The 121,896-nt window shown below is 45.1% G+C and overlaps 1 long non-coding RNA gene across 3 annotated transcripts, besides 8 other annotated features; it reads right to left on the bottom strand.

Moving 5' to 3' along the window:
* Positions 1–26,780: 26,780 nt before the first annotated feature.
* Positions 26,781–121,210, bottom strand: LOC105373262 (uncharacterized). 3 transcript variants are annotated; one of them, XR_007066983.1, is made up of 4 exons: positions 121,128–121,210; positions 49,684–49,746; positions 27,846–28,308; positions 26,781–27,008 (listed from the first exon to the last, which is right to left on the bottom strand). It is a non-coding gene; the product is annotated as an uncharacterized LOC105373262 (long non-coding RNA). The 3 variants fall into 3 exon arrangements; XR_949343.3 differs by having other exon boundaries at positions 26,781–28,308; XR_949344.3 differs by lacking the exon at positions 121,128–121,210 and adding an exon at positions 50,330–50,632 and having other exon boundaries at positions 26,781–28,308.
* Positions 35,100–36,299: an enhancer, noted in NCBI's record as "MED14-independent group 3 enhancer chr1:244402369-244403568 (GRCh37/hg19 assembly coordinates)". NCBI's record gives its function as "activates an origin of replication core promoter dependent on BRD2, BRD4, P300/CBP and CDK7 cofactors, and independent of MED14, by STARR-seq in HCT116 cells {active_cell/tissue: HCT116}" and the evidence as "EXISTENCE:reporter gene assay evidence [ECO:0000049][PMID:35650434]".
* Positions 35,468–35,787: an enhancer, noted in NCBI's record as "active region_2834". NCBI's record gives its function as "activates an Ori minimal core promoter by ATAC-STARR-seq in GM12878 lymphoblastoid cells {active_cell/tissue: GM12878}" and the evidence as "EXISTENCE:reporter gene assay evidence [ECO:0000049][PMID:35858748]".
* Positions 35,798–35,847: an enhancer, noted in NCBI's record as "active region_2835". NCBI's record gives its function as "activates an Ori minimal core promoter by ATAC-STARR-seq in GM12878 lymphoblastoid cells {active_cell/tissue: GM12878}" and the evidence as "EXISTENCE:reporter gene assay evidence [ECO:0000049][PMID:35858748]".
* Positions 69,095–69,321: a silencer, noted in NCBI's record as "fragment chr1:244436364-244436590 (GRCh37/hg19 assembly coordinates)". NCBI's record gives its function as "represses an EF-1alpha promoter that drives an FKBP-Casp9 reporter gene in an ReSE screen in K562 erythroleukemia cells {active_cell/tissue: K562}" and the evidence as "EXISTENCE:reporter gene assay evidence [ECO:0000049][PMID:32094911]".
* Positions 95,755–95,824: an enhancer, noted in NCBI's record as "active region_2836". NCBI's record gives its function as "activates an Ori minimal core promoter by ATAC-STARR-seq in GM12878 lymphoblastoid cells {active_cell/tissue: GM12878}" and the evidence as "EXISTENCE:reporter gene assay evidence [ECO:0000049][PMID:35858748]".
* Positions 115,565–115,974: an enhancer, noted in NCBI's record as "active region_2837". NCBI's record gives its function as "activates an Ori minimal core promoter by ATAC-STARR-seq in GM12878 lymphoblastoid cells {active_cell/tissue: GM12878}" and the evidence as "EXISTENCE:reporter gene assay evidence [ECO:0000049][PMID:35858748]".
* Positions 119,408–120,366: an enhancer, noted in NCBI's record as "H3K27ac hESC enhancer chr1:244486677-244487635 (GRCh37/hg19 assembly coordinates)". NCBI's record gives its function as "activates a minimal SCP1, AML or CMV promoter by ChIP-STARR-seq in naive H9 embryonic stem cells {active_cell/tissue: H9 hESC(naive)}" and the evidence as "EXISTENCE:reporter gene assay evidence [ECO:0000049][PMID:30033119]".
* Positions 121,561–121,640: an enhancer, noted in NCBI's record as "active region_2838". NCBI's record gives its function as "activates an Ori minimal core promoter by ATAC-STARR-seq in GM12878 lymphoblastoid cells {active_cell/tissue: GM12878}" and the evidence as "EXISTENCE:reporter gene assay evidence [ECO:0000049][PMID:35858748]".

The raw sequence follows: 121,896 nt of genomic DNA on the forward strand, positions 1-121,896 counted from the left end.
CAAAGGCAAAATATTTAGTCTCATTTCATCAGACTCTATTCTCTTTGGGCTTTGCTAGTTCACAATAGGTATTAATCACTTAATCATACGCGCTAATTTATACTCATCTGTTAATCAGTTAATGACTCTTCCCTGAGCATTTACATAATGTCCTTTGCCAGAAAAAAACGCACAGTCTCCCGGAGGCTCCTAGGAAGTGCCTCTTAGATGAGCCTGCTGTATCCGGTGACAGAGACCACCTTGCGGTGAATTTCAGCCCCTACAGCAGCCTGCCCTGCCTGTGCCTGGGAAAGGGTCGGCTTGGCTGGAGATCCCCGTTTGTTCACACATGCCTGCCTAGTTGCCTGCCCTTTCTTGTCTGGGCTTCTTCCCGTGCCCAGATGCACAGCACAATATACTCCCTTGCTACAGTTAATGCAAAGCTAGACTTGTGTGCTATTCACAGGCTGGGGTGGGATGAGGAGATAGCAAACAGGTGGAAGGCTTTATCCTCCAAACCTGGATACTCCTGCCTATGACAAAGGCAAGGCAGGACAGTGTGACATTGGGACAACTGGCATAAATCGGCATGGACAATTACTCCAGCAAGGAGGAGCATGTATAATGTAAAGTCTATATTCCTTGTAGAACGACTCTGAGAATCAAGTTTAATGACTGGTTGCTGTTGCACATTGTGACGAAGACATTCATGGAAATGCCTCCTTGGGACTCAGAGTGCCCATTGGCACACTGTTATTGATTGTACAGCCATGTCACTATCTGCACAGTGTTGCACTGTTTCAATGCTATGGACATGTCGCTATCTGTTGAATAGCAACACGGCTTTGGTCAGTCACTGGGGAAGGTGTAGAAACCCTTTCTATGATGGAGACTGGCTCAGTCCATTATCCCATAAGCTCAGTTTCTAGAAAACTGTTCTGGAAATAAGTCACATCATGTTTTGAAGGAGGAGAGGCAGATGGAATCTAAAAGAAGGCAGGTCAAAGACTGACAGAGGCCAGGGAATGATTGCCAAGAAATGTGCCTGAACCTCTCAGATGTTAAGTGATTCTGCTGATATTAAAACAGAAACTGCACATGAGTGCTGGGGCTTGGATATTTGGCTACAACAAACATTTGGGAAAAGCATCAGCCACAGCAGCCATGGAAGGAAAGTATTGCGTGTCTGTGCGGAATGATGGTGAGGTGAGGTAACTCAGCAAATGCTGTAAGATGGGTTTGGATTGGGAAGGCCAAAGACTTCTACAGCCAGGTCAGATCCTGAAGGGTTAATTCAGGGTTTCACATTGTCCTTAAATTTGGTGCTGCTGCTACTGCTGCTCTTTTGGAGGCCACAGAGAAGGTAGACAAGGGTCTGGTGTGGCCTCCAGTAGTCTCCAGCACACTGGCTTGGAATGCAGGCTTTGGGTTCCAAGTATGGACGTCTCCATAACTAACCATCTGGTCAGTGTTCATCACGCTAGTGTGGGATGCAGACAGAGAACATACTTAGAGGCAGAATCGATAATCTGGCAAAGAGAAAGAAGTTCACAGCTTTACAAATGAGCTCCTTAGCATTAATTAATTTATTCATTAATTCAACAATAATTTAGTAAGGGTGTATTATGTGACAAGCAATGAGAAAAGCTTGGTTGGAAGATGGAGGTTATAAAGATATATAAAGCTATACTCCTTCCCATCTGTTTATGAAATCTATACTGGGTAAGCCGTGCAGACATCTAATTAGAATACAACGTTAATAAATACTATTTTTGTAGGTGTGTACAGAGCATTACAGAACTGTCGAGGAATATGCAGTTGTCTGAGGAATTCCATTACGGCTTCACAGAGGAAACAGCATTAAGGCTAAGTCTTTTTTGTTTGCTTTTTGTTTTAATTTAGTGAGAGCAAGTTTATTAAGAAAGTACAAGAATAGAGAATGGCTACTCCATAGGCAGAGCAGCCAAGGCTAAGTCTTGAAGGGTGACGGGGAATTTTTAAAAGAATAGGAAAAGAAGAATGTGACAGTCTTTAGAATCAGACAGACCTACATCCTAGCGCTAGGTCTACCTAATTGTATAATCTTGTGTTCACTATTTAGCCTTGGCGGGGGGAGGGGCTCTGTTTCTCCATCTGGAAAATGGAAATAATAATGCCTACCTTGCAGAATTGTTACAAGAATTAGATATAACCTATATTCAATGTTTGGCAAAGGAAAGGGCACAAAATCAGTGATGATTTTATTAAATTTACCAGCTGGGGCTATGAGGAAGGGCATGCAAGATAGAAGACACACTGTGTGTAAAACAGAGACTTGTGGAAAGAAATGGTGCATGTAGGCAACAGAAAGTAGACTGTAGACATTGAGAGGAGTAAATAATAGGAGATGAGGCTGGACAGATGGACTGGGGTCAGTTACAATGAGTCAGCACCATCTTTGGTGAAGACAGGCCAGTATCTTTCAGCTTTACCCAAAATTGCCATGCCCAAGGGCCCTTTGCCAGTCTGCTTTCACAGGTGGTTTCAGCTCACTCTTCTTCCTTCTTCCTCCTCTCCACCCACTCCACCCCTCTCCATCCATCAAACTCCGAGAGTCACCACACCATCTTCAGGAAGCTCCTATCTTCAGCTCAGCCATATGACACCCCTCCTGATTGTTTAGCAGCCACGTCTATTTAGAGATCCATTGAAAGTCATTTCTATCATTTCTCCTGCAGGTGCATTTTGTGCTAAGAATACCCAACAACAAAAATCCAAGCACACAAAGAAACGTCAGAGAGATCTTGACACACCAAGGATCCTCTAGTCTTTAACTTCAGTCTCTTAGGAATTAATTGAAATGATGACAGCACCAACCTCACAGGATTAAATGAGATAGTTATGTGAAGCACAGAATAAGCATTCAAACATATTAGACGCTGTTTGTACCATTATGATAATTAGCTTCATAAAATAATTTTACTCAATACTTCTGAGTGCTTACTAGGTGCAAGGTATCAAAGAATTCCTTCATAGACACATAATTTACCTAGACTTTTCAGGCAGATAAACTCTGCATAGAAGAAAGCACAAACATATGGGAGCAATGCAATTTAATCAGCACCTAATTAGCCAAACTATTTAAAATAGACCTCACTATTTTGATGATGAAAACATTCTCACTTCTAAATGCCGGAAGCTGTGTCTTCCCGTAATTCTCTCCCTTGGAAAACTGTGAGCAGAGGGACTCTTGGCTCATTGCTGAAGCTTCCTCTCCATTACATTTAGACCTCATCGGTTCTAGTCATTTCCTTTCTTTGTCATTAGATGAGGCGAGGGCCACTTCTGCCATCTCTCCTCAATCCACCATGTTTCCCTGGTGGTGACTGCTCTGTGTGTGGATGGGTGTGCCTGAGGTCATAATTATAAAAGCTAATATTCATCATGAAGACTTACTCCATGGCAGAGACTGTTTAAGCATTTCATGTTCAATCTTCTTAACAACCCTATGAAATTCATACCACCAGTATCTCCATTTACTGGAAGAAACAAAAGTTCTCAGCGGTTAAGTAACCTGCCGAATGTTCCCAGCTGGTAGGGAATACAGCCAAGACCCACATGCAGGCAGTCTGCTTCTAGCTTCCCTAAGAGTTAGCAAATCCAAGAGTGGAAACCTTGGAGATATAATAGAGTCAGTTGCTGTGAATTAAGCCAATTCTTACATTTTGTCTCCCAGTTAACCCAAAGCTTCTCTTACAGAGTCTAAAACAACCCTACTTTCAGATAGCCCAACAGTAAAATTATGGACCCCTAAGCTAAATGTTCAGTAATAGATTTCTCTAGGCCAGGCATGGTGGCTCATGCCTTTAATCCCAGCACTTTGGGAGGCCAAGGCAGGAGAATCACTTAAGGTGAGGACTTCAGACCAGCCTTGGCAACATAGCAAGACCCTATCTCTAAAAAAAAAAAGAAAGAAAGAAAAGTTCTCTCTAAACAGATAACTGACAAAAATCTGTTATGACAAAAAGGCTAGAGAAACTTAAAACTGGAAGTAAAAGAGACTTTGAAGTCTTTGAAGGTGAATCAAAAAGGAAAAATGCTGTAAACACAGGGAGAGTTTGCCAACTGAGACCAAAGTGCAGGAAGGTCAGCTGGAAAGCTGTACAGAGGAGTCAGGCGTTCAACAAACAATTGGATTAGATGATTTCTAAGGACCTTCCTAAACCCTCAGAAGCCATTATTCAGGGGGTAATTCCATATATATTACTTTAAGTTCTAGGGTACATGTGCACAACGTGCAGGTTTGTTACATATGTATACGTGTGCCATGTTGGTGTGCTGCACCCATTAACTCGTCATAAAACACTTGGACACAGGAAGGGGAACATCACACACCGGGGCCTGTTGTGGGGTGAGGGGAGTGGGGAGGGATGGCATTAGGAGATATACCTAGCGTAATTCCATTTTTTAAACTCCCAGCCTCAATGCTTTCAGTTTCATGAACTAAGTCGCAGCAGGTCAACACAGTGTTGTGCTTCCACCTGCCTCCTGAGCATTTCCACATCCAAACTCCACTGTGCCTCAGTCTCTCTGCACCCAAATCCCAACACGCTGGCTCCACCGCCCCCTGTTTCCGTGTGCCTTCTCTCAGTTCATGGTCTCACCAGCCCCAGTCACCCGGACTTGATGCTCAGCATCCTCCTCCATTCCTCTCACCTCCTCAGACTTCACATCCAACTGGTCAACTAGTGCCTTCAATGAGTGTATCAACATCAAAGATGTCTTCCCTCTTTTCCTATCCCACTGCTGCCTGAATGGTGTAAGTAGCTCATACTACCATATTTACTGTGGACGAAAGAGACAAAGATGAGAGTCATAGTCTTTCCCCTCAAATAACTCACAGCCTGGTAAAGGAGGTGGGCACATAAACACATAACTCAAGATATTGTGGGAAGAGGCAGAATGGAAGTAAAGCAAATTTACAGTAGATCAAGATGTTCAAGGCACCTCATAACCCCTCACCTAGACCCAAAAGGCTCTTAGTCCACATGCCTTCCCTACTGTACCTCTGTCCAATCCATTCCTCACACGGCCAACATAATAATCTTCCTCTTTGTATGCCACTTAGTGCTCAGGAGCTTTAGGAAGCTTACACTTGTCGGTGGGGAGGTCAGCGCTAAGAGCAGATTTCTGAGTTATGGTATATATCACTTGTGGTTGAAATAATGGGAGCTTATGAGCTTGTTCAGAGAAAGCATCCGGAGTGAGAAGAGAAAACATGAGGATGAAACCCTGGGAAACAATGGCATTGTAAGACTGAGAGAAGAGTCAGTAAGAGCCTCTAAAAGAATATTCACAAGCTGGGATGGAAACCAGACAGGAGAAAGAATCCAGGGATCATAGTGTAACAAGAAGTCGAAAACAATCGGTAGCATCGAATGCTGCTAAGATTTAAGCAAGAGGAGAACTGAAGACAGGCTCCTGACTGCCTATTGATTAGTGAATGTTTAGCATTTCAGTTGATTGGAAGGATTAGAAATCAGGCTTCAAGCCAGGCATGGTGGCACATGCATGTTGTCCCAGCTACTTGGGAGGCTGAGGCGGGAGGATCGCTTGTGCCTAGGAGTTGGAGCCTAGCCAGGGCAACATAGTGAGAACTCCGTCTCCAAAAAATAATCTCTAAAAAGTAAAAACTAATTTTTGAAAATTAAAAAAAGGTTTTTAAAAGAAATCAGGCTTCGTCGGTTTGAGATTTGAGCGTGAGGTACAGGAAGGCAGCAAGAAACATAATTTCCTCTTTTAAGAAGGTTGGGAATGAAAGGGATATATTTAAAGCACTCTGTCTTGTATTAAATTTATTTGAGCCCTTAGTGATTTGAGCCCTTGGCGTTTGTTTTTGCTTTTTTTTAATTTTAACTTTTTTTTTTTTAGAGACAGGGTCTCACTCTGTCACCCAGACTAGGGTGCAGTGACACAATCATAGCTCACTGTAACACCCAACTCCTGGGCTCAAGAGATCCTCCAGCCTCAGCCTCCCAAGAAGCTAGGACTACAAGTACACACCACCATGCTAGACTAATTTTTTTATTTGGCTATGTTCCCCGGACTGGTCTCGAATTCCTGGCCTCAAGCAATGCTCCTGCCTTGGACTGCCAAAATGCTGGGATACAGGCAGGAGCCACCACACCTCACCTAGTGTTGGTTTTAAATGCTGAGGGCAGAGACTTCCTCTTTCTCTTTATATCCTTACCCCCACCCCCACCCCGTGGTGACCAGCAGTGTTCAATACATGTGTGTTTATTTACTTGTGGGTGCTTGGAAACAATTTCTTCCGTCAATGATTTTAAACATTGTTCATCGGGGCTTTTTTTTTTTTTTTTTTTGTCCTGTTAATCTGTATTCTCTAAGAAGAAACAGGTAACTAAATAGACAAAGATAAACGTTCATAGATTCACATCTGAGCTATCACAAATTCTGAACTTATAATAGCCCAAATTAAGATTTATTTTTGTAATTTTGACAGTCCACAAACCCATAACATAAATCAATAAGAGAACAGGATTTGCATCACAACTCACAGCATCATAAAACAGCTTATAAACAACTTTGATGGGAATCCCTATTACATAAAGAAATGTTCCCCCGGCCTGCCTTCTCGGGCCAGATATTGGAATGAACTTTATGTTTGATTGTACTTCCCAGAACCTGACATTCTCTTTAGGATCAGGGTTATGATTCTTTCCAACACTAGACCCCAAGCCGCCGCATTGGCTCTGAACACAAAACCATTTCCAACGTGTAACGCAAAGGAGATTTCGTGTGCACTGTTTGCACAGACGAAACGCTCATTTCCTATGAAAATATCACAGGTTCCCATCCTAGCCACTCTTCTCCAGCAGCCCTCCCTTAGGTGAGCCCCAGGATATTCTGGAAGTCTCTTTATTCGTAAGGCTGGCATCACCGCCTGTGTCTGCGAAGTGTTCACCAAATCCAAGCGGGTGGAGAAGCACCGATTCTCTGTAGCAGGCCTGAACCTTGCCAGATCCTTTCAACATCCCCTGAGCCTTTCCAAAATGGAGGGCTCGCCCGGCCTGCTCGGAGCCAGCGTCGGTCAAGCCCGGTCTGCTCTGCTGAGACTTGGCACACCACGCCTGGGGCGCTGCGGCTCCCGGCCCAGCCCACCGTGCCAGCCCCTCCGCAGCGGCCTCCAACACCCGGACTCTGCGCACACAGGCCCTGGGTACTGGCGGGCCTGGGTCTCCCTGGGGCCCTGGAGGCAGAAAGCAAGCACTCATTGAAACACAGGATCAGCTGCTCCCATTACTCAGGGACAGAGCGGAAGCTAAGGAACTTGACAGCGGATATGGGAGCCAAGTGGGAATTCCACCCATGGCGCCCTCTACCTTCTGCAGGCTTCAGTGCAGGTCAGGAAGCACCTCTGCGCATCCACAGGGTTCAGTGTTACCTAAACCCAGAGCGTCCCATTGGCGGGAAAGTCATCTTGCGTGTCTCTTTTATGTTCTAAATGCTGCCCTGTTGTTCTGAAACATGAGTTAACCACTCACCAGAAAAACACCTCAACACACACGCTTGCAAGCACTAAGGTTCCTAATCAAGCCAAATTCCTTCCTTAGCCAGTCTTGGGAAAAGAAGTGTTAAAGAGAGACACCATCCACACCTAGCCTCTCTAGGGGGTGCTGAAGTTTTTTACTGACATATAAAAAAGGTAATTACTTGAATTCATTGGAACTTAAAGTGGCTTGCTCCGGCTCCGTCTCCGCCAAAGAGGCACTTAGTCATTTCTTCTCTTGTCCATCATAACAGGCACTGCGTCCAAGATATTGCCCAACTCAAATCCTGTAATTCCCTCTAAGTCTATCATAACCTTCCAAAATAAGCTTGTTAGTTTAAAATAGCCTTGTAAATAGCACTCACCAACTCACACAAAGCAAATAATGATTTATACCTGAAAAAAAGGAAAACCGTCAGCATTTGGCTCATCCTACAGGAAAAAAAATGATGTATTTGTGGGCCACTGTTTTAGCAATATTTACTTGAAAACCTAACTTTTCATTTTTTTATTGCAAGAATGAAACATGACTATTAGGGAAATTTTAGAAAATACAGCTAAGAAATAAAATAAAATAAATAAACTATAATCCCATGCTGGAGATGCAGCTTATGCTAACATTTTGATTTGTACTCTTCCAGGTCATTCTTTCTCAAATTCATCCTCAAAATGGGATTGTAGTGCTCACCATCCTTTTTTGAGAGGCCGTTTTAGAGAGTGAAATCTGTGTCAAGAAATAACTGAGCACGCTGGGCAGTTTTAGCCACTGAAACCCAACCAGCCTCGTGGAGTGTCAGGTCATACTCATTGGGTTCAAATCATAATAGCTTCATTGGGTGTTCGGCCACATTTTAATTCCATGTCATGGTTCTGGGCAATGGGAGGGAGCAGGGGATGGGGGAGCCAAGAGGACTTACTGTAAGTCAACATGTTTGTTGATCCTGGAACAGTAGCTGAGCCAGAGGACAGGGACGCCTTGCAGGGCAGACAGACAAAGAGTGGGGAGATGGTGCCACCACACAGAAGGGTAGGCTCTATTCTCAGGCGGACAGACCCTGGGGAGTCTCTCCATCTGCGGAGAGGACAGTGGTCAATGCCTCATGCTCTGCAAGGCTTTGGGTCTGTCAGAAGAGGACCCTCCCCCAGCAGGAGACTTGTTTATTTGGCATTTAACCAAAAGCATTAGGGCTCCTTTCAGAAATATTTGGTCAGGGGCCAATTATTTTAGCATATACTGCAGAGAAAGGAGGTCAATTTAAAGAAAGTTTAGATAAAACAACAGCAGACACAACAAAGCAGCCCTTTAAGGGGCAAAGATGTGGGTGCAGTGTTTCTAGGGAAGGGACACTGACCCCATTCCCTTGAATATGGACAAAGAAGCTCATCAAAGAAGCTCACCAAACCCAGTCATTCATAAGCATGAAAGAGGCCCTCATGCTTCTGCACCCTGGCCAGGAACCAAAGACTCCATCAGCTTTGACACAATCAGTCCTATTAATATGGAGAGGCCTTAGGATTGGAACAAATTCTTCTGGGCAGTCAACTTGCCTTAAACGATCTGCCAAAGCCCATCCCAGTGTTGTTCGTACACAGCTGAAAAATATCAAGACTTTAAGAGGGGAAAAGGAGGAGGGAAATGGAGCCCACATTTCCTGAGCTCTTGCGAACTATGGAGCATTCCACATTACCTCGTGTTGCCTTCCCGGTAGTCTCAGTATTATTGTTCCCATTTCACAAATGAGAAAGCTGAGGTTCTGATGGTTTAAGGGACTTGCCCAAGGTCCCCCAACAATGTGTCAGAGTTAGCACTCAAAGCCCTGTGCGTGGGTTCTGCAAGTCATCTTTGGAACCTCTAAGCTATTCTGCTCCCAATCTCCTTTTTAGCGTTCTTTGTTTACCATTGATCCTTTCCCCCTTTTCATCAGAAGAATAATCCGTTTCTATGGGGCATTATAATGAATGGGGAATCTTGATTTTTCATAGACTTCCTTCAGGAAAGAACCAGAAGTTGAGATGAGGGTGACCCTCACATAGATGGAAACTTTTGTATTCCTCTGTTTTAGCTTAATTAACAAAGAAGCACATTGCACATTTAACATTTAATATTTATTAAATGTCATTATTATTTGTCATTTAATAGTTATCTAATACTTAGCCAGTCCTCCAGAGACACAAATGGAGTGTCAAGAACAAAAAAGCAGGAAAGAGAAAGTGAAGACAGTGGATAAGACATTCAAAGTTTGAGGGAGGGCCATGCTTGGTGGCTCACTCCTGTAATCCCAGCACTTTGGGAGGCCGAGGTGGGCAGGTCACTTGAGGCCAGGAGTTCAAGACCAGCCTGGCCAACGTGGTGAAACCCCGTCTCTACTAAAAATACAAAAATTAGCCGAGCATGGTGGTGGGCACCTGTAGTCCCAGCCACTCGAGAGGCTGAGGCAGGAAAATTGCTTGAACCTGGGAGGTGGAGGTTGCAGTGAGCTGAGATCGTGCCACTGCACTCCAGCCTGGGTGACAGAGTGAGACCCTGTCTCAAAAAAGAAAAAAAATATATAAAACCCAAAGAACAAGAAAAAAGTTTGAGGGAGAAGATAAAGTTTGTCATCCTGCGCATTCTTAAATACTGTTCTTCCTATGCCCGAAGCATTACCCAATAATGCAGTTCCCTTCGAGTGAAAAAGCAATGCTTCCCTGGGCAGGGGGTTGGCCACAGAGCACACTGCATGGGAGACCCCTGCCCACAGGACACAGATTCCAACTGTGGTTTTCCAGGGGTGGGACCGATGGCCCTGAGCCATCTGTGCTCTCCCGGCAGGACCCCACTAGGTTTCACCGTGACAGCTGAGCCGGGCTAAGATTGCAGCCTTCGGCACTCTGGAAAAAAACAGCTGCTGAGGTTCCTTTGCTTTGCTGGCCTGGTCTCCACTGGCCAATGGGACATTAAGGCCTTTGTTATTCACGCAGCAGTTGGAATCTCTGGCCATTTAAGGAAGGAAGCCGCAAGGTAATCCAGCCCTGGCTGTGCCATCAACGAGTGACTCACTCATTTCTGCCATGTGAACTGTAGATGACCCGGGTCCTTCCTCGGACGTGGTCTACAGCCTGCACTCAATTAAACTTAATGGATTCCTGAGGAATATGTGCGGTCTATATATTAAGTCAAATTAAGCCTCATGCACCATAAACCATGCTCTCTGTTTGTTTTGATAACATTAGTGAATAGGAAGGAAAAAAGTTCAGGTCTGGGAAAAGAGCAAGAATGTGGCCACACTGGTTTACCCCAAAGGGAATCCAAGCCAGTGCCTGCCTGGTACCCTTGGAGGGCTGAGGGTTTCATCCCAGGGGCACACTGGGCTGTGAAGGGCTAGGGGAATAGCATAGAGGAGAGCATGGTGCTTGGAGTGAGGAGGCACCGGATTCAATCCCTGCTATGCCACTTGCTAGCCATGTAACCCTGGGGAGCTGACTAACGTCTCCTGGCCTTAGTCCCTTCATCTGTGGAATGGTCCTTCCAAACTTCATAAAGTTGGTGTGAGCATAAAATAAGAAAAGTGTTATATTCGTTTATTTGCATTGCTATAAAGGAATACATAAGACTGGTAATTTATAAAGAAAAGAGGTGCCGGGCACAGTGGCTCACGCCTGTAATCCCAGCACTTTGTGAGGCTGAGACGGGTGAATCACGAGGTCAGGAGTTCAAGACCAGCCTGGCCAACATGGTGAAACCTCGTCTCTACTAAAAATACAAAAAATTAGTGGGCATCATGGCAGGCACCTGTAATCCCACCTACTGGGGAGGCTGAGGCAGGAGAATCACTTGAACCCGGGAGGCAGAGCTTGCAGTGAGCCGAGATCACACCACTGCACTCCAGCCTGGGTGACAGAGTGAGACTCCGTCTCAAAAGAAAACAAAGAAAAAAGAAAAAGAAAAGTTTATATGGCTCGGGTTCTGCAGGCTGTGCAAGCATGGCACCAGCATCTGCTTGGCCTCTGGTGAGGCCTCAGGGAGCTTCCAGTCATGGCAGAAGGAAAAATTGCCATGCGTGTCACATGGTAAGAAAGGGAGCAAGAGGCGGAGGAGGAGGAGCCGGGCTCCTTTAAACAGCCGGATCTCACGTGAACTGGGAAGAGTGGGAACTCACTCATCACCAAGAGGATGGCACCAAGCCATTCACGAGGGATCCATCTCCACGACCCAAACACCTCCCATCAGGCCCCACCTCCAACACTGAAAAATTACATTTTAACCTGAGATTCAGAGGTGACAGACATCCAAACTATATCAAGTGTTTAGCACAGTTTGTAGCAAGGGCGCATAGTAAGAACCAATAAAAGATGGGAATGTACATATGTTTTTATTCAGCTATATGTGCACACATATATGTGTACTAATGCATATGTATATCTATATATGTAAATGCATATATCCATACCTATACATATAGGTGTATGTATATGTACTGTATATAAGTGAATATGTGTATAAATATATGTATATATCGTATACATATATGCATGTAAGTATATATATTTGTGTGTGGCTATATATATACATAATTATGTATCAGCCTTTGTATATATATTGGACCACAAGTTGCAGAGAGCCTAGGCAAGGTTGGCAGAAGGGACACAGTCCTCGGAAAGCTGTGGGCAGAGGAAGGGGTGTGACCCCAGGTGCCCAAGCCTACCTGGGCAGTATAAAGAGCTTTCTCTTCGAGGCCTGCCGTGGTCTGAGGAAGGGAAGCCAGTGTTATCAGGTGGGTCCCTTATCAGAGAAGGGCTGTCCTTTCATGTTGTTTTTGCTGTTTCTAAAAACAGAAACCAGAGGCTATAACTGCTGCAAAGACTCTTAAGTTTCTTCATCTGTGGAATGGTCCATCTGTCCTTCATAAAGTTGGCATGAGAATAAGATAGGTAAAGTGTTGTATTCGTGCATTTGTGTTGCTATGAAGGAATATGTAGGACTTGTAATTTACAAAGAAAAGAGGTTTACATGGCTCATGGTTCTGCAGGCTGCGCAAGCATGGCACCAGCATCTGAATCCAAAGACTTTTTTTTTTTTTGAGATGGAGTCTCGCTCTGTCACCCAAGCTGGAGTGCAGTAGCACGATCTCGGCTCACTGCAACCTCCGCCTCCAGGGTTCACGCCATTCTCCTGCCTCAGCCTCCCGAGCAGCTGGCGCCCGCCACCACGCCTGGCTAATTTTTTTGTATTTTTAGTAGAGACAGGGTTTCACTGTGTTAGCCAGGATGGTCTCAATCTCCTACCTTTGTGATCCGCCCACCTCGGCCTCCCAGAGTGCTGGGATTACAGGTGTGAGCCACCACGCCCAGCCCTGAATCCAAAGACTTTTTAAAGGGAGAGCCAGTGGCTAAAGTGCCACAAGAAACAATGTCAGTAAGTCACACTTGTGTCCTCCAAGTCTCAGGGTAGAAGAAAGGATCAGGCAGCGGTGTGGTGCCTGAGAGAGGAGGTGTCTGCGTGCAGGCCCGGGACAGGTCGTGAGCTGAGGAATGCCACCATGGCAGATGCCTGCTTTTCTGGGCCTTCCTGTTGCTGACTGGGGCAGTTCTGTTCCCAGGCCCTCAGGAGGGAAGAAGCGTAAATCTAAGGAGCTGAAGGATGGAGGAGTGATGGAGGAGCACAGGACATGTTTTTCTGTACAGCAATCCTCAGGGGCTGCTTCTTCCTCCTTCTTGTCTTGGCCTGGAATCCAAGAGCAGGCTCTGGAAGCATGATGCCTGGTAAAAGGGGACGAGAATGAGTGAACAGGACATCATAGTTCAAACAGCCACTCTGCTCTAACTCGGGAAGGGACTTCACATCCCTGAGCTCCAGCAACCCTCGGTTTCCTCCTTTGACAATGAGGACAAGTGTATTGAACCTCCCAGGGCTTTTGTGAGGATCCAGTATGACTGCGTGTACACACATGGTGGGGCCTTAGAAGTCAATACAACGTTGCACACGTGCACCTCTTTCAGGGATTTACACACTCTAGGGACTCCTGCAAGTTGGCTCATATTTTTGCCCCCAACTCAGTGGTGACATTAAAAAGCATGAAAGGAGCACATCTCAGGCCTGTAATAAACAGGCTAAGAATGCTGGAGCCGCAGGCTAGGGTCTGTCAGTGCCCTGCTGGAGAGGGAGTCCCCGCCTTTGGGCCAGGACACCAGTGGGCAGGAGGTTCTAGTTGTTACGGGGTGAGTGAGTACAGAAACTCAAAAAGGTTTTCAAAATCAATTTTGTTTTACTTTGAGTTTGACATTGGAATGATTCCAAAAAGATCTGGAGCTTAGATGTGGGCTGGATGTTGGTAGCAAGAATGTCCAATAATACATGTTCTTACATAATGTAAAAGTCTATGCCATCCAGCACTTTCAGCAGCATGTGGGCAGGTGCAGGTGGGAGAGGAGTTTGGGAAGCAGCACAGAATATCTCAGCACCAGGAAGACTGAAAAGGAGGGCAGCAGGCATGCTGAGACACCAGCATCTTCACACCGGCCCTCCTTCACACCTGGTTACTAGACAGTTCCCAGTAAGGATGTTCATCTCCCTCCGGTCAATAGTTCTTCACCAAATAATCAAAATCAAATAAATCAAAGCCCTGTTGCACATCCATAATCTTTGTTTTCCTACTTTGCTTTCCAGTCACAGAGTTTGGGGAGTTGGCCCATCTCTTTCTAGCCCTTTTGTCAACAGGGTGGCTTTGGAATCCGTCCTCTCGGCTCTCCTCACCCAGGGGTGGTGCTGACCCTGCCCTGAAGGAGGAACCCTTGGCAGCACGGGGTGGAAAGACTCCAGTGTGGCTGGAATGAACCAAGGGACAGATCCCAGGAGACTGTGTGGCTATTGACTCTCCTGCCAATTGTCTGGAGGGAGAAGCACAAAGCGCCCACTGTGAGAGGTGCCTATCAGGCCACGCCAATCAGTGAGTGGACGACACTGTGTGCTTTTGTGATCTGGAAGCTGAATGTGGCAGGGGCGGGGAGGAGCTGGGAGACGAAATCTCGCCAGCCTCAGGGCCTGGGCGCTGGGGAATGTACGATGTAAATGCTGTCTCCCAGCCTCTGCCCCACATCAAGTAACTGGCTTCTTTGAGATTCTTTGTCAAATTAAGGAGAGAGGCCAGAGGGAGGATGTGAGAAACAGCATCTCTATAGAAAAAAATGAAATGCTATCTCACCTGCAGAATTGCACTCGTGGAGCAGACAGAAGATGCCGCCAAGAAGAAAAAGGGAAAAAGAGAGAAGCTCTTGTTTCCAAACTTGTTCATCTCTCGTTATCAAAAGAGTTTCTGTGTTTCCAGCGGCGTTTCCCAGGAAAATGGAAATTCAGAAAGAATTGTGTCAGTCTTGGTATAGAGTGAAATATTCCTGACAAATCCAGCTTGAAGGGAGAAGGCCCGAGGCTCCCTCCCAGATCCAGGACTTCCCTCCAGGGTCCCCAGACAGGTGTCCAACCCATTTTCTTGGATTGCAACAAGCAGGCACCAACTTGGGAGATGGAGATCACGAGTGAAAGAATACACTCAAATGTGCAGTTCCTGGGACCCACGAGTTGAGCTCTTCTAGGAGAGGGTTGCTGCGTTTCTCCCTGGACCCATGAGGTCCTTTCTGGGGCCACTTACGCTGGTCTGCCTTGCCTGGGGGTGATGTTTATTCCATTAGCCCCTCTAAATGTCAAATTTCTTGACAGCAGGGACTTAAGCATTTGGGGGTTCTCTGAAGTTCTAAGCTCAGAACCTTGTAAATGACTGACACTCAAAACATGTGTTAAATGAAAAAAAAAAGGACTGGAAATATATGACAGAAATAGCCTCCTTGCTGCTCTCCTGCCCATCTTGCATGTGACCATGGCATGACTGAGTGAGTGAAAAATCAATCAGAGCCTGAGACATAGTTAACAGAAAGGTTTTGCAGTCCTTCACCTGGTCCCCAGGGTTTGTAGGTGTTTCCTTAGGGTTAAAGTGCTGCAATGTGAAAAAGCCAAGTTAAAAGACAAGGGGCTCCAGTGCCAGGCCCAGTGCTGGGGAAATTGGGTTTGCCCTGAGGGTGAGGAAGGGAAGGAGGAGGAGACACATCTACTTCTGGGAATAGGGGCAGGAGTGGGCAGGGATGGGCTAGGGAAGCATCACCCCCAGGAGAAATGGTTCCTCTGGTGCCCAGCCCAGGAGGAAGAGCTCACCAAGCATCTAGAGTCCAAGGCTCCCTACACTGCAACCAAGGAAGGAAAGAAGGTGCTGGCTCCCGGCTCGTGGCAGCAATGGGTGGGGGAAGCATCACTCCTACTGGGGACCCTACCGACACAGAGAGGAGCCTGAATCACTGCACTCCTTAACCAGTGATCCACTGTCTGCAGGGACTGGTGGCAGGACCCAGGGGTTTGTGTAGAGAGTGGAGGAGGACACAGAACTGCTGTGATTTCCTGCGACCCTCTGCATCTTCCAGGATGGCAGCAGGAAAATAACTGTGCACTGTCACCTGCCTGTTCCCCTTCCCTTCCCCCTCCTCCTGGGCAGCCCAGCAGGGCACACAGAGGGCAGCACTGTCCATGCTCTGTCCGCAGGGAGAGGGACCGTGCTGGGGCAGGAAGGCTCTGTTTCCAACTAAAAGCAGAGATGCTGCCCAGGAAGCTCATCTGCAGGTTCAGGAAGGTGAGCCCTCCCGTTGGTCACCTCTTTATTTCTTCTAACCTCACCCGAGAGAAAGGGAAACCTTTAAATAGAACAGGGAAAAATATCAAGAAAATGCACATTAAAACCACAATGAGATACCACTGTACTCCTGCAAGAGTGGCCGTTCTTGAAAAGTGAAGAAACAATAGATGTTGGCGTGGAGGTGGTGAAAAAGGAATGCTCATCCGCAGCTGGTGGGAATGTAAGTGAGTAAGTCTCGATGGAAAACAGCATGGAGGCTTCTTAACAACTGAAAGCAGATCTACCGTTTGATCCAGCAGTCCCATTACTGGGTATTTACCCAAAGGAAATGCAGTCATTATATCAAAAAGACATCTGCATGCATATGTTCATTATGGCACAATTGCAAAGATAAGGAACCAACCTAAGTGCACATCCATCAATGAGTGGATACAGAAAACGTGGTATATATACGCCATGGCATACTACTCAGCCTCAAAAAAGAGTGAAACAATGTCTTTTGCAGCAACTTGGATGGAGCTGAAGGCCATTGCTCTAAATGAAGTAATTCAGGAATGGAAAACCAAATATGATACCTTCTCACCTATAAGTGGGAGCTAAGCTATGGGTACACAGAGGCAGACAGTGTGAAATAATGGACTTCAGAGACTCAGAAGGGGGAGGACGGGAAGGAGGTGAGAGATAAAAACCACATATTGGGAGCAATGTACACTGCTTGGGTGACCACTGTGCTAAAATGTCCGATTTCACCACTAGACAATTCACTCATGTAACTAAAAACCACTTATACCCCAAAAGCTATTGAAAAAAATTTTTTAATTTTAATAATAAAGTCAAAACTATATAATAAAGTAACCTCATAGAAATCTTGAAAAAATAAAGAGGACATGGAAAAATAGCAAAGACTCATTTCTGAGTATCAACATTGAAAATTAATCCCTGGGACTATAACAATTACTCTGGGTTAACCTTGTCTATCTATTCCCCAACACCAATATCACACACTCACACGCGAGGGCACACACACATACACACACAGAGTTAATTCACTGCAAAGTGAAGCATCTTCCCTCAGACACATCAAGATTGAGGTTGACATCATTCTCAGCAAACTATCACAAGGACAAAAAACCAAACACCGCATGTTCTCACTCATAGGTGGGAATTGAACGATGAGAACACTTGGACACAGGAAGGGGAACATCACACACCGGGGCCTGTTGTGGGGTGGGGGGAGCGGGGAGGGATAGCATTAGGAGATATACCTAATGTAAATGACCAGTTAATGGGTGCAGCACACCAACAAGGCACATGTATACATATGTAACAAACCTGCACGTTGTGCACATGTACCCTAGAACTTCAAGTATAATTTTAAAAAAATTTTATATATGTACATATAAAAGATTGAGGTTTAGACAAGAGCCTCCTAAACAGCCTGAAGAACTGAGGGCCTAAAGTCTCCTTAGAACTTTATGCTGCCAAGGGCTGGGCGCAGTGGCTCACGCCTGTAATCCCAGCACTTTGAGAGGTCGAGGCGGGCGGATCACTTGAGGTTGGGAGACCAGCCTGGCCAACACGGTGAAACTTGGTCTCTACTGAAAACACAAAAAGTAGCCAGGTGTGGTGGCACATGCCTGTAATCCCAGCTACTTGGGTGGCTGAGGCAGGAGAATTGCTTGAACTTGGGAGGCGGAGGTTGCAGTGAGCCAAGATGGGCTACTGTACTCCAGCCTGGGCAACAGAGCAAGACTCTGTCTCAAAAAAAAAAAAAAACCCAAAATGTTATGCTACACAGAATGCAATTCTTTTCATTGATTCTCTTAAAATCTGAAACCTGTAGCACAGCCCCTTTGTGGGATGTGTCATTCCAGCTGTTATGCACCAGCTTGTACACCCACCAATCAGATAATTTGCAAAAGCTCAGATAATGTGGAAATTATTGGAATACTGAAGCCTGCATGTTGATGTAAGTATAGGCAAAGGGAGATTAACATTCCTGAATCCTCAGTTCCCACGAAACATCACACTCTCTCCCAAGTAGCCTCTTGCTGAATCGGGAGGTGGTGGCCAGAGGTTCTTTCATCTGCTATCCAGTTAAACTGAAATTCAGACAAGAGAACAGAATGGTGTGGGGGAGTCGGCTGGCTGTGAAAGAGAGCTGTTGTTGCAGCTCCTGAACCCAGAGAGGAGGAAGGAGAGAGAGCTGGGGACCCCAGTCAAGGCTCGAGGGCCCCTCCTGCTGCACTGCGAGCCTTGCTGTCCCGGCTCCCCAGCCTCCACTCGTTGTGGTCCCTGCAGCACACAGTCTGCTGGCCAGTGGCTGGGGAGATCCAGGCACGGCTTCATCCTGGTCTCCAGAAAAATGAACTCCCTAAACAGAAATGGCATCTCTCTTTTCTATGCAGCAACTCACTGCTGGCTGCTTCTTCAAGCCCACTCCCAGCGCCTCTGGGGCATCTACCCTGTACCCATACTACCGTGACAGCTCAGGGCAAGGGGAAAAACGGCAAGCATCTGTGGACTCAAGGATCACAGAGCTTCTCACAGAAAGAAGGGATGGAACATTGCTCACGATTAAGTGGACTCCCAATGTAAGTGCAAATCAGAGTAAGGGCAAAATCAGTAACCTGGGTTGAAAGTGCAGAAGGTCCCTGGCCAAAGCTTCTGAGTCTCCCAGGACAGCCCTGATCTCAAATATTCTTTCCCCCAAAGCCGCTGAAAGGTTCCATTGTTTCTGACATTTAGGGACACCTAAACACCATCTCTCCGATTGCCTCTCACTCCTGGAAGCCGCAGGCTTTCATCTTTCAGACAGTGGCTACTTTAACTTGGAAACAGTGGTCCCTGCCACTGAGGCCAGTTAAGAGTGAACTTTTATCTGCAGTGGCCAGCGATGTCCCTAGAGGAGAAGAAAAAAGGGATGGACATTAGCTGAGAATTGCAAATGATGGCTCTCTCCACAAGGGGAATGATGGGAGCCAGAGGCCGAGGCCTGAAAGTCGAGGATGTGTTCCCCAGCTTCGTAGAGGCAGGGGTTTGTGGCACGGTAGCGTGGGGAGGTGACAAGAAAGGGAGCTTGGTGTAAGCTGATGATGTGGGGGCCTCAAACACCCAGCCTAGCAGGGCAGACTTGATGCTTTATGCTGGTGTCATTGGAAAAACCTAGTGTTTTCCCAGATGTTCACAGATGTTCCATGAGGGATGGGGGCTGGATCCCATTCTCCATCCTTCCTTGTCTCATTCTGTTCCCTGGAAGTCTGGCCTCTACCATGTGATCTGGACTCTCATGCCCTTTGGCTTTGGGTTGGGTTCAGTCGGTATGAGGGATTGAGAGAGGAAAAAGCCAGCGTATTTATTCCCCAGGCTCCTTGCCGCCGGGCTCTGCTCTCTTCCCTCCTGGTAGAGCCTCAGGTGGGAGCAGCTTCCCTCTGTTGCCAGTCCCCGGGTGCCTCATCATCCCCTTGCCGGTTTTCTTGCTCTATTCACACTTTTGTTTCCTGCCAGGATCCCAGTCAAGTAAATTTGGGGGACTCGCCTGACAATTTGCCAAGCTTATTAGCATCTCAAGGCTCCAAAAAGTCCTGCTGTAAAGAAACTCTTAAATTTTGTTTGGTCTACAAAATTGTTTATTTTTTTTTCATGGAAAATATTCCCTGAAATGGAATTAATTTTTACAGAGTGTAAGAAGTGCCGCTATAAATGAAGGGTGATTTGAGGAGGGGAGTGACAACCTCAAAGCAATGCTTTAGGAAAAGTAGTTTGACAACTGGGAAGGATGGATGAGGAAGAACAGAAACAGGGAGATCAGAAAGGGGCATGGGTAATAGTCTCAGCACGAAGGTGTGATTTGGGTCATGGTAGTGGGAAGGAAGGGACATGAACAGGCTCTACTGGGCCCCTTCACCAGTCCCCATAAGGCTAGACAGCTACTGCGGCCTCCAGCAAGAACAGAGCTTCTGCCAATGGCGAGTTCAATGATTCAGCACTCATATCCTCCTTGATTATTATTTTTATCATCAAATTTTATTTTATTAGAATTCTTATTAGGAACACTCAGAAAATACTACCTACTACGCAAAAAGTGGACAGGACCTAGAAGTAGAATGAAATCTGCTCATTAAATACAATCAACTCTTTCTCCCCAGTGGTGGCACAAGTCAAAAATAGAACCCATTTTGATGAGAAAACTGCAGATTTTAATAACTGTGATGACATGTTATTAAAGAGGAATTAGAATGCTGAGGAGTGTGTTTTGGAGGGCCATTAATAGACCAGCTACTGGTCTCATGTTAATGTGAAACTGCTTTTTTCTCAAGAACCTCCTTGGTCGAGGGTCTTAATTTATGAGGTTTTGTGTCAGTAGAACTTGCCATATCCTTCAATAAAACTAGTACTGCTCTATTCTCCTGACAAACTCCAAGGACCAAAGTCGTCCCAGCAGTTCCTCTTTGTCTTCTGTAGGTATTGCATCATGGCCCGGGAGACTACGCAACCACTTCTGGCTTCCTGTGTTCACATTTCTGCTTAATATTTTTACCCTAATTGAACTTTTTCACAGAAATCCAGAGATAGAGCTGAGAACCCCAGGCCTCCCAACAGACGTGTTGTTAAGGTGGTATATAATCAATTCTCAATTATTTTCAACAAGGAAAGGAAGCATTAGAGCTGGTACCAGAAGACTACAGGAAGCCTGCTCAGCAGGCTGGAGTCACGGAGGACTCAGGGGCCAGGCACACACGCTGCCGGCACTAGGAGTTCTTGATTGGGTAAAAGCCAAAAGGAGCCCACCCTTCCTTTCCTTTCCTTCCTTTCTTTCTTTATTTCTCTTTCTTTCCCTTTCTTACTTTATTTCTTTCTTTTTCTTTTTTCTTTCCTTCTTTCTTTCTTTCTCTTTCTCTCTCTCCCTTTCTCTCTCTCTTTCTTTCTTTCCTTCTTTCTTTCTTCTTTCTTTCTCTTTCTCTCTTTCTCTCTTTCTTTCTTTCTTCCTTTCTTTCTTTAAGTTTCACTCTTGTCTCCCCGGCTGGAGTGCAATGGCACGACCTCAGCTCATTGCAACCTCCATCTCCGAGGTTCAAGCTATTCTCCTGCCTCAGCCTCCTGAGTAGCTGGAATTACAGGTGCCTTCCACCATGCCCAGCTATTTTTTTTTTGTATTTTTAGTAGAGACAGGGGTTTCACCATGTTGGCCAGGCTGATCTTGAACTCCTGACCTCAGGTGATCCACCTGCTCGGCCTCCCAAAGTGCTGGGATTGCAGGTGTGAGCCACCATGCCCAGCCAAAAAGATCCCTCTCTAAGTGGTTTGGATCCAGGGGATACAGCCTTCCTGGAGAAGAGTGCATGGCTTTTGAAGACACAATGGTTATCTCCAATACCCAGGAATAGTCATGGGAAAAAGAGAGAGGGCTTCTTCCCTGCAGCTCTGAAGAGGGGCTTGACAAATGGTCAAAATGCTAGAGTACTATGAGGCCAGGTGTAGTGGCTCACACTTGTAATCCCAGCACTTTGGAAGGCCTAGGCAGGAGAAAAGCTTGAGCCCAGGAGTTGGAGACCAGCTGGGTAACATAGTGAGACTATGTCTCTACAAAAAAAATCTTAAATATTAGCCAGGTTTGATGGCACCCACCTGTAGTTCCAGCCACTGAGAAGACTGGCAGGAGGGTCCCTTGAGCCCAGGAGTTCCAAGTTACAATGAGTTATGATCTCACCAATGCACTCCAGCCTGGGTGACAGAGTGAGACCCTGCTTTAAAAGAAAATAATGCTATGGTACTATGGACTCTGGGTGATAATATGTCAATGTAGGTTCATCCACTGTAAAAAATGTACCACTCTGGTGGGAGATGTTGACAACACAGGAGGCTACTCTGTGGAAGGGGCGGGGAGGTGCATGGGCAAAGAGAATAGAGGAAATCTCTGTACCTTCTGAATTTTGCTGTGAACCTAAAACTGCCCCCTGCAAAATAAAGTCAATTTAAAAAATTATAAACTTGGCCTCAATTTTCACTGAACTAAAGAAACCTCCTGGTACCTGTGGCATCTCTCAGAGGGTTGATGAAAACAATAGCGCAGATCTGACTTATCACTGGGAGTGGATTATGAACTAGTTTCACCCACATTTCAATAGACAGCAGCTCTTCTTAACTCTCCCAGGAAAAAGAGGGTAGACCTCTCCAGTGATCTCAAATGCACAATATGGCAAATGTCAGTGTAAAAAACAAAATACACAAGTCTGTTTCCAGAGAGTCTTTTAGTACCTAAATGCATTTAACATCTTTCTTTGTCACGGAGCCTGTAGAGTGGTCTATTCCATTTTTCTCAGGAAAAGGGTGGATCAATTTCCAAATTCCAAATCTGCATATCGAAAGGGACTGGGTGAAACAAAAAATCTGATCTTCACAGAGCTCTTCTCAGTGGGAGCTAAAAAGTGTGTGGGGGCTGGAGGGCTTCATGAGTCAGTTCCAGGCTATTAGGTAATTTATTGTTTGAGATCATCAAATGCCACACTCATATATTAGTCAAAGAGATATAAACATACCTACACACACTTCCTTTTTAAAAGAAGGAAGGATCTGTAAACAGACCTCTAGAGCTCTTCCCGGCTCCTGCAGACCAGTCTGTACTGACCAGGTGTAGATGGCACAGGAAAATGGGAAAATTGGGTGCCCCCCAAAAAAGCAATTTTCCTCACAAACCTCCAGACCATGAGGGCTGAGATGACACACATTATATGGTTGCTTAAAATAGGATGAAGCCTGGCGTGGTGGCTCATACCTGTAATCCCAACACCTTGGGAGACCAAGGCAGGAGAACTGCTTGAGCCCAGAAATTCTAAACCAGCCTGGACAACACAGCAAGACCCCATCTTTACAAAAAATTTAAAAATTAGCTGGGGGTGGTGACGCACGTCTGTAGTCCCAGCTATCCGTGAGGCTGAGGTGGGAGAAGCTCTTGAGCCCAGGAGGTCAAGGCTGCAGTGAGCCGTGATGGCACCACTGCACTCTAGCCTGGGTGACACAGCAACACCCTGTCTCAAAAACAAAGAAATTACCCACAAAAAAAACCTTGGGGTAATTTGAGAGTATTCAGGGGACATAGGTTAAACGACCTCCCATCAACTCTTCCAAGCTTAAGATTTCATGACACCCCCTCGTGTTCCCACCACCTCACATCTGCAGAGTCACCAAGAAGAAAGAAAATCCCTTGAGTTGTGGAGAAATGGTCCCAAGGAAACTGGAGTCAGCAACAAGGTAACTGCTGGATGAAAAGTGAACGGACCGTGGGCACCAAAGAAACAAAAATAAAATAACAACTGCTGGATCATGCGGTCTTTATGCCTTTCCATTCGAAAGTCAACGCATCTGGTAACTCACTCTTCTTCAGAGAAAACCCCAATTTATAGATATGGATGTTGATGCTTCAAGGGTAGACAGATTGCTAAAGGTTGAAGAGTGGATAAGTATCCATGCCGAAAGAAAAGGAAAGTGCTCTGAGGCTGTGTTCAACAGCCAAAACAGCTACTCAAGTGAAGTCATTGGAAAACAAAACAATTCCACTGGTAGTTTTTCATCATGTGGACACAACAAGCCAGTGGATTACCCATTTGTTTTCCAACCAGGTAAAGCAGCATCGTGTGGGATATTTTAAGTCAGCTGAGCTCACTACATGGCCTTCTAGCCACTGAGAGCCGATCTCCCAGCCTGAGTCTCCCTATTCTTTTCCAGGGGCTGAATTGTGATTCACCTGGAGGGTTGGCTGCTTGGAAGTCAAGACTCTGTAAACCAGGGTCCCAGACGCTTTGTGGGAAGGAGTGGCGTTCCTTCTCCTGAGTCCTGGTGATCCTAGAGTGGTCTGGGGAGAGATGTATCGACCTATCTGTGCCAGGCTCAGCTGCGTGCCTGGCCGAGTAAGGACAAGATTGGAAGCCACTGCTCCTTTCTGGGATTTTGTGGAAAATATCTCACTGTTTCCCTTTATGCAGCCCAGAGTGCCCTAAACACCTTGATAGTGGAAAAGGTGGGCTAAGCATCTCGTATGTCCCTCTGGCTAGCTCATATCTTGGAAGGAACAAAAATCAATAGAGATCTGATGTCCAGCTTGCCCGGAACAACTCTGGAAGGAGTTTCCGAAGGCAACAGTAAAGGAAGCTTTGCAGGTTTGTTAGGATGATGAAGAAGAGGGACCCAAGGGGGGCCTCATTCTACCCCATCAGAAACCAAAGTCCTCAGGGAAGGAGGGAGAGCCCGGAGGTACCTGGGCTTATCCTCTGCTTCTGCCTTCTCTGTGGTCCCTCTCGTCACCGAGGGGGCTCTGCAGACTCTTCACTGAGGCCTGCCTGGGCTGCCATCTATGCCCACGGGGAGATTCTACCTGGATTAAGTAGAGAGCTTCTAAGAGCTGCTCTGTATGTTTTCAAGAGAAAAGCAAGCATGTGGTAGAAAACATGGAGAATATGTCTCATAAACAGGATCAGGGGAAGGGCAGGGGGAGAGAGAATGGTGATTAGCTGCCTGTGTCTTGCCAATTATTATATGCTCTGTTTATGTTTTCAGCAAGTGATTTTCCATTCCTGGTGAAGTGGCCGCAGTGAGGGTCACCGGGACTATCCCTCAGGCATCAGGAAAAATACAGACCCAAACAGAAGCAGTGTCTGCCCACGGGCCAGCAAGTGCCGAAATATCACGGGTCCTGTTCTGATGAGGGGATCTCCTCCCTTAGGTATTTTTAAACATGCTTGTAATCCTTTCAGAGCTGAACATGAGGACTTGGGTGATGCCTGATCAGCCAACGTCTGTCTGAAATGGGACCGTGTGGGCACTCCTCCCCTGTCTGCTGGGACACTGTCCTCACCTGGAGTTACTACCCTTTAAGATGCTAGCCTGGTTGACAGCAAAGGTGGAAATATTGTCCATTCCTCAGGGCAGCCTGACTTGATTTCCCCAGACAAGCTTCTCCCAACACAGCACACTTTTCCTTCATAGGACTTAGTACCATTATAACCAACCAATTAATTAAATTGGGTGCTTATCCATTTAACCTTTGCCTCTGTGCTGTGTTATAAACTTTTAGAAGGGAGACCTGTCCATCCAGTTTATCTCTGGCTACTAGAACAGAGCCTGGTGCCCAGTAGTTGTCCAGTGCCTACTTGCTGGATGAATGACTGAACAAATGAATGGCATTATGGCCCAAGAGGACACTGCTACCTGGAGAGAAAGGATGCAGGCCCTGAGCCCACGGCTGTTCACTTATCCCCATTCTGAATGGCACAGCAAGAGCAAAGGCTTAGGAATCCTACAGACTAGGATTCAAATCCCACTTCTGCCCTTTACCAGCTGTATGATGTTGGGAGAGTTTTCCTGTCTCCGTTCCTCAGTGTTCCTATCTGTGAAGTCAGGGAGAGTGACAGCGGCCACTTCAATGACTTGTTGGTATAAGGTGCTAAGCACAATATCTGGCACACAGCAGGCGCTCAATAAACATCAGTTTCCTTCGAAGGTCCAGAAGGGAAAATAAATTGCACACTGGCAATAACTGTAGAAGGGTAGTTGAGAGGGTTTTAGCTAGAGAGGCGGCCCTTCTGGGAGAGACATCCAGCTTAGCATGTAGAGGATATCTAGATTAGCAAGTACAGGACATCTAGCTTAGCATATATAGGTCACGCATGAGCCAGGCCTAGAACTGGGGAAGATTGTAGCAAGAGCATTCTCACCTGTCCAGCCCAGTTAGTGGGGAACAAACTCCTTGAAAGAGATGAGGCTGGGTGGAGTCTTTTAAAATATGCACAAGAAGGATACAGAGCAGACGATGCTCATTTCACAAAGTTTGCAAACCCAGAAAGACAACCGCTAGTCTCCATGTCCAAAGCACAGAGCTTGGCTGGGCCTTAGCCCTCTGGGATCCCCATGGTACTCTTCTTCCTACAAGCCTTGCTGTGACCTGGGTAGTTCCAACTCCCAGACTCAGGAGAGACAAGGAACAGGGGGATGGGGCAGGAGGGGGAGGTAGGAAGAGAAGGCGAGGCATGGGCACATTAGCAGGGAGCCAAGCAGGACAAGGGGTCAGAAGAAGGGTGGAGAGAGGATGCAAAGGATAGGTCTGAGGCTGGGGAGTGACATGTGACGTGGAGCTGGACGTGTCATGTGTGATCATGCATCCATCTTTTTTCTTTTAAGAGATGAGGTCTTGCTCTGTTGCCCAGGCTGGAGTGCAGTGCCATGATAACAGCTCACAACAGCTTTGAACTCCTGGGCTCAAGTCATCCTTCTGCCCCAGCCTCCCCACGAGCTGAGATTACAGGTGCACTCCACTATGCTGGACTAATTTTCTTTGTTTGCGGCAGAGATGGAGGTCTCACTATGTTTCCCAGGCTGCTCTCAAACTGCTGGCCTCAAACAATCCTCCTGCCTCAGCCTCCCAACATGCTGGGATTATTAGACACGCATCTGTCCTTTAAATATGCATATTCTCTGTCCTTAAAATAGGGCTGGGAGCAGCTGTGGCAGTGAGAATACCGTCCCACTCATCCACCCACTCACTCCTTCGCTCCCTTAGCAGGCAGTTATCAAATCTTCACTTCATGCAGACAACGTGTTGGGGACAGAATGATGGGCAAAGCAGACAGTCCATAGCCTCCAGAGAGTCCACGGCGGGAGAAAACCCTCCATATAACAGTCCTAGCTGCATAGACGCTCCATCCGGCAGGTGCTAAGAAGGGAAAGGAGAGGGGCTTCCAGCGGGCACGGGCTGGAGAGTCCACCCCCAGTCTCCCCTGCTGCCACCTTTCTTCGGTGACTTCACTGTCCTGAATGGCCAGGCCTCTTCCTCCCTGAGGAGGGAAAAAGAGCAGAAAACCAATGATCTGTGTGATATCTGGACACTGGTGATATCTGGGCCTCAGACCCAGAACAGCTGGGCCAGGCTTCAATGACAGGGGTCCAGGGATATGGCCCAGGAGCCCGGTGAGTTTCTGCCCCGTCCCACCTTCCCCAGGTGGGAATAACAAAAGTAACGCTGCTTCCCTGAGTGCTTCATGGAGTCCTCACAGACGAGGGCTGGTGGATCAGGAGTTACATACTCCATTTCATAGATTAGGAAACTAAGACCAGACAGGGCAAGAAACCTGGCCAAGGTTTCACAATTGCTCAGAGGTGAAGTTGGAAGCTGACTCAACAGCCCAGTGGCCTCCTATCCCCGGGTGCGCTGCCTCCGGACCTGGCTTCCTGGGGCCCTGGCCAGTTTGCTTGGAGGTTTCCCAGACGCCCTGTTCGCCCTCCCAGCCAGCCACAGCCGAGTCCTGGGTGAGCCCATGAGAAGAGGCCCCAGGACCCTCTAAAGCAGGCACTGGGGGAGACCCAAGCAGAGTCAAATGCTGAGCTCTTGGCCGGGGGGCAGGAATCTCCAGCTCCCTCCTCCCTTTTGGCAGCAACAAGTGTGAGGGTTCCCCTCCCCCCGACCCCTATCCATTGTAGCAGGGCGCTGCAGAGCAGCTGGCAAACACAGAACCAAACACCTGTGTGCCAGATATTACAGCTGCATGTGTGAAACGCGATCCGTCTGCAGCGCCTGTCACATGGCGGGTCCAGTTGTTGCACTCGGGGCGGGTTGGAAAAGGAACCATGGGAGAGAACTTTCAGTGGCAGAATTTCAAAGCTCAGGCACCCACCGTCCCCTTCCTCCCACCCCCAGCATTTTATTCGCTCCTCTTTTTTGGCACTCGGCATTTCCGGCTGAGTTTGCCTTTCACTAATTCCCCAGCGGTGACAGTGCTGGGAGTTGAATCCTCCGCAGGGTGACACACACTGCACGACAATAATACAGCTACTTAGCGTGCTCCGAGGGCTCTTCATCTTCAAAGCAGTTGTTTCACGACTTGCTCCAAGGGCTGCACATCTGGCGGAAACGTTTGTGGATCCCGGGTTGGTGGGGTGCCTTCAAAGCTGGGGTGCCTGGAGGACACCCAGAGACATCCTGCAGTTGGGCTTAGCACCTCCTCCCTGGTGAGGTCTCATCCCCGTCGCTGCCAGTGTGTCTATTCCAAAGTCTCGGGCTCTTCACCTGCTTCGCAGAGACATGTTCGTTTTCTGCCAGAATCACTTTCAGGGCTTTGGTTGATGTCACCAATTAGCCTGCATATGGAAAAGGGGGAAAAATAGGACATTTCACAGGTGCTAAAGAGGGTGGGAAGGGGAAGGAGACAAGAAGAAAGGAACCAGTTGTTTCCGGATATTAACTCACAGAAGGTCTTTCCCCAGAAGGTGGCTTTCCCCAGAAGTGGGATAAAAGATTTTCACCCACTACCAGCTAGGAGGCATTTACCATGGTGGAACAGAAAAGAGGAAATAAAATCCAAAATAGAAAAGCATACCTCAAATATATCCACCTGACCTGAATACCACAAACTCCGTGAGACCTCAAATTTCTTGGGGTTTTGGACTAGCCAGGAAATAGGAGATTGTTATTACATGTAAGAGACACCTGTCTATCAAAACCAAGTGCTTTACACAAGTTATCCTGTTTATTCATCAATCAATCAAGTAACATTTATTCAGTCAATCCTCACTACAACCTTTTGTGGTAGTTTCTATTATTACTCCCAATTTACAGGGAAAAAAGTCAAGGTTCAGGAAATTAAGTGAAATTTAGTGAATTTGTGAAAGGTCCTCTAGATAGTAAGTTGGCAGAGAAAGATCTGAGACCAGAACAGAGATCTGGACCCCAAAGTGAATGAATGCACCAGAACTCTGGTTGGTTCTCCCCACGGTCCTAAAACACTAGGCTTGGGTGACGTCAGCGGGGGAGAGGGCCAAACGCAGATTGACGCACCACCCGACATGCTCAAAGGAGAAACCTCAGATTCATATTTTCCAAAGTTCTCACCTGTCTCTCCTCAACTTTCCCTTCAACTAAACACAAAACACATCATGAAATCCCATCTCTACTAACAAAATACAAAAAATTAGCCGGGCATGGTAGCGCACGCCTGTAGTCCCAGCTACTCAGGAGGCTGAGCTGGGAGGATCACCTGAGCCCAGGAAGTAGAGGCTGTGGTGAGCTGAGATAGCACCACTGCACTCCAGCCTGGGTAACGAGAGTGAGACCCTGTCTCAAACAAACAAACAAACTAACTAAATAAATAAATAAAAACAAATAAACAGATAAATAAATAAAATTGTAATTCCAGAAGTCATTTTATACGAACCCAAATTAGTTTTTTTACCTTTTCACTTTGAAAAAAAATTACATGGAAACTATGTCTGTTTGCCCCATCGTCCCCCTTCCTGCACGTCATCACCACCGTCAGCCCTGTTGCCACAAAAGGTGGCACTTTCTTGGTCCTGTACAGAATGTAATTTTCACTTGCCCCTGGAAAATCAATATGGAAAGGCTCTAATTCCCCAGATCTCGATTTTTCAATAAAAAAGTGAAAATGAAACTCTGCGGGATTGCAGCCAAAATGGTGCCCTGAGCCAACCGCAGTCTGGAGGGAGACTCAGAGTTTCAGAGAAAACACCAACTTTTGACATTGTTCTGCTCAGATGACCCATCAGATGGGAGCAGAAGCCAGTGTCTAGGGGTCTATGACATAGACCGGGGTCTATGAGACTCGGCAGTGCTCCTTCCAGAAAGGCTTCTCACTCCAGAGGGATTCGGGGCAAAACTCTGCCTGTCCCGAGGTGCTACTGAGGGCCGGGATAGTAACAGGGAAAAGCTTAACTTTGGACCCAAAACATCCATGAGTTAAAATTCTGTCTCCATCATATTATAATGGCTACTTTCTGCTTAGCAGCTCTGATGATCTGATTTCGTCAACCCAAAGGAGGAGGAGGAAGAGGAGGAGAGAAGCTGAAGTTGTTGATTGAGCTCTCAGCGTTGACATGAGGAGTCCATGAAACAATCTACAGGAAGGCACCCCAAACGAAGCCTGGCTGGGAGTAGACATTCAATAGGGTGCATTTCCTTCCTGCCGCCACCCCCTCTGTCCCTAGAATTGAGGTTGAACAACTGATACCCTTCAGTACCTAGTGTTGTCAGTGGAGGGCCACAGTGAACTATTCAGTCCCCTACCCTAGGGCCTCCTAATCCCCCCACGATGGTGACAGACATAATGAAAGTGCCGTCGCCTATCTGCAGACTCTGTGACCAGACACCCTCCAAAGCAAAATCACCAAGGGCTCTTCTACAGCTCTTTCTGTGGCTGTTTTAACACTGACACCTGAGAAAGAAGAGCAGCCCCCAGCTTGAGACCTCATCCTGTAACAGGAGCTGGGCTTCCTGGCTGCTGCTGCTGCTGCTGCGTGCCCCAGGACAGCTCAGCCCGAGCCAAGCGCAGTGCCTGCCATTAGAGTGCGAGTCCCAGGACGCTTGGCTGCTGCCACCTGATCCTGGGTGGGTCACGTAGCTTCTGGGTGCTTCAGCGTCCTCAGCTGTCGAACAGGTTAATAATAGTGAGGCATGCTCTGACCCAGCGCAGTGGGGTTTAGCCAAGAGAAGCCTCCCTGACAAGTTCAATGATGGGAAAAAAAGAGACGACATTTTAAAGAACAAAACCACATAGCATTGAAGTTTGTTATTTCATGCTTATGTTCCTCTTGTGCCCCAAAGCAAAGGAAAGGGAATATTTAAGGTCCCCGAGATAACACACACCCACTTCTCCAGGTTTCCTGGTGTCTCTCTGTTGAATACGGCTCAGTCTTATGAGTTGCTTTCTTGCCAACCCCAGTAGCTTCCAAACCTGTGACCTGGAGGCTGTGCAGTGAGGGAGGAGGCAGGAGAGGGAAGGAATGGAGTGGAGGCTGGCTGTTGCAGGCAACCGCACAGGGTTTTAATGACTGCCCCGCCACCTCCACTTCCAGGTTCACCAAGACTCTATGCAATGGGAGAGGGGTAATTCCTCAGGAATTGTTATCATCAGAAAATGAAGGGATGGATTCTAGAGGGGTGCAAATAATTGATGCCAAGTACGATATAAAAGCATTGCTGAATTTTTTTAGGAAAACAAAAATAAGCAAACAAGTCTGCCTCCCCACACATGAATAGAACCAATTTGATTGACATGAAGAACTGGGGCCTTGAAGACAGTGTTTTCTGGCTAGGCATGGAGACAGGGACCATTGGCCACTAGTGCTTTGGGATTTCCTGAGTGGGAATGCCAGAGATTACTAAAGATTCAGCTGAGACAAGAGCCTCCTAAGCCACACCCATGGAGTTGCTCATCCAACCTTATCTAACAGCAAGAAGTTGGAAACAACCTAAATATCTATCAATAGAAAACTGACTAGGTCACACATACAATGCCATACTACTGTTCCATTAAAGGCTATTAAAAATGGGCTGGGCACGGTGACTCACGCCTGTAATCCCTGCACTTTGGGAGGCCAAGGCCAGTGGGTCACCTGAGGTCAGGAGTTCGAGACCAGCCTGGCCAACACGGCAAAACCTTCTCTCTATTTAAAAAAAAAAAAAAGCTACTAAAGAGAAAAAAAGAAAAAATAAAGATTCACACATAGAAAGATGCCCCCATAATATAGTATCAAGCAAAGAAATCAGTTTATATAAATTGTATGATATTATCCCATGTAGGTGAAAGGGAATCCACACATCTACGTTGCGTATATATTGAGAGGTATCCTGAAAGATGTTTGCAAAAATGTTACTGCAGCTTCTTCACGGGATAAGATCTTGACTGATCATTTTTCTTTCTTCCTTGTTCTCTTCTGCATTACTTGACTGTTCCTTTCCTTACAAAGAGCACTTACTTTTTTAAAAAAAGCACTATTAAAAATCCATCTCTGTAAGAAGTAACTTTCATCTTTTTATCTTGGTGGAAGTTTGTGATTGAATAGTGAGAAGGGCATTGAACATCTTCTTGATCTTCCAAGATATACTCTGATTAATAGAGAATAAAGCCCTCTCTGATTTCCTAATATCACATAAAATACCAAGGAGAAGGAAAGTAAGGTAGGAGGTCATCGAAAGTATTTCCTTTGACTCTGAGAAATCCTCTGTCCCAACTCTCTTGCAAAGAAAACTAAACTAGCACATACCGTATAAGGTCTGTTTTTCCATAGCCATGTCCTCCCCCTTTTCCTTTAGCACTTTTGTTCAAACATGTATTGAACCGGTGGGATATGCAAGACCTTCTCTTGGGAACTCATCAGCTCGTCTGGGACCTATGCTTTGTTTCAGGCTTAGTACTTAAAACAGTCACAGAGGCCAAGGTCATGGTGAAGGAAGCTGACTACCCAACTGGGGTCTTCTCGTCGGTGGAGTGAGTCAGCACTGATTACAGAGCATCTGAGGCCTCTCAGAGTGAAGTACATTTGCAAAGTAGTCCCTCCTCTGCACTCACATGCACAGTCTGGAGAGTCAGGTTGTCATCATTCACTCAACATCCATTCATTCAGTATTTACTGAGTGCCCACTGACCGTCAGGATGGTGCTGGGAGCTAGGTCCAAAGCGGCGAGCTAAGTACAATCTCTGTCCTCAAGGAGCTTACATCTTAGCGGGAGAAGTTGGACAATTAAACACATGCACACACACTTTAGGAGGTAATAAGTGCGATGCAGGAAGGCCAAATGGGGTAAGGAGACAGAGTGACAGGGTGGCTGGTGCTAGATAGGGTTGTCAGGAAGGTCCCATTGGATAAAATGACCTCTGAATGGAGACCTGAGAAACGTGAGGGACTGAGGATGAGGACACCGGAGGTAAGAACATTCCAGGCCGGGGAGCAGTATGTGCAAAGGCCCTGTGGGAATGTTTGCTCAACGCATTCCAGGAACTACAAGCAAGTCAGTGTGGCTGAAGGAGAGCAACCAAGCAGAGTGGGTAGGAAGCAGGCCACCCGAGCGTGGAGAGGCCTAGCCCTGCAGGGCTCCATGGGCTGTTGCAGGGACTTGGCATTACGTCCTGAGTGGGATGGAAAACACTAGAAGAGTTTTAAGTAGTTACATGATCTAACATAGTGGAGGCTGCATTTTTTTCCTTTTTTTTTTTCAAGACAGGGTCTCACTCTGTCACCCAGGCTGCCATGCAGTAGCATGACCACAGCTCGCTGCAGCCTCAACCTCCGATCTCAGGTGATCCTCCCACCTCAGCCTCCCTGGTAACCGGGACTACAAGTGTCCACCACTACGCCCAGCTAATTTGTTGTATTTTTTGTAGAGATGGGGTTTCACGATGTTGCTCAGGCTCTCAAATTCCTGGGCTCAATCCATCTGCCCTCCCTGGCTTCCCAGTGTGCTGGGGTTTCAGGTGTGAGCCACCGTGCACTGGCCATGCATTTTGTTTTTTCTAGAAACAGTGGAGAAAAGAAAAGATACCAAATAAATAAGAATTAAGAGACATAATTTTTTAAAAGAAAGAGACTGTCCAAAAGGACTCCAAACACTGCTGTGGGTTTCCTACTTTGCATAACAGTAATTCATTTACCTTGTATGAATGAATGCCTTTCCTCAAAAAGTATCATAAACAGTATTCAGGCAATGGTCTTGGAAAGCAGAACTTGCCTCAAGATGACAATAGGAGCCTTGAGCAAAGCAGTACGTCCCAATGAGTCACCAGGGACTTTTCCGTCCTTCTTTGCCAGAGTGAAGGCCATTTCCATCTCCTTTCTCCGAACCCACCTTAAAGATGAGAATGAGCCGGCCGGGCGCAGTGGCTCACGCCTGTAATCCCAGCACTCTGGGAGGCCGAGGCGGGCAGATCACAATGTCAAGAGATCAAGACCATCCTGGCCCACATGGTGAAACCCCATCTCTACTAAAAATACAAAAATTACCTGGGCTTAGCGGCAGGTGCCTGTAGTCCCAGCTACTGGGGAGACTGAGGCAGGAGAATCACTTGAATCTGGGAGGCGGAGGTTGCAGTGAGCCGAGATCGCACCACTGCTCTACAGCCTTGCAACAGAGCAAGACTCTGTCTCAAATAAATAAATAATAAAACATAAGAATGAGTCTGAGGTGTACCCTTGGTTTCTTCTTTCTGTAAGTCCAGAGTCATCCATCCTGTCACGTTTTATTTTTAGCACTAAATTAATTTTTTAAATCTATTAATGAAATTAACAATAGCTAATATTTATTTGGTATCTACCACATGCTTTATAAATATTACTAATTTAAATTGTTATAAGAACCCTTTTCGTCCAACAATCGGGGCATGGAAGATAAAAGAAAAAAAGAACCTTTCAATACCATTATTACCCCCATTTTAGTGTCCAGGACATTGAGATGCGCAAAGGCTGAAAATACTTGCACCCAGTTTTATCTGTGGGTCATAGCAGAGCTGGAATTTAAACCTACTGCTGTCTGAATATAAATCCTGTGTTCTTAGCCAGTAAGCTATACCGCCCCTAACCAACGTGCAGGGCCAGAGTCCAACAGGGATATATAAGCATAGATCCTAGTTGCTTGAATTCAGAGACTAGTTGGAGCCAAGACCAACATAGAGAACCGAAAAGGGAGAGGGTAGCCGTGTACCTGTGGGAGCGGTCAGACCCCAGAAGGAAGGCTTTGGGGAGCAAGTGCAGCAGGGGCCAAGGTGTCAAGGGTTATTCATTGTTAAGTATTCACTGTTGCCATGGGTAGTATGCACATCTGACAACCCTTCAAGCAGTGTGCATGCAGCTGTGTGAACATGTGTGTCTCCACTCAACTTGGGCCAACTAGGAGTAAGACCTTCTTCCATTAGTGAAGAAAGTATATTTAGCTGGGCATGGTGGCTCTCGCCTATAATCCCAGCACTTTGGGAGGCCGAAGTAGGCAGATCACTTGAGGTCAGGAGTTTGAGCCCAGCCTGGCTAACATGGTGAAACCCTGTCTCTACTAAAGATACAAAAATTAGATGAGCGTGGTGACAGGCTTCTGTAGTCTCAGCTACTCAGGAGGCTGAGGTGGGAGAATCACTTGAACCCGGGAAGCAGAGGTTGCAGTGACCTGAGATCACGCCACTGCACTCCAGCCTGGGCAACAGAGTGAGACTGTCTCAAAAAAAAAAAAGAAAGAAAGAAAAAGAAAGTATGTTTGGACACCTAACAGCAACTAAGTTCTCAGCTCAAGAAGTCTGGAGCTTGATGAGGTGAGCCCTTAAGTCGATTTTTCTAGTAGCTTCCGTCTATGGAGCACTCATTCTGATCCAGGCACTCCGCGATGCACTTGCCAAACATGAGTGTAATCTAATCCTCACTGCCTGAGGAGCTGGTTTCTCCATTTTGCAGATGAGCTGAGTAAGGTGACCAAGGTCTTACGGCTTAGAGATGTAAGAGCTGTGACCCTATCCCGGCTGATTCAAAGGCCAGTGTCTTAATCTGATGTGTGCTTCCTAATTTCTAGGCACTCAGACTATACTCAGGGTAGTATAAGCAGTGTATGTGTGCATGTGTGTGTGTGAGAGAGAGAGAAAGAAAGAGAGAGAGAGAGAGAGCTCTAACAGGCACTGGAAATCCAGGCAGAGGGCAGGCCCAGACTTGTCCCCTCTAGCAGTACACACAGAGGAGAGAGGTTTGGGGCTTTAATCCCCATCTGAAGTTCTGCCACTGTTTATAGAACTACCTTGCACAGTCACTCTCAGAACAAAGCTTTTGCTCAAAGAAGCCCACACCCTCAGGCTGGGCAGGTGTGTCTGAGGCTGGGTTTCCTGCCATAGACATCCTGGCCATTTCGGCAGCAGCTGTACCCCAGGACCTCCATGGATGCCTCTCCTGCCTCCCTGCCCTGCTCCACTCATCTGGGCTCACAGGATGGGTTCAGCTCTCTAGGTTCTTCATCCAAGGTCTCATCCCAGCCCTGAATGCTCATGGGAGACCGTCAGCAATGGTGAAACCACCAAGATGCTGAAAAGAGATGCCCTGGTGGGTCCAGGCCTCTCAACCAAAAAGACTCGAAAGCCCTTTCCTTTCGACAGGTTCCTTCTAACCTAGAGGATGATGGCCTCTTACCTTCCAGCCTTGGAATGCATCCAACCATCACTTACTGAGCATCCATAAGTCCTATTTCTTGTTGTTTTTAAAAATAAAAGAAAGAGGCTGGGTGCGGTGGCTCATGCCTGCAATCCCAGTACTTTGGGAGGCCAAAAAGGGAGGATCGGTAGAGGCCACAAGTTTTGAGACCAGCCTGGGCAACATAACAAGATCCTGTTTCTAAAAAATAAAAAGAAAAGAAAAAGCCAAGTGTGGTGATGCCACAGTAGCCAGGAGTAGGCCTGTAGTCCCAGCTACTCAGGAGGCTGAGGTGTGAGGGTCACTTGAATCCAGGACTTCGAGGGTACAGTGAGGTACGTGACTGTATGATCACACCACTGTGCTGTACTCCAGCCTGGGTGACAGAGCAAGACCCAAGACCCAATCTCAAAAAAAAGAGAGAGAGAGAAAGAGAGTATTTATTTCCTCTTAGATGTAAAAGGCTTTGTCTATTCACCTTGGTATGTGACCTTGTTTGCTATGAGTAGGTATCTGAAACTCTTAATTTATTTGAGTCAACTTAAATCAAGCTGATCTGCAAATTTTAGAAGTTTCCTGTGTGTTGTAAAGCACACAAGTATGATCCTCTTTATGTAGAAGGGAATCCACACTCCGGCATTGTATGTATGCATTGGGAGGTATCCTGAAAGATGTTCCCCAAGATGTCATGTGTGGTTTTCTTCAGAGGATGAGATCTTGAGTGGCTTTTTTCTTTTGTCCTTGTTCTCTCCTGCATTGTTCAGGAAAGTGCTAGGCAGAGAAAGATAAGCACCATCACCCCTTTACCCTTTCAAACCTTTCCCACTGGAGCACCTACTGGCACAGACCAGAGTCAATCTGAGTGCCTAACATAACCCAACAAAAAGGCAGGCTTCTTTGAAAGCTTGTGTTCATTCTTAAACGTCATGTAAATGTTGTATTATACTCCACAATATACTGTTTAAGCCTAAAAGTGTTCTTGGTTATTTACCATCAAGCAGAATTAATGCTCCAGGAAAATACTCCAGATTTATCCTGTGGCTCTCTCCATGTCTCCAGTGTAGATTGTCAGGACTTATAGGACTGGGGCCACTCTGAGCAGCAAGGAGGTGATAGTCTGTCCAAATCAGGGTTCCAAAACTTTCGGATTCTCTACTAGTCTCCTCCAGTTGTAGAAAGCTCCCTGGCAAGGGATGCAGAGCTCTTTAAATCTGGAAGTGCTAGTCAGGTAAGCTTGAAATGGGCTTTCTTCAAAAGAGGTATTAGAATTCTTTAACTAGGGGTGCTCAGGAAAACTTGCAAGCTCTAGAAAAATCTGCTGCATTAATAATTCCACTCCAATCCTTGATAAGGTCCTCTAGCTATCTCAAACATGCCTCTGGCCCCTTGGACTAGGGATTTATGCTTGTTGACTTTTTTTCTATTTTCTGGATTTTCAGGACCCAACAAAACTTGTTTGACCAGTCAGGTGAAACTAGTCTTTAAACCTTAATGACCCGGATTAGCCATCTTGAGACCAACAGCTGATATCACTGACAGTGGCCAAGACACAATGCAAGGTGGTGCATGACCTAAGCCCTCGTCAAGCTATGGTCAATGCATGGCCCAGACTTAATGGCCTGTGACTTCAGGAATAGTCGCATGCACTCTATTTTCAGGCGATATGTGTCCCACTTTGGGATTATCTCACAGTTAATACAGATGGAAAAGTCTATTGGGTGCCCATACAAATATTCTGGTCTAGTTTCTAGTTCTCACTTTATATCTGACCACATGATTTAATTACTGAGGTTGAAACAAAGACTGGCCCTAGCCCATTTATACTGGAGAATGACTCGGGCAGGTTCACTTGGACTTTGACACAAATCGCCATTCCATTGGAGTGTGGCTAAAAATGTTTCTGGGCGTCTCAGGACAAGCAAACTCCCTTTAAAGTTGGTTTTATTTCTGGGAAGACTACTAAAACACACATGGCCAATTTTTATTTTTTAATTAAATGAAGACATTTTAAAATTAATAAAATGTACACGAGGGCATCTGATGCTGTTCCTTATGCTTTCCCTCTCTATCTGGCATGTGGTCAAGGTCGTGCTATATAAACTAAAGTAATAGGACCTTTTGTGGGGTGCTGGGTTGTTCAGCCGTCAATGCCAAAGGGCTTTGGCAGCAAGAGAGAGCAGGGACACTAAGCAGAAATATCACAGTCAACTTGCTTTTTTCATTAAGATGGTGATAATAGAAGGATGGAAGTAATACATTGTCAAAAGCACAGAACTGTTGCTCCTCCTCACACACTGGAAATATTATTGATATCTGAAATCACCTGGTTTAAAAAAAAAAAAAAAGAAATGCAGAAAAAAAGTTTTCTTTAAACTGGATTTTTTTAAGGCTAAAAATGTGTTATTTTCTAGAAGTTAATAAATCACTATGTGACTTTGGTTCAGGTTTTCTGGAAGAATCTCTCTTTGGATTGGTATCAGTTAAGAATGCATTTGGCTACGCGTAACAGAAAACATTGCTATAGAAACGGAAAGAACCAGGGCTTGCTTTCTCACACAGGAAAGAAGTGTGGGGGTTGTAGTCAGGGCAGGTCTGGCTGCTCAGTGAGATGTTCTCGGGGACCCAGGTTCTTTTCATCTTTCTACTCCTCACTTATTCTTAACATCGTCAGGCTTTCCATCTCATTTACTGAATGTCATCTGTATATTTTGACATCTGCATTCTAGGAGGAAGAGCAAAGGGTGAAAAGAGAGCTTCCCCTTGGTAAAGCTTAGTCTTTTGACTTAAAAAGTACATGTTCTCCAAGGACCTCTTCCCATATCTCAAGACTGGAACTGTATTAAATGGATTCCATCAGCTGCACAAAGGCTGAGAAAAAGAGCCCTGTGAGCTATGTTGCTACCCCATATAAAATTGGGCTTTCTAAGTAAGGATGCCTGAGGGAGATGGAGATGTTGGGTGAACAATTAGCAGTATCCGTCACAGTGGCTGGGACCTGGTAAGGAATCTTGGTACCTGTATAAAAGTCAGGATCCGGCCGGGTGCGGTGGCTCATGCCTGCCTGTAATCCCAGTGCTTTAGGAGGCCGAGGCAGGCGGATCACCTGAGGTCGGGAGTTCGAGGTCAGCCTTACCAACATGGAGAAACCCCGTCTCTACTAAAAATACAAAATTAGCCGCGCGTGGTGGCACACGCCTGTAATCCCAGCTACTCGGGAGGCTGAGGCAGGAGAATCGCTTGAACCTGGGAAGCGGAGGTTGTGGGGTGAGCAGAGATTGAGCCATTGCACTCCAGCCTGGGCAACAGGAGTGAAACTCTGTCTCAAAAATAAATAAATAAATAAATAAATAGCTGGGCATGGTGGTATAATCCTCGCTACTCAGGAGGCTGAGATGGAAGGCTTGAATGAGTCCCCCCCCAAAAAAAAATGGAAAGAAAAGTCAGAATCCATCCTTCCAAACAATGCAAATGGTTTTCCACTGGGTTTGCAGCCAACCAGTGGCTACAGTAATGTGGCATCTGAACAAGGGCCACCAGGTCCCAAGGTCTGTGATGCCTATGGCCTTGAATGAGGAAAAGAGTAAGATTACAGCTGTATCCTCTTATTCCAACCTAATGGTACTTAATGAAATCATTAGCATGCATTACCAGTAAGGTGGCTCATCCATATGGCTCCTGATAAAATACATACCTTTCATTTATAGCTAAGTAAGGGAAGAGATTCCTTGACTCTGTCATTTACGCTTCTTTCTTCTCATGCTGAATGTTACACAAGGCTACTTAAATTCCCTGTTTCCAATGATTTAAACAATTGACTACACTTCTCAGCACTTCTTCCCGGCTCTCAATCTTGTAAAAAATTCTATTCTCCTGACCAGCTTAAAGACCTCCCTAGAATTATGCCCGGCATTGTTCGCCATGCTCCTATTTGGGAAGTTCTTTGTTCAGGACTCATGGGCTCAGGAGACTTTTGAACAATGTCAATGGGCTGCAGGTAAGGCTCAATATTCACATATTTCAAAGTCAGGACTGGCATCTACAAGCACTACTTTACAGATTATTCAAAGCTCATGATTTGCTTAAAGCTGGTGATTTGATTTTAAATTTATGGAAGATTGCACAGTATGACTTACAAATCTCACTACAGGGATTTATAAATGCTGGGCTACTTTTTTAAAATAATAGCTGTACATAATCAAATTGTATTTGGCCTATGCTTGGTTATGACCTTCGGATCTCATAAAAATGCTCCTCTACATAACCAGTCATTTTCTATCTTGAAACTGGGATATTGTGATTTTTTTATTCTAAGTACACAAAATCCACAGGCAAGAGAAAATACCTATTAAAAGAAGGGGAGATGAAAGTGAATTCCTTCTACCAAAACGAAGTAAACCAGGGAGTTAAGAACAGCTAGCAGGATACAAATGTTCATCTTGTATCCACATTCACCCCCAATTTCTAGTTGCTACTTTTCTTCATTACATAAGAAAGTGGGTCACTCATTCTTGGGGAAGGACAGTCTTTTCCAGAGCAAATGAGAATATTTTCTCAATGAGGTAAATATAAGAGAATGGCATATTTGAAGGGCTCCTCTTCCCTGCCCTTGGGAAAAGGGAACCAGGAATAGTGGCGAAGGCAGGTTTTGAGTCCAGGTAGTCTTGTTCCAGAACCCATGCCCTTGACCACTACCCTATACTGTGGGGTTCTCACCATCCAACATGGAGACCAAAGGGCACCCCTGGGTCTCCCATAGCGGGATGGGGAGGGGCTCTCACACCTGTTCTTGGGAGAAGAGGGAAGGGTTGTTTGAGCTGGGCATCCCGGAGCACCCATGCTGGGACCAAGGCGGGTGGATCCTCCTATCAACGTGTAGAGTCAAAGGGAGAAATAGAAAAACAACCAGAAGACAAAAGTTAAGTGCAAAAGGCCAATCAATGAAATCGCTTTCTCATGTGTGAGCAACAGAGCTATAAAAAGAACTTTAAGCAGCTTTTCAGTCAGATCTTTACAGTCTATCCACCCAAGAAACAGCCTCAAAATTCAACTCTCTACTTTTTATTTAGGGCCAATTTTCATTCAGATGTGTCCTTACTGCACCCCTCTCAGGTCAGAATAATCCCCACCCCGCTATCAGGCAAGTTAGGCTGGACAGCCCAACATATATTCAGAGCTCAAGAAATCTTACTGAAAAAGAAGCTCCATCACCATCCTGTATTTCAGAAGCAGCAATCACATAGCCAGCCAAAGTGAAATTAAGAAATTTGCATGTCATTTATTAATATCCTCCTTGTCTGTCAAGCAGCCTTCAAAAACATGTTTTCCTCCTTTCAAAAGAAGCAAATTGTAATGAGCTCGTTCACACTAAGGATCTCAGGCCAGGCTATGTTTCTCCGCGAGTATGCAGAGGGTAAACTTCCACAAGGGAACAGTGGCCAATTGATACATTGCTTTCTTTATCCTAGTACCCAGAGCATTCTTTCCCACATATGGTGACTTACATCTTGTCTACAAAATGGTCTCCATTCCAGCATAGTCTTTTTTGAAATCAAAAATATTTCAAGTTGCCAGCCTGGGCAACATGGTGAAACACTAACTCTACAAAAAAGATTTTTTAAAAAATTAGCCAGGTATTATGGCATGCTCCTGTGGTCCCAGCTACTCAGGAGGCTGAGGAAGGAGGATTGGTTGAGCCTAGGAAGTTGAGCCATGTCCATGCCACCATACTCCAGCCTGTGCAACACAGCAAGACACTACCTCAAAAACAAAACAAAACAAAGCAAAACAAAAAACTCCAATATACTGTGTGTTAGATTAGGGAATTATTGATTTGTTAGATAGGATGATGATGTTATGGTTCTGAAAGGAAATGTCCTTATGTTTTGGAGACACACAGTGAAGCATTTAGGGATGAAATGTAATGATATTTGTAATTTGCTTTAAAATATGTTAGTAAAATTTTTTAATAGATAAAGTAAATATGGTAAAATGTTAACAGTGGATATAGCCAAGAAATGGGTTAAGTGTCCATTAAACTGTTCTCTCTATAGTGCTGCGTGATGAAACATTTTCGTAACAAAAGATCAAAAACTGCAAGATGGAGCTTCCCTGAAAGCTGCCTGGTTTCCTCATCAGAGCACCTTCCCCCTCTTCTGGCACCCGCAGCCACCTGTAGCCAGGCCTCTCCATTTAAGTTCTGAAGCTTTGAGGGGCTTTCTCTATGTGCCAAGCACCATTCTAAGCACTTTTTATTAATTACATCATTTGCTCTTCACCAAAGCCCTATGCAATAGCTAATGTAGCAACTATTATCCCCATTTCGCTGAGGTGTAAACTGAGACCCAGAGGTGTGAATGTACCCAAGATCACTCAGCTAGTAAGTGTCACAACCAGAATTGCAACCAGGTCATTCGTTACTACGTTAAACCACCCCAGCCCATTCGTCATCTGAGGTCACAGTGCTTCTCTCATAAAGATGTTTGAAGGTGTTGGCCACACTTTACCACCCTACATGATATTGATTACATTCTAGCAGTGCTCTTTCTACATGAGATAAAGGTGGGTTCCTGTTTTTGCTTCCCCTTTTTTGTATTTCTCTCAGAAACAAAGTCAGTGTCTGCTTCTTCACAGATTATTGATTGCTTTGCTATCTAGTGAGATGGGTCAAGGTCTAGGCTGATAGCAATCCTCGAAGCCTTCACCTTTGGCTGAAGATTCCTCTGTCTCTGTTATTCAAGTATGAGTGGTATAGTCCTCACTCAGCAGGTGATAATCCTCCTCAGAGGTGTCCTGAACCCATATCTGATGCCCACCTTGGTTTGTTCCTGCCTGACTGAATCATTACTAGAAACAACAATGAATAATGTGGTGCATGTTTGTATGTGGACTCAAGGAACCTGGCTGAAACCAGCACATCTATCTATCTATCTATCTATCTATCTATCTATCTATCTATCTTCATCTATCTGTCCATCTGTCTGTCTGTCTGTCCATCTGTCTGTCCATCTGTCTATTTCTATATCTGTCAGTCATCTTATCTATCTCTATCTCTATCTCTCTATCTCTTTCTATTGCTCTATCAATCATCTATCTATTGCTATCTTTCTGTATCTATGTTTATCTATCTATCCATTTATCTATCTTTCAATATCTACCTACCCACCTACCTACCTACTGACATGTGTGTAATTTTGATGGTTAGAAGCCAAGAAAAAGCCAGCATCTTTTATTGTGAACGAGTTTATCTAGAGATATAGATTTTTGGAATTCATCTCTACTACCTTATATTAGAAATATACACTTCAGTGGGCCTTTTGGTTGAGCAAAGGTACAGCAAAGATCCAGTTCCAGAATGGGAAGCTTTGAGCTCACTTGATCAAATTGTGGTGCATAATCACATAAAAGGTTGTTCAGGATGGGCACACTCAGTTCTTACTTTTCTACAAATGGGTTTAGATTATACAGTCTCTGAAAATTATGTTCAGCTCTTGGTTGGTATATATTTTTTCCATTTATTTTTCAAGTGCTAGCTCACAGGAGAGGGAGAGCAGAGACTGGGGGGATGGAGGAAGCCCATCATCACTTTAGGCAGGCAAGACTCCCCAGAAAAGACCAGACAAGGGTTGCCAGAGCCCTTTCTGACCATTCTACAAAAGTCCCACAAGGAGCGTTCTCCAAGACTGAATAGCCCAGTTCATTGTGGCCTGAAGGCTGTTCCAAGGGAGGCCGAGGCTCAGGTTGGGCTCTGCAGGTAGCAGGCCAGCCCCCATGGGAGAGCATATTTGCTCTCACTGTACCCCACCTTGGGAAAAGTTCTGTCCTGAACTCAGATGTGGGCACCTAGGCCATGGGTCTTGCGTGGAAGGAGGTAGGCCACTCATTTCCCGGGTCTTGAGGAGTTCAGTTCTGACTCTGGCCAGGAGAGGCATGCTCAAGGATTCTACCAGAGAGGTGAGATGGCTCCGGGAACTCGGCCATAGGTAGGGGCTTAGGAAAGATTTCTAAGGAGGAAATGTCTGTGGAGCTTTATGGCTACTGAAAGAGGGTAAAGCATCATGTGGGCCGGTCTGAGGATCATGTAGGTAGGCACTTCCTGGGCTTCCCAGGGAGCTGCCCTGGCTGAAACACCATTCTTCTTTGGCCACACAACTCGTCTACAGCATTCTGTGTGACCTCACAACCTGAGCAGTCTTGGGAATTTGATGGCACGAGCATGCATATCTAGCCATTCTAAATTCAGTGCTCAGTAGGCCTGGGATGGGGCTTTTTAAACCGCGAGTAGCCTTCAAGTAGTTTAAAAAGCATATTTCTATTGTTTTTCCTTAAGTGCTTCAAATCACTGGTAATCAGAGAAATGCAAATTAAAACAACAACAGATAGGCTTTTTCTTCTATCAGGCTTGCAAAAGCTTCAAAGAATTATAGCTAGTGTTTACACAGGTTGAGTTACTCTTTTTTCCTACCTCAAGTCCTGAACAATACCAGGAAGGAGAAATAGTTCATAGTTACCATTGTCTTTTACATAATAATGTCATCAGCTTCAATGAAGAGAAACATTAACAGGGCTGTGAGCACTTTGGAATGGAAAATCATCCTATGTATATATTTATTAATTAATGCATTCATTCAGGAAATATTTACCGAACATCTAAGCAGCACAGAGAATGAAGAAGGAAAATAAAAGCGCGTCAAATGCTGAGTATGTGTGGGGCACTGAGCCAGACTGTTGGATGAATTATTCTGTGAGTTGGGTTATAAGATCCCCTTTTCACAGATAAAGGGAGGGTAAGTCATTTGCCAAAGGTCACCCAGCTAATGAAAAGTTTGCTGGAGGCTCGGTGAGATGGAACATCCAGGATGTTCCCAGTGCTTCTGGAACTTGCCAGCTGTAGAGGAGACTGAGCAAGCACAGGTAACCCTGACACAGACACTGGGAGCCCAGAACCCTGAGAGATTCAGGCAATGCACACTCCAAAGAGCTAAACAAGAGGGGATTATTCTGGTGCAAGCAGGGCTGTGCTAAAAAGACATCTCTCAGAGAAACATGTGAACAAAACCTTCTGGGATGGGCCACATTATTAAACAGAGGGCAGGGAAGCAAGAGGAGCAGAACGTTCTAGAGGAAGAGGCCTGCTTGGGCAAATCACTAAAGAAGTGTCCAAAGCACACTCAGGAAAAACTGCAGGTGAGGAAACCAATAAACAAACACACCCAACCTCGATCTTCACAGCCCTGCAAAAATTCTCGTGAAACCAAACTGGTTTGACGTTCACAAAGAAGATACACAAAAGACACCTGAGATGGAAGCGCAGCCAACATCCTGTGAATTTCTCCCCAAGACTTGAGCATTTGAGTCATTGGTTGGGAAAGGAGTTTAGGACTAAAGATACAGATTGTAGAATCATTGGCTTTCAGGCAGTTGGGGAAGTTTTGAAGAAGGGAGACTGTGCCGAGTCCAGGGAAGATGGGTAGGACCCTGAATGCTAGTTCCCAAGCATGGCCACGGAACTGGGTTAAGGTAGAGGCATGGAGGAGAAGCTCATTATGTAAAACTGGCTTTTTTTAAAATTATTATTATACTTTAAGTTTTAGGGTACATGTGCACAATATGCAGGTTTGTTACATATGTATACATGTGCCATGTTGGTGTGCTGCACCCATTAACTCATCATTTAACAGGTATATCACCTAATGCTATCCCTCCCCCTCCCCCCACCCCACAACAGCCCCCGGTGTGTGATGTTCCCCTTCCTGTGTCCAAGTGTTCTCATTGTTCAATTCCCACCTATGAGTGAGAACATGCGGTGTTTGGTTTTTTGTCCTTGCGATACTTTGCTGAGAATGATGGTTTCCAGCTTCATCCATGTCCCTACAAAGGACATGAACTCATCATTTTTTATGGCTGCATAGTATTCCATGGTGTATATGTGCCACATTTTCTTAATCCAGTCTATCGTTGTTGGACATTTGGGTTGGTTCCAAGTCTTTGCTATTGTGAATAGTGCCGCAATAAACATACGTGTGCATGTGTCTTTATAGCAGCACGATTTATAATCCTTTGGGTATATACCCAGTAATGGGATGGCTGGCTTTTTTTTTTCTCACCTGCAGCGCATGGCACCCTGCCTTCCAGAGACAAGGTTCCCAACAACTGTGCTGAATGAATGGAGGAAAAATGAACCCAAACCAGGAATACAAATCCTTGTGTGTGAACATAAACCTACTTCCAAAATTCTTGAGGAATCCCTAACTCAAGTCCCCCAAGTCCTGTTTGGTTGTGCACAGAAAGAGATATTACAAGAGGAGCCGTGGGAACCTGAAAAAATGAATGGGGAGTGGCAGTCCCTTCTTATTAATGTGATCAAGACCAATAAATGTATATTGTAATTGTAAATTCTTTCTGGACTCCACATTTCTCCAAAACCTAAGGATGTCTCCAATTATCTCGAGAAAGAAACGTCATAAGATTCTCAAGACTAAAGTAATGTTAATTGATATTCATGCCATGGGAATGGAGAGCGTGCGCTTACTAAGCAGCATCTTGAGGGAAGGCACCATACAAAATCAAACAACCGTTCAGGAATAGTAAATAGCTTCTATTACTGTTGTTTAGGCCACTCAGTCTTGTTATGGCAGCCCTAGTACAAGAATACAATGTACAGCAGTATTAATCATTAGTTGCTGTTGTTGTTTTCAAACAAAAGAGAAGAATAACTTTCTTTTTTGTCGTTTTTTTTGTTTTGTTTTGAGACAGAGTCTCGCTCTGTTTGCCAGGCTGGAGTGCAGTGGCAGGATCTTGGCTCACTGCAACCTCTGCCTCCCTGATTCAAGCAATTCTCCTGCCTCAGCCTCCCAAGTAGCTGGGACTATAGGCGCCTGCCATCGCGCCCAGCTCGTTTTTGTATTTTTAGTAGAGACAGGGCTTCGCCATGTTGGCCAGGCTGGTCTCAAACTCCTGACCTCAGGTGATCCACCTGCCTCGGCCTCCCAAAGTGCTGGGATTACAGGCGTGAGCCACACGCCTGGCCAAGAAGAATAACTTTGAAGTTTAGATATACAATTCAAAATTAGAAAAAATGTTCATGTATGAACTAAAATTTACACTTATGAAACAAAAATATTATACCTCACTATTCACATCCTGTTTTCCTGTTTTAACCTTTAAACACAAAGGAAAACTCCAAGTTGTCAGATAGAACTGGGGTAAATGTTTTGCATAAAGGACCAGACAAGGGTATCCTTTATCTGAAATGTTTTGGACCGGAAGTGTTTTGGATTTTGAATTTTTGGGGATTTTTGGAATATTTGCAATCTATACTGGTTCACCATTCCTAATCTAAAAATCTAAAATTCAAAATGCTCCAATGAGCATTTCTTTTGAGCACCATGTCAGCACTTAAAAAGTTTTGAATTTTGGAGCACTTCAGATTTTGGATTTTCAAATTAGGGGTACTCAACCTGTAATAAATATTTTGGCTTTGCAGGCCATATGATCTCTTGTAAATACTCAATTTTGCTGTTGTAGCAATGTATGAACAAATGGGTATGGCTATGTTCTAATAAAACTTTATTATAGACACTAAATAATAATAATAATAGCTCCTATTGATTAAGTGCTTGCCATGTTCTGAGCAGAGCTAACTGCTTTAACATTTGGTTAAGTGCTGGGCCAAGAGCTCAGAATATGATTAGGAAAATGACACAACCTCTACCTCCTTACTTCCTGTACACTTTCTTGTGTAATCCTCATAACCAACCTATCACTAACCCTATTTTGTAGTTGAGGAGACTAAAGTTATGTAGCCACTCAACATCAGGCATCTAATAAGTGGCAAAAAAAAAAGGATTTGAACTCAGTGTGTCTGATTTTAGAACCTGTTTCCATAACCCCCACACTCTAGGGCTTGGAATTCTATTGACAGCAAAAGCATCTTCCAGTCTCACAGGACTGTGGGGCTGTGGTGCAGTCCTGAAAGGAGCATGCATGTGAGGAACACCACGCGAGAGGCCCATGAAAGGACAGGACAGCCTGGAGTCCCGGGGGAAGCTGCTCCCCAGCACCTGGCATTATGGCCGGTGTCATGGTCCCATGTTGGGTTTGCAAAGGACTCAGAGCCTTGAGCCAAGCGGCAGGAAGCAATTTCAGTCTTTGGCCCAGACCACCAGGCCTCGAAACCTTTCTATCTAATTAAACTTCCATTGCCTTTCATTTCTGCAGCCCTCCTTACAGGAATACTCTCTTTAAAATAAATAAATAAAAGATATGGGAACTGATGGAGTCAACTAAGAATTTCTCTAATTTCCACATCTAACTCCTATGAATAACTCACTTGGAAATGGGCGTGGTCTGTCTAGGCATGATTGTGTTTTGCATAAACTCTTATGCATGAAGTGGCTCTATTTGCAACTAGACAGGATCCAAATTTCAGAAACACTTTAACAACCGACTATAAAGTTTATTAAAAAATAAAAAATAGAAAAGTCATTTCACCTTTTGCCCGCAGTAAAACTCTGGGAATGGACTCTCCTGGCCTCAAAGCTTTCTTTTCTTCTCTGCAGAAGCTGCTGAAGACACCCTCCACAGGCTTAGCCTACCCAGGTTACGGCACCCTGCCTGCTGCACTCAGGGAACTCAAGGTGTTGCCTGTTCAACGTTTGAGCAGAACCAGAGTCATGGCTTACGCTAGCTGTGACTTTGTACCCCAGTTCTGGTCTCTGAGTCCCTGCCTGGGGTATCCATGCAGTACCCAGGCCTGCTGCTTCCTTGTGGGCTAACCTGGGGAGGCTGGCTGCCTGCCACCATCATGCTGCCATGCTCAGAACCTGCTCAGGCTCGTCTCTGGAAAGCTCCTTCACAGCCATTGCCCATCTCCTTTTTTTGTTTGTTTTTTTTCTTGAGACGGAATCTTGCTCTGTCCACCCAGGCTGGAGTGCAATGGCACAATCTTGGCTCACTGCAATCTCCACTTCCCGGATTCAAGCGATTCTCCTGCCTCAGCCTCCTGAGTAGCTGGGATTACAGGCACCTGCCACCACACCCAGCTAATTTTTGTATTTTTTAGTAAAGATGGGGTTTCACGATGTTGGTCAGGCTGGTCTCGAGCTCCTGACCTCAGGTGATCCACCTGCCTCGGCCTCCCAAAGTGCTGGGATTACAGGCGTGAGCCACTGTGCCCTGCTCCCTTTCTCCTTTTACTCAGCTTGTCCCAAACTTCAAGGTACAGAAGAATCACCTGGGGATCTTGTTAAACTGTGGGGTCTGGCTTGGTAGGCCTGGGATGGGGGCTTGAGAATCAGTGTTTCTAACAAAGCACCAGGGTAGGTTTGGGAAATAGTTCGAGTCTATGCAGCGTCAAGGATGATGGCCAAGCAGGTGAGGTAGCCACTGGCCACTACTATTTTTGCCTGCCCAGAACATGTGCTTTTTCCCTATTTTTTTAAGCCCAATAATGGGCACATAGCTCAGTTTGCACCAATCAGAGTCCTGCCCAGAAATGAGGTATGAATGGTGGTGGGAGTGGGGAAGAAGGGGTAAGTGGGAGCAGGCTCTCTTTTCCCTGGGGTTACTAACCTGGGAGGGTTGCTTGTAGCGCATGCAGGAAGTCCATTGTCAGTGATCAAGAATGAGTTGAACCTACAGAGAGAAGTGAAAAGGGTGGAGATGCAAGGACATCATTTGAGCTCCTGCATCCAGTCACACCTGAGGCCAGATGCTCCAGCCTTCCAGTTATACGAGCCCATAAATTTGCTTTTTCACTTAATTTAATTCTTGTCACTTGTAAATAAAAGAGCCCTGAGTTATATAGTGGGTAAGGCAAGTTGGGGTCAAAAAACAAGGTATAGAGTGATAATGGTTCACATGATGATTCTAAAAGTAATTCCTGGCCGGGTGCAGTGGCTCACGCCTGTAATCCCAGCACTTTGGGAGGCCGAGGTGGGCGGATCACTTAAAGTCAGGAGTTGGAGACCAGCCTGGGCGACATGGTAAAACCCTGTCTCTACTAAAAATACAAAAAAATTAGCCAGGCGTGTTGGCGGGCACCTGTAGTCACAGCTACTCAGGAGGCTGAGGCAGGAGAATGGCGTGAGCCCGGGAGGCAGAGCTTGCAGTAAGCCAAGATCATGCCACTGCACTCCAGCCTGGGGGACAGAGCAAGACTCCATCTCAAAACAAACAAAAAAGAACATGATTAAGTATGGAGTCCTAAGGGCCTGACCTCCAAGTGCCACAAAAAGCGAACTTGAGCTCCTTCATCAGGCGATGTTTGCTCATGCCTTTTCCTGATGATACTGAAAAAGTTCGCAGAAGCTCCACATGTCCAACTGCTTTTTCCTGGACGTTTAGTTATACAGGTAAAGCTGAAAGTAAACAGCAGATTTGGACTCAAAATCAGCTCCATAAATGGCCTCATTTCCAGGCACAGCCCTTGATGTCATCTCTGAAAGGTCGTCGTCCCAGCCCTGGAGGGATTTACTGAGGCCCCAGGATCTGAGCTCATGTCCAGATCTGTGAAAAGCAAAGGACATGCATGCAAAATAGATTGAGGCCGCATACGCCCAAGTCGCTGGGGAAGGGACAGGCATGTGGTGAGCAAAGAGGGAAGAGGAGGTTTCCTGCTTCTCTCTGTGACTTCCCTATTTCAGATAACAGCAGCCCCACCCTGCTGGGCACTCAGGTTCAAAATGTCAGAGCCTTGGGACTCTTCTTTCTCCTTTTCATATTCCTCTGCGCTGCATGCAGGAGAGTGATTCTATCCCAGGGCCAACTCTGACAGCCACCTCCTTCTCTCCATTCTCTCTGTTGCTGCTTTTTTCAGGCCTTCATTATTTCCCACCCGAACCACAGTGGCAATGGCCTTGTAGCTATTCTCCTCAAATATATTTTTCATACTTCACCAGGTCCAGTGAAATGTTTTGAGGACTTACTATTGACTCACTCAACCCTGGGGCAGATTGTATTTTCCAAAGATGCCACATATCCCATTTTACATGTTCTCACAATATGACTGACATTCTTGCCATCAAGAGGTGAAGTCCACGTTCCCTCCCCTTGAACTTGGAAGGGCTTGAGACCCAGCAGAAGTGATGCTATGTGACTTCTTCCAAGACTAGGACCTAAAAAGTGGTACTGTTTTTGCCTGGTTTTCTTGGGAAACTTGCCTTCAGGCCATCAGTTGCCATGTAAGTACGAAACCGCCATACTGTATGGAAGCCCAAGCCACATGGAGGTGCCATGTGTGGGTGTTCCTAGTGTGAGGTCCTAACTGACAGCTGGGAATGTGCATGAACGTATCTCTAAATGATTTCTTCCCCCAGTGGGCTGGTCACCGCCACCCGCCCTCCGCCCCCTGTCACTTTTCAGTTCTCCCAGTCGAGGCCATAGACATCATGGAGCTGTGCTTTCCTGACCTACAGAATCTGTCAGCATAATAAAATGGTTGTTTCTGTTTTCTCTGGGTGCAGTGACTCACACCCATAATTTCAGCACTTTAGGAGGCCAAGGCAGGAGGATCGCTTGGACTCAGGAGTTTGAGACCAGCCTGGGCAACATAGTGAGATCCCTGTCTCTGTAAAAAAGCCAAAAAAAAAAAAAATTAGCTGGGCATGGTGGTGCATGCTTGTAGTTCTAGCTACTCAGGAGGCTGAGGTAGGAGAATTGCTTGGGTCCAGGAGGTTGAGGCTACCACGAGCCAGTGAGCCACAATCACAACACTGCACTCCAGCCTCGGCAACAGACTGAGATCCTGTTTCTTAAAAAAAAAAAAAAAAAAAAAAAAAAAAGAAGATTATTTTAAGTTCCTAATTTTGGGGGAAATTTGTTACATAGCCAATAGCCAATAGATAACCGATATTTTATTTTAAAATGCCTTAATGTGTACACAAACCCTCTGTCAATCATCTGGTTACAAATAGCTCCTGCAGGGAGCTATTTACAAAAGAGGTGAGGTTTCCACAGCTATGAGACCCTGAAGAGAGGAGCTGATCCGAGGGTAAGCCAGGCATTTCTATGCATTTTTTTTGTCTTTACTATGTGCCAGGCACGTTACAGACCTTATCACATCCAAATCTTCAACATGATGGCTATGAGGTTAATTATCTTCCTTAATAGTTATAGAAATTGAAGCTCAGAGGGGAAACATAAATTTCCCCAAAGTGGCCAAACAGGAATCCAAACCTGGGGCCTGATGACGCCGGAGCCCTCGCAGCGCCTACCGCGCCTCTGGAAGAGCCGAACCCAAGAAAGAGAGCACAGAGGAGCACTCAGCATCACTTTGCTGCTCTTACCTTTCCCAGCACATGACTGAAATCACTCCTCTATTTGGAATGAAGGAAAAACAAAGCAGTCTGGTCTGGCTAGAGAAAGCCCCCGGCCACAATGTCGAACAAACCGGGAGTAATTTGTCTCTGTTCTTTTCCATGTGACTGCCGGAGGTTATCCTGGTTTTTATTAGTCCAAACTTCCCTTTTCAAAAAATAATTCCTTGAAATCTTCTGGGAAATTAACATGGCTCAATCTGGCTCTGGGCTGGCCACCACATGCTCACAGAATTAGGAGAACCTGAGATTTTAACCCTTCGTAGCCACACACACATACACACAAAACCACATGTGCCTCTATAGCTGTGTTGTTTAACAGGCTGTAAAGAGAATATTCACACTGGGTGAGCGGTTAGGTTCAGCTTTATCCTGGAAAAAATTTCATCTCTTAGATTTGTTCCAATCCAAGAGTTTTACACGGTGTGCAGATTGAGTTACACATCAGTGCACAGCACAGGAATCCTTTATTTAAGAAATATCAGGAACTAATTAATATACAAGGTTAGGTAATTTAAATAACAATTATTTTCAAATATTTTTTAAAGAAAATATATTAAGAATAAGTAATATAAAATTACAGAGCCGGGCAGGAGGGTTCACCTGGTGTAATCCCAGGGCTTTGGGAGGCTGAGGTGGGAGGATTACTTAAGACCAGGAGTTTCTGACCAGCTTGGGAAACATAGTAAGACCCAGTCTCCAAAATAATAAAATAAAATAACTACAATAGCAACTTTAAATTCCAATTCTATTCTGTACTATAGTCAATTACATAAAAAATGTTCTTCATTTTTCTCTTATAATTTTTTTTTTGAGATAAGGTCTCATTCTGTCACCCAGCCTAGAGTACAGTGGCACAGTCATAGCTCACTGCAACCTCAAACTCCTAGACTCAAGCAATCCTCCTGCTTCAGTCCCAGGTAGCTAGAATTACAGGTGTGCATCACCATGTCCAGCTAATTTTTAAATTTTTTGTAGAGATGGGGTCTCACTATGTTGCCCAGACTTGTCTTGAACTCCTGGCCTCAAGCAAACCTCCTGCCTCGCCCTCCCAAAGCGCTGGTATTACAGATGTGAGTCACTGTACCTGGCCCATTTTTCTTTACTTTTATTTTCTATCTAATTGGGAACTTTTGAGATTATTTACAGTGTCATAAGAATTATAAAAAGGTGGCCAGTTGCAGTGGCTCACGCCTGTAATCCCAGCACTTTGGGAGGCTGAGGTGGGCAGAACCCCTGAGCCAAGGAGTTCAAGGCCAGCCTTGGCAACCTGGCAAAACTCTGTTTCTACTAAAAGTACAAAACTTAGCCAGGTGTGGTGGTGCATGCCTGTACTCCCAGCTACTTAGGAGGCTGAGGCAGGAGAATCACTTGAACCTAGGAGGCAGAGGTTGCAGTGAGCCAAGATCGCACAACTGCATTCCAACCTGGGCAACAGAGTGAGATCCCGTGTCAAAAAAAAAAAGAATTATTATCGTTACTGGCCAAGTGTGGTGGCTTACACCTGTATTCCTAGCACTTTGGAAGGCTGAGGCGGCCGGATCACGAGGTCAGAAGATTGAGACCATCCTGGCTAACATGGTGAAACCCTGTCTCTACTAAAAATACAAAAACAAAATTAGCCGGGAGTGGTGGCGGGCACCCACAGTCCCAGCTACTTGGGAGGCTGAAGCGGGAGAATGGCGTGAACCCAGGAGGCGGAGCTTGCAGTGAGCCGAGATTGTGCCACTGCACTCCAGCCTGGGCGACAGAGCGAGACTCCATCTCAAAAAAAAAAAAAAAAAAGGTAACAAAATTTAGGCAGCTAATTTCTTGTTCTTTCAGTATTTCCACATATGTTTCTGGCAATTAAAACATCTTTTTCTGCCAGGGTCAGTGGCTCACATCTGTAATCCCAGCATTTTGGGAGGCTGAGGCAAGAGGGTCACTTTAGCCCAGGAGTTCAACACTAGCCTGGGCAATATAGGGAGATTCCATCTCTACAAAAATAAAAATAAATTAGCAGGGCATGGTGGCACATGCCTGTAGTTCCAGCTACTCAGGAGGCTGGGGCAGGAGGATCATTTGAGCCCAGGAGTTCAGGGGTGCAGTGAGCCCGTGATTGCACCACTGCACTCCAGCCTCTGTGTCAGAGCAAGACCTTGTCTCAAAAAAGAAAAAAAAAATTGTTTTTCTCTGGGAAGTTTGGTGGAGTGGAACAGGGGAGAGAACAAGCCCCCTATCCCTCCACGTCCTCTCCTCCAGCATCGTTCTTACAATGAAGGATGGTCTTTGCAGCTGATATCTTCTTATACTCCCCTGTTCCTTTCCTGGGCAGATGTCCTGGCGATACGGCCAAGGACATCCCTCTGGGAGCTGAGAGTGGAAGTGGGAGCCCTTTATTTTTGCCCAGCGCCGGCATCAAGGCTGTCCTCAGAACTACCTGAAACATAACAGTGCACAATTCACTGGAGGAGGAAGAGTGTGGAGAGCCTCAAAAAGAAGACAGGATCCTGGGGAAGCCAGTGCAGGGACGTCACGCTCTGTCTCACACGCCTTGACTGCAAAGACATAGCACTGATAGGTAAGAAACAAATCAAAAGCAAAATAACTGGGCTCAACATAATTACCTCTGTTATCAAAACAAAAAGTGGTGAAACTAGCATCCTATAGGAAGGGACAGCCTAAAATTTGCATCCTGCAGAGCAGGGGAATTACTAGTGCTCCATATGACAGGGGAAGTGGAATAATTTTCATTGCAGGCAGGGACTCGGATGGGTGATGAAAGAAATCGAAAAAGTAAGCTGCTGACACAATAGCATCTGGGGCTTCAGCTTTGTACGCTGTGGAAAGGAAGCGTTTGTGACAAAGAACCTAAATCAAATGTCGTGTCTGTGGATATGATAGCCCTAATGTTGCTAGGGTAGGTATGTTGGCTAATTTCATGTGTCAACTTGACTGGGCTAAGGGATGCCCAGGTAGCCGGTAACCCATCATTTCAAGGTCTGTCTGTGAGGGTATTTCTGGAAGAGATTAGCACAGGAGTCAGTAGACTGAGTGAGAAGATCTCCCTTACCCATGGGGTGGGCACCATCCCATCCAGTGAAGGCCCAAATAGAACAAAAAGGCAGACGAAGGTGATGGATTGGCTCACACTCTTTGAGCTGGGTCATCCGTTTTCTCTTGCTCTCAAACATCAGAGGTCCTGGTTCTCAAGCCTTTGCACTTTGCACTGAAAGAAAATGACACCACCAGCTTTCCTGGTTCTCCAGTTTGCAGGCAACAGATCACGGGACTCCTTGGCCTTCATAACTGCAGGAGCCAATTCCCACAACAAATCCATGTGAATCTCGTAAGTATCTTACAGGTTCTTTTTCCCTGGAGAACCCTGCCTAATATGGGAGGAGAGCCGTGTAACAGTGGACACGATTCAGGATTAGAGACCTGGATGCAACAACTCAAAGCAGCTGTGAAATCACCGGGAAGGAGAGGGAAATGGGGGGAGTAGGTGAGGTGGAGAGAGAGAAAACAAACACAAACCTCCCACTCACAATCAGAGCACAAACCCAATCCCGAAACATAAAGAAATCTAATGAGAATGAAGTTAAGACCCTGAATGTGAATTGGTTTCTGATTAAATCAATTTTATGGAACAGCCTAGAAAAGATTTTTTTTTAAAAAAAGAATGTTTATAATGCACAAAGATATAAATGAAATAATATCTTTCATTTTAAGACACCAAGAAAATGTGGAGAGGGAAAAAATAAAAGAACGGTTATATATGAATAAGAAACAACTAGAAGGCTTGAAATATAAAAATAGATTCCTTTAAAAATTCAGTATAGGGTCAGGTGAGGTGGCTCACACCTGTAATCCCAGCACTTCGGGAGGCTGAGGTGGGTGGATCACCTGAGGTCAGGAGTTCGAGACCCCTTGACCAACATGGTGAAACCCGTCTCTACTAAAAATACAAAATTAGCCAGGTGTGGTGGTGCAAGCCTGTAATCCCAGCTACTCGGGAGGCTGAGGCTGGAGAATTGCTTAAACTGGGAGGTGGAGGTTGCAGTGAGCCAAGATTGCGCCATTGCATTCCAGCCTGGGCAACAAGAGCAAAACTCCATCTCAAAAAAAAAAAAAAATCAGTATATGAGATCAAGCTAGACTTGACACAATCAAATAAAGAATATGTTAATTAGAAGAGAATACTGAAGAATTCTTGTGGAACACAGCATAGGGAAACAACAAGAAAAAATGAGGCCCAGCACGATGGCTAATGCTTGCAATCCCAGTACTTTGGGAGGCTGAGCCCAGGGTTCAAGACCAGCCTGGGCAACATAGCAAGACTTTGTCTCTTTAAAAAAGAAAAAGAAAAAGAAAATTTAACTATATGTCTGTGTGTTTGTATACATATACATATATCTGATATTGAATATATATACATATACATATACACATACAAGCAGTTAAGAAATACAGAGACTAAATTAAGAAATTCATAGATTCATTTAAAAGAATTCCAAAAATAAGTGAATGTTGGGAATGACAGAGAAGTAATATTTGTAAATGCTAATAATTAATGATTTTCCATAATTGAAGAAAGACATGAAATTCTAGAGAAAGGTGTTCTCAGCTCTCTAGTATAAATCCACAGCTGGATTCATCATAGTGAAACTATATACAACTACACAGGTAAAGAAAAAATCTTATAAGCTATAAGAGAGAAGTGATGAATTATTTGCAATGAAATAACAATTAGGTATTTGACAAACTTTATATCATCCTCAGTGGAAGTCAAAAGAGAATGGAATAATAGCTTCAAAATGCTGAGGAGAAATAACCATCAACCTGGAATTTTATACGGAGTTAAACTAACATTTAACAGTGAGAGTGATATAAAAATGTTCACAGATATGCAAAGATTAAGGTTGCTTCCACCCAAACAGACTCTCACTGTAAGATGTCCTTTAGCAAGGTGGGGGGAAAAAACAATTAAACCCAAAGAGAAATTGTGGTATGGAAGGGGAAAAAAATGATGAGTATGAAAGTTGATAGAATATCAATTATAATTAACTATGGAGAGTACAAATACAAATACAATATAACTTTTATTTCAAAAGCAAAGCTAAAGCTGTTTACACTCATAGCAAAAAGGAGGTAGGTGTGATTATGATCAATGGGTGTTTGAAGAATTCCAAACCAATGAGGGACAAAGGTGAAATGGGGAGTCTTCAGGCAGGGATGATCGGGAGAGGAGAATCAATGTCCCAAAAAGAATCAGAAGGGGAAAAAGTAGCCAAACAGATACTTGAAGAAAAACATTGGAAATGATAAGTCACAATATATCACACATATGAAACCTAATTAAATTCAACAAAAAGCAAAGATTATCAGATTAGAATTTTACAGCTATATATAAAAGATTCAATCTGTCAGGAAGATGTAATAATTCTAAATTTGTACATAGCTTATAACATAGACCAAAAATATATGAAGCAAAAACTGACTTAACCAAAGGAGAAACAGTCAAATCCAAAATCACAGGGAGAGATATTATATTAACACACCTCTCTCAGTAGCTAATAAAGAAGACCTAAATACTTGGTAATAATATAAAAAAATTGAAAAATATGATTCACACACTTGCACTGATTCACACATTTAGAACACTGTACTTGAGAACTAAATAATAGTCATTCTTTTCAAGTACACCTGTACCCTTTATAATACTGACCACACAGCAAGTCTTAGCAACTTTGAAAATATCAAAATCATATAGAGTATATTATCCTACTACAGCAAAATTAAACTAGAAATCAATCACATAAAAGCTAGAAAATCCCTACATATATTTGGAAATTAAGTAATACACTGCTATATTATTTAAGAGTCAAAGAAGAAATCACAACAAAAATGAGAAAGTATTTAGAAATTATGATAAATATTACATACCAAAACTTAGGGAAGTCTGCTAAAGTGATGCTTAAAGGAAAAATTTTAGTTTTAAATGCATATGATTAGAAAAGAAGAAAGACTGAAAATCAGTGTTTCAAGCATCTGTCTCAAGAAGTTGGTGGGGTGGAAATGGCAAATTAAACAAAAGAAAGTAAAATGAACAAAATGAAAATATAAAACTAGAAGTTAATAAAATAGAAAGCAAACATATTAATATAAGAGAGAATCAGCAAAGCCAAATGCTGGTTATTGGAAAAGGCTAATGAAATTAATAAATCCATAGTAAGACTAATCAAGAGAAAAAGAGAGAAGGGAAAATTAAAAATACTAGAAATGAAAAGGGAGACATAACTCTATATCCTCATATATTAAAAAGATAATAGGATGATATTATGAGCAACTTTATAACAATTAACTAGAAAATTAGATTAAATGACCACTTTTTTAGAAATCACTTACTAAATGGACACAAAAAGAGAGACAATCTAGTCTTACAGCTATTAAAGTGAATCTTATATAAAAGACCTTCCCATGCCTGGCTGGGCGTAGTGGCTCACCCCTATAATCCCAGCACTTTGGGAGGCAGAGGCGGGCGGATCACAAGGTCAGGAGTTTGAGACCAGCCTGGCCAACATAGTGAAACCCTGTCTCTACTAAAAATACAAAAAATTAGCTGGGCATGGTGGTGGGCGCCTGTAATCCCACCTACTCGGGAGGCTGAGGCAGGAGAATCACTTGAACCCAGGAGGTAGAGGTTACAGTGAACAGAGATCACACCACTGCACTCCAGCCCAGGTGACAGTGAGAGACTCCATCTCAAAAAAAAAAAAAATCTTCCCATGCCTTCGGGAGTAAATTCTTTACAATATTTAAGGAAATAAATAGTACGAATCTTACACAACTATTCGAGAGAATGGAAAAGGAGAGAATACTTCCCAACTCACTGTTTGAGAGTGAACAAGTTCATTTCCAAGAAGAAAATTATAGGGTCAACTCTCCCATAAATACAAAAGAAAGAAAAAGAGAAAGGGAGAAGGAAGAGAGGGAGGAGGGAGGAAAGAAGGAAGGGAGAAATAAAGGGGAAAAGGAGGAAGGAAAGGGGGGAGGGAGGAAGGAAATACCGGAGGGAGGGAGGAAAGAAGGAAGGGAGGCAGGAAAGAAGGAAGGGAGATAGGCAAAGTCAAACCAATCGACATCAATAAAATATAATAAGGATAGAACATCATGTCATCCATAGGGGGGTTTATTCTGAGAATGCAAAGTTGGTTTAATATTCACACATATGAAATAGGAATGTATCAGAGTTTGATTTCCTGCCTTCAATGAATTCCTGCCATAGACTGTCTCTGTTCTTAGTAAATATAAAGTGAAGTACTTAGGGGTAAAAGGACATACTATCTCCAATTTAGTCTAAAATGGTACCAAAAATAAACAACATGCTCATATATATGTGTGTAAAGAAAGAACGATAAAGCAAATGAGGCAAAAAGTAAACAACTGGTAAATCTGGGTAAAGGGTTGTAAGAGTTTCTTGTACAAATCTTCAATTTTTACATGTTTTAAATGATAACCAAAATTAAAAATTATCCAAAAAAAGTGTAATTCACCTTGTAGACAAAAAAGAAGAGAAAAATCATATGATCATTTCGAAATGCAGAGGATAATTTGATGAAATTCAACATTCATTCATGACATAAATGCTTGGCAACCTAGAAGTAGAGGGACACTACTAAAACTGATGAAGGGCATCTATATAAAACCTACAGGAGACATCATATTTAATGGGAAAATGTTGAAACTTTTTCTCTGAGGCAAGGAGTGAGATAATCATGCTACTGCCACAAGTTATATTCAACAGGACCTCCAGCAAAATACAAACCTGCCCTAGAGAAACAAACAAAATGCCTCCTCACTGCAGGCTTCTTACTCACCCACCAAAAAAAGATGGAACTAAACTTAGGTGGTCTTTGCTAATCTGACATTAGATGGGCCATTACCTCTCTCCAAGGATGAAGTGGGTGAAGGGAAGGAAGTGTGCTTGGGGAAACTCCTTCCGGATAGAAACCAAGATCAAAGAGCAAGGTTCTCCTCTAACAATGTTCAAGGCTCTTTGAAGAAAGTTACAAAATATTATCAAAAGGCATAAAAGAAATCCTGAATAAATGGAGGATTAGACCGCATTCATGAATGAGAAGACTACATATCATAAAGATGCCGATTCTTTAGAAACTCTCCACAGTTCTCTAAATCTGATGAGTTCAGATAAAACTTGACGTGCTGATCCAAGAAAAAAAAAATGTATATGGGAGAACAAATGCCAAAAATAGCTAAAGTCCATTTTGAAGGCAAAGAACAAGGAGCCAGTCATAGTGGCTCACACCTGTAATCCCAGCACTTTGGGAGACTGAGACAGGAGGATTCCTTGAGCCCAGGAGCTTGAGACCAACCTGGGCAACATAGCAAGACCCCATCTCAAAAAAAAATTATCAATGAAACTTTAAAAGAAAGGAAACAACCTAAAATATAGAAATAACTCTCAAAATTCACCATAAAAGGACAGATAATCCAAGTAAATAATGGGAAATACTTGAACAGGCATTTCACAGAAGAAGACCTACAGATGGCATGTGAGCATGTGAAGGGACTTTAGGCTTCCCCACCTATGAGGGAAAGGCATGTTGGAACCACAATGGGATATTTCTGCACACCTATAAGAGTGACTTATAAAATATGGTGGCAACCCACATGTTGACGAGGCTGTGGAGAAACTGGCTCACTCATACCCTGCTGATGCACACCAGCTCTTGGCATTTCCCACCCTGTTTTTGCCATCCCCACGTGTTAAGGGGGTATCTCGTTGCCATTTTGTACATTTCCCCGATGACTGGTGAGGTTTGGCATCTCTTGTGTCAAGGCCCATTTTGCTTTCTTCTTTGGTAAAATGTCTTCCATTCATTTTCTTGTTGGGTCATCCATCTCTTTCTTCTTCATTTGTAGGATTTTTGCTTGTTTTTACTAAATACTAGATGAGTCCATATCTTCTCCCACTCTGTGAGTTGCCTTTTTCATCTTTTGTGTGTGTTTTTTAAAAACAACCAAAAAGGGTATTCTCACAAGCTTGTACATGCAGAGAATATCTCTAGAAGGACAGGCAAGAAACTGGTACTGGGGGCTGCTACTGAGGAGGGAAGTGAAGTGCCGGGGGAAGGAGGTGTGGGAGATACACTTTTCTCTGTGTCCTTTTGCATACTTTTTTTGCAAATCATCATGTGCAAAGGCATGTGTTTTGAACTTTGAGACAACGGAAAGGCACCAGATAGCCATCATGAAGTAGGTGCTAACTTTTCCTCTAATTGTATTTCACAATAGTTGCAGTGGCAAGGAAAAGGCTAAGTGTCCCTGTCCTAGCCAGTACCTTTCATGATTGAGCCTGTGCCCTCTGGTCCTCTAAGTTCAGGAAATGCATCCCCTGGCATTCTAACTGTGGGGCAGCACAGTGTAGCATGGTAGCAATGAGAGCAGCTTCTGCAGCCAGACTACCTTGATTGTCACCCAGCTCCTCCACCATCTCTTGTATGACCTCAGCAGAGTCACCTGGCCTTTCTATGCCTCTGCTAAGGAACACGGCAATTCCTACTGTGGTCGATGTCCCCTGATGGTCCCCGCCTCTGTGACTGAGGCGATGGGACCCCACTTCCAAGATGAGGTGACAACGGACTGTGGCTTCCATCCTAGCACACCTTCTCTTGCTGACTTGCTGTGAAGAGAGTGAGGTCCCATGTTGCAAGCTGCCCAGTGGAGAGGCCCACGTAGCAAGGAACTAATGTCTCCAGCCAGCAGCCAGTAAGGAACTGAATCCTGCCAACTAATCCTGCTAACAGCCAGTGAGTAAGCTGCGAAGTGGATCCTCCCCCAACCCAGCCTTAAGATGGCTCCATCCCAGGATCATCTTTGATTGCAGCCTGGCAAGAGACCCTGAGCCAGAGGGACCCAGCTCAGCCAGGCCCAGATTCCTGAGCCACAGAGCCCTTGAGATAATCAATTGTTGTTTTAAACCTACAGAAACAACAAAAAGAAATAGAAAGACTAGGCAATGTCTCTCCTGAAAAATTTATCATTCACCTGTCCAGAGCAAGGGGTCAGACAGACCAATGGATTATACAGAACCCCTTCCAGTGAGGGAACCCTATGAAGTTCTCAAAATAAGACAGTAAATCCTTGCTGTTTAAACAAAGTGCTCAAGGCAACTGGTGATTTGGTGAATTTAATTTCCTGGTTAACTGGATGAATCTTTCTGATGGGATCTTAGAGCTTCGTTGTACCTCACAGATCATTACACACATAAGGAAGCTGAAGCTGAGAATCATTACCTTCTGCAAGTCGTGAGGCTTTCTCATGGCAAACCCTCGCGCAGTGCCTGCCACACAGTAGAAGCTCAATAAATAACTGTTCAAAGGAGGAAGGAAGGGAGAACAGGTGGCAGGGAGAAAGGAAGGGATTCTTTGCCTCTTTATTGGTGAAACTTCTTAAATTCTTGGCTGCAGTGCAAGGAAAGCTTGGACTCCCAGTCAGGAGACTTGAATTCAAGTCCCAGCTCCACACTTAGATGTGTAGCCTGGGCGACCCCTTGACCTCCCACTTCCCACTTTACACCTTACCTGCCCAGGTGTAAAACAGGAAAAAAATGATACTTCCCATGTGGTATACAGATTTTGCTCTCCTTATTTCTAAATTGTGTTGTCCACTGCATTATCTTAAAAAGCAAACTATAAAAACATCCGGGCCGGGTGCAGTGGCTCATGCCAGTAATCCCAGCACTTTAGGAGGCCAAAGGGAGCAAATTGCTTGAGCCCAGGAGTTCAAGACCAGCCCAGGCAACATGGTGAAACCCTGTCTCTACAAAAAATGAGCCAGGCTTGAGGAATGTGCCTGTAGTCCCAGCTACTCAGGAGGCTGAGATGGGAGGATCGATTGAGCCCTGGAGTTCGAGGCTGCAGTGAACCAAGATTGCACCACTGCACTCCAGCTGGGGCAACAGAGCAAAACCTTGTTTCAAAAAATGAAAAAGAAAAGGGAAAAAAAAAGAAAATATCCCCCCAGCACACAGGAGAGGGTTGCTATTTGGGAGAGCGAAATCCATTTTCATCTTCACCTCACACTGACACAAATTTTAAGTGAATTTCAAAGTCCTGTGTAAATTACAGTACATGTACACTGTATAATATTACACAGTTAAGAAGAATAAGGCAAAGCTATGTGCACTGGCATGGAAAGATCTCCAAAACTAGTGTCCTGTGAAGAAAACCAAGCTGTTGAATGATATGTACTGTATACATGTCTATTTTCCTATATAAAAATAAATGCCACATACATGTGCACGCACACACACACACACACACACACACACGCCTCAAATTGAGAGAAACTCTGAAGAATTCACCCATCAATTGTTAACAGTAGTTGTCTCTGGGAAAGGTAGTGCAATTGTGTGTGAATGTGGTATTTTCATTTCTCATGAAAACTCACACACACGTTTCTTGAATTTTTTAATGTGTACGAATTAATTTCAAATTTTAAAAACAAAATATGTTAAAGTTAAACGTAAATAATAAAACCATTAAAAGTTGTACATAAATACCTGATCTCCTCCACATGAGAAAGAAAAAATTTTGTAAGCATAAAAACAATGCGAAAAAAATTATGAAAGAAAATATTTCTATTTTCAGGCACAAGTGGTTCACGCATGTAATCCCAGCACTTTGGGAGGCACTTGAGGTCAGGACTTTGAGACCAGCCTGGCCAACATGGAGAAACACTGTCTCTACTAAAAATACAAAACTTAGCTTGGTGTGGTGGCGGGTGCCTGCAGTTCCATCTATTTGGGAGGCTGAGGCAGGAGAATCACTTGAATCTGGGAGGCAGAGGTTGCAGTGGGCCAAGATCGTGCCACTGCACTCCAGCCTGGGTGACAGAGCGAGACTCTGTCTCAGAAAAAGAAAATATTTCTAGAATTAATTACATTAAATGCTCTGATGTCAAAAAATAAAGAAAATTTAAAAGTAAAGAAAAACGCTTAGCCTGGTGTGGTGGTGTGCACTTGTAGTCCCAGCTACTTAGGAGCGTGAGGTGGGAGGATCGCTTGAGCCCAGGAGGTTAAGGCTGCAGTGAGCCATGTTTGTGCCACTGCATTCCAGTGTGGGCAACAGAGAAAGACCTCATCTCTACTAAAAATCAAAAGCATTAGCTGGTCATGTTGGTGTGCGCCTGTGCTCCCAGCTACCTGGGAGGCTGAGACAGAAAGGGCACCTGAGCCCAGGAGTTCAAGGCTGCGGTGAGCTGTGATTGCACCACAACACTCCAGCCTGGGTAGCAGAGTGAGGTCCTCTCTCAAAAAGAAAAAAAAGAAAACCAGTTAACAAAAACTGGAAAATAATTTAGCACCAAATATGACAAGGAGGCAAATCCTTTCTATTATAAAGGATTACAATGAAAAAAGAAAAAAAAAAAAGCAAGCCCTGCCCCTTCAGCCCCAGATTCTGGTGTGTAGCACACATTGGAAATGATCACCCATGCCCTAATTTTACCGACTAGAAAACGGACATGAAGCTGGCGAGTCACATGCCCCAAGTAAACAAGCTGCACACCCTGAGCTCGCCTGTCCCAGCAAGGCCTCCTGAGAGGGGACGGGGGACACCAGCCGCTTTCCACCCACCCCTCCATCACCTCCCCTGAAATCCTCACACCCTGCGTCTTCCCTGGATCTTGGCAGAACCCAAATTCCTATCCTGTTTGAAATTCTTTCTGCTATTTCAGATTTCTCTTTGGGGATGAATTGAGGTCTGCCTCCGAAAACGAGAAGTCCAGGTATGGAAAAAAAGTCTCTAGAATTTGCCACACACTGGGCGGCCTCTGGATCCGTGGGAAGCTCAGTCCTTCTTACATTTTTATCTCAAATGATTTCACTACCCTTCCAGCCTCGCAGGGAGAACCCGTGGCGTGTCGCCGGCTGCTCTCTCTTCCTCTACCTGGAAGGGGCATCGGGGGTTGCCCGGTTCAGCCCCAGAAGGAAAGTGAAACTGACAGGAGAGAAACAGCCTCTCCAAAGTCACATGGACACGAGCCATCATTCCCAACCAACCAAAGGACAGGGCGTCAGCCCGAAGACCCTGTGTTCATCCCAGAACGGCTACATTGGACATGAATTTTGAGAATCAGTCTCTGAGGTTCTAGATGGTGCTTTTGTTTCCATCAGTGACTTTCCTGTGCCCACCCAGAGCGGAAAACAGGGATTCTATGAAGAAGTAGGAGCTCTCTCCCCAGGCCCCACACACAGCCTGGCAACCCTGCCTCCCATGGGCACCGCTACTCCTGCCCCAGCACTGACTGGGCATGGGAGGACTCCTAAACCACCACCACCACCTCTCCTAATGTCATGGGCAAGAAGGGGGGAATTCCTGCACCTAATAACTCAAATCTGGTAGCCAAGCTGATTTGGGACAGGGATAGACAGTTATTGTTAAAGAGAATATTAGATTAAAGTGTACAATTAAAAGATCTTGTCAGCCATGTGCGGTGGCTCACGCCTGTAATCCCAACACTTTGGGAGGTTGAGGTGGGTGGATCACTTGAGGTTAGGAGTTTGAGACCAGCCTGGCCAACATGGTGAAACCCTGTCTTTACTAAAAGTACAGAAATTTAGCAGGGCGTGGTGGTGCACACCTGTAATCCCAGCTACTCAGGAGGGTGAGGCAGGAGAATTGCCTGAACCCTGGAGGCAGGGTTGCAGTGAGCCGAGATCACACCACTGCACTCCAGCCTGGGCGACAGGGCAAGACTCCATCAAAAAAAAAAAAAATACTAATCATCCCTTCAAGCACTTACTTTAACATTCAACAAACATCAGGCTCCTAGCAAGTGTATGGGAATTAAGTGTGGACAGATTATTAGTATGCCATCCTTGCCTCTCGAACAGGTGATGACTTGTAAGAATGAACTCTTCAGTGTGGGGCAGGGGACGGAGCATGCATTAGAGTCAGACAGAACTAGATAGAGTTCTAGACAGAGCTCTGCTGCTTCCTAGAATAAGACTTGAGCACATTATCTAATCTCTCAGTATTTATCTATAAAGTTGGCATAATAATGAAAATCTCCCCCAGATCTTGCAAGGATTCAGTAACGTAGTACCGTGCTTGGCACAGCATAGTGTTGGGTACATATTAGACAGTTAAGATTCCAGCCTCCAATCCTCCTCCTTCAGTTTCTTCATCTCTAAAGTTTGCTATTGTGTTGGCTTTACCTACCTATAGCTATGAACTGAATGTGTGTATGTCCCCAAAATTCATATGTTGAAGCCTTACTCTCCAATGTGACAGTATTTGGAGGTGGGGCCTTTGGGGGATGATCAGGTCATAAGGGTGGGGCCCTGATGAATGGAATTAGTGCCCTTATGAGAACAGACACAAGAGCACTCTCTCACTCTCTCTGCCACATGAAGATACAGTGAGAAAAAGCCACCTGCCAACCAGGAAGGGGACCCTCGCCAGACTCTGGATCGGCCTGCTCCTTGATCTTAGACTTCCCAGCCTCCCACCTTCAGAACTCAGGAATAAAATGTTGTTGCTCAAACCACCCAGCCAAGCCAAGCCAAGACACTATCTCACAAACCCAGACTTCCTGACACATAAACCCAAGAGCACCACACAGATACATTTCCTCATAAGGACTGTCAAGTCTCTGATTGAAAAAATTAAGAATTCTATTTAAGGTGGGTGGATAGACTGGGAATGTGAAAGGACTCTACAAAAATGAATGATACATCTTTGCTTAGATCTGGAATATGCTGGAAAATACTAAGTCACAGACCAAGTCCTCCTTTGCAATGTCAGCAAACTTTGACCCAAGGGCCGAATTTGTTTCCCCTCCTGCCTATTTTTCTCTTACACTGGAACACAGCCATGCTCATTCATGTACGTATTCTCTACAGCTGCTTGTACGCTAAAACCCCAAAAGTGAATAGTTGTAACTGAGCCTGTATGGCCTGCAAAGCCTAAAGTATTGACTATCTGGCCCTTTCCAGAAAAGTTTTCAACCCCTGATCTATTGGAATACATTTGAGTCTTCTATCGTAAGTGTCCATAAATCTGAGGCTGAATGCTGGAAATTGAACTATTTAGCTCTAGAGCCAGTTAAGGTTTACAAGGCCCAGTGGTTGGAAATTGAGACCAAATGAATCTGAAGGTGAGAACCAAGAGGTTTCCGCCTCATCACTGTGTAGTTCTGAAGCGAACTGTAGATCAAAAGAAGGCTTGAAAAGAAAAAAGCAACAAAATAAAAATGAGTTTTTTAAATGCTAGGCAGCAAAATGGAATTGAAACAGGACTAACCTGAGAGTTAGCCAGCTGTGCCGTAGTGCCTGGTCTGCCACCAATGAGGTGTGCGATGGGGGCAATTGCTTCACTTCCCAGGGGCTGTTACATGATTTGTAAAATGAAAGGCTCACTCATTCACCAAACATTTCTTGAACTCCTCCTAGGGGGAGCTTGCTGTCTTAGACACGAACGTCTGGACCCGCTAATCTCTAAGATGCCTTTCCAGCTTTAGAGCTCAATTTAAAGTGTTGGGTGATACCGGAGCTTTGTGGAGTGGCTATGCGAGGTGCCTGGAGTTAACATTCACACAGTGCTTTTGGTTCTGCGGCATTTTAATGATATTCACCATGGTAGTAATTTATCGCCATCTCTTCTTTCCAAATAGATAGCGTATTAGTGTAAGTCCAGTCCATCAAGCAAGCTTCTTCCATCTGCGAGGGAGGAGGCAGCCCCCGGACAGCTGTGGTTGGGACCTTCACCTTGAATTATGTAACAGTAGCAGGGGATGGGCAGATTGGCCTTCTGAATTATGCTTCCTTAGACTGGCATTTACATGAGTTCGCGGACCCTAAACACTCACCAGCAGACACAGCGAGGATGGCTTTATCCCTGGAGTAATTAATCCATGTAGCAAAGGGATCTCCAAGGTGCTGCCAACAGTCTTGGGATAATTGAGACCTTACAGCAAATAAATCCCCCAGAATCACGACCGCTTTCACCATCCCAAAGCCCCAAAGTGAGAACCACCTTCCAAAAACTCAGAATCCAAAGCCTGTTAATCCCCTTTTGTGGCAAGCCCATCCTCCTGGCCTGCCTGCCCTGCTCTCCTCCCCCATAATACCCATTCAGGGCAGTGACCCCAGTTGGCAACCCGGAGCCGCGTGGGCTGTGGTCAAACGACACCCAGATGAAAACTGCAGCTGATGGCCTGGCCTTTCGGGTCAGTAGCTGCTGTGCACAGCTCTCTCCCTGCCTCCTGAAGTTCAAATGCCAGCCTGATTTCTATCTGGAAGCATCCCAGCCCAAACATGGAACAAAAGTTCCCTCTGACAAGCCCATTTGGGTTCCAAAGTATGTTTTTATGTTTGTTGGCAAATAGAACTGTCACCAGCAACAATAACAACACTGTTTTCCCTCCACTGAAGCTACTTCATTTCTTCACATTTGTTCCAGGGCTGGAACTGGACAGATGAATAATGTAGGCTAGGCGGCTGGCCCAAGTCCTGACCTCGTGCCTCCAAAAGCAAACACAGAGGTGAAAATGGAGACTTGTTTGTTTGAACTCTCACTGCCTAATTTAAAAAAGAAAAGGCAAAAAGAAAAACAAACCTCCCACCATCCTATTTCATCAATGTAGACACTGATGGGTTTTGTTTTGTTTTGTTTTGTTTTTCTTTTCTTTTCTTTTCTTTTTTTTTTTTTTTTTTTTCCATGTCTTACTTTTTGAAACATGGAACTACAGCCCTCTACTGGTGCAAGGAATGAAGCCAATTTCTCAATCATCGAGGCTACCCTGCCATCTTGTGGCCATGTGAGGGATGCACACGTGTAGATCAATTTCTCAGCATCACAAAACAGTCTAGGTAAGACGTTGGAAGGGTTCTTCAAAATATTCACATGGACTTTCATTTAAGACATTTCTTGTATCGTTTGGGGAAAACATCAATGGGATTTGGAGTCAGAATGTTGGTTCCTGCGTTTAAGCTCTGTCAGTGATTTGTGACATCATCCCTGAGCAAATAATTTCATTTTTAGGAACCTGTTTTCTCATCTGTAAAATGGAGGTCATAATAAATGTTTGATTCTTGGAGTTTTGTAGTGTTTACATAAGATCATGCATATGAAGAGTGCCTTGTCCACTTTAAAATCATATGCACATGAATATATTAAAAATCCCTAGAGAAGTAGTTTCTATCATCATACTTGGTAAAACTTTAGAAACTTGAAATCGGTTTCAATGACTAACCTTACTATAGTCTAAAGCCCTGGCCTCAGAATAAAGAGAAGGACTTTACACTGTCTCATGCTTTCCTAAAGATACATACTGCCAAGTCCTCTCCGTTTTCATTTTTCTGATTTAAGTCAAGTCAGTTTCTTCGGCCTTGCTTCACGGGGCCAGCCAATGAATAATGAGGAGTGTAGATGCGTCTTGGGAGGTGAAATAACTTTGCTTACATGGAATCGCAAAGTGCTCATTAGTGTGGGGGCTTAGGTATTTGGCTCCCTCGTCTTTTGGAAAAAGCCCAAACCAGACACAGCAGCTAAAGGAGCCCTCATAGGATGTCTGTGCTGCACGATGCTGACGCAAGATGACTCATCACACACTAGCTGGGTTTGGCCACTGCTTCTGTGCAGCTGTTTGCAGAAAGCCAAAAATTTCTGGTGCCAAGCTGGGGGCTTGGTGAACAAACCCAAATGTTACTGTCCTCATCTCCTGCTAAATTTCAGTCCTGCTCGGGCCGTGGCCCAACCAGTGTTAAGTCTACTGATGAAAGTCCAAGTCACTGTCCTCTGTGCCCTCTCGTTACTGTGTCCTCAGGTTACTGAATTTATCATTCATCTCACTGATGCATAAGGTAGGCTTAGGGTACATTTGGCAGCAGGATCAATAGTTTTGCAAAGAGAAAATAGATGCCAGCCAAAGGAACATCGAATCCTTGGGCGAATGATGAGGACGGATGACTCATGTCCAGGCCATCTTCCCTCCGGGCTGGGCTCCGCTGTCTCCATACTCACCTTCTGTCTCCAAGTTTGGTTCACTAGGCCCATCCTCAGGAAGCCTCCCTTAGGATCCAGGATGAGTCACCAGCACCCCAAGTGTGCTCGCTGGTGAGGATTATAGGAGGGGGAGGTAGGCTGTGTCTACAGGAGATCCTGGGGCACATCTGGGGGATGGAGGTGAAAGGTTATCCCTCTGTCCTACAGAATGAGGGTCCCCCTTCAATCCCCTAGAGGTGACATGCCAGAACGCCTGAATCAGAGAAGGCACTCATTCCTCCCACCTAACTCTTTTTATTTTTTTTAATACTGAGTCTTGCTCTGTCACTCAGGCTGGAGGGCAGTGGTGGGCTCCCAGATCACTGCAACCTCCGCCTCTCAGGTTCAAGTGATTCTCCTGCCTCAGCCTCCCGAGTAGCTGGGATTATAAGTGCACACCACCATGCCCAGCTAACTTTTGTATTTTTGGTAGAGATGGGGTTTCATCATGTTGGCCAGGCTGGTCTCGAACTCCTGACCTCAAGCAATCCACCTGTCTTGGCCTCCCAAAGTGCTGGGATTACAGGCGTGAGCCATTGCACCCGGCCTCTTCCACCAAACTCTTACAGGGTTATCCCAGAATCTTCCAGAGACACCACCCTGTGGATGCAACCTGGGGCTTTCTTCTCCACAGGCCATGTCTGAAAATAGGAGGTTCTTCCTCTCTTCCACACTGGGAGAGAGATAGCAGTCAGGGAGAGAGAGCAGACGGGGAGAGAGATAGCAGTCAGGGAGAGATAGCAGTCAGGGAGAGATAGCAGTCAGGGAGAGAGATAGCAGTCAGGGAGAGAGAGCAGACAGGGAGAGAGATAGCAGTCAGGGAGAGAGATAGCAGTCAGAGAGAGAGAGAGCAGACAGAGAGAGATAGCAGACAGGGAGAGATAGCAGACAGGGAGAGATAGTCAGAGATAGATAGCAGATGGGGAGAGATAGCAGTCGGGGAGACATAGCAGTCAGGGAGAGAGATAGCAGTCCGACAGAGATAACAGACAGGGAGAGATAGCAGTCGGGGAGAGATAGCAGTCAGGGAGAGATAGCAGTGAGGGAGAGATAGCAGTGAGGGAGAGATAGCAGTCAGAGAGAGAGATAGCAGTGAGGGAGAGAGATAGCAGTGAGGGAGAGATAGCAGACAGAGAGAGAGATAGCAGTGAGGGAGAGAGATAGCAGTGAGGGAGAGAGATAGCAGTCAGGGAGAGATAGCAGTGAGGGAGAGAGATAGCAGACAGAGAGAGAGATAGCAGTGAGGGAGAGAGATAGCAGACAAAGAGAGAGATAGCAGTGAGGGAGAGAGATAGCAGACAGAGAGAGAGATAGCAGTGAGGGAGAGACAGCAGTGAGGGAGAGAGATAGCAGTGAGGGAGAGAGATAGCAGACAGAGAGATAGCAGTGAGGGAGAGATAGCAGTGAGGGAGAGAGATAGCAGTGAGGGAGAGAGATAGCAGTGAGGGAGAGTGATAGCAGTGAGGGAGAGAGATAGCAGTGAGGGAGAGAGATAGCAGTGAGGGAGAGAGATAACAGTGAGGGAGAGATAGCAGTGAGGGAGAAATAGCAGTCAGGGAGAGATAGCAGTGAGGGAGAGAGATAGCAGTGAGGGAGAGAGATAGCAGTGAGGGAGAGAGATAACAGTGAGGGAGAGATAGCAGTGAGGGAGAAATAGCAGTCAGGGAGAGATAGCAGTGAGGGAGAGAGATAGCAGTGAGGGAGAGAGATAGCAGTGAGGGAGAGAGATAGCAGTGAGGGAGAGAGATAGCAGTCAGGAAGAGATAGCAGTCAGAGAGAGAGATAGCAGTCAGGGAGAGATAGCAGTCAGGGAGAGATAGCAGTGAGGGAGAGAGATAGCAGTGAGGGAGAGAGCAGTGAGGGAGAGATAGCAGGCAAAGAGAGAGATAGCAGTGAGGGAGAGATAGCAGGCAAAGAGAGAGATAGCAGTCAGGGAGAAAGAGAGCAGTCAGAGAGAGATAGCAGTCAGGGAGAGAGAGAGCAGTGAGGGAGAGATAGCAGGCAAAGAGAGAGATAGCAGTCAGAGAGAGAGATAGCAGTCAGAGAGAGATAGCAGTAAGGGAGAGACAGCAGACAGAGAGGGATAGCAGACAGAGAGAGAGATAGCAGTGAGGGAGAGAGAGCAGTCTGGGTTTTCCTTCAGGAAGGTGCGAGAAGGTGAGGTTTTCTTTAGAGGTTTTTCATGTTCTTTTTAAACACTTAACATGAGCCAAATGAGAGTGGGAATTAAAGGTATGATGGCCAAATCTGACCTGAAGCACCCACTGTCTAACAAGAGCGGAACTGGTGATGGCCACAATAATACTGCAGACATCTCTTGGAGTTTTCTGTAATACATGGAAAAACACCAGCCTTGGAAACTCAGACATCTGGGTTTGAGTGCCAGCCACGAGGCTAAAAGATTCCAGAAGGCCAGAGGGGGAGAGTGTCAGAGTCCACTGCTAGACTGACTGGATGTCTTCACATACAGGACTGGCAAACGGACACTTGTAAGTTTGGAAAATTTGACAGCAAAACAACAGAGAAGGGGGCACTGCCAGCTTTAAATACAATCCAATGAATTAATTTATTTGGAGAAATAATCTCATTTTAGGATATTCTTTTTTATTTATTTAGGATAAACCTATTAATAAAACGGGTAATATGTTACCTGTCCTCTAAATCTGATCTCACAAAAGTGTGAGAAGGAGCAGGGGTCAGGGGATTAGGGGGAAGGGGTGGAGTTTAGGCAGAGACTAGAGTCTCTTCAGACTTTCAGTTTTCTAGATCATATATAAATCACTTTTTTAAAACTTTTATTTTAGGTTCAGGGTTACATGTGCAGGTCTGTTTGTTTATTTTTGAGATGCAGTCTCACCCTGTTGCCCAGGCTAGAGTGCAGTGGCGTGATCTTGGCTCACTGCAACCCGCACCTCTCGGGTTCAAGCGAATCTCCTGCCTCAGCCTCCCAAGTAGCTGGGACTACAGGTGCGTGACACCACTCCCGGCTAATTTTTATATTTCTAGTAGAGACGGGGCTTCACCATGTTGGCCAGGCTGGTCTCAAACTCCTGACCTCAGGTGATCTGTCTGCTTCAGCCTTCCAAAGTGCTGGGATTACAGGCATGAGCCACCAGGCCCGGCTGTGCAGGTTTGTTACGCAGGTAAACTGTGTGCACTGGGGTTTGGTGTACAGATAATTTTGGCACCCTGGTAGTAAGCCCAGTACCCAACAGATGCTTTTTCTGCTCCTCTCCCTCCTCCCACCCTCCACTCTCAAGGGGGCCCCCGTGTGTGTTGTCCCCCTCCTAGTATCCATGTTTTCTCATTGTTTAGCTCCCATTTATAAGTGAGAACGTGTGGTATTTGGTTTTCTGTTCCTGTGTTAGTTTGCTTAGGCTAATGGCCTCTAGCTCTATCCATGTTGCTGCAAAGGCCATGATCTCATTCATTTTTATGACTGCATAGTATTCCATGTTGTATATGTACCACATTTTCTTAATCCAGTCTGCCGTTGATAGGCATTTCGATTGACTCCATGTCTTCACTATTCTGAATAGTGCTGCGATGAACATATGTGTGCGTGTGTCTTTATGATAGAATGATTTATCTTTGGGTGTGTACACAATAATGGGATTACCGGATTGAATGGTAATTCCATTTTTAATTCTTTGGCAAATCACCACACTGCTTTCCACAATGACTGAACTAATTTACACTCCCACCGGTAATGTATAAGCATTCCCTTATCTCTACAACCTCACCAGCATCTATTATTTTTTTAACTTTTTAATTATAGCCATTTTGACTCCTGTGAGATGGTATCTCACTATGGTTTTGATTTGCATTTCTCTAATGATTAGGAATGTGGAGCATTTTTTCATATGATTGTTGGCCACATGGAGGTCTTCTTTTTAAAAGTGTCTGCTCATGTCCTTTGCCCATTTTTTAATGAAGTTGTTTGTTTTTTGCTTGTAAATGTAAGTTCCTTACAGATTCTGGATATTAGACCTCTGCTGAATGCATAGTTTGCAAATATTTGCTTCCATTCTGTAGGCTGTCCATTTACTCTGTTGATAGTTTCTTTCATTATGCAGAAACTCTTTAGTTTAATTATATCCCATTTGTCAATTTTTGTTGTTACTGATATGGCTCGGCTCTGTGTCCTTACCCAAATCTCACCTTGAATTGTAATAATCCCCATGTGTCAAATGGGGATTATTTGGACCAGGTGGAAATAAGTGAATCATGGGTGTGGTTTCCCCAAGCTTTTCTCATGAGAGTCAGTGAGATCTCACAGGATCTGATGGTTTTCTAAGCGTCTGGCATTTCCCCTACTGGCACTCATTCTCTCTCCTGCTGCTCTATGAAGAGGTGCCTTCTGCCATGATTGTAAGTTTCCTGAGGCCTCCCCAGCCCTGTGGAACTATGAGTCAATTAAACCTCTTTTCTTTATATTTAAATTATCTAGTCTCGGGTATTTCTTCATAGCCGCGTGAGAATGAGCTAATACAGTTACAATCGCTTTTGATGTCTTTGTCATGAAATCTTTGCCAAGTTCTATGTCCAGAATGGTATTTCTGAGGTGATCTTCCAAGGTTTTTATAGTTTCAGGTTTTACATTTAAGCCTTTAATCCGTCTTGAGTTGATTTTTGTACATGGTGTGAGGTTGGGGTCTAGTTTCAGTCTTCTGCATATGGCTAGCTAGTTCTCCCAGCACAAGGAGAGTGCTGGGAGAACAAGGAGTCCTTTCCTGATTCCTTGTTTTTTTCAGCTTTGCTGAAGATCGGATGGTTGTAGGTGTGCAGCATTATTTCTATAAATCCCTTTCTAATGAACAATTCTCAGGTTGTTAATAGGTAAATGTAACTCCTGGGCCCAGCCCCTAGGGCTAAGTTGGCTGTTCACATTAAAATGGTGATCCTGGAGTCTGGCAATGTTAACAATTAAACAACTGTGCTCAATCCTATAGTCCCAACCCTTTGGGAGATGGAGGCCAGCCTAGAAAACATAGCGAAGCCTCATCTCTACAGAAATAAAAAAAATAGCTGGGGCTGGGCACGGTGGCTCACGCCTGTAGTCCCAGCACTTTGGGAGGCCGAGGCAGGCAGATCACCTGAGGTTGGGAGTTCGAGACCAGCCTGGCCAACATGGAGAAACCCCATTTCTACTAAAAATACAAAATTAGCTGGGCATGGTGGGGCGTGCCTGTAATCCCAGCTACTTAGGAGGCTGAGGCAGGAGGATTGCTTGAACCTGGGAGGCGGAGGTTGTGGTGAGCAGACATCATGCCATTGCACTCCGACCTGGGCAACAAGAGCGAAACTCCATCTCAAAAATAAATAAATAAATACATAAATAAATAGCTGGGCATGGTGGTATACTCCTCGCTACTCAGGAGGCTGAGATGGAAGGCTTGAATGAGTCCAAGGTAACAGTGGGCTATGATTGCTCCCCTGCCCTCCAGCCTGGGCAACAGAGCAAGACACTGTCTCTAAAACAATAACATCAAAACGAATGGTGCTGTTATTTCTCTTCTTATCCACACATCTCTCATCCTTGGTTTTAAACATTTTTCAATGTCTCGTATTCATATTGTTAGACCTAGTAATTCTCCTGCTATGCTATAATCTCTCCTAAGTGTGAGAATTAACGTAACCGCTGGCATCCGAATTTTTTGCTGAGAAAAAGATGCTATAGTCAATGATTGGGTAGGAAATGAGCCCTACGCTTAAGAGTCTGCTTGTCAAGCGGCCTTGCCACTGCCCAGGATGCGGTCACCGCTCTGCATTACTCAGGAGAAGGACCAGAGAGTGGAGAGTAGAAATGGGAAGGAGGAAGAGGATCACTAAGTGGCACCATCTCTGGACCCCCAAAATCTTCAGCAGTGTCTTCTAAACACAGTACTGCTTCTTGTGAGTGATTTCCTGTTGTGAAATCCAAAGAAGGAGCTCCGTTTTATGGCAGGATCGACATGGTCTAGGAGCAGAAGGCAGCCCTGAGCAGGCCACGCCCCCATCAATTGGCAGAAAGCTTCAGGATGACTGTGGCTTCCACCAGAATTGGAGCTTCTGAGACAATGTCACCTGGAATGTCATGATCTCAACTGACATCTGGGTTTCTCGGAGATTCGCCCAGGATTTGGTGTACAAGGGTGTTTATCACAGAATGACATATAACATTGAACAATTGGAAACCTAAAGGTACAACAGTGATCCGGCTACATGAATTAAGGGTGAGCTAAATGAGGAAATAATATGCAGCCGTTAAAAATTATGTTTTCAAAGAACATTTAATGACTTGGGTAAAACCTTCTGCTATAAGGTCAAGGAAAGACAAAAAATTCAGAATATTACTGTTGGTATTAGTTCTTTTTTTTTTATAAGTGCCCTTTTCTTGACTTAAAAATAAGACTAAAATTTTAACATAGATGACCCCAGAGTTTGTGGGATTATAAGAGTTTGTGACTTTTTTTTTCTTCTCTGTGATTTCCAAATGCTCCATAATGAGTGGAGTAATTTTAAAATCAAGGAAAATAAACATGACTTTTAAAGAGTGGGAGTGCAGTTTGTTTGTGTTCTTTGGTTCACTTGGCAGAGACTCAGGAGAGATGAGCAAGAAGGATGTTGCCCTTAAGTAATGTTTGGTCGTGATTTGTTTACACTGTACCTGTTTAGATAGAGACAACAATTGCTTAGCAGAGATGAGAAAAGATATTATCTTTAGGGGATCAGCAGTGTTTTCAGGGAAAAAAGAAAGAAAGGAAAATCAGAGGGAAGAGATAGGAAACAGAGGGAAAAATATGTTTAGGCTTTTTATAAAAATGGACTTAGAACTATCCAGTGATTGGCCGGGTGTGGTGGCTCACGCCTGTAACCCCAGCACTTTGGGAGGCCCAGGCGGGTGGATCACGAGGTCAGGAGATTGAGACCATCCTGACTAACACGGTGAAACCCATCTCTACTAAAAATACAAAAAATTAGCCGGGTGTGGTGGTGGGCGCCTGTAGTCCCAGCTACTCGGTAGGTTGAGGCAGGAGAATGGCATGAACCCGGGAGGCGGAGCTTGCAGTGAGCCGAGATTGCCCCACTGCACTCCACCCATCCTGGGCAACAGAGCGAGACTCCGTCTTAAACAAAAAAAAAAAAAAAAAAAACAACTATCCAACTATCCAGTGATTTCTTTATTTCTTTTTCTTTTTTTTTTTTAAAAGATGAAGTCTCGCTCTGTCACGACACAGGCTGGGCGTGGTGGCAGGTGCCTGTAATCCCAGCTACTCAGGAAGCTGAGGCAGGAGAATTGCTTGAGCCCGATCTCGACTCACTACAACCTCTGCCTCCTGGGTTCAAGTGATTATCTCACCTCAGCCTCCTGAGTAGCTGGGATTACAGGCGCCCGCCACCACACCTGACTAATTTTTGTGTTTTTCACCATGTTGACCAGGCTGGTCTCAAACTCCTGACCTCAGGTGATCTGCCCACCTCGGCCTCCCAAAGTGCTGGGATTACAGGCGTGAGCCACCGCGCCTGACCAATTTCTATTTCACCTTTTTGTGTTTCTAGTTCTCTTTTACCAAGTCAAAGAAGTGGAAGTTGGATTATCCATGTTTTGGCAATCATGCTGGAAAGAATTTACATGTGTGTGCACACACAGAGTGAGGCAAACCCTACTCTCTGTGTCTCCCACGAATTAACTGGTATAAGTAAGGACCTTGACCCCCACACCTGCCAAGCCCCACAGAATTGAGGAAACCTTGATCATGGAGCACAGCAGAGTGGAATGTGATGTTTTTCAAATCTCCCTGCTACCAGGCTCAGAGTTGCATGAGGCCGGACCTGACATATGATGATCCCCAAAATAGTTGAGGAATAAATTATATCAGACAGGGCTGGGCATGGTGGCTCGCGCCTGTAATCCCAGCACTTTGGGAGGCTGAGGCGGGAGGATCACCTGAGGTCAGGAGTTTGAGACCAGCATAGCCAACATGGTGAAACCCTGTCTCTACTAAGAATACAAAAATTAGCCGGGGGTGGTGATGGGCACCTGTAATCCCAGCTACTTGGGAGGCTGAAGCGAGATAATCACTTGAACCCGGGAGGTGGAGGTTGCAGTGAGCTGAGATTGCGCCATTGCACTCCAGCCTGGGCAACAAGCGTGAAACTCCTTCTCAAAAAAAAAAAAAAAATTATATCAGACACTCTGGGTCAGCCAGAAAATGCATCCAGCCCAGTGCCCCATCCCAAACTCTGGTGCCACAAAGACATAGCTGATCTTCTTGATATTGACCACCAAAGAATAGGATCACACTCCCAAGACATCCCACAACTAATTCTGGAGACCATGGTGTGACTTGGAATCAAGGACAAGTTACGCTGCTTCTGCCCGTGCAACCCTGGCCAAGCACGTCACCTCACCAGGCCCCACCTTCACAAGCATAGCTCAGGACTCAGGGATTTTCAAGGTAGTTTCGAGCACTAATAGTCTATGATTCTTTGCCTGTAAACTTTACATGCGAGAGATTGTGTGCGTGTGTGTGTCTATGTACGTGTGTGCATGCGTGCGTAATGCTTATTTGCCCAAATGGAAGATAACTTAGTGCATAGATGACAATTTCAATGATATTTAACCCTAAGGGAAAAATGAAAATAAACACCATTTGTTGAGCATCTCTTGAGTCTCTGGGACTATTCTTGGTGTTTGTGCCATGTTACCTCGTTTAATTCTTACAATAACCCTAATTATTCTATAATGTTTTTACACAGCGTGCAGTTTTGGACACTGAAGCTCGGATGTGAAATATCTAGTTCATCCAGACATTAAGAGCCACAGATAAGAAACAGTACCCAGACTAAGCCCAAAATGGCAGATCCCCAGTTCAGTATGGTTGGGGACCCCCTCACCTAAGGAAGGTCCTTTGGTGCTGAGGGGTGAGGTTAGGTGCCACCTGGACCTAGTTGTTGTGACCATTCTAGACACCAATGCAGCTCTCACCATTTCTGCCACCCGGCTTGCCCCCACAGCTCCTGACGATGCCCCCAGTGTTGTGGGCATGCCAAGGGGGCCTCGGTGTTGGAGAAGGAGTGATCACAGCCCTGTGGGCTCCCCAGAAGATGACTTTGTTTTGCTTGTGAAATGTGTGCCCCTGGACTGCAGGGGAACTCACCGAAAGTCACATTTGAGGACTACGTGAATCCCTTTCTCACCACGTCTGCCTGTTCCAGGACCCACACTCACCTTCCGACTCAGAGGCAGCCCTCTGCTTCCTCAAGGGAGGTAAACCTTTCACCTCCCACCCCAAGGGGCTTGGAAAGACCTTGTGACCCAGCCAACATTTTAATTATTACACTAAATGCCATTTCTAAGAATATGCTTCTGGCATAGGAGCAGAATACAGGCAAGAACCCGAAAAAGACCAGAGCTCCATTCCCTTGGTCTAGCCACCATGCTAGACCAATGCCACTTTAAGCTCAGTGTATTTGGAAGAAAGCAAATCCCCAAAGGGTGACATATGCTTAGCCATTTAGGGAGGCTGAGTTATATTGAAAACTAGGAAACCACTGGTAGTTCAACTTTGCTATTTATCTCAACCCCCACAGAATTGACACAACCTTGACCGTGGTGCACAGCAGACTCTAATGCAAGACTTCGAGCAAGCCACCAGCACTCTTTGGGCCTGAGTTCCCACGTCTATAAAAGAAAGGAATTGGGTAAGAGGATCTTTCCTACCTATTCCATTTTTTAAAATAGGTAGGGTCTCATTCTGTTGCCCAGGCTGGATGGCAGTGGCACAGTCATAGCTCACTGCAGCCTCTAACTCCTGGGCTCAAGCAATCCTCCCCGCTCAGCCTCCCTCAGTAGCTGGGACTACAGTTGCACACCACCACACATGGCTAGTTCTTAAAAAATTATTTTTTGTGGAGATGGGGGGGGGTCTTCCTATGCTGCCCAGGCTGGTCTCGAACTCCTGGCCTCAAGTGATCCACCCATCTTGGTTTCCCAAAGTGCTGGGATTACAGGCGTGAGCCACTGCACCCAGCCCTTCTTCTATATTAAAAGTCCATGATTTCCCCAGACTGTCAGCTTTCACAGGGTGCCTCTTAATTCTAGAGACTGTATCTCATTGAGCAACTCCGCGTTCACCTTTCATGACTTTTCTGAGTTTACTTCCTCCTGGCATTACCAAGCGCTAGCCTCCTTCTGTCGAGGTGTGTGGTTCAATGACTGCTGCAGAGACTGCGAACAGAGCCAGATGCCAGCCCCCGTCTTCCAAGAGGCCCCGTCTCGCCTGACACAGACAGGGGCTGCCTGCTGACCTCTCCCCACAGTTGCCACCATGTTGCAGCCCTCCCTGGCAACCTTCCCCAACGACTCACAGGTGTTGCCTGCCACCAGCTCTCAGACACCGCCTGAAGCGTCAGCTGGCCCCGGCGCCTTTGCCATTGGGAATACTGGCACCAGCGCTGCAGAGTGCCTGGAGCTGTTGTACCCTGGGGCCTTCAAAGGCGCCTTGCACAGACGAGTTCCCACGGGGTGGATGGTCTCACCCCATTTCACAGATGGGGAACCGTGACCACAGGGCCTCCTCGTCTTCCAAGAAGGAACAAAAGCAAGGTGTCAGCCAGGGCAGAAATAAAAGCTCCAGCACTCTCCCGAAGGAAGGCAAGCACTCATCATCAGTCATGCATCTTTTTACCTTTTGAAACTTTGTCGGATTTATATATAGCCTCCATCTTGTCCCTCTGAACTCGGCAGGGCTCGTAATCAGTCACTGGGCTGAACACCTGGAACTCTGTGGGGATTATCATTAGAAGGATGCGAGGCCAGGTGTGGTTTTGGACCAGAGACCTATTGGAAAAGGGAGGATTTCTCACTTTCCAAGTTTACTCTGCTCAAGTTAAAACAATTAACCTCCTTTCCCCTTCAAACAACTGTTCTCCACAGCTTTCTACCAGCAATCTTCAACCCAAAGACATAATGTCAAAAGTGGACTCTCTCCCTCTCAGAACGTTCCGGTGAAAAGGCAGATCAGACCTGCCCTTGGGGCTTCTTTCTGCCATTGTCGCCTTCTCTTCCCCACTAACTTCACCCCCTCCTTCTAGACGCCGGGGCCTCCAGAGAGCAGCATTTTCTCTAATGCTGGGGTCATGGAGCGATTGTAGCAACAATGGGTTTTGCACAATTGGGCCCCCATTGCTCACCTTGCAAGAGTTTGCCAGGCTGGCCAGCAGGAAGGGAAGGGCAAGTGGTAAGGACATCCCCACTTGGGGTCTTAGTTCTCTTGACGATGTAGCTGTCGGCACAGTCCCTTCTTGGGCTGTAACCTCTCCCAGACACACATGTGCACTCACAAACACACACACACACACACTCAAAAATTCTTGGTGACATGAGTATTTTCAGGGAATCACATAGCTCTTCTTACATAATACTATAGCAAGCATGAATTGAGTCCTTATTCCATTCTGGGCAATGTGCTAGGTGATTTTCACACACTAATGGCTTCATTAAATCCTCACAATAATCCTGTGAGGAAATATGTGGCATGAATTTGAAGCCCAAGAATTGAATGAAATAACCCAGATCACACAGCTAGTGAGTGGCAACGCCAGGGCTTGGACCCAGTCTTATCTGACAGATGAGCTTGCTAGCTGTTGTCGGAGATCCTCCCTGTGACTTAGCAGGTCAACAATAGCTGTCAAGGCACTTCAGATCTGTATGAGGCAGCCCTAGCCACCTCTTGGCACCTAGGTGCCCGAGAGGGAAGCTGGCACTCACCCATCTCACGTACGCTGGCTTTTCCTAAGGTTACACGGAGGGACGGTGATGGCCTGCCACCCTCTGAAAACACTGTCCCATGCAGGGTTTCAGATGATGAGAAACAACTGGTCACAGAAAATTAGCTGATCATCTTGCAGACTTTATCTAACCCAGTGGTTTTCAAACCTAGCTGTACATGAGACAACTGGAGAGATTTGTTTTAAATCCTGAAGACCAGGCTGTACCAGGCTGTTTATTTCCCCTCTGCATTCATACGTTGACACCATCATCCTCAGTGGAAAGGTATTTGGAGGTGGGGCCTTTGGGAGGTCATGAGGTCACAGGGGTGGAGTTCTCATGATGGGATTAGTGCCGTTATAAGAAGAGACAGAGGAGAACTTGTCTCCTCTCCCTCTGCTCCCTGCCACGTGCTCTCCCGCAGGAAGACGGCTGTCTGTAAACCAAGAGGAGAGCCCTCAGCAGAAACCAACCATGCTGACACTCTGGTCTTGGACTTCCAGCCCCTAGAACTATGGGAGATATGTTTCTGTTGTTAAGCCATCCTTTCTATGGTATTTTTGTTATAGCAGTGCAGACTGAAAAAGACTTACCCCGTGCCAATTAACATGTAGTTGGAACCCAACCATCAGAATTTTTTTATTTTGTTTTGTTTTAGACAGAGTCTTGCTCTGTCACCAGGCTGGAGTGCAGTGGCACAATCTCGGCTCACTGCAACCTCTGCCTCCCGGGTTCAAGCAATTCTCCTGCCTCAGCTGCCTGAGTAGCTGGGACTACAGGTGCCCACCACCACACCCAGCTAATTTTTGTATTTTGGGTAGAAACGGGGTTTCACCATGTTGGCCAGGCTGGTCTCAATCTCTTGACCTCATGATCCACCCGCCTCAGCCTCCCAAAGTGCTGGGATTACAGGCGTGAGCCACTGTGCCTGGCCCTGTCAGAATTTTAAGATAATATTTTATATTTTCAAATGATCACAGATTTACAAAAAAAGTTGCAGGTACAATACAAAAAACTTCTCCTGAACCAATCAAGAGTGATTCGCCAAGCTAATCCATCATCTTCCTTGCACGTTCTAGTGTCTGTTTTCTACAAACAAGGATGTTCTCCTATACAGCCTCAATATAAGCAGCAAAATCAGTAAATTAACATTGTTACATCTCTACTAACTAACCCTCAGATTCCATCCACGTTTCCCCAGCTGTCCTAATAACATTCTTTATAGCAAAAGGGTACAGTCCAGAATCTCGAGTTGCAGTTATTGATCAGGTGCCGTTAATCTCTTTCATTTTATTTTATTTTTTAGAGATAGTGTCTTGCTCTGTTGCCCAGGCTGGAGTGCAGTGGCACAATCACGGCTCACTGCAGCCTCTAACTCTTGGGATCAAATGATCCTCCCTCCTCAGTCTCCCGAGTTGCTGGGTTTACAGACACACACTACCACACTTGGCTAATTTGTTTTTTAATTTTTGTAAAGACAGGGTCTCACTTTGTTTCCCAGGCTGGTCCTGAACTCCTGACCTCAGGCTATCCTCCTGCCTTGGCCTCCCTAAGTGTTGGGATTATAGGCGTGAGTCACTGCACCTGGCCCTTTTAGTCACTTTCATTTGGGGAGAGTTCTTCAGTCTTTCCTTGACTTTCATGACCTTGACACACTTGAAGATTATTTTGCAGGATGTTCCTCAATTTGGGTTTGTCTAACATTTCCTCACAGGGAGATTTTGTTTACTCCTCTTTTGGCAAGAATATCACAGAAATGATGTTATGCTCTCATTGCATCCAACAGGGTGGCTAACAATTTTCATTTGTCCCATGATTGCTAAAATTCACTTTGATCACTTGATTAAGATGATGTGTGCCAGGCTTCTCCACTGTAAAGTTGCCCCTTTTCCTTTGTAAATGAATTAGTATTTTGTGGTGAAAGATAAAAGGTGGGTTGTGTGTGGGAAGACTGACCAGCTGTTGGTTATTTTTAACATCATTATTCCAAAGGGTAGGTGATTCCAAACTACAATCAATTTTGAGAACCACTGGCCTAGCTCCTTCCTTTGGGGGCCCCCATGACATGAGTTAATTATAATAAGAGCTAACATTTATTAGCTAACATTTATGGAGCCCTTAGCTTTATATGCATCATTGCCATCATTATAGCCACTTCCAGTTATTACGCATTTATTCAACAAATTCTTACTGAGCACCTACTATGGGCCAAACACTGTTCCATGATCAAGAAAGACACAAACTCCCTTTTCTTGTGGAACTTACACTCCAGTGGAATGCCATGTACCAAACACCATGCTAATTACTTTCTATTCACAGTAATGATGACAATAACAATAATAATAATAGTGATTTACTTTTACTGAGCACATACTATGAACCAGACCCTTAGCTCACCCTTACAACAACTCTATGAGGCAGGTACTTTTATTATATACTTACAAACTACTCTTCAAATTAGGGGGGGAAAAGGCTATAAGACTCATAGAAATGTAGTTCACACCACATTTGATACAGTAATGACGTTCTCTTCAGTCCCAGCAAAGATGGCTACAGACACTCAGGTTTTGAAAAATCCTACTGAATTAACAAAATACCACCTTACACATATCAAGCTGGCAAAAATTAGAAAGTTGGACAATATCAAGTGGTGGCAAAGACATGGGGAAATGTGAACCTTTGAGCATTGTTGGTTGAAATATTAGCTGGTGAAGCCATTTGGAAGAGAATTTTCTATAGGTATTCCCCAGGACCCAGGGAAACCATGCTTGGTATATATCCTGGAGAAATTGTCACACAAGGTCACAAAGAGATATACACAAAAGGATCACACAGAGCTGTATATACTGCAGAGTTGGAGGTAATCTAGGGGCCATACTAGGAAAACGGACAAGCAAAATAAGCTATATACATTTGGCTAAATGCTTTGTGATAGAAGAAATCACTTAGACTGTACACACATGTATAAATCTCAAAACTATAAATGTTAAGACAAAAATGTAAGAAACAGAATATTTTTAGCATAATAACATGTATAAGACTTTTTAAACAATATACAGCTGTGCACAGTGGCTCATGCCTGTCATCCCAGCACTTTGATCTCAGGAGTTTGAGACCAGCCTGAACAACATAGCTAAACCCTGTCTTTACCAAAAGTACAAAAAATTAGCTATGCATGGTGGCATGTGCCTATGGTCCCAAGCTACTCAGGAGGCTGCGGTGGGAGGATCACTTGAGCCTGGGAGGTCCAGGCTGCAGTGAACATTGATCAGTTGTACCACTGCACTCCAGTCTGGGCAACAGAATGAGACTCTGTCTCAAAAAAAAAAAAAAAAGCACATATGTATACCTATACAAAAATACTGTATATTATGGAGGATATATACATATATCTGTGTGGTGGGAGGTGGATTGGAGGGAGATGCACGCATTAAGTATATAAGTCTGGGTATGCCTGGGAACCGGAAGGACAATGGGATTGGAGCTGGGATACAAAGGGTGACATAACAATTTACTTGACAATAGAAGAGGAGCCTTGTGGGGACAACGATAATAGCATGCTATGAATTAATAATTGCGATCAATTTGATTCTGTGCCTGGGAGAAGAATAAAGAGGGGGAGGCAGTGCATGAAAGTATGTGGGGAAAGGCTACATGAACACCCTGGAAAGAGCTTCTTTACACTCAACTCTCTCCTAACCTATGCCCATGGAGAGACTGAGGTCTCTGGGACAGAGTCTTGCCTTTTTACAATCCTCCCTCCTCAGCCTCCCGAGTAACTAGGACTATAGGCAAGCCACCATGCTCAGATTACATATATGTAATTGGAGATGGGGTCTTGCCATGTTACCCGGGCTGATCTCAAACTCCTGGCCTCAAGCTATCCTACCGCCTCCGTGTCCCAAAGCACTGAGATTACAGACATGAGCCACCATGCCCAGCCAATCACCTGTATCTTGAATCTGTTTTCTTGATGACTTGTTTGGCGTCTGGCCATGTCTTTCCTGGAAGTAAACATTCCCTCAATTTTGTCCTCCTGTTTCTATACACTGTGGGTAGCTAACCCCGCTCCAGGCCTGACTCCCCTCCTTTCCTTATAATCTTCCCATAGCTCTCCCACTTTCCCTGATGACTGCAGCCCCTAATAGTACCCCCACCCCCAGCACTCTGGAATTCCAGAATCCCTCTGTAAATCCATGCACCCAACCCTTCCTCAGCAGGCATTGCTCAATGCCTAATTGCAGCCAGGCACTGTTCGGGGGAATAAAGTAGGAATAAACTCAACATATAGCTTAGGGTCTAGTGGAGGGACGGATGTTAAAGAAACAATGACCACAGAATTTCAAAGAGTAATGAACTGTATGAGATCATCAAAGAATACTGTGGGCGAAAGAGTGGCCCCTCATTTCGACAGTGGGTAGGGAGGAAAGAAGGTGTCTTTGAGGAAACAACATCAAAGCTGAGGCAGGTGATGAATATGTTGGATGGAGAAAGAGAAAGAAAACCAAGAATCAAGTGCCACGGCCCTGAAGTAGGAAAGGCTGGATGTGCTTTATGGAGAGAGGGGCAATTCGTGTGGGTAGAACTGACTGGGGCACAGCCTCGCGTCTGTGAGGCTTTTCCTCAAGGGTAGGGATTTTATATTTCTTTTTTTTCTTTCTTTTTTTTTTTTTTGAGACAGAGTCTTGCTCTGTCACCCAGGCTGGAGTGCAGGGGCACCATCTCGGCTCACTGCAACCTCTGCCTCCCGGGTTCAAGCGATCATCCTGCCTCAGCCTCCCTAGTAGCTGGGATTACAGGTGCACACCATCACACCTAGCTAATTTTTGGTTTTGTTTTTGTTTTTTCAGTAGAGGCAGGGTTTCTCCATGTTGGCTAGGCAGGTTTCGAACTTCTGACCTCAGGTGATCTGCCCACCTCAGCCTCCCAAAGTGCTGGGGTTACAGGTGTGAGCCACTGCACCAGGCTGGTATTTTAGATTTCATCCTAAGTGTAGGAAAGCCACTGGGGGGTCTCAAGTGGAGGAGAAGGAGGGGCATTCTCTGATTTTTATTTTATAAAGCTCGCTGGGGCTGCTGAATGGGGAGGAGTTTGGTGGGCATGGTGGGGAAAACAGGGCCCCTTCCTGTTACCCCAGAATATGGGAGGTCTCTTCATGACTGCATTTGTGAGTTCTGTGCCTTCATCTGCCTTTATCTTGCTTTGTGATCATGTTAAGAAATCACTCTGTTTCCTCCCAAGTTTAAAAAAAAAAAAGCAGGGACAGAAGTATTAGCCCACTTCCCATTAATGGTCTGAACAGCTGCTGAACTACTCCTGAGTGCAATAAAGACACTGAATGGGATGAGAACAGGTGTGACCATCTTTTCCTACCCAGCGAATGGTAATTTCGGTGGGTTGGCATCAACTCATCTATTTGGTAAGAATCCTGTTGGGGTCTTCCAGTGAGTGGACAGTGGGACAAAGGGCCAAACAAAGGCGTGGGGACAGGAACCGGGCACAGCAGCAAGCAGCCCAGGGAAGAAAGGGCCAGACGCCACCAGCACGTCCTCACACCAGCAGACGCTTTCTGATGTCTTCACAGCTACATCCAACCTTTACACCGCAAGGGCGCTTCTCCAACTCCATGGAATCATTTTCAGGTTTTAGAAGCAACTTTCTGGCCTCTTTCTGCTCTACCCAAAGTAATGTTCCCAGGACTTTCCTGGGACCTCATGGCCCCCTCACCAGAGAGCGACCGGGATCCCTCCCGCCTGGGGCTCTGGCCCGCTGGTGCCTCTGCCTCTCTGCGTCCCTTCTTTCATGTGTCACCTGCAGCCCAGCACCCACCAGCTCCTCTGAGGGTGGCAGCAACTGAACTACAAAACAGGGGGGTGCCAACTACAGGTGCAAACTTTTTTCCTGCCAGTAAATCAAGACACGTACACAGTATTGTTGGAGACTGTCTTCACCAGAGGCTCTTATTGACTCTATCCTGTCTCAGCCATATGTGCTACACAGCCCAGCAGGGTCATAATGATTTAATCATGGATACACATTAGAACTTTCTGGAATCCTTTAAAACCATCCATGCTTAAAATATAGTATATCCATAGAAGAAAATATTATTTGGCCATAAAAAGGAATGAAGTACAGTTGGCCTTGAACAATGCAAGGGTTAGCGTCACTGACCCCTGCACAGTCAAAAATCTATGTGTATCTTTGGATTCCTCCAAAACTTAACTACTAATAGCCTACTGTTGAATGGAAGTCTTGCCAATAACATAGTCAATTAATACATGTTTAGTATGTTGTATGTATCATATACTGTATTTTTACAATAATGTAAGCTAGAGAATAGAAAATGTTATTAAGAGAATCACAAGGGACAGCAAATATATTTCCTATTGATTAAGAGGAAGTGGGTCATCATAAAGGTCTTCCTCCTCATCCTTTTCATGTTGAGTAGGCTGAGGAGGAGGAGGGGCTGGTCTTGCTGTCTCAGGGGAGGCAGAGGCAGAAGATGGGAAGGAGTGGAAGGGGGAGGCAGGAGAGGCAGGCACTCTCGGTGTAACGTGTATTGAAAAAAATCCTTGTATGCACGCTTTCACTTATTTCAAACCCTGATTGTTCAAGAGTCAACTGGACTAACATGTGCTACAACATGAGTGAAACTCAAAACAATTACGCCAAGAGAAAGAAGCCAGTCACCGAAAACTGCGTTGTACAATCCCATTTAAATGAAAGATCCAGAATGGGCAAATCTATGAAGACAAAGTAGATTAGTAGTTGCCTAGGGCTTGGTGGGGAAGTAAATAGGAAGCGACTGCTAACAGGTACCTTGGTTTCTTTTGGGGGTGATGAAGATGTTCTAAAATTACATAGATGTGATGGTTGCACAACATTGTAAATAACTAAAAACCCATCGAACTATACACTTTCAAAGAGTGGATTTTTTTTTTTTTCAGAGCCTTGCTCTGTTACCCAGGCCGAAATGCAGTTGCATGATCATAGCTCATTTCAGCCTCGACCTCCTGGGCTCAAGAGATCTTCCCATCTCAGCCTCCTGAGAGGCTGGGACTACAGGCGCATACCACAACACCCAGCTAATTTTTTAATTTTCTGTAGAGATGGAGCCTCACTCTGTTGCCCAGCCTGGTCTCAAACTCCTGGGCTCAGGTGATCCTCCTGCCCCAGCCTCTCAAAGTGCTGGAATTACAGGTGTGAACCACCACACCCGGCTCAAAGAGTGAATTTTATGGCATGTGAATTATAGTTCAGTAAAGTCGTCAAAATACATTGATGACTTTGCTCCGCCCCACCCCAATTAAATCAGGATGTCTGGGGGTTGAAGCCCAGGTATCATTGGGTTTTTAAAACTCCCCAGCTGACAGGGAAAGATTTGTTAAGGGATACAAAATCACAGCTAGATAGGACTAAGTTCCAGTGTTCTATACCACTATAGGATGACTGTAGTTAACAGCAATATACTATCTAGTTTCAAATAGCTAGAAGGAAGATTTTCTGTTGTTGTAGAAATGGTGTCTCACTATCTTGCCCAGGCTGGTCTCAAACTCCTGGTCTCAAGCCATCGTCCTGCCTCAACCTCCCAAAGTGCTGGGTTACAGGCATGAGCCATTGCACCCAGCCATAGAAGGAAGATATTCAATGTTCCCAACACAAAAGAATGATAAATGTTTCAGATGATGGGTGAGCTAATTACCCCGATCTGATCACTATATGTTTTAGATATATATAGAAACAATACTATGTGCCCAACGAGTATGTACAATTATTGTATGTCAATTTTTTTTTTTTTTTTTGAGACAGAGTTTCACTCTTGTTGCCCAGGCTGGAGTGCAATGGCGCAATCTCAGCTCACCACAACCTCCGCCTCCCAGTTTCAAGCGATTCTCCTGCCTCAGCCTCGCCAGTAGCTGGGATTACAGGCATGCTCCACCACACCCGGCTAATTTTGTATTTTTAGTAGAGACGAGGTTTCTTCATGTTGGTCAGGCTGGTCTTGAACTCCCGAACTTAGGTGATCCGCCCGCCTCGGCCTCCCAAAATGCTGGGATTACAGGTGTGAGCCACCGCGCCTGGCCTATATGTCAATTTTTCAAGTTAAATTAAATTAAACTAAACTTCTTTTTAAAAGCCCCCAGGTGATTCTAATATGTAGCGATGGCTGAGAACCACGGGTCTGGTCTAACCCTCTGGTTGGCACCTGAGGACACTGGGATCTGCAGAGCTGTCGTGACTCTCAATGTCATTTAGCAGAGGCAGGACTAGAACCCAGGCTTCCAAAGCCAGGTTATCCCCAGCCCTTCTCTGTGCTCAGGCCCCTGATTGCATCCTGACTAGATGCTCTTGGGCCTCCCTAAACCCCATGACATCTTTTGAATTGCTCTCTTTCCAAAATATTCAAACTGCTTCACTTGTTAATATTTCTCTTCTAAACCCACGGCCCCCTCCTTGACATTTCTCTAGCTTGTTCATGCTTCACATCTCCCACCTATTATACAGGCCGGCTTCTTTCCTTCCAGTCAATTTCTTGCCCATTATGAATTTGCATGTACAAGTGCCCGAATTTACATTTAACATACACAATTGGTTCTGTCTTCAGCTGAAAGGTTCTACCCATTCAAACTTTACAGTTGAAGAGGAGAATCTATTCATCACAGGAGGCTAGATCCCTCAGGGAAGCCAGTGTAATTGGCTGTTCATAATTCCCATTTCGAGTTAGATGGCTGTTTAAACTTTGAGGAATCTTGACTGCAAGTTAATCTTCAGGATGAGACTATGAGAGGGTTACAGCTGATGTCATTGTTAGAGATGACGGATGTCCAGAAACTAGAAACCTGTCGCAAGCAGGGCTTGATTAGATAGCTTAAGAGGAAAAATAAAAAGGCAAAGCTGAGTGCTTTCAAAAGAAGGGTTTAAAAATGTTTTTAATCTACATTTTTGTACATAATATGGTTTGTAAATGCATTGGGGGTTTGTGTTTCCTAAGCACGAAGACACTTGTCATACTTTCTCATCTGGAGAAAGCAAAGAGAAGAGTAATATTTATTTATATTTGTATTCTTTCTCTCCTTTAGGACTTCAAACTTTAAAAGGAGAAGTGTTTTCTTATTCATCTTTCTTTTTATTTTTTGTTTTCGTTTTAGAGACAGGGTCTTTGTCTTTTGTCCAGGCTGGAGTGCAGGGGCGCGATCACTGCTCACAGCAACCTCTGCCTCCCGGGCTCAAGCAGTCTTCCCTCCTCAGCCTCCCAAGTAGCCGGGACTACAGGTGCACCACACCAGCTAATTTCTGTGTTTGTTTGTAGAGACAGGTGTTTGTCATGTTACTCAGGCTGGTCTTGAACTCCTGAGCTCAAGTGATCCGCCCGCCTCGGCTTCCCAAACTGCTGGGATTACAGGCGTGAGGCACCGGGCCTGGCCTCTTCATCTTTCTATCTGCCCTCTCCTCGCTTTCTGTATTAGAATCCAGCATAGAATCAGGGCTCAACAAATGTTTTGAATGAAACCCACAGCAACAAATCTCAGATGGAGGGAGGGGAGTGAGAAATGGGGATGGAAATAGCATAATCAATATAGTCAATATTATTATTATTATTATTATTATTATTATTATTTTGGAGACGGAGTCTCGCTCTGTCCCGAGGCTGGAGCGCAATGGTGCGATCTCAGCTCACTGCAACCTCTGCCTCCGAGGTTCAAGCAATTCTCCTGCCTCAGCCTCCTGAGTAGCTGGGGCTACAGGCATGTGCCACCACACTCAGCTAATTTTTTTTTTTTTTTTTTTAGTAGAGACGGGGTTTCACCATGTTGCCCAGGCTGGTCTCGAACTCCTGAGCTCAGGCAATCCGCCCGCCTCAGCCTCCCAAAGTTATAGTCAGTATTATTATATCACAAACCGCATCACTCAACAAGGATATGTGGAGCTCCTCTTCTGTGCTGGGGACTGCTGCAATGACTGAGGCTGGTTAGTCACTGGTCACAAGCAGTCACTCTCTCAAGCCACCTCCATTCTACAGAAAGCAAACCGCCCCCACGTTGCCGGTGGGGATGTGAGAAATCCCATAAATCCCAGGAAAAGTCAGAGAGATAAAAATACAAATGCTTGCCCCATTTTCCCACACTCCTCAAGGCTCTTTCCATAGTTCCTTTTCCTCTGGTCATTAATGAGAGTGAGAACAAAATGGCAAGGAAAAAAAGGATATTAGGATATTCCTAATATCCGAATAGTCACATGAAGTTTGCATCACGCAGTCACCTGTTCTGTGTCATTTAATCTCACAGCCGTGGAAGAGACAGCATTATTCCCCTTCCTTAGGTAAAGGAGCCAAGATCGTGGAGGACATGTGATTTGTTCAGTCACACAGCAGATAAGACACAGGGCTAGCAGGGAATCGCCAGATCAGCAACATGCCCATCCTGTGTCTTCACGTCTTACCACACGGCCTCCCAATGAAACAAGGAAGCTCTGGAGTCCACAAACAGATCTTGAGACAAAAAAAAAGAAAAGAAAAGAAATAAAAAGCAAACAGGAAACTCTGAGGACTGGGAGCAGGAAGGGGAAGATAGTATATGTAGGCCCAAAGACTGGAATCTTGGCTCAAACACTGCAATGTCACTCTCAGAAGTGGATGGAGGCCGTGCACGGTGGCTCATGCTTGTAATCTCAGCACTTTGGGAGGCCAAGGTGGGTGGATCACTTGAGGTCAGGAGTTCGAGACCAGCCTGGCTAACGTGATGAAACCCTGCCTCTACCAAAATAATAATAATAATAATGATAATAATAATACAAAAGTTAGCCGGGTGCAGTGGCATGTTTCTGTGATCCCAGCTCTTCAGGATGCTAAGGCATGAGAATCGCTTGAACCCAGGAGGTGGAGGTTGCAGTGAGCTGAGATTGCACCACTGTACTCCATCCTGGGTGACAGAGTGAGACTGCCTCAAAAAAAATTAATTAATTAATTAATTTTAAAAAAGAGAGAGAGAGAAAGAAGAAAAGAAATGGATGGAAAATTAAGTGTTCACTTGAAAAAATAAAAATAAAAAAAGTGATAGAAGATACGGCTGCAAAAGCAGCAATGAACTGGCTGAAAGACTGAAGCTCTGTCCTTAGATTGAAAAGTGAGGCGATTCCAATATTCAAAAGCTTGGTACTTTTGTGCCTGACTGAGTTGTAGCCCTCGTCCAAGAGATTGTCCAGGAATGGAGAAAAATAGCTTTATTTGAAGGCAGTGGTAGAAAGAGAATAATAACAAAGTTGTTTTTTAATCCTAAAAGAGCAAGTGTCCAGGAGAGGCCAATTTATAAGGAGGTTCTGGAGTAATGTCAGTAATAAAACCTCCCGGGAAGATGAAATACATGCCACTCTGGCTCTCCAGCTAGTAGGTGCTGATGGGCCCCCAGCAGCCACCAAAATTCTATTTCATTGACTCTTATCCCAACATCCTTGATAGAGGAGATCTAACTTTGCAAAATCCTCTCCAAGTGTTTCGGGGATCTTGGGTTTTGTCGTTTAAGCTCATAAAGAGTTCTCTCACGTTCCTTGGCCCTGGGCCCCTCTGTTGTTTTTTGCTTGTGAAGCCATTTGAGGGCTGCTGTGTGCCACCGTCACAGCTGTGTGGCAAGCCTAGAGTCATGCTGTTATAACCACCCGATGGGTGCTTCCTGCCCACTACACAAACAAAATCCATTCACAGAGACCACAGCATTGCAGATCACAAGGTCAGGAGATCGAGACCATCTTGGCCAACATGGTGAAACCAAGTCTCTACTAAAATACAAAAATTAGCCAGGTGTGGTGGTGCGCACCTGTAGTTCCAGCTGCTCGGGAGGCTGAGATAGAGTAATTGTTTGGAAGTGGAGGTTGCAGTGAGCTGAGATCGCCCCACTGCACTCCAGCCTGGTGACACAGCAACACTCCGTCTCAAAAAAATAAAAAGAGTTTAATTGACTCGAGGTCAGTCATGCCACATGGGAGATGGAGTTATCACTCAAATCGACCTCACTGAAGGCTCAGAGGTTAGGAGTTTTTGAAGGGTAGTTTGGGAGAAGGGATGGAGGTGTCTGGGCAATGGGTGCTTGCTGCTGATTGGCTGGGGGTGCAATCATAGGGGTGTGGGAAATGGTCCTCCTGTGCCTGAGTCCTTTGTGGGTGGGGCCACAGGAGGGGTCAGTGGGTCTAGGTGGAGGCATGAGTGTCAGACATCAAAAAAAAAGACTGAAAAGATATCCCAAAGGCCAATCTTAGGCTCTATAACGGTGATATTATCTGCAGGAGTAATCTGGGAGGTTGCAAATCTTATGACCTGCAGAATAATGGTTGGCAATCATTTATGTCTACACCTTAGCAGAATTCAGGCTCCTCTACCCTGCTAGCCTGGTGGTCTCTCATTACTTTTACAAAAGCAGCTGACTTTGGGGAAAGGGCTATTATCATTTAACTCTCAAAGTTAGCTTGGCCTACACCCAGAAATATTAACAATTAATGGCAACTTGAAGGCTAAAGGCAAGATGAGGGTTGGCTAGATCAGATCTCCCTCACTGCCATAGTTCTCTCACTGACCTAATTTTTGCAAAGCGGTTTCACTGTGTTTCTTGTAAAGGTAGAGGAGAAAGCCCCTCTCCTCCCTCCCTCCCTCTGTGTCACATTTTATTACTTGTGTTAGTGAGCACTAAAAAATGTAAGTCCTGGGTCTTGTGTGAAAAGCTTGCAGTTTTAGGCTGGGCGTGGTGGCTCACACCTGTAATCCCAGAACTTTGGGAGGCCGAGGCGGGTGGATCACCTGAGGTCAGGAGTTCGAGACCAGCCTGACCAACATGGTGAAACCCTGTCTCTGCTAAAAATACAAAATTAGCCGGGCATGGTGGCGGGCGCCTATAATCCCAGCTACTCGGGAGGCTGAGGCAGGAGAATTGTTTGAAGCCGGGAGGCGGAGGTTGCATTGAGGTGAGCTCGCACCACTGCACTCCAGCCTGGGCAACAAGAGCGAGACTCCAAAAAAGGAGACAGAGAGAGAGAGAGAGAGAGAAACGAAAAGCTTGCAGTTTCGACATGCCCTGCTTCTCTGCAGAGACACAAGTCCATGACACTGGTGTCGTGGTTCCTTTTCACTCTCATTGTTTTGGTTGTTTCAGTTCTTTCCCCCCATTTCTCAAACAATCTCCTCCCTCTACTGCAACCAAAAAGCCCCATGCCTCTTCTCCCACCACCCTGCAGACTCAGACAAGACTGCATCTCAGCTTGCTCTCAGGCTGAGAGCACTGATAGCTTGGCTTTATCTAGCAGACAACAGGAAGCCTCTGAAGGGCTCTGGGCAGAGAAATCGTTAGGAAGATGCATCTTGGCAGTAGTTCCTCAAATGAATTGGGCGGTAGTGAAACGTCTTGATTCTCAGAGCAGACTCAGCGTGGGACGGCACACTGGTGCCACCTGGAGGCGGCCGGCCTCAATTACAGACGCAGTTTACAGAAAGCTGACAAAACCCTTCTGAAACCAAATCTGAAACAGAAAGCCATCGAGTGACTTTTTAGCGCTACAGGAAGAGTGGTCTGTTTATTTGGGCTAAGCCAGCAAGGAACAAAACTTCAGGGAAGTGGCCCTGCTAGAGACTCTAGGACTAGCCTGGCCCTCCATGTCCTCCTTTGGGAGAGGCTGACTTACAAGGAGGTTCTTTTTTTTTTTTTTTTCTTTTTGAGACGGAGTCTTGCTCTGTGGCCCAGGCTGGAGTGCAGGGGCGCGACCTCGGCTCACTGCAAGCTCCGCCTCCCGGGTTCACGCCATTCTCCTGCCTCAGCCTCCCGAGTAGCTGGGACTACAGGCGCCCGCCACCACGCCTGGCTAATTTTTTGTATTTTTAGTAGAGACGTGTTTTCACCGTGTTAGCCAGGATGGTCTCCATCTCCTGACATCGTGATCCGCCCGCCTCAGCCTCCCAAAGTGCTGAGATTACAGGCGTGAGCCAGCGCGCCCAGCCACAAGGAGGTCCTTGAATTAGTTATTTTTGTAATAAAACCTCCCAGGATGGGCTGGGGAGCGCCCACCCCACCACCACCACCACCGAAATCTGTTTTGCAACAGATTTGCAAACCAACATATTTGCCAAAATACAGGCTTGTCATTTCTCAGGAGAAGGGGGATAACTGGTTCTTGCTTCAAGTGAAAACCACCACACAGGAAAGAGAATGTGTCCCTAGCACGGTGGCTCACACCTGTACTCCCAGCACTTTGGGAGGCTGAGGTGGGCAGATCACCTGAGGCCAAAAATTCAAGACCAGACTGGCCAACATGGTGAAACCCCGTCTCTACCAAAAATACAAAAATTAGCCGGGCGTGGTGTTGGGCACCTGTAGTCCCAGCTACTCAGGAGGCTGAGGCTGGAGAATTGCTTGAACCCGGGAAGTGGAGGTTGCAGTGAGCTGAGATTGTGCCACTGCACTCCAGCCTGGGCGACAGCGAGACTCCATCTCAAAAAAAAAAAAAAAGAGAGAGAGAGAATGTGTTCCCAGACTAGAGACAGGGTGTCACAGGTGACAATGGCAGTCAGAGCCTGCCCTGTTAGCCTGCCCAGGTTTTTCCAGTACTTTTTTATTTTCCCTAAAGATCCTGTGATTTACAACACAACCTAGGCATTAACAAGCAAGGAAAACTAGAAATTGAAATGAAGCGGTTTTCAGAATAAGGATTAGACTCCAGAATCCCAGATTCTTTCTGCCAGAATCCACTTAATTACACACTGAAGTATGGAATTCCTGTAATACGAAGTTATTTGTTTCTTCTTTCAAAAAAGGGGTAAACTATATTCCTTATCAGTTTTCTGCAGCTCACTCAGTCATGGGAAGTTTATGCTGCATTTTCTCTTGCCCTTGGCTTCACCTTCTCCCTAATATCTACTGTTTTCCTAAGAAAGTTTCTCAGTATAGAAAAACAAGGTCATTTCTCGGAGTCTTTGCCAAATCTGCACTGGACCTTTGCTTCTGGAGGAATGGGAATTTAAAAGCAGCCCAAGATCGGTCATCCTGACTTTCATAGGAAAGGAAGAGCTTCTTCGCTCACTGACTTGACACTTGCTGCAACCCTGTGAGGTTTACCTTGTTACGCGTGTGTTAAAGGGGATGAAATAGATGCTCAAAGAATAATCTGCCCAAGGACACACAGCTAGAAAGTAGAAAACTAGGATTTAAAATCCCAGGCTTGCCTGACTGCAGATTCCCGTTGCTTCCTACAGCACTGGGCAGAGTTCCACTTCATAAAAGTCTAGGGAGGCCAGGCGCGGTGGCTCCTGCCTGTAATCCCAGCACTTTGGGAGGCCGAGGCCGGTGGATCGCCTGAGGTCAGGAGTTCGAGACCAGCCTGACCAACATGGTGAAACCCCGTCTCTATTAAAAGTACAAAAATTAGCTGGGCATGTTGGTGGGCACCTGTAATCCCAACTACTCAGGAGGCTGAGGCAGGAGAATTGCTTGAACCCGAGAGGCGGAGTTTGCAGTGAGCCAAGATCGCACCACTGCCCTCCAGCCTGGGCCACAGAGCGAGACTCCATCTCAAATAAAAATAAACATAAAAATAAACATCAAAATAAAATAAAAGTCTAGGGAGAGGAAACCCAAAGGGTTAAATAAAGCAGGGGGAGCGCTGAGGATAAACAAAAAAAGGGTTGGGTCTGGGTCTGAAGGGAGGGGCCAGGAAGTGGATAGGGCCAAGGCAGGAGATGCCTACTGGGAAAAGGAAAGTCTGGGCCCTGGAGGAGGTGTGGCCACTTAAAAGTCAGATTTAAGGTGGGGAAGGAAACTTGCCACAAGGTCAAATGGTTAGGAGGTGGCACTGGGAAGGAATCATGCCTTAAGGACTTTCTGAAAAGCCAGGCTCAGATTCTTTGCTCTGCCACTCTGACCCTTGACTTCCCCCACATCTGCCTCATTTTAAAATTTTCATTTTATTTCCATATGATTTACTTTGCATTCTCCTTATTTCTTCCCATTCCAGTCCACTGCCTTTTTCTATTTGGTTTTACTCAATTGTGGCTATTCTAGTGGAACCAGGGGAAATACAGGCCTCTCTTCTTCTGACTGAATATCGTGTAACGTCTTCAACTTCATTCTTCCATTAAAGGCAAAGTATGTGCTACAAAATCAAAGTTCACATCCTGCAATCAGCTTCCAAGAGAGTGAAGCCGACTTTACACTATCTTTTCCATGCTTCTCTTCTAAACTACTTCTGAGGTTTTTCTTCCCCTCTGTTCCCTTCTGAGAGGTGTCAGTGTGGCCAGGTCTGAGCTGCACAGAGGTGGTGGGAGGTGTCCCATGGAGGCAGTGCTGCACGGTTCCATGGAGCAAATAAGTAAATTGAACAGGTAAATGTAGAGAGGACAATGGGGGCTAGGTTGGAGCAGTGGCCAGAAGAGAAGGGGGAAGAATGGAAATAACCTTGGGGTATTGAATTGTAATTGAAAGTACATTATGAACTCATAATTCAAAAAAACATAAACACAAAAATATAAATATATCTATACAGATATAACTATATGTGTGTATATATATATAGAGAGAGAGGTGTGTGTATATATATGTGTGTGTGTATATATATGTGTGTGTGTGTGCATATATATATGTGTGTGTGTGTATATATATATGCATACATACAAACAAATCCTAGCTCTACCAGCCAAGCAAGCCTAGAAGCAATATCATCCCAGCAGCAATGAGCACGTGGAGCATCTATCTATCTTGGTTTCTAAATGTCATTCTGCACTGAAAGGAACCAGGAAATAGCTGATTCCTGGGATGGTGCAGGAACTAGGTGAGCCTAGAATATCTGCTGGTACTAGAAAGGGAAGACATTCCTCAAGGATGATGTGGACTGAGCTGGGAGTGGTGTGTTACGGGAGGCAGTAAGTCTGACATAAGCAGGATGGAGAGGGCACGCCCCCACCATGGCCCCATGACCTGGAATGTCAGGCCACCATCAGGTGATGGTCAGGCAGTTGTCACACTGTCTCTCTAAGATAACAACTGGTCACAGCCGGCTCACCAGGGAAAGGCAGTCTCCCAAGAGACAGAAAAAACCTGAAACTGGTGACCAGCAGCTTCCCAGTAAGATCTCAGGAGTTGAGTGGGTGAGCTCAAGCTTGTGCACTGAGAGGCAGGTGGTGGGGTTTAACTGGTATGTGACCTTCTTCTAGGAACACTCGATTGGTAAGGGAAGAGCTCCTCAAGTGAGCATGCACACAACGTCAGTAAACACTGTGCACGCGGCCCTCCCAGGTGCTGGCAGGCCACTGTGCATGCAGACAGCCCACGCCAAGGGGAGAATCAGGGGAGAAGGGATGCAGCCCCCGTCGGAAGCATGCCAGCATAAAAAACCCAAGTCAAAGGTTACACTGTGCACTCACATCTCTCTAGTTGCCTGCTTGGCCCTCTTCCAAGCATACTTTATTTCCTTTTGTTCCTGCTTTAAAACTTTTTAATTTTAATTAACGTTTACTCCTGCTCTAAAACTTGCCTTGAGCGCTCTCTCTCTCTGCCTTATGTCCCTCAGTTGAATTCTTTCTTCTAAGGAAATCAAGGAAGCAAGAATTGAGGTTGCTCCAGACCCATGCGGATTTGCTGCTGCTGACATACTTTGGTGCTGTGACTTGGATATGTTCCCTAGTGGTAAGACGCCTCTATGCCTTGCCTTCTTTGGCTGGAGGTGTTCAACCCCTAAATGCAGTTTTCTTCGCCCTCTTGCTCTCCTGCTTACTAACCAACCCCCAGAATGATTCCTCTCAGCCACAGTGGCTCTGCTTCCCCCCGGCTGATCTCTCAGCTCACCCTGACAGGTGGCTCGTGGAGGGGAGGAGGACCCTGGAGTCTGCACCAAGTAGACCTGAGATGCTAATGGCCCTCCTGCACAGGAGGCTGGGGAGAGCGGTAGGGCTAAAGCCTAGGACCGTGCAGTGTCTGGGATTTCCTCTGCTTTTTCAACTAAAATCAGCTCTTTCCCAAAAGCCTGTGCTGCCTGTTGTGTTTTCTCTGTGTGTGTTTTGAAATGGCCTTGCGCACCCTCCAGACTCTCTGCCTCCGGGGCAAGTCTGCCTTTTCCCTGTTTCCACTTTGCATACTGCATAACTTCCTTCTCTGCCCCACATGGACACACGCCCTCTTATTCATGCATCCGCGGCTCTTGCTGCATTCGCTCGGCAGCAAAGCCACAGGCTCCCTTGTGGATGTCCCTTGTGGAGATTTGTACTTTTTTACCCCACCAGCTTGGATGACCTCCAACTTTTCCCCTGTCTGTTGGCACATTGCTGGGATGGACACTGATCGGAACCCCAGGTCTGACCGCTCCCGATGACTTTACCGTACACTTCTTGTTCCAGTTATGCCCCAGGGCCTAGTTTTCTGGTGGCTTTTGAAGCAGTTTGTGCACCTGCATAGGACCTCACTCTGTGGCCCTTTAAGGACCCCACCTACTTGTGTTTTCTTTTTTTTCTTTTCTTTTTTTTAGTTAGCATCCCTTTGGCAGGAGGAAAAATTCTTCCTTTGCCATTTGCAAGTTCTTACCACCAAGCTCCAAGTCCTCCACAACTTCTTCTATGTCAAAAGAGCAAATAAACATTGCCTTCTCAAATCTAAGGGCTGCTGTTTTTGCAAGCAAAGCCTTTCCATGAGCATCCCTCTCGCTTCCTCCCACTTCTTCCTGTAGCCTCCATTTCTCTAATCCTTCCACGCCCTTCTCAATATGCATCAAGATCTTCAAGGTCATATTCAAAGGGAGGGAAGTCCAGCTCCCTCGAGGCAGTTAGCTGAAAAACAGGCTTCTCATCTACTTAAAGAACATGGGAAATGGAAATTTGAGGAAAGAGATAATCAATTTGTTGTAGAATGCCCCGGGCAAGAGTCACTATAAGGTCATGGAGAAAAGGATCTAGGCTGGCTCAAGCCTGCAGGTGCAAGAGACCCACAGGACAGAGATGAAGGCTTGTTCCAGGTTAACATTACCATTAGAACAGAGATGAAGGCAAGGTTAGGGGTGCACAGTAAGACCAGTTCATTCCAGAACCCCAAGGATGGACAGGGGGTGCCTGGTTCACACCCTTATTTCCTCTGTTCTTAAGTGGATAATAGTGACGAGATGGGACGAAGGTTAAGGGGACATGGTAAGACTGGTTTATTCCAGAATCCTAAGGACGAATGGGGGATGCCCTGTTCAGGATAGAGAAGTAACAGGGGATGCCTTCTTTTTCCTTTTTCCTTTTTTTTCCTCCTCTGTTCTCTCTTCACAAATGGGTAATCATGTCTTCATAGCATGGGACATGCCCCCTGGTTGTATCCTCAAGAACTGGGAAAAATTTGATCCTCCTCAAACCTAAAAACAAAAAACTAGTTTTCTTTTGTAATACTGTTTGGCCTAAAAACGAACTGAGAGAAAATTACAAAAGTCAACCTTAGAACCTAGTGCCCCTATATAGGAAATCCTCAAATCAGCCTCCTCAGTCTTTTGTAACTAAAAGCAGAATAAGGAGGACAGGGCTAAGGAGAAAGGGAAATGCAGGGACAAGAGACAGGCTCAACAACTGGCTGCTTTACAAGCTCTCCAGCCCCCTTCAGGTTACCCTAAGGACAGTCCTTCAGGTAACTGTCATTGGTGTGGGAAGCCAGGCCACTGGAAGGCAAACTGCCCCAATGAGATAAATGGGAAAAAGCCCGGCACAGCTTGCCCCTTTGCCACAAGCTCTGCCACTGGAAAAGAACTGCTCTGACGGCCGAAGGACTGGATCCCAATCCCTGATGGCCTTGAGCTGAAGGAGACCTCTGCTCTGGCTGGCTTCCAAGTCAGACATTGTCATCAGCAAGACAAAGCCAAGGGCAACAGTAGAGGTAGCAAGTAAAATTATACATTTCCCTTTTGGGTTCAAGAGCTGCCTAGTCTATGCTAATCTACTTCTCTAAGCAACTCTTCTCCAAATCCTATCAGGTAACAGGGCAAATGTCACCCTCTCCCTCTAAAAGAAAAGATTCACACCCCTTTAGGACAAAAATATACTTTCCAAAATGGGTGGCTGCTTAATATGTACCCAACCTCTGAATTCACCTTCCTCTCTAATAGCCCTATTTCTCCCAAAAAGCTACCTAAATCTTTAACCGATAACTTCAACCTGTACCATCCTACTTCAGGGGTTTAAAAATAGCCCACACTTATTTGGATGAGCCCTAGCAAAAATCTAACCGAGCAATCTCTTGAGGGGAAACAACTTCTACAGTATGTAGATAACCTCCTCATTTGCTTCCCCTTCACAGGACACACACAACAACATGCAGTACAAACCATAAATTCCTAACAGAAGGAAAATAACTTTTCTCTAATTCAAAGGTTATAAAGGTAAAGAGGTATTTTTGTTAAGGAAGATTATAAAGAAAAGAAATTTTATATGAGAAAGGATCTTTTGTCGTAAATTTGCATCCTAAAGAAAAATAACTGATTGTTTAAAAAGAGGGATGCTTAGGACAAGTGAGAAAGTCCAAGCTTTTCATAGATGTTCTGTGTAAGTCATGAAAAGATTTGTGAAAGGGAATTTATAAAAGAAATATCAAACAATTTTGTTTTGTTTTGTTTATTTATTTTTACAATTTTTAATTTTTGTGAGTACACAGTAGGCATATATATGTATGGCGTACATGAGATATTTTGATACAAGCATACAATGTGTAATAATCACATCAGGATAAATGGGGTATCTATCACTTCAAACATTTATCCTTTCTTTGTGTTACAATCTAATTATAGTCTTATAGTTATTTTTAAATGTACAATAAATTATTGTTGACTGTAGTTACCCTGTTGTGCTATCAAATACTAGATCTTATTCATTCTAACTAACTATATTTTCATATCCAATAACCATCCCCCATTCTACTACTCCACTACCCTTCCCAGACTCTGGTAACCATCATTCTAACACAAATGTGAATTACAATGTTCTAATGTGAATTTAGAAATGTTTCGCTTCTCAGTAATTTTGTGATATGAACAAACATTACCAAAAACACAAGATTCTATTTTTCTAGTAAAATACCCTATGGTAGAATTTCAAATATCATGTTGGATTCTTTTCGTGTTTATTTGGATGAAAATAAGGTATGTTAAGTAAGTGTAATTATCTCATTTTTATACTGCTTGTATACTTTCTTGAGAAGTTCAGAACCATTTCTTCTCTGATAAAGATAATAACGTTATATACTTTCACAAAGAACAAGCATGGTTTTTAACCTGTTAAATTGAAATTCATACTACTAAATAAATGAATAAATAAGTAAATAAATAGAGGAAGCAGTGGAACTTCTTTCTTACAGTAGAATACCAAGTAATTAATGTAGAAGGAATGATGAAAATAGCAAACCACCATATGACACTATTATGGTTATAATTTATTCAGATAGGGATCATCCACAAATATTAAGGCTGATGGGTAGAAGTTGTTAAGGATCAGGATTTTAGCATAATTTTAGAAAATCTCCCCACAAAATGCTTATCAATTGCAAAGGTGAAAATGGTGACTCAATGGAGGAGAAATATGGAAGACACCAACATGACCAAGCAATCAAGATTAACATCACCAGTGATGAGACAAGACCACATCATATGCTGTAATGTGCAGAGCCCAGGATCCTGTCCATCATTTTCCTGTCAAGAAATCATGGCGAGGTCTGACCAAAATGAAATATTAGATGGAACCAGGTCTAGGGCCATCCTACATAACAAAAGGCCTGCACTCTTAAAAACTGAAGGATGTGGGGCCAGTTGCAGTGGGTCGTGCCTGTAATCCCAGCACTTTGGGAGGCCAAGGTGGGTGGATCACTTGAGCCCAGGAGTTTGAGACCAGCCTGAGCAACTTGAAACTCTGTTCTACAAAAAAAAGCAAAAATTAGCCGAGTGTGGTGGCACACGCCTGTAGTCCCAGATACTCAGGAGGCTGAGGTAGGAGGATCACCTGAGCCTGGAGAAGTCAAGGCTATAGTGAGCCATGATCACCCCACTGTACTCCAGCCTGGGTGACAGAGTGAGACTGTCTCAAAATAAAAACAAAAACAAAAAACGGAAGGATGTGGAAGACAGGGAAAGACTAAGAAATTATTCCATATTGAAGGGAATCTCCTTCCTTCTATTCGGACATGTGACAACTAAATGTAATGCATGCTCCTGGACTGGATCCTGGACCTGAAAGGGAAAAGAGACATGATGGGCTGAGCCAGCAAAATTTGAATGGGATCTGTGGATTGGGTAGCAGTGTTGTGCCCATGTTTATTTCTGCCTTGGAGGGTTTGTATAAGTTTTCTAGCACTGTCATAACAAATTACCACAAACCACATGGCTTTAAACAACAGAAATGTATTATCTTGAAGTTCTGGGGGCTAGAAGTCCAAAATCAAGGTGTCAGTAAGCTTGGTTCCTTCCGGAGACTCTGATGGAGAAAGCGTCCCATGCCTTTCTCCTTGCTTCTGGTGGTTGCTGGCAATACTTGGGGTGCCTTTGTTTGTGGCAGCAGATCCCCAACCTCTGCTTCCATCTTCACATAGCTATCTGTGTGTCTCTGTGTCTCTCTTTGTCCTCACCTTTTCTTATGAGGACACCAGTCTATGGGATTCAGGGCCCACCTTAATCCTTGGACGGATTCAATTGGAGATCCTTCATTACATCTGTAATGACCCTATTTCAAAATAAGGTCACATTCTGAGGTTTCAGGAGGATGTGAATTTGGGGGGAACACTTTTCAGCCATTACAGGGTTATATCTAAAAATATATTCTGGAGTGTTTAGAGGTGCTGGATCTTATGATTGCAGCTTGCTCTCAAATGGTTCAGAAAATGATAAAAGGGGATTCAAGAGTTCTTTGTGTACTGTTGAAAGACAAAATTACAATAAATTTAGTTTAAAGATCTTAACTGGCTTTTACATATGATTCTAAAATCCAGCTACACCTCATTCCTCATTCTATATAATAGAATGAGTGCTCCAATAAGCAGATGATATGGTTTGGCTGTGTCCCCACCCAAATCTTATCTTGAATTGTAGCTCCCATAATTCCCACGTGTTGTGGGAGGGACCCAGTGGGAGGTAATTGAATCATGGGGGCGAGTTTTCCCATGCTGTTCTCGTGATAGTGAATAAGTCTCATGAGATCTGATGGTTTTATAAAGGGCAGCTCCCCCTGCACACACTCTCTTGCCTGCCACCATGTAAGATGTGCTTTTGTTCCTCCTTTACTTTGCGCCATGATGGTGAGGCCTCCTCAGCCATGTGGAACTGTGAGTCCATTAAACCTCTTTTTCTTTATAAATTACCAAGTCTCAGGTATGTCTTTATTAGCAGTGTGAGAACAGACTAATATAGCAGAGCAGAGGAGGTTGGCTTTATAGACAGAAAAGGGCTAAGGAAAGCAGAAACAGAACAAAAAGTGGATTGGTTGTTTCAAACTTACTTTCCTTGTAAAGATTAAAGTAGGGAGGCTTCCTTGTCATGCCAACTAAAGTGTCTGGGGATTTGGCTATTATCTCTCTCACTCCTGATTTCTCAGAAGGTCAGATGAACAACTTAGTTTCAGCTTGGGGACATGGCACTTCAACATATGGGACTCTGTTTTGGTTTGGTCATTGGGTCTAGTACAGGAGCTCAGTCCAAACCATATGGCCTCCCATAAATTTTATTTAACAGTACTGTTCTTGCAACTTTTCTATACACTTAAAACTATTTCAAGATAGGCTGGGTGTGGTGGCTTATTTCTGTAATCCCAGCACTTTGGGAGGCTGAGGTGCGAGGATTGCTTGAGCCCAGGAGTTTGAGACCAACCTGGACAACATGGTGAAACCTCGTCTCTACAAAAAATACCAAAATATATATATATATATATATATATATATATATATATATATATATATATATTACCCAAGTGTGGTGGCCTATGCCTGTGGTTCCAGCTACTCGGGAAGCTGAGGTGGAAGGATCACCTGAGCCCAGGAGGTTGAGGCTGCAGTGAGCCATGATTGCGCCACTGCACTCCAGCCTGGGTGACACAGAGTGAGACCCTGTCTCAAAAAAACATAAATTATTTCAAAAAAATTATGTAGTTGTTTTTTTTTTTTTGAGATGGAGTCTCGCTCTGTCACCAGGCTAGAGTGCAGTGGCGCAATCTCGGCTCACTGCAACCTCCACTCCCTGGATTCAAGCAATCCTCCTGCCTCAGCCTCCCAAGTAGCTGGGATTACAGGCACCCACCACCATGCCTGGCTAATTTTTGTATTTTTAATAGAGACGGGATTTCACCATTTTGGCCAGGATGATCTCGATCTCTTGACCTCATGATTCGCCCATCTCAGCCTCCCAAAGTGCTGGGATTACAGGCGTGAGCCATCATGCCTGGCCTGTGTAGATTTTTTAAACCTGTTATTGAAATTATTTGAAGGTTTTCATTGGGAAACATTTGGGAGAGAACAAGGCAAGATTTCAAATGTTTGCACATCCACGGGTTCTGCCACTGTCTTGTTGGCAGACAGGGACCTTGTTTTGTCCCTGGGTCCCTGCAGATTGGGGGTGGCCCTCCTCGAATGAGTAGTGAGAGCTCCCAGTCTTTTTATCTAAATGCTTTGTTCTTTGTCATTTCATTGCTCTTCAGGAGACTTGAGTGTTGATTTGGGGTGGATAAGATACCTCTGCAGAGGGAGCTGATCTAGAAATTGGTCGTGACCATGAGAGGCTTTGTTCAAGTCAAATGGAGGATTGGAAGTCTTGTCTATGTCATAGAACCAAGAACCCAGTGCTGAGCTCCCAGGGCTAGGACTGTTGACTCTGGAGAAATCCACATCCATGCATAGTTCTGAGGACTGCCCATTGCCCTGTATGTTGAATGACTTCAGATTTTTTTAAAAATTCAACTTTAGAGTTACATTTAGTCTTATCACTCTTACTCCATCTTTCCTGGTTTTCTTTTCTCTTCTCTTTCTTCCTTCTTCCTTTTTCCCTCTTCCCTCTTCCTCCTCCTCTTCCACTCCTTCTCCTTCTCTTTCTTTCTCCTTCTCCTTCTTTTTGAGACACTGTCTCACTCTGTTGCCCAGGCTGGAGTGCAGTGGCACAAACATGGCTCACTGCAGCCTTGACCTCAAGGGCTCAAGCAATCCTCTCACCTCAGCCTCCCGTGTAGCTAGGACTACAGGTGTGCACCACCATACCTGGCTAATTTTTAATTTTTTGTAGAAACAGGGGCTCACTGTATTGCCCAGGCGGATCTCAAACTAGTGGGCTCAAGCAATCCTCCTGCCTCAGCCTCACAAGGTGCTGGGATTACAGGCATGAGCCACCACGTTCAGCTTTCTTTCCTTTTTATTCCTATCAAATAAAGTAAAATGCAATTCCTTTTTGCCTATTACATATATTTCTAATCTCAATCTAAAATCTGTCTCCTCATTTTTCAAGCTTTTAATTTAGCTAATAAAAGCTTTTACCTTTTATTTCTTCCACTTTAAATCTAAAGCATTTCAACTTATATCTTTCATTACCTTTCAGATTTAGTAGGTTATTTATTTTATTTTTTAGATTTAGCCCACCACTGGCCACTGCTCCTGGGAGGTGGCGTGTGAGTGAGTGAGTGCAGGAACTAGAGCGAATGAACTCTGGAGCCAGCTGGTCGCTCCTCTCCGGCAGGAGCAGGCTCTGTGCAGGCCCCGCAGCAGCATCCAAGCATGTTACAACCAATTGCCCTTTCAGCTCTGCCGTCTGAGGACAGCCAAGTGCCAGTCAGCTCAGTGGAGGGTCAGGGTGGCAGCCCCTCCCCTCTTGGCACCTGGGTTCTTGTCTGGTGTCCAGGAAGAATCAGGTCACATGAAGTGTTTGAAAGGTGATGAATGCGGAAGACTTTATTGAGCAGTGGGTGGCTCTGGGCAGAAAGGGAGGCTGGAAAGGGCATGCGAAGGTGATCTTTTCCTGAAGCTCTGCCGTCTTTGGCTGGGCCCCTCTCTGAAGCCACGCTGTCTGAAGTTGGCCACATCTATCTGTAGTCTCTGGTGCTCAGTTGCTTCTCTGCTCACCGCTCAGCTGCTTGGATCCACAACACTCAGCTGCTTGGATCCGCGACACTCAGCCACTTGTGTTGTTCTGCCAGCTGAAGTCTTTTATGGGCACAGGATAGGGGCGGGGGAGGCCCAAAAAGCCACATTTGGGCAGAAAAATGGGATCAGCTGTTTTCACTTAGGGCCACGGTTCCAGGCTTAAGGCTGGGGTTTAGCCAGGAGCCCAGCCCTTCTGTATCACTGGAACTGGAGGCGTACGTCACCATAGCCGGCTAATGTTGGTATTTTTTGTAGAAACAGGTTTTCACCATGTTGTTCAAGCTGGTCTCGAACTCCTGGGCTCAAGCAGTCCACCTGCCTCAGCCTCCCAAAGTGCTGGGATTACAGGCATGAGCCACTTCATCTGGCCTGTTTTTTCTTACATTTACCTTTAACCCGTAATCTTTCCTCAAGCTCCCACAGTCCCTTTATTAGCATGCCCTAATTTCCTTTCCCTTTCCTTCCTCCTCTCATACAGTGATTGGCTTTGACAATGTCTGTAAAGGAGGGTGGTCTCAGGGGCGTTAGGAGTTCGGAGCTGATGACATGGAAGAGGTTTTCTCCTCTGACTGTCTCCAAACCTGCCAGCCTGGCTCGCACGATGGCCCCAGAGCATCTTGGAGGATGCCTCAGAACCTTCGGCCTGCATTTGAAGGCTTCATCTATTCCAGGGCCATAATTCTCTCTGAACTATTTATATATATATATATATATATATATATATATATATATATATATATACACACACACACACATATATATAGATATAGATAGATATATAGATATATAGACATATAGATATAGTTGTTTTTTTTGTTGTTTTTTTGTTGTTTTTTTTTTTGAGACAGAGTTTTGTTCTTATTGCCCAGGCTGGAGTGCAATGGCACAATTTCAGCTCACCGCAAGCTCCGCCTCCCAGGTTCAAGTGATTCTTCTGCCTCAGCCTCCCGAGTAGCTGGGATTACAGGTGTGCACCACCACGCCCGGCTATTTTTGTATTTTTAGTAGAGACGGGGTTTCACCATATTGGGTTAGGCTGGTCTCGAACTCCTCACCTCAACTGATCCACCCGCCTCAGTCTCCCAAAGTGCTGGGATTACAGGCGTGAGTCACCGTGCCCAGCCTATTGTTTATGTCTTACATAATCCAGTCCCTTGTGTTTTAAAATCCGTGGTGTTCAATATCTAACTCTATGTTGTTCAACAATCCACACCGATGACATAGCATGTACATCATGAGCCAGAGAATGTGGTCCAGGAGCTTACAGCACAGCAGCTTGGCCTGGCGGCAGGTGGCCCGGGGCCCTGAAGCTTGGAGAGGGTCTCTGTAGGTGCACTACGGGAGGCTTGTTTTCCTATCTGTATCTCAACTGCTTATTTCCAAGTTGCAACACTCCCCTTCCTGGCGGGCTATGAAAGGACTTTGGGTGTGTGGCTCTCCCAGGCTCCCTTCCCTCCTTATGACAGTGCTGGAAAAACTGGCCAGTATGGCTATTATTCTGGATGATTTTTTTAAATGACAATAATTGATGCTGATGGGGGAGTTTCAAAGACTCTCCCCTTTTCTTCTTAATTGCAATAGCTCTTACCACAAAGGCCAAGGAATCAACGTAGATTGATTCTACATTAATTGCATATTCAGGTTCTGGGGCAATGCCCACCAGACGGGTCAGTAGACCCAGTGGAATCAATGTGAGCCAGACATGGGCCAGAATTCCATTTACTGTCTGAACCCCACATGCCTCCATTCTAACAGGGGTGTATCATGGCTCTGAGGATAAGCAATGTCGTTATCTGAGAAAATAACCATAAGGATCAATGGGGAAAGCCTGGGGCAAACATTACTACTTACAGCCCTGAGGCTGCCGGGCTTTTCCTAGTGAGGACCCAGCCTCTTCTTCGGTCATTGGATTCTGGGCTTGAAAAATATCTCAGGCCCCAAAAAAAGAACAAGGGATTGTAACTTTTTAATTATTTTTTACAATTTTTTTAGAGATAGAGTCTTGCTTTGTCACCCAGGCTGAAGTGCTGTGGTACAACCATAGCTCACTGCAGCCTCGAATTTCTGGGCTCAAGTGATCCTCTGCCTCAGCCTCCTAAGTAACTAGGACTACAGGTGTGTGTCACCATACCTGGCTAATTTTTTTAAATTTTTTGTAGAGATGGGGTCTCGCTATGTTGACCAGGCTGGTCTTGAACTGCTGGCCTCAAGCGGTCCTCCCACCTCAGCCACCCAAACTGCTGGGATTACAGACGTGAGCCACCATGCCCTGCTTGGAATCATATATTTTTATTATGGCAGCTGCCCTCATCCATCCTCTATTTTTTTATTGTATAAGTTAATCGGTGCTCATCCATGTGATGGCCCTCCACAGAGCCCTAGGAACACTATGTCTATGAAGCATCTCCAAAGCTCTGTGCGGACTTGTTCCCTTAGCTGACCTTCTGATCTTGCACTCATTATAACCATCATGCCCCCTCACTTCTGACAGCAAAATGTAACCACCTGATCCCTATTCTTTGGGGATCTTATCATCCCTGTTGTCATCAGAGATCCCAGTTCTATAATGACCATCAGTGCTGGTCTATTGAGAACAGCTGAACCAGTGAGACTCGCCAAACTTTTCAACAATGCTGGTGTCCCTCTCCCCAGTTCATTCCTGATCACTTCAGGAAGTGGCATGTACTTCAGACTCTCCTGCAGACTATCTGGTGAATTTTCCAGCCTCACATAGTGCGAGTATACTCTAGTATACCCACTTCTCTGGCCTTTGTGATCTTTTCTTCCAGCGCTTGCCACAATAGTTCTGGCACACTGACTTGGTTTAGCACGAATCATTGCTTTCTCCGGCCTCCCAGAAGCCCCACTAGCAACACAGGAGTTCTTCCTCCTGGGATCCTTGCCAGAGTATTAAATCTTGTATCCTTGGAGAATGCTCCCATATCTATCAAATTTCCCTTGCCCAGCTCTGCGCTCCACCCTGTGTTAAAAATGTACCAAGGAATTGTTTTATTCAGGTACGGTGGGACAGCAGACATGGAAATGATTGTCAGGAAGGAAGTTCATACTCACACATCCCTGAAACACGAGGCACAGCACACCATGCAGGGCCAATAGGGAAGGACCAGGGATGCTCAGGAGTGATAAGAAGAGGGAGGGCAGGCCCAGAGCCTTTCTTGGGGTTTTCTCAGGAAAGCATGGGTGAGGCAGGGTAAGGATGCAAAGTAAGTATAGTGTTGGATAGTTTGAATAATTTCAACTGGCTCTGGGCTACGGCTACGGGGTGATCCCCATTTGCCCAGTGACTGCCCTGGGGCAATTTAGGGCAAGGGGAATATTAGCTTGGTGTGTGAGAGTTTTTCTGTTTTTTGGTTTTTTTTTGAGGCAGGGTCTCACTATGTTGCCCAAGCTGGAGTGCAGTGGCTAACCACAGGCACAATCAGAGCACATGGCAGCCTCAAACTCCTGGGCTCAAGGGATCCTCCTGCCTCCGCCTCCCAAGTACCTGGGACTGCAGGCATGCACCACCATGCCAGGCTGGTGTGTGAGAGTCTGATAAAAGAGATGGCTGAGGGTGTGGCTCTGGATTGGCTGGTTTGTATATGAAATGCATGCTCACAGGGATGTCGCTTGCTATCCCTAGGAATTAGCTGGCCCTGGGAGCCTCTCCAGGATGAAGGCCCCAAATGCCAGAGCATTAAGAGTACAGAAAGTAAGAAAAAACAGTCAGTACCACCCCCAACCTCCCACCCTAACCCCACTCCCTGATTCTGCACTCTCAGAGCCCAGCCCTGTCTGCGCTCTGCTGGATCCTGCCCACTGAGGTAAGCTTGGCCCTGCAGCCCCTTCAGTGTATCGCTCTTTTTCTCCCTTCACAGGTCCCGCATCTCCCCAGGTGGGTTACAGAATATAGTTATTGGCCTAATGGTCAAGAGGGCAGGTAAGGACAGACCCTGAAGAGGGTGCCTGCTGTCTTGCAGGGACATGGCCGCTGCACTGTGTTCAAATAAATGGGGTGGGTGCTAGCCCTTAGTATGGAGGAGGGAGCCATTCCCTAGGCTCAAAGGGTTCTGGGGAATCAGGATTTTCAAGCACATGGACACAAGTGTTTCAATCTCATATCTCCAGGTTCCACTTTCTGCTCATCAGAGCCCCGACCTGGGCAAAGCAGACCTACCCAGGATGAGAGTTTAACACTTTCTAGAATTCTGCTACTCTTATGATTAAAAACTGGGCCTGATCCTCAGCTTTTTCTGCTCTCTGGTGACTGGAGATGGGGATTCCCTTATACGTTGCCAAGAAGGTCTCTGGTTTTCATACCTAGCTGGTGAGTTGTGCATTCACTGCCAGCCTTTCATTTTTCGAAGCGGCAGTTCCCCTGCAACAGTCATCCAATTCCACTGTCCTTCATTCCCCCCACGTTTCTCAAATGTCTAATACATTTCGATGGCTACTGTATTCCCCTCCACTCATTTGCCATCCAAATTCACTACTGGCAGAAGTTTTAACAATTGCACTGCTGCCTTTTCCTAGGGCTAGGCTGTGCCTCATCTACCAGCGGTTATGAAGTCCTCATTGCCAACCAGAAACACAGGTGACTCAGCTGCAGAATCCCATCTTAGCATCTGCTTTCTTGGAATATTACTTTTGAAATTAAGTTTTTAAAATTATCTGCAGAGGCAGGGTCTCCCTATGTTGCCCAGGCTGGTCTCAAACTCCTGGGCTCAAGCCCTCCTCCTGCCTCAGCCTCCCAAAGTGTTGGAATTGCAGGTGTGAGCCACTGCAGCAGGCCATGTTGAAATATCCTTGATATCACCAGTTACAGGTTGCTTCCTGGGGAAACAGGCTCTGAGATGGAAGTTAGCATGCAGGACGCCTGCTAGAGTGCTCTTGGGATTAACACCCCAGGAGAAAGGGTGACCTCAGCTGACCCCATGGGCCTTCAGAGTTGTCATGAGTTGGGGCACGGGGTCCGAGCCCTTATACCTCTGCAATGAACAGTCATCGGATACCGACTGCCCTCACAAGAGGACATGACCTTAAGCAAGAGGATCTCTGCAGCCAAGAGCAATTTCTGGAGAGGACAGACAGCTGAAGGCTGTCAGCCAGCAGCACTCCCAGAGTCCCTCAGATTTGCCGGGCAATCTGGATGGTGCACTACGCCTCCCACACCTTGCAATCTGGGCATGATTTATCTTAACGTACTCATCACCCATCAAGGTGCATGCTGCCTGCTTGGACATATAGTCTCTCTTTTATGATTATTTAAGCTGTACTTACATTTCATGCTTCATGGCAGAATTATTTAACTTAAGGGCCTTAAATATCAGGATTTGTGGTGGGCCCAAAAGGCAAGGAATGGCATGGGGAACACTGTCTCCCCATGGGTCGTTTTTCTAGAGACAAATGTACTAACCTAGATGGAATAATTCTCACACTGACTTTAGAACAGAATCTGTAAGTTCAGGGTACAGAAGGTTGATCATTTTGGTTAGAAATACTTGAGAGGGGCCAGGCACGGTGGCTCACGCCTGTAATCTCAGTACTTTGGGAGGCCGAGGTGGGTGGATCACGAGGTCAGGAGATCGAGACCATCCTGGCTAACACGGTGAAATCCCGTCTCTATGAAAAATACAAAAAATTAGCCGGGCGTGGTGGCGGGTGCCTGTAGTCCCAGCTACTCGGGAGGCTGAGGCAGGAGAATGGTGTGAACCCAGGAGGCGGAGCTTGCAGTGAGCCGAGATCGTGCCACTGCACTCCAGCCTGGGCAACAGAGCGAGACTCCATCTCAAAAAAAAAAAAAAAAAAGAAAGAAATACATGAGAGGGATTGTTGGATAATCCTACTCACCACGAATCTGGAAGAACGATGTGACACTGCATTAAATTTAACATTTCACCTTGGTAGCTATGCCAATCACTTGGTAAGTTAGTTACCATTTGAGGTTCCAAAAGTAGGTAAAAAGTGAATGAGCCAGGCTCAGTGGCCGAGGCTGAGGCAGGAGGATCACGTGAGGCCAGGAGTTTAAGACTAGCCTGGGCAACACAGCAAGACCCCATCTCTTAAAAAAAAGAATGAAACCACCCTTCAACCATTCTGGTTCTATTCATAAAAGAGTTTTGTGGGGAGGGATAGTTCCTTTTCACAGAGGGCACTGATTAAAAAGCATTGATCAATAATCAATGATTATTCATTTATTCATTTCGGACCTGGCTAGGCCTTAACGGTATTTTTTACAGGAAGTCTTTGCCACAGAGGAATTTGGCCTATGATTTCACAGCCACTGATAGGGCGTCCAGGTTGCTTGGTTTCAGTTGGGCTAGGCCATCCCAGGTGTGAATAAAAAGAAATGGTCTCAAAGTTCAGCCTAAACCCATGGGCCGTGAGGCTGCACGGGGCCATTTTCACTCCCAAGACTGGAATACTGTGTGTATGGGAGCCATTGTCCGTCATGGTCTACAGCGATTCCAGTGCCTGCAGTTGGACTGATGTTCCCAGGGTGCTCAGTGCAGTTAACATCAGCCTGTGTGCAGGGAAGCCCAGAGAGGAGGCCTGAGTTTGTGGTTTGGGGTTTTGTTTTGTTTTGTTTCATTTTGCTTTTAAGTCAGAAGAAAAATAAATCAATTTTTTAATTAAATGTTATCACTACAAGAGTGTAGTAATCTGCTTAAGACTACCTTGTGATTTCCCTCTCTCCCAAGGTTCTTAACAGTAAAAGAACATTGGTTTTTGAAGATAGAAAAGAGAGGGAGGTCTAGGTTGTGAGTTGCATGAATCCCATTTGCACATTCTTATGCCTCTGAGGTACAGAGGCGTTTGTACTTGAGGGTGGCAAGATTTAACAAATAAAAATACAGGTGCCAATATTTAATTCAAATTAAACTTGAATTTCACATAAATAATGAACAAGTTTTGGCATAAGTATATCAAATAAAAGTTTAACAAATATTTAACAAATAAAAATTTAACAAATAAAAATACGGGTGCCAATATTTAATTCAAATTAAACTTGAATTTCACATAAATAATGAACAAGTTTTGGCATAAGTATATCCCAAATACTGCATGGCATCGTGCAGAGTGTGTTCCAGATCTTGCAGGGGCCTGTATTTTATCTGGCAACTCTATTGTCTTTTCAAGTGAAAACTGTGTGGTTATGCAAAGGACCTTGCAAGGCGAGGGGACCAGCAATTTGCCTGCCCATGACAATCTGAAAAGGGGTAGTGAGCTCCAAGAACTGTGATAGGAGGGATAACAAAGAGGAAGACAGCTCAACAAAATCAAACCATCTCGTCAAATACAAATAAATGTAAAAGGGAGTTTACAAAATTCTATCAGTCAAAACACACTGATAGAATTGAGTTGGCAGACAACTGAAACAACATGCAATTGACGGCTTACAATGAACAAGCCATGATTTACAGTCCAAGAGGAGCAGGATGAGGCACGATGGTGGTGGCCATGTTGATTTCCGGTGAGAAATGGAGGAAGTTAATGTTGGCCTGTGGTTTTAGAATTTGTAAAGGTTGAGCAAGCCTCCACTGTGATGACTTTACTCTCTGTGGGAAGACTGTTGCTCCATGAGAGAGGCCCTGACTCAGTGCAGAAGGGAGATGAGAAGAAGAATATAAAAGACATTAAGAAATGACAGCCCTGAGGAAGGCAATCATGACATCCAACCTACAAATCCTCTGAAAACTTAAACTTGCCTTCCCCGGCCAGGACGCAGGCCAATGTATATTCACACACATCAGGGGTTTCCCTGATTTCTAAGTCCCTGAAGAGGCTCGGTGGTGTTCTCAGTTCTAGGTGTGATTTGACAAATTTCTAATGAGAAAATTATACATGAAAGTGTTATTTTTGACCATAAGCAGTGGTTTATGCCTGTATTCCCAGTGCTTTGGGAGGCTGAGGTGGGAGGATTGCTTGAGGCTGGCCAGGAGTTCCAGACCAGACTGAGCAACAAAACCCCGTCTCTACAAAAAACTAAAAATAAAACGTGAGGTGGGGCACAGTGGCTCATGCCTGTAGTCCCAGCACTTTGGGAGGCTGAGGCAGGTGGACTGTTTGAGCCCAGGAGCTCAAGACCAGCCTGGGCAACATAGTGAGACCCCCACCTCTAAAAAAAATAATAATACAAAAATCAGCTTGGCATAGTGGTGCATGCCTCTAGTCCCAGCTACTTGGGAGGCTGAGGTGGGAGGATCACTCGAGCCGGGAAGGTCAAGGCTGCAGTGAGCCAAGATCACACCACTGCACTCCAGCCTGAGACACAGAGCAAGACCCTATCTCAAAAATAAAATAAAATAAAAATTAGCCAGGCATGATGGTACATGCTGAGGAGGCTGAGACTGGAGGATCACTTGTGGCCAGGAATTGGAGGCTGCAGTAAGCTGTGATCGTGCCACTGCACTCTAGCCTGGGCAACAGAGTGAGACCCTGTCTCTTTAAAAAAAAAAGCGTTATTTTAAAAAAAGCTCTTGCACCTCAGTTTTTATTATTTGCAAATCCCTACTTCACTCTGACTTTTGATCACAAACTTTCAATGCATTGAATATAGAATCTAATTCAGAAGAACAAGTTCTGTGACCTTGGCAAGTCACTGCTGTTTCCTTGGTTTCTGTCTCTAAAACACAGGGGGATGGACCAGCTGATTATAAGGTAGCGTCCATCAGCCTGGCTAACATGGTGAAAACCCATTTCTACTAAAAATACAAAAATTAGCCTGATGTGGTGGTGTGTGCCTGTAATCCCAGCTACTCGGGAGGCTGAAGCAGGAGAATCACTTAAACCTGGAAGGCGGAGGTTGCAGTTAGCTGAGATCACGCCACTGCTGCACCCCAGCCTGGGTGAGGCCTGAGGTGAGACTCTGTCTCAAAAAAATTTAAAAAATTAGAAAAAAATTTGTGTCTAACATGCTCTTCTATGACTCCATGATTATGGAAAGTGTATTTTCTGATGGCCCAGTCTACATTTAGGAGAGGATATTCAACCTTTTTATTTATTATTTATTTATTTATTTTAATTTTTTTGAGATGGAGTCTCGCTCTGTTTCTCAGGCTGGAGTGCAGCAGCGCCATCTCAGCTCACTGCAACCTCCGCCTTCTGGGTTCAAGTGACACTCCTGCCTCAGCCTCCTGAGTAGCTGGGATTACAGGTATCCACCACCACATCTGGCTAGTATTTTTAGTAGAGATGGGGTTTTGCCATGTTGGCCAGGCTGGTCTTGAACTCCTGACATCAAGTGATCTGCCCGCTTAGGCCTCCCAAAGTGCTGGGATTACAGGCATTAGCCACCGTGCCCGGCCTCAATCTTTCTATTTAAAAGCGTCATTATTCCTTATTCAGAAAATAGGGTGATAACTGTAGCACCTTCCAAGTACAACCATAAATAGGATATTACCAGAAAGTGATTACGGCATGAAGAATTCTAAAATGGTCCCCATGATCTCTGTCCCCTAGTATTATCCTCAGGTTATATAGCAAGGATGAAGGACTTTTGCAGATGTTCCATCAGAATCACTGATGAATGCAATTCTGCCCTTTGCATTTCATCCCTTTGGCATAAGGCCCAGATGCAAATAAAGCTAGTGAAGAAAGTAATAGGTAAACCTTGCAAGTCATTCATTCTTCACTGTGGATAAGGTTCCAGGTGACTTTAAATTAACCAAAAGAATATCCTGAGCAGGCCTGACTTAATCATTGGAAGTCCTTTGGAAGAGGAGAACTGGGCACGGTGGCTCAAGCCTGTAGTCCCAGCACTTTGGGAGGCTGAGGCAGGGGGATCACCAGAGGTCAGGAGTTCGAGTCCAGCCTGGCCAACATGGTGAAACCCTGTCTCTACTAAAAATACAAAAATTAACCAGGCATGGTGGCACACGCCTGTAATCCCAGCTACTTGGGAGGCTGAGGCAGGAGAATTGCTTGAACCTGGGAGGCAGAGGTTACAGTGAGCCAAGATTGCACTATTGCACTCAAGCCTGGGCAACAAGAGTGAGACTCTGTCTCAAAAAAAAAAAGAAGAGGGCTGAAGATTTCCCTGGGGTCAACCCTCCTGCTGGCCTTGAAGAAGCACAGCACTGTATGTTCTACAGCTGCAAGGAAATGAATTCTATTAACAAGCTGAATGAAGCAGATTCATCCCCAGTTGATCCTCCAGATGAGAACTGCCACCTGGCCAACACATTGACTACAGCTTTGTGACACCCTGAGCAGAGGATCCTGCTAAGATATGCCTGGATTCCTGACCGATTGAAACTGTAAGATAATATATATGTTGTTTTAAGGGAAAAATAACAAATAGAAATAAACGTGTTATTATCATTCACAAATCTGGGTAATGTTCCTTGTGTGGGAAAATAGAAACATAAAGTAAAACACCTTAAAAGAAATGACTTTCAACTCTCTCTCTACCTTCTCTAGATTTTCTCTGTTCCTAGGTTTGGTTGGACTCTGGGGTTTTTAGGAGAGACCCACTAAGACTGGAAGCAGTATTTGTACAAAACCATAGCTCTTAATAATCCACACCAGCATAATTTCTCACTTGAATTCTTTTCCTTTTTCCTCTTGCACTTAGGCCAGTTGAACCGGTTTGCCCAGCTTGGAATTATTCATAAATTTTTGATTAGCTTTTGAGAAGGCATTTAAAAAGCAGTAGCAAGACGGACGGTGGAAAGACTGGACAAGACCACCTTTAAGTGTGGAGAATATCCACTGTCCAAACTCTGCGGCAATCAGAGGAACATTGGTAGTGAACCATTCAAAAAACTCATGAATCAGAGATGATGGCTACAGAAGCACATTTATTTATTCAAACATTTCTTTAGTGGTTTTAAAAACAAAGTTTGTTTTCTAGTTGGAGAACATACCACAACTATGACTCAGTCCTGACTCAGAGCTTCCTGACCAGTCGACTTTTAGGAGAGAAAAAAACAATTCAGGCTGGTGAAGGCGGAGTCACATTGATTTGGCTTCCACAAACCTGATTAAAGCAGCCTTCTTCCAACAGAAAGTGTGACTTTTCTTCATCATTTCCTTGTTTACTTTCTTTCTTTTATTTTTTTAAAAAGTACATCCCTTTTGGAGGAATTTCAAGAAAGTTTCAAAGTTGAGCCAAGTATGCTCCTTGTGCCCCCATTCCCACATCTATAAAATGATGAGGATTAAATAATCAAATCCATGAGGTGCTGAGAACAGTACCTGGGATAAAACAACTGGTCAACCAGTGTTTGCCATTATTAGTATTTTACTAAAAAGCTTGCCACGGTCTCTTTCTGGTCTCACTTTCCCGTACCCTCCAAACTACAGGCCCTACATGTCAGCCACACTATATGCCTTACATACTGGTTGTTGTTGTCGTTGTTGTTGTCGTTTTTTGAGACAGAGTCTTGCTCTGTCGCCCAGGCTGGAGTGCAATAGTGCAATCTTGGCTCACTGCAACCTCCACCTCCTGGGTTCAAGCGATTCTCCTCCCTCAGCCTCCCGAGTAGCTGGGGCTACATACAGGCACACACCACCAAGCCCAGCTAATTTTTATATTTTTAGTAGAGACGGAGTTTCACCATGTTGGCCAGGCTGGTCTCAAACTCCTGACCTCAGGTGATCCACCTGCCTCGGCCTCCCAAAGTGCTGGAATTATAGGCGTGAGCCACAGCACCTGGCCCATACTGGTTGTTAAAGGTTAAATCATGTCCTTCTCACCCTGGCCTTAAAAATAACGTACATGTTAAAGTTCTAACTCCCAGTACTCCAAAATGTGACCTTATTTGAAAGCCAGGTTGTTGCAGACATAATTAGTTGAGATGAGGTCAGTAGGATGGACACCTAACCCAATATGACTTTGGTCCTTATAAATAGGGAAAATTTGGACACAAAGACACACACACACATGGAGAAGACACCGTCAAGAAACACAGGGAGAACATCAGGTGAAGATGAGGGCGGAGATTGGGGTGATGCTCCCACAAGCCCAGGAACGCCAGAGATTGCCACCAAACCGCCAGAGCTGGAGGGTTGATGCTCCCACAAGCCAAGTAACGCCAGAGATTGCCACCAAACCACCAGAGCTGGGAGAGAGGCATGGAACAGATTGTCCCTTGCAGCCCTCAGAAGGGACGAATCCTCCTGCTGACACCTTGATCTTAGATTCCTAGCATCCAAAAATGAAAGAAATACCTGTTGTCTAAGCTTCCCAGTCTCTGGTACTTTGTTACAACAGCCCTAGCCAATGAATACACTTGTACATGGCTTAACTTTTCCCACCTCCATGTCTATAACCGTTCATTGCAAAAACCTCCCTCATTGCTGCCAGTGGAAAATTGATCCATATGTCAAATGCCTTGTTCGCCTGCTTAGATATCTGCAATCAGAATTAACTCATTTCCTATTGGTCTCTATATATGCCACTCATAGCTTACCACAATCCATGTGTATTATTAGCTCATTGGAACTATGGCTCTCTATCTAACTAGATATATTGTATGTCTTGTTATATACATTGTATAGAGTATAAGTCACAACCCAATTATTTCTCTCTCTCTCTCTCTTTTATTTTTAAGAGACCAGGTGTCACTGTGTTGACCAAGCTGGTCTTGAACTTCTGGACTCAAGCGATCCTTCCACCTCAGCCTCCCAAAGTGCTGGGATTACAAGCATGAGCCACTGCACTTCTGCGCCTGGCCAACCCAATTTTTAAGGACAGATTTTTTTTTTTAAAGCTAACCTTAGGTACTTTTTAAAAAATCAGTTCATTAAAGGAAAACTTCAACCGGATTAAATGTAAAAGAATTTAATGAAGCAATGAAGGACTCACAAATCAGGCAGCCTCCCAGGCCAGAGCAGGCTCAGGGATTCCAGCACAGCACGTCGTGGAAGAATGTTTATGAACAGAAAGAGGAAGTGAGGGACAGAGGCAGCGGATTTGTTACAGCTCAGGGTTTGCTTTATTTGAACATGGTTCAAACAGTTGGCTACATTTGATTGGCCAAAACTCAGCAATTGGCACAAGTGTGGGCTACCATCGGTTTACACCTCCACTTGTTATAGTTCACGATGTACAGAGAAACCTTTAGGCTGAACTTAAAATACGTAAGGAGGCAGCTTTAGGCTGAACTTGATTTAACACAGTAAAATTGATACAAGACATAAAACACAAATTAGGGAGAAAATGACATTCCAAATTGTTTACAAGGTAAGCAATACATGTAGAAAAAGTAAATATGTATTTCAGTAAATTTAGCCAAGTAAGCAAAAAAAATTATAATGTAATAGACATTATCTATTAGACGTTTCTATGATATATATGAGTCAATTCTTTTACAGGAAGCCACAGTGCATTTGAATGTGACATGTTTGCTGTGATGCTCTGTGCAGCCACACTTGGCTACAGGAGCTAGCAGCCTCTACAGTTTCCTTGTCTTCTAAGTAGGGCAGACTCGTAGGTTTCATTTTGTAGTAAGATTCTGTAAGATTCTCTTTTTTTTTTTCTAGGGATGTTTTTCATTTAGAGTGTTTGTCAGTATTTTTTTGGAGTCACAAAGGGAAACACAGAGGAGATACAGTGAGATGATACAAACTTCCTT

This window comes from Homo sapiens, chromosome 1 (genome assembly GCF_000001405.40).
Source record: "Homo sapiens chromosome 1, GRCh38.p14 Primary Assembly".
Classification (NCBI taxonomy): Eukaryota; Metazoa; Chordata; class Mammalia; order Primates; family Hominidae; genus Homo; species Homo sapiens.